The 144179-nt window shown below is 38.0% G+C and overlaps 2 protein-coding genes and 1 non-coding gene across 6 annotated transcripts; 2 read left to right on the plus strand and 1 right to left on the minus strand.

The window, feature by feature from the left end:
* Positions 1 to 2340: 2340 nt before the first annotated feature.
* TMEM130 (transmembrane protein 130) lies at positions 2341 to 14942 on the minus strand. Its single transcript, XM_056335119.1, has 8 exons — positions 14382 to 14942; positions 11655 to 11945; positions 9570 to 9738; positions 8283 to 8452; positions 7541 to 7625; positions 4855 to 5057; positions 3687 to 3799; positions 2341 to 2880 (listed from the first exon to the last, which is right to left on the minus strand). Exons 1-8 carry the CDS (start codon positions 14434 to 14436, stop codon positions 2704 to 2706), a joined length of 1263 nt encoding a protein of 420 aa, XP_056191094.1. The 5' UTR covers positions 14437 to 14942; the 3' UTR covers positions 2341 to 2703.
* A 728-nt stretch (positions 14943 to 15670) lies between these two features.
* TRRAP (transformation/transcription domain associated protein) lies at positions 15671 to 112570 on the plus strand. Of its 4 annotated transcripts, none has more exons than XM_056335115.1 (71): positions 15671 to 15833; positions 16401 to 16551; positions 16899 to 16948; positions 20920 to 21030; positions 21586 to 21690; positions 22343 to 22426; positions 23156 to 23212; positions 23877 to 24002; positions 24339 to 24416; positions 24650 to 24738; positions 25698 to 25794; positions 26159 to 26297; positions 28908 to 28986; positions 29997 to 30231; positions 32150 to 32477; positions 32599 to 32696; positions 33342 to 33536; positions 34046 to 34237; positions 35986 to 36151; positions 37415 to 37671; positions 38553 to 38753; positions 41114 to 41292; positions 42366 to 42565; positions 43339 to 43556; positions 43684 to 43881; positions 44554 to 44814; positions 45826 to 45987; positions 47244 to 47340; positions 47776 to 47897; positions 49028 to 49198; positions 49967 to 50035; positions 53894 to 54013; positions 54352 to 54471; positions 54827 to 54991; positions 55411 to 55592; positions 55877 to 56075; positions 56496 to 56624; positions 57302 to 57568; positions 58188 to 58394; positions 59254 to 59412; positions 59496 to 59630; positions 59830 to 59940; positions 61221 to 61367; positions 63433 to 63646; positions 64342 to 64467; positions 66359 to 66505; positions 67608 to 67810; positions 68486 to 68607; positions 69412 to 69625; positions 70635 to 70814; positions 71164 to 71310; positions 72009 to 72128; positions 72428 to 72715; positions 74078 to 74215; positions 74607 to 74719; positions 75233 to 75368; positions 81214 to 81405; positions 83792 to 84020; positions 84256 to 84521; positions 85271 to 85371; positions 88010 to 88211; positions 89344 to 89508; positions 91988 to 92078; positions 93254 to 93453; positions 94199 to 94460; positions 102784 to 103009; positions 103532 to 103749; positions 105931 to 106115; positions 107766 to 107969; positions 108908 to 109102; positions 111319 to 112570. In XM_056335115.1, exons 2-71 carry the CDS (start codon positions 16452 to 16454, stop codon positions 111601 to 111603), a joined length of 11574 nt encoding a protein of 3857 aa, XP_056191090.1. In that variant the 5' UTR covers positions 15671 to 15833; positions 16401 to 16451; the 3' UTR covers positions 111604 to 112570. The 4 variants fall into 4 exon arrangements, with proteins under 4 accessions (XP_056191090.1, XP_056191092.1, XP_056191091.1 ...); XM_056335117.1 differs by having other exon boundaries at positions 83792 to 83987; XM_056335116.1 differs by having other exon boundaries at positions 41114 to 41265.
* LOC130149341 (small nucleolar RNA ZL1) lies at positions 16679 to 16821 on the plus strand. Its single transcript, XR_008821886.1, has one exon. It is a non-coding gene; the product is annotated as a small nucleolar RNA ZL1 (small nucleolar RNA).
* Positions 112571 to 144179: the final 31609 nt, after the last annotated feature.

Raw genomic sequence — 144179 nt, forward strand, 5'->3', positions numbered from 1 at the left:
CTGGACTCTTGTTTTGAATCAGTGACTTTCATCGTTTTGCTGAACATTCCTTTTTCCAGGTCATTGATTTCTAAGGTTAACAAAATGAATCCTCCCGCTGATCCTTGTTACATCCCACTAATCTCCTTGCTATATCCTGAACTGCTCAATTACCTTTTGTCTTCAATTTCAGAGGCGTTTATTGAATCCACAGATCAGTCTTTTGTGCAGGAAGCAGTTTCATATTAGATTCAGGAACATGTTCATGTGAATAGTTCTCATACTTACACCTCAATTTGTTAAGGTTGTTTAAATTTTCTTGGTTAGTTTGCTTCTTGACATGTCCTTTTAAGTGTACTTTCTCTACAGCTTTTTTTTTTTTTTTTGCAAGAGATGTCTTTCTTTCTAACCTCTATTATTTTCTGTCTGCTCTTGAATTAATATCTTCCACTATTTGATAGTATTGACTTTCCACTTTGTATCACTTTATCTTTTCTACCCTTCTGAATCCTTTGACTCCTTTGCCATCCTTTGTTCATTTTAGGAAGAGAATAAGAGTGAATATTCTTCTGAAGGACATTTGCTCTGTTTTCCCGAGTAGGAAATTGGGGATTTTCTTAGGCCTGTCTTTCATATCACTAACTCCATGTCTCTTTTTTTTTTTGACTGGGGGTTGCTATCCACTTTAGCCAGGTTTGGCGTGATGAGTTGTATCTCAGCTGGGATGTATTGGGAAGAGCATGGAGGCACAAAACTAAAGCAGCAACCTTTGTGGCCTAATACCCCATGCATCAGCTGGGTATTGATAGAAAACGAGGCAGCCCATAGGTCTTACTCCTTTGACATGATCTTCCTCCAACCCAAATGACCCGTTTCATGTAACTCTAACTGAGTTTGCTCTCAGAGTTACTGTCTTTTCTGGGAGTACAATATGGAGAAGAAAGGGGTTTTACACATTCAGTAGTGTGCCAAGGGGTTGTCTTTAGGTGTCTTATAGCAGCAAGGGCCACATGCCTGTCACAAATGTAATAAAAGAAGCAGCCCAAACTGAACTACTGGCTACAGAGAGAAACTGTGCAGTCTGTCTAGAGCCACCAATGCTCTGAGTTGCATTTTTCACGTCAGAAATCTGTTATTTCTAGCGCCCAAGGACTGTGGAGCCATTTACAGAATACACCGACATCCCAGAACAAGGCACATACCTTTGGCAGTGGCTTAGATGACTGGGATCTCAGGAATAAGCAGTAAAAGTGAAATTCTCTAGAACAATAACTTCTCTGCTAAGGACAGGCACATTTTTAACAGTGACCAAATATGACTGAAGGTGAGAGTTTGACACTAGAGCACTGAGAAGGAATACAAAGGACACCACTCAGAATCAACAAGCTTGCTTATAAATACAATTTCTCTTTAGAAAAAAAGCCAAAAGAAGTTCTGCCTTGGAAAGTACTTTTTGAACAAAACTTGGGTTTACTGGATCATTTGTTATCTTAGATGATCCTATTCAATTTGAATGTATCAAATTAATTAACAAAGCCCTTCTGAAGTCATGTAATTTCATTCAGAGGAACTGATGCTCTGGGCTTCTCTGAGGAAACACAGAGGTTGAATGTGTGAAATGAGCACCCCAAAACCCTCATGGTAAATCCCCTCACTTTCAGACAACCATCTTCCAATCAACACATTTGAGAAATTTTGACATACTTGAAAAACGTCAAGCCCACGACACCCATAGGCTTTAAATCAGAGGTGGGGAAGGTGTGTCACGTTTAAAAAAATAAGAAATTGCCACAAAGGTGCTTTTGTTTAGAAGCTTCCAGGGTACTCTGAAACATCTTGTAGCAGAAGGCAAAGCCTGGCTGAGCAGGAAGCTGATAGTAGAAGACAGCCTGCAACAGGCATGGAATTTACACAGCCTTGAACATTGACCGTGAATTTGAATTTAATATGTTTTGCTGAGCAGCTTTGAGCTACTGGTTGTTGCATTTTTTACAAGAGGAGCTTTGGTGACTAGCTGGGTAGTAATATGAGAAAGAAAAGAATGGACAGCCTGGCGGAAAAAAAAAGCAAGCTGCTTCTACAGATTAGAGCAGAGTACTGCTTCACAAAGTGTTGGAGATGTGAAGTCTTCTACAGCATGTGCAGCGATCCCACCAAAATACTGCCAGCAGCTAGCTCTCCATGAGCAGGTCACCAGCCACTACAGTCCCACAGAAGCCCATTAACTTAAAAAGGGGGTCTTCTGAGACAGGAGGAAAAAACCCATTGTAATTAGGTAGTCTGGTTCATTAGAACCACCTAGGCTGTTCTCAGCCTGGATAAGTCAGTTCCTTTTTACAACAAATAGACATTCAACAGCATTTTGGGTGACTTCCATTTCTGGTAATAGTATTGTAACAGAGGAAAGAGAAGTGTGTTTGTCTTAAGCATTTTTTTCTTTGAAACAGCAGAAGGAACAGAGAAATTACAAGAGGTAGTGAGTTTAGCAAACCTGCACATAAAACAATCTTTCATAAGAATAAAATGCTGCATTTACAACTGTAAATGTATACACCCGTATAATTTAAAAATAGAAAGCTACTTTTACTCAAGTGCTGGACTTAAAGTGGTTAACCTTATTGCATTGGCAAAACCAAACCATTCATGCAGCACTGGGCTTTTAGCTCATCATAAGTGAGAAAGTTAAACTTGACAGTTAGTGTAAGGAAAGTGCAATTGTGTTCTTCACACTGTGTAAGTTTTGACTGGCTTGTAAAAAGAATGTAGAAGTTCATGACTCTCCCTGGCAGCTTCTTGCGATGACCAAAGAAAACATGATCTGCAACACATTCGGCCACAGCCTGACTCCGAATAAGAGGCGAGGTTTTTGTCAGACAGCGGAGAAAAGTCGAAGTCAGCTACCTGGAAAAAGAACATCAGAGAGATCTTTCTTAATTTGGGTCCTACGAGCTCAGGCGAGTCCGGCAAGAATACTTTGGGCCAGAGAAATGGCACTTGGTCCTCAACCAGTTTCAGTCAGTCACCAGCTTCAAATAGACTTGTGATTTATACCTGCTGCACACCCGGCTCATAGGCAGTCTCTCATGAGTTATATCATTTGCATTGTGGCACGATGAAAAGTGTATTAGGAGCTTTCCAAAGGGCCAAAAAAAAAATCCTTTTGATTGAGAAGCTCATGCAAAGGGCCAAAAAAAAATCCTTTTGATTGAGGAGCTCATGCTCGTTACAAATAGGATAATGTAGCAAGTGAAAGCTACACCAGAGATGGAAGGTAGCTGGGGAGATAAAAGTCACATGCTAGGGTCAGGTGACAATGTAGTGCCACTTTAGGTAATAACCCACCCTTCGTTACTATCCTGTACCCTCTCTCACTATCCCCCTGCTTTCTTCCATATAACCACTCTGAGGGATACTTTCATATAACTCTCTGGAAGGGATACTTCAGCGCAAGCATCTGCTTGGGAATATTAACAAACTGCCCGTGATAGCCCTGGCAGCTTGAATTATAGTTACAGTTCTCTGCAACAAGCCAGAAGCATGCCTGTTGCTTAAAGTGCTTGCCTACACTGTTCAGATGTTTCCATGGAATGGATCAGACATACTAGGGAAATGCTCCCTCCCACTCCATTTGTCTGGTGATTAAAGAACAGACATGGATGAAAGGTATTTAATTACTATCCCAGCTCAAAGTAAGAGTAACTGAATACCTCCACGAGATCTTTTTGTTGTGTGTTACTTCGAAAGGTTGTGTACAGCACCAGCCCTAGCATCACTGTAGCCAGAGCAATGCAGAGCAGGACAAAGCAAGCCGGGTGGATCCCTAGGAAAGAGCACAAGGGCATACGCCTGGAGTGATGCAATACACTGAGAAGAGGTAACAGTAAGAAGGAAATTACGTTTTAGGAGTTTACATATTTTTAGAACAAAGGACATGTGTGTAACAGGGAATAAATTTTTCAGCCCAGATCACTTCATGTCTTTCTGAAATCTCAGAAGTGGGAATGCGGGGTTGTGAGGTTGTAAGGCTCCTTCCCTTTTCACCCCTCTTTTCCCTTGAACAGCCTACAAAGCCCACCCAATTACATATGTTAGCCCTAATTCCCCAGGGTGTTTGTACCCCTGTGGTACCCCAGGACGACAGGAGGATACCTCATTGTCACAGCAGCTAGCAGCCTCCAGCAAAGAGGATTTGCACACTTAGTCCTGAATGCACACCAGCACCCTGTGGAGTGAGCTGGCCTGTCCGTATACCAGTGCTGGCCCACGGTGAGGTGGTATAACCATTCTGCATCACAGCCTGGCTGCTCTCTGGTCAGGTCCTCCTCACTTGGCCACCTAACCACATTCTCAGATGATTCAGGGACCCAAGAGGGGCACGTGTGAGTGTGCATGAGGGAGCCAGCAGGGACTGCTGGCTGGGAGGACAGTAATCTGATGAAATGGAGGCCAAGAAAAATCTACCCATAAAAACCCCCATAACTAAACTAAACAAAAAGAAGAATGGAAACTGCTTAAGTAAGGGAGAGTTACAGACATATATGTTTTCCTAGTTATCCTCTCTAACTACAATAGCCAGACTATCTACACTGGAAAATATCTAATTTAAGTAACTTAGCCTTCCCTGGAAACTCATTAACTTCAAGACACTCATGAGACAAAGGGTTCAGCAGGATGCAAGAAGCTCAGAGCAATTACAGGAGGCACAGTACAGGCTCTCCTTTCTCTTCCTCCTTCCTATGCTTTTAGGGATCTATACCAGTTTCCAGAAACCTCATCTGCAGGCTGGTTAATCCATAATTGTCCCTGACATGTTTGAGACTGTCGGTTCCCTGACAGGTGGGGATCTCCACGCTGCTCAGACTAGCTGCTCCTCACCTGTTGGCCACACTTTTATTTCATGGTATGTCTGCAGCATCGTCACGCCGTTCTCCACTCTGACGCTGAGGCAATACTGTCCAGCATCACTGAAGGTATGGCTGAGGTTGTAGCAGGAGCCATCAATCTCCACCAGATGGCATTTCTCACCTTCGAGTGGAATGCACTCGGACTTTATAAGCCAGCATAATGCCAGTGGTGGGCTGAAATGACAAGAGCGAAAAAAGAGGAAGGGAAGGGAATAATTTGGTGAAAATTTTGCAAAAATCTCGTCAAAGAGCTGATGAATCACTTGGTTAAAACAGAATAATGATTTTGAAAATAATTAAGTTAATCTCAATACGAATAGAGAAGTAATTAACTGCACAATTGTTTGGTTTATAGCATCTGTCAATTGAGAAAGTTCTTTGTGATGCTTCTATAAAAGCAAACCTTTCAGCTGAGAGCTGAATACCTGTGCGGGTCATAGGTGGGCCATTGTATGTAGAAAAACCTGTAGTCCTCCAACGAAGATAAAAGGAGTCTTTTTTCCCCCTGTGCTTCCAAGGCAGTATAGGTTGGTTTTAATTTGTTCTTCTCACACAGAACTCACTTTCTGTGTTACTGAAGCACACCCAAGAATTTTGTGATTAATCTCCCCCCCCCCCCCCAGTCAAAACTGGTAAGATTGTAGGATGAGCTCTGTACAACAGATTAATAGCTGGAAAAGGTAAAGAAATCACAAGATCTCCCTTACAATAACAAAAATGGGTTTATTTGCTATCAGGCAATCTAGGTGCAATCTGCTTTATGGCCATGTGTCTTCTCACCATGTCTAGTTGATGCCTTTTATTTACATTTTCAGACCCTTGTCCTAACTGATTCTGCTTGGACCCACCTTATGTACTATGGACTTTGATTCTGACAAGAGATAGAGCTTTTCTTTACTCCATCTTATTAGTATTTTGTTTCTTATCTCTGTAGGACATTCTCTGCTAAAGAAAGCAGCATGTTTATGTGCTTACCTGATTTTCTTTGATAACCCATTTCTCAAGCCTTTGTCATTGCTTCTCTGTCATAAACTCTTATTGCATCAGTCCCAGTGCTGTGGCTAGGAGGTTAGGTCTGTGTTGTGGTTTAACCTAGTAGCTTGCTGAACACCACACAGCCACTTGATCCCCTCCCACCCCCCAAGTGGGATGGGGGAAAGAATTGGAGGAAAAAAAAATTGTGGGTTGAGATAAAGACAGTTTAATAGGATAGAAAAGGAAGGGAAAATAATAATAATAATAATAATAATAATAATGATAAAAATATTAGAGTATGGAAAAGAAGTGATGCACAATGTAATTGTTCACCACCTGCCAACCGATGGCCAGCCAGTTGCCAAGCAGTGTCCCCCAGCCAGCTTTCACCCTGGTTTATATGCTGAGCATAATGCCGTATGGTATGGAATATTCCTTTGGTCAGCTGGGGTCCCCTGTCCTAGCTGTGCATCCTCCCAGCTTCTTGTGCACCCTCAGTCTACTAATTGGTGGGGTGGGGTGAGAAACTGAAAAGTCCTTGAGTTAGTGTAAATGCTGTCTAGCAACAACTAAAACATCAGTGTGTTATCAACATTATTCTCACCCTAGATCCAAACCACAGCACTACAGCAGCTACTAGGAAGTAAATTAACTCTACCCCAGCTGAAACCAGGACAGTCTGGCAAACACTGTCCAGCCTAAAACCAAGCCTGCTTTTAGGGATCTCATGTTTGCCTGTAATACTGGTATGCCATTTCCAGTTTCCACTCCTGCCAGTGTGCCATTTGCTTTCTGAATGCAACTGTGCTGCTTTGTCTATTGGGACTATTTTTACCTTTGGCAAATGATTCTGTGTTGGGTGCTGCTCGCTCCATCCTACATCCATAATAATAGTCCTGCTTTTTTTTTTCCTTCTTTTTTTTCTTCCTTCCCTCCCCCTTTTAAACCAGCATTAGCCTAAACAGCTTCCAGTAGCAGAACTTGAAAGTGTCACTCCTCTTCAGAATAAATTACTTCTGTGGTCATGAAGTTTTTATGGTGAAAGGTTTCTTGAGTATTTGAATAGTATTTAAAATGCTTCTGCCATACAAAAAAAGCTCTGATGTGTTCTAAATACTGCAGCCTGTGAGAGTTCGTGCTAGGACTGAGGTGCTCATGGCTCTCCCATGTTCCTATAAATCTCACTCCATGGAGCCTCTCTGACTTAGTCATCTTGTGGCAATCTTAGTTTTGTGAAAATTATTCCCCAAACCCATTACTCCCATGTGCCAGTTAAGGATTGCTGCTATGCAACAGGACTCTGAATGCAATTTAATTTAATGGTGGGGAAACTGTTCAAGAAGAAAATTCAAAAGGAAGTTTTAAAATTTAATTTTCCCCACTATCTTTCTCTGGCTAGTTTTCTTTTAACATTATCTTTACAAAGATAAAAAAATAACATTTGCTTTACTTGGGAGGATTCTACTTTTCTGAAAAGATGCAGGCTCTTTCAGGCTTTTAGAGTTCATGGTATTTCAAGCCAGGAAAATGCAATATTCAATAGTATTTTGCTCAAAGGAAATTTCTTTTTTGTTTTAAGAAACACTTATGTGGGGTGTAACCGACTATTTTGAGGAAAAAGTGGGTAAAACCCCTGAAATAGACAATGCTTTTTGGGGAAAGAAGTTGCGTTTCCTACTTACGTGCCATTGATATGAAGAGATAAACTCAAGTTTTCCATTACATGAGTCTCTCTGGAGCCCACTACATTAATACTTTTAACAGCATCTGAGAGGAAGAAAAGAAAGCATGTCACACTCCACATGTAAACTTACAGTTCACTGGAAAACCAGTGAAGGTTTGTTTTCATAGACTTTGCAGATTTCAGCTCCATCAGTCCCACAAATAATAATACTTGCCTCACACCCAAAAAGGAAACCTACCGGTAGAGTTATAAGACTTCTGACTTTTTTTGTGATTTCTTTTTAATGTATAACCAACCACATTATTAATACTTTGCATTTTTACTTATGTATTGATTTACTCCTGAAGCTGATCAAATCAATAAGACTTTCCTAGTGCTTCTTTTAACTAATTCATTTTTTAGGGATAGCTGGCATAAACTAAACAAATAAATACTCTATAAGTTACAGTAAACATTTTGTTGTAAGTTTTAAGTGTATGTGAGACTTTTACAAAAGACAGTAAAACTTTTGGTAGATGAAAAAAACCCAGAAGGTTTTATATATTTCCCCCCATTCCCCCATTTTTTCTGTTCTAGAAAAGCACAAAGTCCATTTTGCAATGTAAACACTTCATTGAACAACGTTGACCAGTTCTTGCATGTGAAACAATGCTTAAGTTGTATTATCAAGTTAAAGCTAGATTCTATCTGTACATATATAGCAAGTTCTGTTTTGAGTATGCATAATGTTTCATAATTACCTAGCAGCTCCAGAGCAGTGGTAAAATCACCAGTTTTCTGCACCATTTCTTTTTCATGCATGATGCTTCCAATTTGCTCCCATTCAGCTATGACTTTCAGATGCACTGTGCGATTCCCCATGGTAGAGCAGTTATAGTAGACAAAGGGTTTCTTGGTAATCTGATAAACTCTACGTGCAACACGGAAAGATTTAGAATCAAAATTGCCTTTTATCAAGTGCTTGCATATTTCTGATTTAAAAAGGGAACAAGCTCTTATATATTTTCTTTATAGACAATGCTACAGTTGGCTGTGACTTTAATTCTACTTTATGTCCATATCAATAAGGATTAATGTCTGTGGCATTACCAATAGAACTATGATCAGTATAAGGTCCAGAGTATATTTGTCCATTTTTAATCAAAGAAAATAAAGACAATGCTAAAACAATTAACAAAATGGAATAGTCAGTAAATTATGAAAACTACCTTTATAGCAGGTGGACTATAAGCTAACTGAAGCACTGAGGTGGGAGGGGTGGAGGAAAAAAGAAAGAAAGAAAGAAAAAATGTAGCATTGAAAGACTAAAGCTTACATCTCTCTTTGCATACACTTATTTGTATTGGACATATATTTGTCCCCAGAAAAGGAAAATACCTAAATGTCCCTTTTCATCCCTACTGCCAAGTAGCTTTACCCATGGTTTTGTTTCCGATGGTTCTGAGCTATGTTGTGGTCTTTTCCCCTCCATTTTGTTATTAGGTAAGCATTAGGTGTGTGTTAATGTGTACCTCCATATTATTTGAGACACCTATCCACTTCCCAAAGCTCCTCACCCAAGCTGTGGTATATTATGGGTAGCTGGTCATAGTAACAGCTACTTACTGCCTAACCGCAAGACAGCATACTCTTCCGTGTTCCTTAAGTGCACAAATTATGCACATATTCAACAACAACAATCTGCTAATGGAGATCTGCAGGCATAATGATGTTTTAAAATAACAATTTACAATAAGTTACTTTTCCCAGTTTGTTCAGTTCGGTTCAGCTCATTGCATGTATAGCAATGCACCAAAGCATACATTTGAACAAGAAATTTAGGTCTTTAAAATGTCACCATTTCATGAGTACACAGTGACTTCCATGCCGAAGTTTTCATAATTCACCTGGCTGACATATTAAGAATGTATCAATTGACAAAGACGTATGCTTTGTCCTATGATTTAATCAGGATTTCTCTGTAGATGAGCAACTGAATCAGAGCCATCTTGAATACTCATTAAAGGAAACAAAGTAACCACACCTACCCATCTCCAAAATCCCAGGTGTAGACAAACGATGCTGACTTGAAGTAATGACTTGGGTCATGAAGACAGAAAGAAATCCGGGATATGGCGCCCATGGAGGAACTGGAACTACGCGTGATAAATCTGCTGTCTTCTATCTGGGCAATGGTGAGATTCCCTGTGATAAATTCTGCGGAATAACAAGGTGGAAAAAGAATGACAGCATGCATCACTTTCATAGCATGCTCTGTGTGAGTATCAAAACATTATTTAAAGTGTACTGCATAAGTCTTTCTGTATCCTAGTCCAAATGGTTAAGTGTATTTGTAATATTACTCAGTGTTGTTACATGTGTTAGTGAGGCAGAGAGATTAAATACTTATTTAGGGTTATACAATGGGTCATGATAAAGCTTCTAATAGAACTAAGAGAAGTAATCCTGGACCGATTGAGGTCAATACCAATTTTTACTACTGATTTTAAAAGAATTGGGATTAACATAAAGTATCTAGATCAAGGGATTCAGAATCAAACTGGTATACACACCCTTTGTATTTGGGGTGCTGGTTTTTGATTGGATGGTTTGTGGGTATTTATGGTGTTGTTTTTTGTTTTTTAGTTTTAGCTACTTCCACAGAAATGAAAATTTGACTATTATGAATAACAGATGTGCTGTATGTATCTTGTGAATACAGAAAGGGTGAAATTTTGGTTTTGATGTCTGTAAGAGAACTTATGCTCAAGTTTGTTTATAAGGACTAGTAAAGGCGCATCTAAAAAAACTTCTCTAACCTACGAATAAAGACGTATTATGATGATACACTTATTAGCTCATTATAACATTAATGGGCTATTAATTACCAGTCACAGACTCTTACCTTGTAAACAATTCCTTAAATCTGGTTAACTGTTATTTTCCTGATGCACAATTAAGAATCACAATTACCACTTCACAACGGGGCTGGTAATGCAGAACTAACCATAGTTGTTATTTATATGAATTATTGGCAATTACGTTGGGGCCTCTGTGAAGCCCTGGTGGGTGCTCTTGCTTGGGGACGGCAGAAGGGTACAATGGAATCTTAACTTACACAGCTAAAGAAAGTTTCTATCCCTTTTGCTTGCGGCATGAGAACATGACAGTGCAAAGCCAGAAAGGAGTAAGTAGATATTCAGCAAGACAGCAGCTCTTAACAGAGAAAAGATCTCATGTATACTTTTATAAAGACTTATGCAATAAGCTTGGTGTTTCTCAAAGAAAAATCTCAACAGTTATTCCCCAAAATGTCAGCTATATCCTATGGTTAGCTCTTCTGTCCTCATGCACATCTTCTTCTTTGGCTAGGAGCTGGGTCTGTATTGGAGTGTGTAAGTCAAACACTAGGACATGGGGCTGAAGGGACATGGTTACTAGTCTCTGAAAGATGGGGCTGTGTGAAGCTCTCAGGTGTTACTTCATGTCAATCCCCGTATCAGAGATTAGGTTAACCATATGGTACCATTAGTCTATTTATAAAAAAAGATACTCATATTTATGTTTATGAATATTCCCAAAATAAGCCAAAATTGCACTTAGCGATATTTGGTAATGCAGCCACGACTTCACATCCAATTTCAGTACAGTCAGTCAGAACTTCCAAAGAAAATGTAATGGCTCTGTTGTGCTGATGGCCTGAGTTTTTGCTATGTCATGCGACAGGGAAAATCAGTATTGTCACTGCTGCTGGTCATCCTAACTTTAGGACTAGAAATGCTGCAAAGCAGTACAGGGAGCATTGTTTTAGGAGTCTGGATATCACTGAACAATGTTGATCTGTGAACTGCAGCTCTTGAAGCGCCTAGTTGCTAGTTCAGTCTCTCTAAGTGACAGACAGGAAAACATGGGCAGGATCACTCTTGCTTCCTGGATGTAGGTAAACTACAGTATGGCTCAGTTAGTACAATGCCATTCAAACCTATATTCAATGAAAGAGCTACACAAATCTAACTCTGTTGGCAGAAGCCGTATTTATGCCTGGCTTTCATTTTTCTGATGCTAGCAAAGGCGGCAAGCATCCCGATGTACACCAAATTCCGGAAGACATAGAAGTTGTAAAGCCATTTTACCTGTAAATTGAAGCACAGTGACATTTCTAGCAATCGGCCGACATAGCCAACAGTTTCTATGAGTCACCCAGACAGATACAGGAAAAGTCCCAGGAAATTCACCAGTCACATTAATTACGGAGTTAAACTGCTGCTCGGATTTCTCTATCAGGATCAGAGGAGCATAAATCCAGTTAAAGTGATACAAGTTTGATGCAGCACTGTCATTCTTCATACTTAGACTGGCGTGAACAGTAGCTTGAGCTCCCGTTGTGACAGGACCATTGTTGGTTATTTCCAGACCATATTCCTCTGTGGAAATCAGAAGGAAAAAAACCCAACAAACCTTACTGTACTGCATTTTTTAGTTTGTTTATTTACACAGTGTAAGTAGTCAGCTGTAGCTATGTGATTCACGATAGCAGTCTTTTTTTTTTTTTTTTAAACATATAAAAACCTGGAACAGAAACTGTATATATGTGTTCAAACAAGTAGCATAAACCAGCATGTTAGATTGGGTCCTAGAAATTTTAGTAGTATAAGGGAGCTTCAGCCTAGAACATCACAAAAACTTAGATAAGGTTTTATAGGCAGAGCTGGGTACTGGTGGTAGGGTCAGTGCCACTAAGGAGCTAACATGGTCACTAAACTTCCAGCTACTAGAAGAAAGTCAAGCTCAGCTCCAGCCTGCCCCCTAAAAAAATGAACTTCCAAAGTCAGGCAAGATTTCATCTAATAGATTCCTTTGTCAGCTCTGTTGGCCAACACATCTTTCCCATTTTCCTCCTAGCTGAACAAAAAAATCTCAGTACCAGCTTCTGCTCTATGGCCCACCATTGACTTCTTTTCCAGGAAGAGACCAAAAATCCCAGTGTAAATGAAACTTGTACCATGCCAGAGGGCCCTGGACAAGCTCAAGAAGTGGGCCCATGCGAACCTCATGAGCTTCAACAATGTCAAGTGCAAGCTCCTGCACCTGGGTTGGGGCAACCCCCAGTATCAATACAGGTGGGGGGATGAAGGGACTGAGAGCAGCCCTACAGAGAAGGACTTGGGGATACTGGTGGATGAAAAGCTGGACATGAGCCAACAATGTGCGCGCTCGCAGCCCAGAAAGCCAACCATATCCTGGGCTGCATCAGAAGTGTGGCCAGCAGGTTGAGGGAGGTGATTTTTTGTGATGGGGTGGTAAAATAGTGGAACAGGTTGCCCAGAGAGGTGATAGATACCCTGTCCCTAGAAACATTCAAGATCAGGTTGGACAGTTGGAGATGCCCCTGCTCATTTCAGGGGTGTTGAACTAGATGGCCTTTAAAGGTCCCTTCCAACCCAAACTCTTCTGTGAAACAACAAGACATGAGAATTGCAGGACCTGTCATAACTGAATCATCCCTGCTACTCTGGATTGCTCACTAAACTTCTCTGCCATGTTTACACAAGCTGCTTCAGCTCTTACAACTACTGCAATGGGCAGAGTGGGAGTGAGGTTGGGTTTTATGGCAAGGATGCAATTGATTTTTCCAAAAAAATAACAGTGCAAAAAGATTAAGTGACCTGCATGTGTTAAAAACAAATGAAAACAAACAACCCCGAAACAAAAGGAAAGGCAACAATCACTGGAAGTTGTGAATTGGGGCAGAGCTGGGAACAGTATCTGGTTGTTTGCCTCCAACGTGGAGGATGTTCCCTCCCTGCATCAGCACCCTGCCTGGCTGTCCTCTCACGGGCGAGCAATGGGGCAGAGCAGCAGGGATTCTCATGCTGGTGACTTTCCCTCTCCTCTCTTTCAGCAGCCACCAGACTGCTAAAGGGGACCTCAATACTGTGGATTCAGAAGTTGCGTTTCTCACTCATCCATGACCCGTAACATCGAGGGAGCACTGGGGTCAGCTCACCCCTGTGCTGCCTTCCCTGCACCCATCGGTTTGGGATGGCGTGGAATCAGAACCCAAAGCATCTACTTAGTGCCTGCATTTTATTTCACAGATCGCAGGTGCTGAGCAAACCTGAACACAAAAGGACTGTGAGAAAAAACTGTAACATTACTGCCTGAGCAAGAACTGCACCGGTCCCATTTCACAGCACAAGAGTTCAGATTTTTGAGTTAATAGAGAAATGCTGGCGATTTGTTGAAATCTGACACAGGTTTCAAGTCTCTAGAAGATTCAGGCAACTCTCCGCATTGTTCCAGCGGAACCTGGGGAAAAAAACCAGCCAGCTACCTCACGCTTATCTAGCACTTCTCCTTGGAGGTTATCACGGTGCTTTACACACCAGGGCTGAAGCCCAGCAGCTGCAGCGGTTGGAGATTAAGCGGCTAACCCAAGGTCGCCCAGTGAGCCACTGGCAGAACAAGCCATTTCAGACCAGTTCTGGGATTTTTTCTACCTTCACCACCTCCATCTGCAGAACGCGGCGCGGGTACCGTGGCAGGGGGCAGCCGTGCCCCCCGGCGCTGGGCGGGCGGAGCGCAGCCTGTGGGTCGGGGAGCGTGAGGCAGCGCCAGGGCTCCCCGGGGTGCCCCAGCGCCGCTGCCAGCGCCTGAGGAGAAAGTCTGGGGTGGCCGGGGGTGCTCGGAGCTGCCTCCATCCCCTGTCGTGGCCAGCAAGCCCGGGCACGGACCCGCCGCCACCCCACAAGTCAAGCCCCTCACGCCCGAGGTCTCCCGCCCCCCCCGCCCGCCCGCCCGCCCGCTGCCCGGGAGCCGCTCGCCGGCGGCGATGACAGCGCAGACCGGCGGCCCCTCACCTGCCGCCGGGGCGGCGCGGCCGAGCAGTAGCAGCACGCAGGTCAGCCCCAGCATGCTGGGGGCGGCGGCGGCGGCCACGGGCAGGCACCGCCGGGCCGGGTCCGGGTCCGGGTCTCGCCGCGCTGGGGCCGGGCGCTGCCCCCGAGGCCGCCCGCGGTACTGCGGCACCGCCGTCCGCGCCCCCGGGACGCTCCCCCGCGGCGGCGCCCAACCAGCCTCTCCCGGGGGAAGTTCCCGCGGGGCTGTCGCCAACGTGATGGGCTGCTGCGGAACCGCCGGGGGGGGGGCGGGGAAGGCAAACCAAAAAAGCAGCAAGCACGAATGCTGCCCGTCTGCGGAACGGGCAAGCGTTTAGGAAAGAGTTTGTATTGCGGTGTGGTGGCTGGCACGGCAAGGAGAACGGTATTTTTCAGGCTCAGGTGCCGTGAGGACGCCCGAGCGGCTGCGGTCACCGCCCGCTCCGCGCCCGCGGCTCTGCCGGACCCCGTCCCGCCGAGTGGCCGCGGGGGGCTCGCAGGCGCAATGCAGGTTTTGTGTAAGTAGTTCTCCGAAGCCCATTCCTAATCCTAGTTGCCTTTTTTTTTTTTTTCCTTTTGGTGCGGATCAGGCCCCCTCTGCCGGCTTTGCTCCCGGTTCCGCGGCTTGTGCCGCCGCTTCCCTGGGGCGCCGCCGGGCCGCGGCTGCAGCGGCGGGAGGGGCCGGGGTAACACCTCGCCCTGCTACCGGCGTCGCGCCCAGCGGCCGCTGCCTCAGCGGAGACCCCGGGGCTGAGGGGAGGGACGGGGCCAGCCTCGCCTCAGGCACCGCAGGAGCTGGCAGCCGCCCTTCCCGTCTGGGGCGAGAGCGGCCCGGCAGGGCAAGGGGTGGCCGGGGGCTGCGAGGCCCGCGGCTCCGGGGCGCGGTGAGGGGATGGGGCGGTGCCACAGGCCTCAGCGCCCGCCTCCGCCGGGGAAGATGCGCGGGAGGCGGCGGCCGGAACTGGGCTCAGGAGCTTCCGTTGAGCCCATGCGCTGCCGCCGGCCTCCGGGAGCAACAAAGGAGGGAGGTGGGGGGCCGAGGCCGGCCGGGCCCGTGGAGCCGCGGGGTGAGGAGCGCCGGGGGCGGCGGCGGCGGCAGCGCCTCGGCGGGGCCCAGGCCGGGGCGCGGGGGCGGGGTGGAGCGGAGCGGCGGGAGGCGAGGCCCAGCGCGGCGCAGCCTGCGGGGCGGAACCGGCGGGCGGGAGGGAGGGAGGGAGGGAGGAAGGGGCCGGAGCGCGGCGGCGCGGTGCTGAGAGGCCGCGGGCCGAGGACGGGAACCGGGAGGGCTGAGGGCCGCGGCGGGGGAGGTGTCGCTGCGGCCGTTCATGGGTGCCCGTGTTCACAGGGCGGGTGCCTCGGCGGGGATGGGGGCGGCGTGATGGCGCCCTGGCAGCGGGGAGCGACCCGGTGGCGACCGGCCCAGTGGCGGGGAAGGTAAGGGGGCGCGGGGCCCGGCCGCGGCCGTACCGGGCGGGGGTGTCTGCGTGGGCCCCCGGCTGTCGGTCGCGGCGGGCGCTGCCGGGCGGCTCGGCTGAAGTGAGCTGCCGGGAGAGCGCCGAGGTCAGGGGAGAGGGTCGGTTTTTCAAGCTGATTTTTATTTCAGTGACTCAGACCAGCAAGGCAGGGCAGCTGGCGGTGGCGGGGCAGCTGTTGGTACCTCAGGGAGCGAGTCTTGCTGAGATATGTCCCAGGGTGGCTGCGAGGTTGGGACCCGGCTGGGGGGAACTGCTGTGGGGTATCGGGAGCATCCGTGGAGCAACGAAACCGAACAACGTGTGAGGTGTGAGGAGCCCAGCGTCTGCTTGTGGCTGGCAGCGCGTTCCTGTGACACTGGCTGCGGGGTGCTACGTTTGTCACCCTAACTAAATGTGACAGTTGTGACTTTTGGAAAAGATGTGTCCTCTCCGATACGTCAGAGTGGATGTAGGTGGTGATGTGGTAGCTGCTGTTAACCAGATGTATAAACTAGTAAATATTTTTTCTTTTTTTTTTTTTTTGTAGGTGTATTAGTTTTGATTTTATGTACTGAAAGCTGATCCTTCGTCCTCCAAGATGGCATTCGTTTCGGCACAAGGACCTACGGTGGTGGACCAAACCACTTTGATGAAAAAATACCTTCAGTTTGTGGCTGCTCTTACAGATGTCAATACACGTGAGATACTTTTTGTCTATGAAAAGCTACAGTTCTTCAGTAGTTTTCACAAACTTTATGGTATTGTTCAGACAATTGATAAACGTGTGTTGAATTCAGTTTAAATTTTATTTGAATTTTGATTTTTGAAGAAGCAAAGTGATGAGTAATACTTGCATGAGCCAAAGTGAGCAAGCTGTGTGCGTGTGTGGTTGTATGATGGTTGGTTGTGAGAACTGTGTGCCTTATAATTGGGCAGTGATAGCTAAACTGATAAGATCTGATTGCTTCTTTGATCAATGGACCTGGTGTTTTCCTTTGTGATGTAGTTTTGAATTTAACTTTTTTGCTTTAATTTCCATTTTCAGCTGATGAAACCAAATTGAAAATGATGCAAGAAGTCAGTGAGAATTTTGAGGTAAATAAAACAACAAAACAAACCCAAACAACAAAACCCCACCAAACCCCCCAACCTTCTGAAATGGCAGTCTTGTGATTAATGTATGTTGGTTTGATTTTTGATATTATGTGGTAAAAATAGTATCTTGTGATTTATCAATGAGTTACAACAATATAAGTAATTTTAGCTTTATATTTAGTAACTAGCCAGGTTGTTGAAGAATTACAGCATCTGGACTTAGCTCTTTCACTCTCTAATCTTTATTCAGTAAGCATTTAAATGAAGGTGAAGTAATAGATTTTTCTTCTATTTTGTTGAATAATAAGTAGTTTTTATATTTAAAGCTTTCTTTTATTTAGTTCAGATATGTATTGTGCCCTTGTGAAGAAGAGGACCCTCTCATTCCTCTGAGTTCCATAGCTTAGGGAGGGAGGAGTTGTCAGATGCAGAATCTGACATCAGGAGTGGAGATGTCTGGTGACATCTTTTGTGTAGTGTTGGACCATCAAATTTAGATGAGCAGCAGAAAAAAAGCGAGACATGTATTAAACCAACCTTGTCTTAGCAGAATTTATACTTAGTTGAATATTTAATCTTTGTCTGTTCTGAAATGATAGAGAACTTAATATTTTGTAGAAAAAGTTCAGGGTCTCAGAATCACTGTAATTATCTCCGTATCTAGTTTTTTAGTCATACTGCAATTAAAAAGGAGTGCTACCACTATAACACATTCTGTCCTTACCTACTTTATTTGAAGTGATCTTGCTTAATCTGTGTTATGGAAATGTAAATACACGTTCTAGTCCTGTTTAATGTCTTTGGATATTTTTAAGTAAGCTTCACATAAAGTTACATCCAATGAATGCTGAATATTGAAAGCTGTGCCAATTTTAGTTCTTCCTGAGTTATCAGTGGAATTTCCTGTCCAGTGAATTTTTTTGTTTAGTTCAGGTTAACATAGTGGAATAAAAAAATTAGAGCTGGTATAACTGTATTATAAAACAAAACTAAATTAAAAGGCTTAATCTTTTCTTAGTGTGTATGAGGAAATAAGTAGATGTCTGTGACAGTTCTGCATATATATGCACATGGTGTGAGCAGAGCTTCATATTACCATAAGTGACTATCTAAAAATACCCCTCTGGAGTTTTGTATCTGTTTAAGCTGACCTGCCATCTCTGAAACAATTTGTTATCTGACTAAAATAATAGTTTTAACAGCTTAGACTGTTGATCTGTTTAGAATTTGAAGGCTTAGTTGACTGTCTTTGCTCTTGTCTTCAGTAGGGTAGAACTTAATATTTGTTTTGATAATGTTTTCTTGGAACTCACTTGTTTCTATAGTGTGATCCTCTGTAAAGACATCATGAATTGACTTATGCTGAAGTACAGTTCTACTTGTTGGAAAATACTTGAGGGAGCAAGAACCACTAAAAAAGTTTTAGTTTCCTTTTTTCCTCTATAGGTTGTGGGGCGGTATTGTTGTATGTTGTTATGCTAGATGGTTTCTTTACATTTTCTCGTTCCATAGTCTCCTTATTAACTCTTCTGTATTGCCTGCTTCAGCTTCCAATAGCTATGAAGTTCAGCAGGTTTTATGTTTCACTTCAAATGTTGGTTTTTTTATTTTCCTCCTCAAAAAATGGCTGTTTGAAAATGAGTGTTCAGGTTCTGTTGGCTGCATTAGTGATCTGGACGCCTCTCTGGTTAGGGGTAGAACTGAATGTGGATTGATCATTCTGGAGGACTTCTTGAAGGGAGGTTTAAAACTGAGGTGCTGCATAGTTTTAACCACTTGACAGTGCCAGTTTTTGGGCTAGTTGTTAGGATGCTGTTCTGGGCTAGCAGAGGATATTGCTCTCTAAACTAGTTTCTGGATGGAAGCGTGATAGTTTTGAATCATGTTTTTCAGAAATTACTTGTTTCAGAGGGAATTTTTTCCTTCTCCATTTCTTGACAAGAGATTCTGGATTCCAAATGGGGAGAGAGGAGTGTATTCATTGTCTTTTCAGCCTCTGTTTTGGAGGAGAAAAAACTTCCAGAATCAACCTCTGTTGCTGCTTCTGATGTTTTTGTGCCAGCAGCATAATTCTGAACTTGGGTAGTATAGTGGGGTTTTTTAGTTTCTTCTATGGTTCAGAACAGCAACTCATAGATATCAGTAGTGCAGCTAATTTTGTGCTCTTTGCTGTTTATCAAAGATATTGGGAAGAAGCTTTCAGAATTTAAGCTGGGCTTGTGAAGGTATACTTCTCTTTCAATGAATTTGTGAGCCACTTAGCCAGAATGTGGCAATACCTGTTTAATTTCTTGTTAGAAACTTTCCTTCCTTTCTTCCTCCAAAGTAGGACCAATGTCGTGGCATAAAGCTGGGAAGGTTAGGAATCTTTCAAAGTTGCAAAGATTATAGGGGAGGTGGAAGAGAAGATATAGACAGGCTTTCTTTGGGAAACCCTTTAAGGTGAAGAGAAGATGCTGGTTAATTTGGTGTTGATAATATCCTGTCTTACATTGTCATGGTTTAACCCCACCTGTCAATTAGCCCCCCCCCAGCTGCTCACTTACTACCCCCCAGTGGGATGGGGGAGAGAATTGGAAGGGTAGTAGTAAGAAAACCCGTGGGCTGAGGTAGAGACAGTTTAATAGGTAAAGCAAAAACTACGCACACATGCAAAGGTGAACAAGGAATTCGTTCAGCACTTCCTATGGGCAGGCAGGTGTTCAGCCACCTCCAGGAAAGCAGGGCTCCATCACATGTAGTAGTGACTTGGGAAGACTAACTCCAAACGTTTCCTTCTTCTTCCCCCAACTTTATATGCTGAGCATGATGTCATATGGTATGGAATATCCCTTTGGTCAGCTGTTCTGGCTGTGTCCCAGTTTCTTTACCCCCAGCCTACTTGCTGGTAGGGTGGTGTGAGAAGGAGAAAAGGCCTTGACTCTGTCGAAGCACTGTTCACCCTCTGTGATCAACACTGTTTCCAGCACAAATCCAAAACGGCCCCATACTAGCTACTATGAAAAAAATAAACTCTGTCCCAGCCAAAATCGGCACATGTATTTAAAATGTTTTTGTGCCCTTGCTATGATATCTGTCTGCTTTCTTAAAAGCCCTTGGAATAAAAGCCCCTTTATTTGGACAGTGCCTAGTATAATATGATTTATGGTTGTGTGCTATGAAAAGTTACTGCAAAGTAGAGAATAGCAGTGGAAATCTGTAAAAGGAGGAGGCTTTATAAAATTTTTATGTTGTTCAAGGAATAATGTGAAATGCCTGTATAGATTTTTCAGAATAATGCTGCATTCTCATTTGTACCTTAATTAACAGACCAGTATGCTTCTGTATCACAGATGCTTCAGAGAATTGCCTAACAGCATATACATAAACTACAGCTGAGATTCCAAATAAACCTCACAGTGGCCAAGTTAGGTTTTCTTTTAAGGCAGATAAAGCTTGCTTGTCTAATATTTCCAGTAGTGCAAGATAGTTTTCACAGTGGAAAGTAATGCTGTCAGTTTGGGTGATGTGTACATGTACACATATTGCAGAAAAACCTAAAATCTCAATTTAACAGTGGCTGAAAAGTCTTGGGAGTCCTAGAGCAATGAAATGAGAGCGTGCCTGTCAGTCTTTCTTGTTCAAGAATGTCTAAAGCGCTTTGGCTTTTTCTTTTTCCTCCTATTTAAACTGGCCATGTGTTAATGCCCATTTTATTTTCCATGTGAGATGACAGTGTTAAAGTTAAAAAAAATCATATTACAGTCCATTGGAATTGGAGGAAAGACATTAATTTGTATTCACTTTTGTTTGTTTCATGAATAGTGCTCTGTAGTGTGTTAGCAGACACGTGTAATCACTGAATCTATTAAAAAGTCACTGAAAATGTTTGATAGTGGCTCTGAATGTAATTTAGTGTCATCTGTGTAATACTGATTATATCTGTCTCCCCATTTTTGGTATTTTTTTTGTTTTGTTTTGTTCTTAATTAGAATGTGACATCATCCCCTCAATATTCTACGTTCTTGGAACACATCATCCCTAGGTTTCTCACCTTTCTACAGGATGGAGAAGTACAGTTTCTGCAGGAGAAGCCAGCACAGGTAAACTGTGTGGAGCATCTCTTACCTTTTTGCAATGTGTATGGCAAACTACTTGTTCAGTGAACTACTTGATTATCCTAATGAACCAATTTATGTATGGACTTTGTGTTAAAAATAGATCTGTCATTTGGAGTGAAATTGAGTAAGTCCAGTTTCTAAAAAAGTTACTTATAAACTTTGCAAATCTGGGCTTCTACGAAAAATGAGGAAAAACAGGTGAAACAGAATTGGCTTTCTCACTGGAATATAACAGAATGTTAGAAATTTATGAATTTACTATGGGATGAAAGGCAAATGTATGTCATTAAATATTTAAATTGGACTTTAAGAAACTCAGTTTTTCAACTGTAAACTTTTAAAATTTGCCTTATTTACATTTGTGGGTAGTAGGAAGAATTATTGTATATGTTTATGTCCACATAAAGTAAAATGGCTTTTTTAAAGCATGCGGAATTATTAAGCTGAAAAGATGTTGCAACCAATTGTTGGTTTCTGTGTGCTTTTGAAAAGTTCTATCATATCTTTATTTTCTTGTCTTTTTTTTTTTTTTTACAGCAACTCCGAAAGCTAGTGCTTGAAATCATTCACAGGATACCAACAAACGAACATCTTCGTCTTCATACCAAAAATATCCTGTCTGTAATGTTTAGATTTCTAGAGGTATTTTTATTTTTTCTCTTAAAACTGTTTCAGGTTTCCAAAAGTTTTTCCTCTTCTTTCTTGATCTCCAAAAATTGCTGGGGCTAGGATTTCAAATAGCTGTTCTTCTAGAGCAAGGGTGGAAGGGCATTCTATTTACGCTTCACCAGTGTGGTATCTTATTGCCTACAGGTTTTCTGCATGTTCTGTCCTTTGGAAACTTGGATTTTCTCGTGCTAGATAAATTTCATTCATGAATGTTTTTCTGGGAGATATCTTATTCTAGAGAGTTTGTTTTGTTTCTTACTTGGAACTGAAAGAGTGGTCATTTGAAGCTCCGAAAAAATAACCTGCTGTACGTGGAGGTGTCTTGGTGTGTAAATAGCCCCACTTGGGTCTCACTGTCCGTGGGGCAATAGAAACAGGTCTGATGGTATAGAGTGGTTGCAACTTCTGGTTTTTGTTCCAGTAGGAATGAATTTAATTTTAACCATACTCTTTAATTTAATTAGATTAAGTTGTATCATAGGAAGGGTATCTTGCTTATGCAAATTCATATTACTGGGGCTCTTGTAGGTTGCTGAGTTGAGTATAATTTTATGGAGTTTTTAAGTACTTAGGGAGTAGTTGAAGAATGCAGCAGTAGGCTCACTAAAGATTCTCATTTTTTCAGACGGAGAATGAAGAAAATGTACTGATTTGCTTAAGAATAATTATTGAATTGCACAAACAGTTCCGACCAGCAATCACTCAAGAAGTAGGTCATAAATCTTGTTAGATGGTATAGAACTTACTGCCATGCTCTTTGGAATTGTTATTTTGTTCAGGTGGGTAGGTGGGTTGGTTTGAGTTTTCCTGCTGTTCTTTTGTGTTGGCTGATCTGTTGTGATAACCATATATTTAATTTTTTTTTTTACTGTAAAGTAAAAGAGGATTGGATAGTGCTTGCACCCCTGGGAAAAAACACAAATTGTTAAAGCCGAGTTGTCTTTGCTTTAAGTGTTCATGGGCAATATAATTAGACTAAGTAATAAAATTCCCACAGAAGGCAAGAGAATTGGTGCCTTTTTAACTTGTGAAGAGAAAATCCTGGAAAAAGAATATTAAATTCTTCCCCCCTCTACCCCTTGCTTCTGTCTTGTGACTCATGAAAGGAGTATTTGAAAGTGTGGATTTTTATTCTGTTGCTTTCTTTACTTGCTTTTCTCCTGGGAAGACTTTGTTGGTTAATAGTAATTTTTTCTAATACTTTATTGGAACTATGTTGAGATGATAAGTAAATTGGATTCTTTCCAAGTGTGAGTCAAATGAATATTGGCAGAACAGAAGGAAATAGGAGAACACTTTCAAATTTTTTTAAATGTAATGGAAAATATACTGTAGTGGTGACTTAAGATTTTATGTGATTATACTGTTAATATAGAGATTCTAAAATTGTGATTTTTTTTTTTTTTTCTTTATGGTAAACTGACTTCTTCCTTCTTAGATCCATCATTTTTTGGACTTTGTGAAACAGATTTACAAGGAACTTCCAAAAGTAGTGGTAAGCGTTTTATTTCTTAAATTGCCCTTGCTATAGTCAGAAACCTGGTTTTTATGTCTTAATTTTATCTCTAAAATATATTAACATAATTACTTTTGTATTTAGTGATACAAAGTAAATATTTTAATACATTTTTTAAAGAAAAATAAATTAAAAATGGATAAATTTACATTTTGAATTAGAAAAACGTGTTTCTAGCACAGTATTACTAGTATGAGAAAAGCGAGGTAAACTTAGGTAATTAAGCACTGGTCAGTTGACTGCAGCGGTGTCCATGTTGCCAAATGTTGGGGTTTTTTTTTTTGAGGGAAGGGCGAGGTGATGCACTTTGCAGCAGATAGAGCTCTTCAGCGTGCTTGGTGTCTGTGCAGAACAGCGCCTGCTCTTCCTCACTGGTACAGAATATCTGTTGGGAGCTTTTTCTTCAGCAAAAGAACCACCTTGGTGGGGATGCTTTTCCACTTCTTGCTGTAGCAGCAGTGAAAGATTGCAGGGTATGTGTGTAGTCCTGGTACATACTGCTGTGTAAATGTCCTGTGCAGAGAAGAAAAAAACTGTCTGCGGTAAGCTGTGGGGAAAAATATATGCAGGAATTCTAATGGGATAAACGGCCTTTTGACTGTTACTGGCATTATTATATTTTTCCTCTGCTCTTTGCTTGTAGAATCGGTATTTTGAGAATCCTCAGGTGATTCCAGAGAACACAGTTCCTACTCCTGAAATGGTTGGCATGATTACCACAATTGTGGTGAAAGTAAATCCTGAGCGAGAAGATAGTGAAACAAGAACAGTGAGTATTCTAACTGCTCTTTAGCTATGAGCCTGTCTGTATCGCAATACCCCAGATCACAAGGGCAGGTAAAGATAATTAATAAGCTTTCTTTTTGCTTGTTTTTCCTATCAAGATTTATTTGTAGAAGCTGATTGAAACTTTCCATGTATTTTCTATGCAGCTATAATTACAGGATTTTTATTTAATGTAGTACCATATGGTTTTGTGCTTTTAAAATGTTATTATTGCTAAATATAGTGCTATTAAAATGAGCAGTTTCTTTGAAAAGGTATTTGGAATACTTCTTTGAATTAATAATTAAACTGTTTATAAGACACGTGTTCTTTCTTTCAGCATTCTATAATTCCCAGAGGATCTTTATCTCTAAAGGTCTTGGCTGAGCTACCTATTATTGTTGTTCTTATGTATCAGGTTAGTATACTCCAGTATTTTGCATATAAATACTTTCTATTACTGAACGGCTTGTGTAACTTCTGCGAGCTAACATATCAGTAAAAATGAACGCAATATATTTTTGGGATTAAAATATGGTCTAAAAATGAGCTGCTGAGATTTTGTCATTTTTTCTGTTAGCTGTCAAGTAAGTTGACTGCAAGGGACTTGTAAATTTCTCTAATTATACCTCTTTTTTTTTTTTTTTTAAGCTCTACAAACTGAATATTCATAATGTAGTAGCTGAATTTGTGCCCTTGATTATGAACACTATTATAATACAGGTTTCTGCTCAAGCAAGGTAAGAGCGTTTTAACAGTGTTTTGATGATATTTGGGATAAACTTCTTAGATGTGCCATGCACTATTGCCCAAAATATTTTTGTCTTACATCTTTTGATCTTTGCTTTTAGTCTTACTGCTTTTAATCTCAAAAGTAGCAATGATTATTTGACTTAAAATTGTCAAAATTTTGTAAGCGAAGTAATTGGCAAATTCGAATATTCCCATTATATGGCATTGATAAAATCCATAGTTGTGCAGAAGATGCCAATTTTTTATTTGATTATGCTTTTTTTTAAATGAATTTCTAAATAGTAGAGTTTTTATAGTTTCTGACAGAAATCCGTATTACCAGAAATAGTATGTGACTCTTGACAGTACGAGATCATATTAGCTGGGATACTTGCTGTTCGTTAATCTTTACTATACCACCAGTGGTGTATTTTTGCTCTTCCAACGCATAGCTTAGGTAGAGCCTTGTGGTGTTGCAGATGACGGGTGCTGCTTTTCTTGCTTCACAGAGAGGTTTCTAAGGAGCAGCGAGTGATGCTGAGCAGGGCAGCAAGAGTAAGATCTCTGTCTTTCCCTGTCTGCCTGAATAATCTGAATAAGTGGTTGAAGCTTGAGACAGACAGACAGACAAGGCTGTGGGAGGGTGTATTGCTTGGAGGAAAAAAATTGCCCTAGTTAGGGGAATGGAGCCAGATGTTTGATGCTAATGTATTGGCTTGGCTTTCTATAGAAAGTTGAAAATTGTATGGCTGCCTCAGGGCTGTGCATTTCTACTTAGAGCGTAAGGTTCTGGGAATTTGAATGGCAGAGAGCTTGTTGAAAATGGGCTCTCCCATGATGATTTTATTCCGTTATGAAGCAAGAGCCTCACTACAAGGTGATGTAATTTGAAACTTCTGTGAATTTTCTGAATGAAGGTATTAAAAAGGAGGAACAAAATTGTAAACACTGTTCAATTTTATTTCAGGCAACATAAACTTTACAACAAGGAATTGTATGCCGATTTTATCGCTGCTCAAATTAAAACATTGTCTTTTTTGGCTTACATCATAAGAATTTACCAGGTAGGTTGTGTTTTTTTAACTTTATTACTCTTAGTGCAACAGATAGATCTCTAGTTAACTTAATCGTAGGCAAGTGACCACCATGAGTGCATCGGGGATTGGAGGGAAGAGCAGTTGTGTAGCAGATCTGAAGACGGGGCTATACTTGGTTGTCCTTTCAGAAGGATTCTCATGTGAATGCAAACTCAAAATGTGCCATTCCACCCACCCTGGGCACCTATGGAATGGCTATTGTATTTTGATTTTAGAAGTACTTCTTAAAGAGAAATGAGTGAATTTTACGTGAATGTTATTTTGCAAATAAAAAGCAAACCTTTAAAATATAATGTCGTAATAATTGTATTCATGCTATTTTTTGTTATAGGAATTGGTGTCTAAGTACTCTCAGCAAATGGTAAAAGGAATGCTGCAGTTGCTCTCCAACTGTCCAGCTGAAACAGCACACCTTCGGAAGGAGCTTCTGATTGCTGCTAAGCACATCTTGACAACAGACTTGAGGAACCGTATGTAGTACTTATTTTTAAAAATGTATCTATAAACTGGAAAGATTTCAACTATTTCTGTGTATTTAAGAGACATACTGCTTATTACTTGTTTTGGACTATTACATACATTCGATTATTTTGGGGTGTGTGTGATATTTGTTTTGTCTTTTTTCTTTTTCTTTAAAAAAATTATCATCTGAATAAGATGTTCAGTCTGCCAGCAGTATGCAGAGTAGCTTTTCTAGTTTTCCAAGTATCTGTTGTTCCAAGTAATTGCCATTTGAGGATAAACATTTGTGTTGGTTTGTAATTGTTCCTACAATTATATGGATACTTTAAAATACTGATCTGTTAACCTGAGTGGAAGTAGTTTTGTCAAAACCTGATGCCGTATGTTTGATTCAGCTCATAGTATTTGTTTCTAGCAGAGGAAAAGCCATTTTTGGTGTGCTTGAATTAACCAAGTTCGGTGGCTATGTTCTGTTTTGGCAGAATTGCAAAACTGGAGATGAGTGTACTCTGTAAAGTACTAACTTCTATCTTTTCATCTTTATTGGGTGGTACCCTTTCTTTTTCTTCTGCTAACAGCAATTATGGAGCAGTGTGATGCCTTACAGGTGGTGTTAGCTTACTAACAAAATAGCATGTTTCCTACTTCTGGGATTTAGTATTGTGGTCACATGGAAAGCTGTTTCTTTGGTTATTTTTTGGCTAGCTGTAGAAGATCAGGCTTCAGTCATTCTGCTGGTGCAGTGCAACTTATTTGAAAACATGAATGTTAAGGGGAGTGTTTCATGTTTGTGGGTCTTGCCATTGGCATTATTGTTCTCAGTGAAAGAATCTTTCAGACTGAGTCTTCTGTTTTGATTGAGAGTTGACAAATAATGCCATTGTACCTTACTGTGATGTGTTTTGTGGAACTTTGCTTCTGATTCCTAAAAGCGAGGGTGGAGGTGAAACTGTACTCGCTCTCTCCACTATTATCACTGCAAAGACTGCCTCTGTCTAAGAATATCAGCAAAATGTGGTGTGTACATAAATATTAGATGGAGGTTTTAAAACCTGGCTTAGAAGATAGAATTCAAATTGAATTTAGAAACTTACCTATTTTCATCCATATTAAGCCATTTCTTTTGAGAATTTTTACTGACGTGTCCATTTCAAAAAGCTAGAATGGTTTGTATGGTGTTTCTGAAATTCTAACGACTGAACGTTGTGACCATTTCTTAATTTCAGTGCAAAATATTCTTAAGTTACAAAGTTTAAGGAGAGTTCTATCAGTGGTCTGGTGTAAACTATTACTGCTTGCTTTGTTTTAATTTCTCTTGCTAGCTCACATTAGGAGTCACAGCACAGGAATATGAATGTTAAATGTGTTCAACACACAAACTCTCAGTTTGCATTTCCTTTGCTTTTTTTCATTGTCAGGATTTGTGCCTTAATCTCTTTGCTAACACTAGTGCATCTAAGACTGTTTTTTCAGAGTGGTTTGATGATCAGAGGTAGTTCCTTTCCAACCATCTTTTTGACTCACCTTATTTCTCCACAGTATTATTTGCTGGCTATGGCTGAATTTATTCCCACATCATGACTGCTGTGGTGGTTGCGTTGTAAAATAATGGATTGTCTTTGCATCCAAAATCTTTGCTCCCATTCTTAATTTGCTTTTTCCACTGTAATTCTTTCAGATCTCTGCCCTCCTCAAAAATCAGTGCCAGTGCTCTCCTTTTCTCTTCCTCTGTATTTTTGCAGAATGTCACATTCTCTTAAAGCAAAGACAGCTACTATATTGTCCTTTTCGTTTAAGTAGACCTCACTGATTCCTTGTCTATTTCAGATTTCATTCAGGAAATGATGAATTTTTATCTTTATTATTGTTTGGAAATCTGTGGAGAATGGAGGCTGCTGGATATTCCTCTTTGTCTTTATTTGTCTTTTTGCTTATTTTTTACTAATTTTTAGCTTGCGCTATTTGGAGGTGGGAGCAGTTAATCCGTCCTGTCATTTCCATCATCTGCCTTCGGGGGGAGAGCAACCTAATCAATTCTATGAACTTGTTGATTTCTGTATTTAAAAATCAGATGCCTCTTTGGTCTTGCTTTGCCACTTGATTTTGTTTTTGAAATCTTCCTTTTGTTCCTTGACACCAAGTTGCATGTTGCTGCAAGTTGCTCCTTATATTTTGGGATAGAGCTTGTATAAGATGCCAGGCAAAATTGAGTTGTGTTGTACAGTGTTGCCCAAACTTGTCCTTTTCAGTAGCTCATTTGTTACATTTTAAAATTTCTGCAGAGTTGAAAATAAGCATTTTTTTCTCTTTCCAGATGTAACTGTTTTTGTAACATCAGTGCTGTGGCTTTGCCTGTGTACTGTGTACTCAAGGGGCAAGTGTCAGTGGAGTTCGTAGTCACAAGAGGTTAATTTAAAGTTTCCTTGTAACTGACACTGCCTTTTATAAGCTTCAGGAATGAATTTTATAATAAAACCACTTTTCTGACTTAGGTATAAATACCTAAGTTGCATGATTTAATGCTTAACTATCTTATTTTGATTATTTATTTTGCCAATCATTTTTTCATTGCCAATCATTGCTTTTTCTTTTTTCTCTTTATTTTTTTTAAATTACAGAATTTATTCCATGTATGGACAAACTATTTGATGAATCTATACTAATTGGCTCTGGATACACTGCCCGAGAGACACTGAGGTATGACAAAGTTTGGAGTGCCTGCCGCAGCTGGTTTCTTTCAAGGTTTACCAACATTTTAGGGTCCTAAATCTTTGCTTTAAATAACTAATTTTATTAGATCATAATATTCGAATGGTTTCTGCTGCTGTAAAGAGTGGTGGTTCTTTAACACTTTTGATGGCGTAGCATGGTAGTGTGAGTGTAGGGCAAAATGAGATAAATGGGTGAATGAAAATTATTTCATGTTTTGAATTACAGAGCACAGCCACAACAGTGGTCACAGTGAAATCAACTCAGTATCTTCCCAGTATTTCAAGAAATACATCTTGTGTCCAGTGTAAAATCTGAATGAAATTTTAAACTGTTTTATCAATCAGTACCTTAAAACTTACTCATTTGAATTGAAAAAAAAAAAATGAGGAGTATACTTACTGGCTGTGTCTCCAAATGTACTAGTTTTTAGGTGCTTTTGCAGACCAAATTAAAATATATGAACTGGCAGAATTGTTTCCTCATGCTGAAGTATCAAGTGTACCTTATTGACAACATGTATTAGATTGAGTAGTATCTGCTAGATGCTTAAACCTGGTATTTGAAAAGAAATTATATTAAAAATTTATCAGGTTTTGTAACTACTTCTGAAATGAAGAATCATCAGCAGTTAATTGTGAAACAGCTTACCAACACTGCTTAAAATGTGGCTTACAACACACTAATTTGCTTTTAATTGTATGTAAATGAAAATATGTGCTGGGGATGTTCAGCAGTGGGGGAAGAAAGATGAGAGAGGTAATATCAGTGTTGTGGGATAAATCAATGAATGCATCTTTGGTTAGATTTTACAGGTTATAATTCTCTTGTGTAATTGTAAAAGCCGTGTGAGATCTGGATTTGCATATAAAAAAAGTAGAAAATCTGGGTTTAGAATCTTGGAAATAGCTCTGGGCAGTAATTATTGGTTAAGTCCAATTAACAACAATTTTAATTGTCCTCAATGTGTTTTCTTCATTTCTTGTTTTTACTGATAGACCACTTGCATATAGTACGCTGGCAGACCTGGTACATCATGTCCGTCAGCATTTACCACTCAACGATCTCTCCCTTGCTGTCCAGTTATTTGCCAAGAACATTGATGATGAGTCCTTGCCTAGCAGTATCCAGACAATGTCGTGCAAGCTTCTGCTAAATTTGGTAGACTGTATCCGTTCCAAAAGTGAACAGGAAAATGGAAATGGTAGAGATATCCTCATGAGAATGCTGGAGGTATTGATTTAAAACATTCAATAAGAAGTTGAATATCCTATTTTATAGTATGTTGCCAATCTCATTTTACTTTCTCCTTTCTTCAGAAATGAGAGTATATAGAAACAGTCTGCATACTGTATTTCATTTTAGTACCTCAGAGAAGGGTTTTTAAAATGCTGTGCAACAGGGACCATCTCTCAAGTATAGGGGAGATGCTTTGCCAACTCAGCTTATTCATTCAATGACTTCTTTCAAAGAAGGAAACGATGTCTGTGATGCTGGGGGTAGCTTAACTGTTATTGTTGTTTAAATTTTTCTTTTAAAATTTAGTTGTAATCTTCCCTCCCCACCACTGCTTAAGGGTATGTAAGAAAGGTATTCTTTAATGCCTTCTGTGTGTGTGTTTTGTCTTTTTTTAAACCCTGAAAGAGGATTATTTCACAGGTCCTTGGCATAGCCCAATACAATGTGTAAAACATGAAATATTTGTACTCTGAGGATCTACAGATCCTTTTTAAGGATCTTTCTTATATGGAGGCTTTTTTTTGTGGTTTTTTTTTCTTAAATCAGGGATGCACCTGAAAAGCTGGCCTCCCTGGTGTAGTGCAAGTGAAGCAATACCTGTTTGCTGTAGCCAGGTTGTTAATGGAAAAAGATTGTGTAGTGTTTCTTCTGCCATAACATGAAGATACACTCAATTGTAGAGTAAAACACTTCTAGGGTAAATACTGATTTAATAATCTCATTTTGGGATGCGAGAACATGGCTTGAAATCTAAATCAAACTGGTGTTAATGCTTTAAGATAACTGAGGAAGCTGTATGGCTGGTTGTTTTGGAAAGGGAGATGTAGGAATTCTGAATGTCGTGGATCCCCTGCATCATTGATGCTTCTCTGTCATTGACTGCCTGTTGTGGTTCTGAATGCACCAGGGAAGAGATTTAGTCATTTTAGTAATTTTCAGATTATTTGGTATTAACTGTGAACTTATTTTTTTCTTAAGGTAGCAGTAGTTTAGGGAATGGCTTTCATCCTAAATGCAAAATACAAGTGACAGTGCAAGTGAAAAATCTGGATAATATGCATTGTAATGGGACCTTTATTCCAGATTTCTCGTACTGGAGTAGCTTTCTCATAGGGTTGTCTTCCAAATAAACTTGTGCTTTTTCCCCCTACTTTTTGAAAAAAATCTGTAGTGTTGCACAGTTGTTTTTTATTTGATAAACAAGTGTTCATTTTGTAATAATACGTGAATTCAGAGAAGATACATCTAGGGAAGAGGGGGGTGAACAGAACTGTGGTGGTAGTTGGGAAAAATCTGAGCAAGCTGAGTACATCTAGACTTTAAAAGCTGGGAAGTACAGAAAATTTTGAACTGAAACCTTGTACAACATGTCTCTTGTTTAGTATTGGCCAAGTGGCAGGAATGTTGGGAGACTGTTCTGCAAGATTGATTATTGCTTTCTAAATCTGATATATTGCATAAAACTAAAACTTAACCCTATAATGAATACATCTTTGAATACATCTTACATGTTACAAATAGGTCTGAAAAATTTGAGGCATTTATGCTTAATAGTACACATTTTTAGACTGAAATATTAAGTCTTATTTTTAAAAATGTATTCAGATAGCTCTTCATTTTAAGTTAAGTGGAATTGTAGAGAGATCCAATTTTAGTTGATGGTTTTACTAGTTTTCAGCAAATATTTTTACTCTTGGAACTTGTTAAAGGTAAGCAAACTACTTTAAGCGTATCAACAATGTTTGCAGTGATCTGAATGACTTCAGAAATGGTCATAAATCTTACTGGTCTTGGTCTGCTGAATTGAAGTATTAGTATTACTAAATTCAGAAGGATTTTTGAAGAAGAAACTTACTTTTTGTTTTCTTCCCCCTCCCTGCTTTTTCATTTCCCTTCCCTCTTTGTGCCTTAGGTTTTTGTTCTGAAATTCCACACCATAGCACGGTACCAGCTTTCTGTAATTTTTAAAAAATGCAAGCCACAGTCTGAACTTGGGGCTGCTGAAGCCGCATTACCTGGAGTACCAACAGCAGCAAATGCAGCACCTGTTCCTGTTCCATCTCCTGCCCCAGCCACTCCAGTGGCCCCTGCACCAGTACCTGTATTTGAAAAACAAGGGGAGAAAGAAAAAGAAGATAAACAGACATTTCAGGTCACAGATTGTCGAAGCTTGGTAAAAACTTTGGTCTGTGGTGTCAAGACAATCACGTGGGGCATAACATCATGCAAAGCTCCTGGTGGTAAAACTGCATCTATTTAATTATTTTTATCTTTTGTAATTCTACAGTTAAAACTCCCTAGCATGAAAGCAAATAGTATTTTTAATGGTTAACTACTGTCTTATTCTTTATCTTTTTTCAGAAGCACAGTTCATTCCCAATAAGCAGTTACAACCTAAGGAGACTCAAATATATATAAAACTGGTAAAATATGCAATGCAAGCTTTAGATATTTATCAGGTATGTAACCTGGCTGCATAGCACTCTTATTTATACAGTTACTGTGTGTTAGATCTTTTAATAAGGATTTGTTTGTCAGCTAGAAGACAAATTTCACATGTAGTATATTTTCATTAAATCTTCAACTTCAGGACCACAGCTATTAGGAAATTTCATGAATTTCGAAGTACTTATTGCTTGCAAGGAATAAATTATTTTTTTAACGCTGTTATTGTCTGTGTTTATGCAGGCAGGTTAGACTGGAAAAAAATGGTCTTTCACATAGCGGATTAGATCTTTTCTTCAAAGTGATATTTTTTGCATCAGTTGAAGCATTCACGTGGCTGTGTTTATGTTCTGTAGTTAAAGTAGTGATGAAATGCCAATGTACATGATCTGGAATTACGTAACTTTAGGAATGCACTGTGATATCTCCTGCTGTAGTTGTTTTCCACCCTGACTTCATGGTTTTAAAATCTGTGCGGAAAACTCTTATTTTAATATTTTCATTGTCACTGTTGGCTCTTGGCCCAACTTCTAATTGTATGGGGCTTGCATGTGAAACCTGTAGTATATCAGGTTTTTCCAAAACCTTTTTTTAAGAGTAGTGGGGGAAAAGTTATTCAAATTCTGTAACCAATATATGTGTTTTCTCAATTGCTGTAGGTCCAAATAGCAGGAAATGGACAGACCTATGTTCGAGTAGCAAATTGTCAGACAGTCAGAATGAAAGAGGAGAAGGAAGTTCTCGAGCATTTTGCTGGTGTGTTCACAATGATGAACCCTTTAACTTTTAAAGAAATCTTTCAAACTACTGTTCCTTATATGGTGGAGAGAATCTCAAAAAACTATGCTCTCCAGGTATTATGTTTTTGTTTACTTTTTTCAGATGATAATAAAGAGCACTTAAAAAATAGCTTATGCCTTGGAAGTACACAAGGCTGGATTTATAAATGGTAATGTTGAAATCAGCATGCAAGATTTGAAGCAGTCTATAAAAATACTTTGTAAAGATGGGTTTTCAAAAACTCTCCAGATTAAATGATGCAATACAAACATGAGCACTTCAGTTTAGAAGATACGAATGGACTTTATTCTTGAAAAGTATTAACATTGTGGAGTTCTTTTTTTCTTCAGGTAGTGTTAGTGTTCTGCAGTTTTACAGAACACGAGTCCTATAATAAACATTAAACTTGAATACCTAAGTAATATGCATGTTTGTTTTCCATTGAGAATAACCTGAATCACTTGGGTAGCGGTGGAGGTGGGGAAAGAAATCTGTCTTAGTTTTTTGTTTTAAATTGGTAGTGCATTTATCCCTCTGTTCTTTTCATTACAGCAACAATAACTCTTGTGGTTTCCTTTTACAGATTGTTGCCAATTCCTTCTTGGCAAACCCTACTACCTCTGCCCTCTTTGCAACGATTTTGGTAGAGTATCTTCTGGATCGGCTGCCAGAAATGGGCTCTAATGTGGAACTCTCCAATCTGTATCTCAAGCTGTTCAAGTTAGTCTTTGGCTCAGTTTCACTATTTGCAGCTGAAAACGAACAAATGCTGAAGGTAAAGGTCATTTGTGTTAAAAATAAAAAAAAAAATCTGTTTTGACTTAATACGTTCTTCAGATGTGTGAAGAAATTTTGTTTTACACTAACATTTTATAGTGTTTTCATGTTTGAACCACTGTTAGTGATATATCTCCATTTTTTCCAAATGCCCAGTACATTGCCTTATTTATGAGATGGTTTCTGTGAACGTTTGCTTCATATTTGAAACTATAAAGTGACATACTAATTCTGAGTATAAATGACTGATACGTGCTTGTGGCCTGATTAGGATTACCACAGACCTGTGTAACTTCATGGTCAGGATATGCTTATCTTCTTGCATGTTTTTTCCCCTTTGTTTCCATATTAATTTAAGACTTTTGCTTAGACTGGAATCACTTTTTTGTGTGTTCGTGAATCTTGTTCATTCATGTCATATTCGATGACATGTACCTCTCGAGTCAGTTACTTCTGTGCTTTTAAGAAGTCTAGGTTAAGGAATGCTATTCTTTTTCTATTGACAACATATTGCCTGTGTATTCCAAGGATCTATTTATGTTGATGAGGTCATCATTCAGTGAGGTTAGAAATACTGAGCTTGAAGCTAGTGTGTTTTTAATCATAAAAGTAACAGCTGCCTATATCCAGAAATAATTGAACGCTGCTCCTTCTCTCATAATTTCTCTCTATTTCTCTTCTTCCAACTTAAAATTTCTGATACAGGTAACTGTGTGATAATTGTTTCGGTGCTGAATGATTTTTAACAGTAAGTTTAGTTCAGTTTTCTGTGCAGAACAGAGTAGGGACTACTAGTTTCCAGATTCTTTGAAAGATAAAAGTAATATGAAGGAATATTCATAAGTAGTATGAACCAATATTCATATAATCTTGCTTAAATTCTTCTAGTTTGTCATCAGAATCAAGGTCATTAGGATTTTATAAGCTGCAAATTCAATGTAAAGAGTGCGATTTACTACCTTCACAGTCTGATGCTTCTGTTGTGGGTGGTTTTTTTGGGGTGGTGTTTTTTTTGTTTTGCTTCCACAGGATTGATGATACGGGCCTTGGGTAGACAATTTAACTGAATGATGAAGGCTATTTGCAGTATTTGCATAGCAGTATAGAAAGCTTTTGGATGTTAATAAAATCCAGCGTTGTGTCACTGTTTGTCCCTGATCCGTGGGAATCCTTGTCTTTATCAATTATTTTTAATGATTCTTGCAAACTGTTGATGTCCTCTGTTCTTGAAGGCCACCAGTTTCATAGCTGTTTTTTTACTTGTAAAAGTTTGCTTTCAAAGTAAAATTTTAGCATTCACGAAAATGAAGAATTAGTGATGAAATTAGATCAGTAGTAAATTAATATTGTGAAATGTCTTCTCTTGTCATTCTGACACTTCTTCTGATTTCTGCTACACGTCCCTAGGTTCTGTGGAGCAAATATTTTTCATTGTGTCAGATTTACAGTATGTTTCGTTGTTCTAATGAAGTTATTGCTGGAAGTAGCAAGCAGAATTGATCATTTGGCTAATATGAAAGCAGGGTTTAACTAATTAAACAGCGCTCTAGGTTCTTGATACTGTTCAAATACAGGTTTACTTTTCAACAATTCTTCAACAGCGGTATAAAATCAGCATATGTTGTAGTACTTGGAATAGCGGAAGGCTTTTTATCTGAAAAACTTGTTTCATGCTAAACTCGTACAGTGTAATGATGATAAAATCGATCATTTTTAATCTTAAAGCATATTTTATTTTTTTTTTAGCCACATTTGCACAAGATTGTGAACAGCTCTATGGAACTTGCACAGACTGCCAAAGAGCCTTACAACTATTTCCTGCTGCTCAGAGCACTGTTCAGATCTATCGGAGGAGGCAGTCACGATCTGTTATATCAAGAATTCTTGCCGCTGTTACCAAACTTACTGCAAGGTAGAGCAATACCTTCTTTCCCCTCCCCAGTTTCTGATCTTTTTGTGTAAATAGTAGTAATAAAGTTATGTTATGTAATTAAAAAACCCTCAAACTGAAGCCCTAACCCTGATAAGTAGGTTCTTATTTTGAGCTTAGCAGTTGATTATCTTCGATGTGGCTTGTTTTCATTTACTGTCAGCTGCTTCAGGCTCCATAGTTTTGGCTGCTTCACAATTTCTGCTGCTTGTTTTTCTGCTTTTCATTGTGGGGCTGTTGGTTGGGTTTTTTTGGTTGGTTGTGGGGTTTTTGTTTTTTTGTTTTTTTGATTTTGTTTTTTTTTAATTTTTTGCTTTGTTAGCGTAAAGCATTGAGGGGTAAGAGTAATAGGAGAAGCAGTGTTGCCAGGCCATCACTAGTTTTGTGGGGAGGACCTTACAGATGAGCTCTGGTGGTTCTGTACTTGAGGGTGTGTCAGTGCACCTGCAAGTGCATAATAAACACAAGTAGTGCCAGTTTGCAAAAAGAAATGGAAAAAACAATCGGGTTGATTAATTGAGGATTTGTGCTTGTAAGGACTGTGTTCCAGGGGTACTGAAGGTGAGCAAGGAAATGTGGAGAACTACTTAAACCTGAGGACAAGCTGGTGGGAACAATGCCAGGAATGTGCAATTCTGTGGTTCCCATCTACAGCTGTAGGGGCAATTTTTATTGTAGTTAGCAAATATGTATATTACTTGTAAATCACTATGTAAAATATATGTCGCTGTAAAAGTGCTAGCTAGGCTTATGAAATATATAAAATCTGGATGGGGAGAAAAATAACTTGGGGAACGTGTTTAGTCTGTATGGGGCAGTGAATGTACTTGAACTCATTTAATGCTACTTTTCAGGATTTCAGATACTTCAAAAACAGTTTGTTCTGTGTGGTTTTTTTTCTGTTGATAACAAGGCTGAGGTTTGGGTCAAATAATCTTTTTCTGGTTTTCATCCCCTGTATTCAAATGCTACTTTATTGAATCTAATATTAAATTTTGGAATATTCATAGATGATTTTTTTTGTGTATGCATGTACCTGCAAAAGCATTTGCTGCATAACATCCTTAGATGTAAGTTATATTTATGGATGATACTGTATTTTGTAAATATGTTATTTAGAGTGCTATAAGCTTTACAGAATTTAAAGATGTCAGGTTATTTTGAATTTAGGAAATACAAATTTTTAACAATAAGCTATGGACTGTCTTTTTCCTTTGAGTGTATAACACTACCAATCATTTTCAGGACTTAATATGTTGCAAAGTGGCCTTCATAAACAACACATGAAAGACTTGTTTGTAGAGCTCTGCCTCACTGTGCCAGTTCGTTTGAGCTCATTACTGCCTTATCTGCCGATGTTGATGGATCCCTTGGTGTCAGCTCTGAATGGATCTCAGACCCTGGTTAGCCAAGGCTTAAGAACTCTGGAATTGTGTGTGGATAATTTGCAGCCAGACTTTCTGTATGATCACATTCAGCCAGTGCGAGCTGAGCTAATGCAGGTAAACGTGTGGTTTCCTATTAGACCACAAGAGGTCATTGATTTGCTAAGTATTATTAGAAATGTGTGTGAACCTTTGGTTATAAAAACTTGAAAACTCTGTCATGAGAACCATACAGTTTGAATTGTATGTAAAAGGCCAGTTGGTGTTGTGCTGCTAAACTGAGAACTCTGAGAAATTTAAAAGTGAATTAATAATTTCTTCTATATCTCCTGTTAAGGGGTTGAACTTAAGACTTGGGACTCAAATAGCAAGAGTATTACTATGTTTAAGATGAGCTGGTACAGAAAATGATTACAGTTCATTAATTTTTTTTAAAAATGAGAAAAGTAATTACCTTCAGCATGTCATGATTGACAGCTATATGAAGTCTTATATATACAGTGAAGATGATGTGGTTGAAATTTGGAACAATGTTTTAAATGTGGCTATTTCCCCTAATACAGTGCTTGCATATGCTTTATCCTTTAAATATAATACTTACTTCATTTGCTTTTTATATTTAAAATCTAGCATTTTGAGGTTAATTCACTTCGGCCTTAACTGGCCTGCTTTTTTTTTTTTTCTTTTTAAGAATTCCTAATGTTGTTCAATATTAGCCATAAATGTGAAACTTCATTTCAGTGTGGCAAAGATTTTGTAGCCGATCACAGTAATCTCATCTAAAACTGCATTTAGGACAACCTTGTTACAAAGCACTTGATTGGTTGCAAATTGAGACTGCTTTTATTCAATATAGATAAATATTTTCTGGGGGTTATGCAGGATCAGTTCCAGACATAAGAATAAGTGTTTTCCTTGACTTTTTTTTTTTTACATCACAACTTGAAAAATTATGAAGTGTGACTGGCCTGACCACGTAATGTTTAAAATACTTACAGGCTTTGTGGCGTACACTGCGCAATCCTGCAGACAGTATTTCTCATGTGGCTTATCGTGTACTTGGTAAATTTGGTGGAAGTAACAGGAAGATGTTAAAGGAATCGCAGAAACTACAATATGTAGTCACAGAAATTCAAGGACCCAGTATTACAATTGAATTTTCAGACTGTAAAGCATCCATTCAGCTCCCAATGGAAAAGGTAAGGGCTTAAGTTATTTTCTGTGCTGAGAAACTATTTTACTCAATTTTCTTTTATTACAGACTTTTTGGAAGCTTGTTTGCTTCTGAAAGCTTGATAAAATATGCGGTATGTCTGCCAGTTCCAGATATGAGTTAATGAATATCTGTATTACAGAATTTACACAATTGAGAAGTAGGTTTTAGGATCTCTTGCATACCTGATTTTTTTTTTTTTAATATTCCTTCAGTTAGACAAAGAGATTTCTAATTAATCTATGTTGTAATGGAGAAAAATAATCTAAACTCGCTTATGCTTTTTTTGTTTTTGTTTCAAATAATTTTTGAGTTGCTTTACTTGGCAGGTAAAGGATAAAACGTTTTGGAAATGACTGCAAAGAGGATTTTTGCATTTTTACCACATAATGCTCAGTTGAGAGTCTCTGTGTAAGGCAGGTGGATCTACGCTAACTTCTTGCTTCATTTTGACATGCAAAATTAGCAGAAGCTTGCCAGCTTGTGCTTTCTTTATTTTCCCTTTAAACCATTTTTTTATATGTCACCCCCGAAATAATAGGTTTAAACATGCTTTTCCACTTTTACAAAATGATAGGATAGGGAACTAAAGTGGCACAAGTAAATGCTTTCTGTGCATTTTTTTCACCTTCCTAACTTTTGGTGTATTGCTTAGATTAGGAGCAGAAATCTACTCTAAAACCTCACTATTTTCTTTTTGAAGCGTACCAAAAACTTACTGTAGAAATTCTTCAGAGTTGATTATTATAACAACTCCAGAGATTTGGTTTTGTTTGTTGTCTCTAGGTTGGGTAAGTACCACTTAGAGCTGCAAAACCACATGGTACTTGTACTGGCTTTCATCCGACCACGTCAATGCATCACAAGTACTTAGGTCTCACTAATTACAGCAGTCTAATCTGTGTCTTAACTCTTGGGATCTGAAAGTGAAGCTGGATCTGAGTTAATTTGGCCTGTAGTTTTAATACGTACCTTTTCAATTTCACTTTCATAAGTAGGTATGATCTGAAAATAGTAAACAATTTTCTTTACAGGCAGCTGGCTCTCTATGGCTTCATACAGCCAACAGGCTTTAAAAACAGCTTGGAAAAATGATATTTAAAATGCAGATCAGCTGCTCCTCTGTACTGAAACTGATGACTTGAACACATACAGATACTGTAATTGCTGACATTTTCCTATCCCGCTAGGTTTAATTTAAACCAAGTTTTCTGAAGTATTTATACAACCATGTTGGTTAATGATATGGAACAGTCTTCAGCTTCTTGGTGTTGACCGACAGTGTTATCCGTTGAATACTTTGTATCTATAAAAAGGAAATGTCAAATTGAAAGGCGTGGAATAAAGTGAAAATGAGAAATCTATGTTTTCTTTCAGTGCTTTGGTAGACTTCTATGGTCTGTGTAAAACTCATTGTTCTTTTCATTGAGGTGCTGATAAATTTATTCAAACAGTGATGGGATGACAGTTAAGTCAGTGAGTAGAGAGATAGTTTTACCTTCAAAGAAGGAAAATGCCCACTTTATAGGAAAGCCTTTTTCTGCATAATCCTCTTCAAGCATGTATGGTTAGATTTTATTAACAGTTGATCAAGTATTGAAATTCCTTATTTTGCATGCTCCAAAACTTTTTTTTTTTTTTTTAACTTAAAGCTTGTCTCATTTGTTTTTAATTTCTTCCTTTTTTTTGGGGGGGGGGGGGGGGAAGGATAAAAAGTGTCTAGCTGTGTTTATGTATATGCAAAATAGAAATTTTCCAAAAAGATGTACCCTCCATTTTCATTGCTTTCATATTTTAGGCAATTATTTGAATTCTCAAATGTATTAAATCTTGCAAAGGAAAATGAGTGCTATTCCCATTAAGTAAATGGTGTTTAGAAGTTGCTGACAGGTACATTTCATCATGTATGATGTGGCTCTTAATTTGCATGGAAAAATACAACAAAGTAATTTGTAAGATAGAACAGTTTTTGATACCATTTATATATGTGTATAAATGCGTTGTATACCTGCAGTGTATGGGGATTATGAACAGCAATTATTGTTGGAGGGAAGGTGAAGAAAATTTTCTTGAGGTGGGGAGAGAGAATGAAGGTGTAACTCACTCATGACTTCAAATGCTTTCTGACTGCAGAAATAAATGTGTCTGCCCTGAAACTTTGCATTTATAAAAGCACAGCACATGCCATAATAGTTTCCAGTCCACACGCTCAGGCATTCTCTGCATTTCTTAATTTTTAGTTACTTTTAATACGTATTAAAGATGCTGTTCCCTTGATTAATCACCTAATTGTAAACATTAAGAACAAGAGGTGTTTGGTTACTGCCTGTCTTGTTTTCATTATAGGCAATTGAGACTGCTCTGGACTGTTTGAAGAGTGCTAACACAGAACCATATTACCGGAGGCAAGCATGGGAAGTAATCAAGTGTTTTTTAGTAGCTATGATGAGCCTGGATGATAATAAGCACGCATTATATCAACTTCTTGCGCATCCCAAGTATGACAATTCTTTAAACATAAATGTGTATGTAAAATTTATAGTGTCTTTAGAACAACTTAATATAGATACAGTGGTTAGTCTAGGCAGTGCATTCTTCATGGGATTTTTACCTACTGGTTTATCCTGCTACCTTCTAGATCACTGCAGGACTTCGCAATAAGAGGGGTTTTGTCAGCACACTGTGTAACGCCAATAACATTTTTTAATGTTTCATGCTTTAGTTTTCTTCCTCTAATCACAGTCCAATGTATTATCTGTTACATATGATCAGACTTCTAAAAATTTTTTAAATTAATTTTAGCTTATTTTATTTAAGTAGTTGGAATATTCTGGTGCTTAATTGTGGTTTAAAGATTAACATTGATTGTGACATTTTGTGTGTTCATCTGACTTTTTACTAAAGTGAAAGAGATAAAAAATTCAGTTTCGTTTAGTGACCAGACTGTAGCGTAGTCACACACATAACCTTGTTTGTCGTAGTGTGGGGGCTTTTTATGGAAATTTTTTACATCTTATACAATTTTAGTCATTGTTACTTATTGAGTTTATTGCTTTTAGACAACTTTGACGTCTTTGCCCACAAAGTGTGTGCTGACTTTGACTTGCAGTGTAGTGTACGTAACTAAAGTATAGTAGCTTTTATAATTTGGACTTGTTAGACTTGACGTAAATATAGCTTTGCAGTGAATAGGTTTTGTTGGGCAGTGATTTGATAAGTAATGTTTCAATCTTTCAAGACTAAAATCAAATGTCATTTTAAAAAAGGGAAAAATGTCAAAATATTGAAAATGACATTCTGTAATTGAGTTGCAGTGTGATGCCTGTATACCTATTATTTGTAATATACATGGCTTCTTCTGAACCACTGCTTTAAATGTTCCTGATGAAATTGAGCTATCCATCATGTTTGAGACCAGTGGCTGACAAAATTAATACGGACCAAGTGAACTGGTCTAGCTCTATCAAAATGAGGGGACAACATGAGGTGAGAATTTAGATATCGAGAGCAAACTTAAAATCAAGTACTTGACAGTGCTCATGGTTGAGCTGCCAATACTGCAGTTTAGGATTATAGCAAACTTAATTTTGTCTTTCAGCTTTACTGAGAAGTCCATACCCAGTGTGATTATTTCACATCGGTACAAAGCCCAGGATACTCCAGCTCGTAAAACGTTTGAACAGGCATTGACAGGGGCATTCATGTCAGCAGTCATCAAAGACCTGAGACCTAGCGCTCTGCCTTTTGTAGCCAGCTTAATCCGCCATTACACAATGGTGGCAGTTGCTCAGCAATGTGGTAAGTGGAATAGAGATTGTGTGGACTGTCATCAGAGGGTGGAAAAGTTTATACTTTTTCTAATAGTAATTTGTTTTAAGAAAGTCATGATATTGCAGTTGCTTCTGGGTAGATACGTTGTGTTTTGTTTGATGGCTGAATTACATTGTAATTCTTTTGAGCAGTAAAAAAACATTAAGCAAGTTTTAAAAAACAATTAGTAACCTAAAAATACTTCTAAAATGCTACAGCAAATGAAATAATTACAACTTGGAACAGTTTATATTTCCAGAGCATTTGTGTAACTTGATATACACAGTTACTCTTGCAGATGGTCTTTAATTGGGTTGTTTTTACTTGTGGTATTGGAGGACCATCAGAGGAACCAAGTAAAAGTTGGAGCGCTGCTGTGGCTCATATCTATGAATAAAACTTTTTGTTTGCAGTTGTACTGTATGACAAGTAATTTGGGAAAAGACATACTATAAGCATATCACACTTCGTTGTCACATTAACGTAACTTGAATTTTTGTGCTTCTTCATTTTAATTAAATCTTCTTGCAGTGCATAGTTTAGTGCATAGAAGAAAATATACAAGTAGATGTAATAATTTTTTTTCTTCAAAGTGTGAAGAATGCTTTACAATCCATTCATATGCAAATAGACACAGTCCTTGCTGGTTTTGCCATGAGCTAGTTAGAACAGTAGTAATATGTAATTGAAAGACTGTTCATATTGAAATATACGTTGTTTTATCTCTCTCCCCCTTTTTGCCCCCCCAATACAAATTACAGGTCCTTTTTTGCTACAGTGCTACCAGGTTGGAAGCCAGCCTAGCACAGCCATGTTTCATAGTGAAGAAAATGGGTCAAAAGGCATGGATCCCTTGGTGCTTATTGATGCCATAGCAATCTGCATGGCATATGAGGAGAAGGAACTCTGCAAAATTGGAGAGGTGGCTCTAGCAGTGATATTTGATGTTGCGAGTATTATCTTGGGTTCAAAGGAAAGGGTAATATATTCTGTTTTAAATATATATGTTTAGATGATCTAATTTCAGCTAATAGAATTTTGCTTCTAAAATTTTGGAGACTACCAGTGAGCTGAAAAAGCAAACTGACACATTTCTTTGTTTCCAGGCTTGTCAGCTTCCCTTGTTTTCATATATTGTGGAACGTTTATGTGCTTGCTGTTATGAACAAGCTTGGTATGCTAAACTAGGAGGTGTTGTGTCAATTAAATTTCTTATGGAACGACTGCCGCTAATTTGGGTCCTCCAGAACCAGCAGACTTTCCTGAAGGCGCTTCTCTTTGTTATGATGGATCTAACTGGAGAGGTATTTAATGAATGAATTATATCAAATAAAGAGGGGGGGAAAAACCAATCTGTGTGAATTTAAGAACAGAAGAACTCTTGCTAATTTTGATTTTACTTAACTTAAGAATGTATTGTATCTGTGATAGGAGTGAATTTTAGTAATTTTTACTTAAACCTTAAGACGAAGTTAGAAATTACATCTGTTTTTTCCACATAACTTTGCCAAAGTTGTTGGAATTACACTTGCTTCTTTCAGCGTAGAGATGTACAGGTCACATTCAGATCAGTGAAGGAACACTAGAGTTGCTCTCACTTGCATGAAAAACACTGTGGTTTTTTCTTCTTTCTGTGTCTAGTTTGAAAGCTGTTCACCTTATAAAAAAGCTGTATGTAGTTATAGATACCTAGAGAGTCAGCTGCTTGACCTTTTCTCAGTTGTGAATCATATGGTGACAGTATTGCTAAGGGTTCCAGTGCCTGAGTTTGTTTATGAAATTGCGTTGCAGCTCACAGTTCTGGAATGATTGGTGGGAAGACTAGTTGAATAATACGTGTTCTGTTTAAGCTTATATGTTTTAGCCATTTGCAGAGGATTGATCAAAATCAGATGCCAAGTTCATTGATGAGTAGTGTGTAGATTTCTGATCTTAGATCTGTACTTATTTAATAAAAATGATCTATAATACTTTAGGTTTCCAATGGAGCAGTTGCTATGGCAAAGACCACGTTAGAACAGCTTTTGATTAGATGTGCAACTCCTTTAAAAGATGAAGAAAAAACAGAAGAAATCCTAGCAGCACAGGAAAAGTCTTTCCATCATGTAACACATGACCTTGTTCGAGAAGTAACTTCTCCAAACTCTACTGTGAGAAAACAGGCCATGCATTCATTGCAGGTACTTGCACAAGTCACTGGAAAAAGTGTCACGGTGATTATGGAGCCACATAAAGAGGTGAGCAGAAATGCTGGAAGGGAGTTTAAAGCTGTTTACCCATTTGGATTTGCAAAATGCTTTTCTGAGTATGTTTTCTCACAGTAGTGAATTAAGTTCTTAGTGCTTTGGTAGCATGCGTTTGTCATTTGCTAGATTTTGTTGTTCTAAAATACACTGTGGCTGGGGTAGTATAGAGGTTCGTACAGGCTATGCCTGACTACTTAGCCAGTGTTTATAGTGTCTTCAGGTTGATTTACTTCCCGAAATTATGGAGTGCTTGTCCTACCACCAATCAGACATAGGCTAGGCCAGGTAGATACTGCATTTTGAACCTCAGTTATGTGTTACTTTCTAAATGTGAGGCATGTTGCTGTGTCTTGCCCTATCCAGAAAGAGACTATAAAGATCAAAGCTGGTTGAAATAACTTCTTGCTGAATATTGTTAAAGGTAATAGCATTCATTCTCTTGACAGACAGGTAAACATACATAAGCCATAAGGGCCACCACAGGGTATGAAACTATAGGTGTCATTGTTGTAGTTTGGGAACATACAGAGGAGCCTCCTCTAATTCATACCTTATTTTGCTAAAGGTGTTTATGGAGGACAGTGAGAAGTTGGTGTAATGGAAAAAAATTACATGAATGTTTTAGTTTTTCTGATGTTTTAGGAGCTTAAAATATGCTTGTTTCCTGAGCTGAGCATTTGAAATGTCTAAGTCTACGAATTTCTTTGTTGTTTATGACGTTATGTGAAGTTAATAAGTATCATAGATCTGCTCACAGAGAATATGTATTACATATTCTGTAATGATATGTAATGTAATTACAGATACTGAGTTGTTTTGCTAACTTACTGTGAATTAAATTAGTTTGGAGAAATACTTTTCTTCTTGCTTGGTGATTTCTAAAGAGTTACATCTAGAACCACAATAGAAACTTGCATCCATGACCAATGATGACTTAGTGGCTAGGTCTGTGGGGTCATTTGAATTGGCTGCTAATTCAGTAATCTAAACTATGCTGTGTAGGTTCTCCAAGACATGGTTCCTCCTAAAAAGCATTTACTTAGGCATCAACCTGCAAATGCCCAGATTGGCCTGATGGAGGGAAATACATTTTGCACAACCCTGCAACCCCGATTGTTTACAATGGATCTAAATGTGGTGGAACACAAGGTTTTCTACACAGAGGTACTTTCTTTTCATGTTGTCATATTTTAATGTAGATACTTCAGTAGTGATGGTGTTAGAACTTTTTGTTAAAAATACATATTTTTCTCTGTGTCTTTTAAACTTTCACTGAAATGTTAAGAATTTGCCTTTTGAAATGTGAGCTGAGGTCTGCCTTTACCTACAATGTAATAGCTCTGAGCTAAGCAGGGTGTTCTAATGTGTGTGAAATATATTAAATGAACTTTGGTGTTACTCCTAGTTTAGTAGACCTAACTTTCACATTTAGGTCTTATTTTATGTACAGTGTATCTCTTAAATAAGTTGTTGTAACACCAAAACATAGATACAGTTTGTTAAAGTTTTTTGCATCTCTAACACTTTGAGTAAAATCAGGTATAAAACTAGCATATAGATTTAACTGAGAGAAACTGTCTAGTCCCTTGATTTCCTAGCAGTCTTGTCCAGATGTGAATTTAGAAGGTCTTTGATACCAACAGTAATAGCAATTAACAAAGCAGGTGTGGGGTATAGTTGTCAATGCAGAGGATCCTCTGTTTCTGACTTAAGATGAAGACAATGTGCTGTAGGTGAAAAAATGTCTGTAAAAGTGAGTGATACATTGGTATTGTGAATGTGAGTGTTAAGTGTTCTTGAGTATAGGTGCAACCTGGACATTGTCAACTTGCATGACTTTGTTTCAACCTGTGCAGTGTTTTATATATATATGTGTGTGTGTATGTGTGTGTATATATATATATATATAAAAACATATACATATATTGAAAATACTCGCCTGCAAAGAGGAGAGCCTCTGGGCAGTGACCCATGAGCTTTAGAATTCATGGAGACATTTTCAGCACGTTTTCTCCCTATTAATCTCCTTCTGCCCTCTTGCCCTGCTCCTCGTATTTGCAGTATTATTACTGCCATTCAGGAGGCAAGTTTTTCTGTAGACCTTTGATCGTATGAGCAGCCTGTTTGCAGATAGACCACCTAGGTATTGGCCAAAAAAATGCAATATGGCTAACTTTTGCCTGACTTTTCTGTGTTGGCAGTGCTAATGGACTCTCTTGCCTCTGGATAACCACCAGTTTTCGTGGGGACTTATACCCTAGTTTTGAGTATAATTTTGGCCTGTTGGTGAAATTTGGAGGTTGATTACTCTGTGTAAACTTGGCTGTTTGAGGAAACAAGACTCAAAATGTAATTGATAATACTGTTTCAACCATGATTCACAGTGCTATGCTAAAATGACTGTTTATTTTTTTCCCTAGTTGCTAAATCTGTGTGAGGCTGAAGATGCTGCCTTAATGAAACTACCTTGTTACAAAAGTCTTCCATCGCTTGTACCTCTTCGGATTGCAGCCTTAAGTACGTAAAACTTCCTAAACAAAATTTGGTATGTCTTTGTGAGAATGGGCAGTCTTCTTCCCAAGATCAGCAGAAAACTTGAGCGCTTGAAGACTGATGACTGCTCTCTAGAGGACACAGTTTAATGGAGAGAATAATGGGAAAGTATCACTGCTTGCTTAATGGCTAGTATTTAGTTTCTGAAATGAGCCCCAAATATTTTTAGACTAATTATGTTATACAGTATTAAGAAAACTTTAGAACACTGTTAATAGAGTTTCCATTCTTTTACTGTTTTGTGATGTCTGTTGCTTTTGGCAAAGCATGCTATGCTTTAGCTGTCTGTAATTTGAGATGCAATAAAAGAAACTTAAGGAGAAGAACTGTAGAATTAGGGATTTTTCCCCCTCTCTTTTGAAATTAACAAAGAGAACAAATTTACTTTGATATTCGCAGATGCTCTAGCTGCCTGCAATTACTTGCCTCAGTCGAGAGAGAAAATCATTGCTGCACTTTTCAAGGCACTTAATTCAACAAATAATGAACTGCAGGAGGCAGGAGAAGCATGCATGAGAAAGGTTAGTGTATTAAACCAGTATTGCTTTTGAGGCCATTGTTCTCCCTGCTTTACTTTCTTGTTAGAAAGCTTCTTGGGAAAGTTCTCTATGGGAAATAATGGCTGCTCTGTTAAGTTTTTGTTAGTGACACCAGTATAATTATGTTTTGGTCAGATGTGGTTTTGGGGGGGGGGTTGAACTTAACCGTAAAAATTTCTTCTGGTTGAAATTAAGCATTATAAGCTCTTGGACAAGGACCATGGTAAGTCTTTCAATCTTTCCATCTGTCCCATCTTTTGGTCTTTCTGTTTGTTGGGTCTTTGTAAATGTATCTTCTTTTCTAAAGTAAACAGTGTTGGTCCTTCCTAGCAGTTTTGGAAATGTGCATGCCTGGCTTTAGTGTAAAAGCTTTTCTCATGTTTCTTTTTTTGTTCCCAAAAGAAGTGGTAGAAACCTCATAGTTGGTTTTGGAAAAGTAAGCAATGCAGCAGGATTAGACTCTGCATCGCAGTATGGCAGTTACCTTAACGAACAGGACTGGCTGTACTGGTTAAGGTCAGAATCGGCATCCTTGTATGGTGCTACATTACACTATCTATTCTGTGGATGCTAGGTTATTGTGTTAAAAAACCCTGGAAGGATGGTGAAAAGGATATTCTCTCATCGTGGTTTGTTGTCCAGTAGGTATGCCTAACTCTCGTTTAGCAAGTTTTTAATACCATTCTTAAAAATACAGAAAATGAAAAAAAAAAAAAAAATCCTTCTAACCTCCTTGTAATGATGTGTAGATTGACTGGCATATAACAGGGAATATTTGCTCTGTTGCCTTCAGCCAGATTCACAGGCAGTTCTTATAAAGCAGTGTTTATAGCTGAACTTAGAGCTGTAGCAGTTTTTCAGTCCATCTGTAATTAAAATCTCCTACTTGATTATTTTATGGAATAACCTACTGTGTGTCAGAAATGCTTAAGTGCTTCCCAAATCCATCTTGCCACTATATGTATTTCGGGCAATAAACATTGTTTAAACTATTGCATTTTAAAAGTACAAATGAAAAGAAGAAAAATCAATTTAGTGGAATTTATTTTAAGAAGCTTGCACAAAAGTAAGTCCCCTCTCCGTCTGTATCTTAATCCTGTACTCTCTTGCAGTTCTTGGAAGGAGCAACCATAGAAGTTGATCAAATTCATACACACATGAGACCATTGCTTATGATGTTGGGAGACTATCGAAGTCTGACACTGAACGTTGTGAATCGTCTGACATCTGTCACTAGACTTTTTCCAAACTCTTTTAATGATAAATTCTGCGATCAGATGATGGTAAGCTCATTCAAGTTTTCTTTAGGTCTTCCAGAAGAACTTTTTTTTTTTTTTTTTTTTTTTAGCTTACATTTGTATTGTTGAAGAGTCAACAAACAATTCAGTACTGACTCAGCGTATATATTGGAAGTAAAAGATTTTTGTTTCACAGTTAATAGAAAAAAATATCTTTTTAAATATTTTGACTTAATTTCTAAAGAGCTGCTAAACCAGAAAGTTAGGATACCTTTTTTTTTTTTTTTTTTTTTTTTTTAGCAAAGACTGATTATGCTAAGGTCTGCTTGGACAAATTTATCTTTAAACAAGGTGCCAGCAGCATAATATACTAAGGAAACCCTTGAAAATATATTTTACTTCCTAGTGTGCTAAGTCTGTTTTGGTATTTTCTTGATTTATAAAGTGGCGGGAGGTATTGCCCTTCTTATTCGCAGTTTTTAAGCTGTGTATGTGAATTCTTTATCCGTTTGCAGTGATATTTAAATGTTTAAATGCATACATATCAAGCAAATAATTACCAAGTGTAAGCCTATCAGACTTCAGATTTTTCTGACTTTTAATGTACGTACTCTTTTAACCCCTACTTTCTTGAATATGGAGAGGACTTGGCAACAGTGAACTCTTTAATCTGAGGGAGTGAAAATAACTAATCATTTTGCCTTTTGTTTCCTTCAATCCTGCCTCTGCTGCTGCTTTTCTTGTAGCATATGCTGTCACTTCCTAAAATAGAACAGTATAATTAGAACAATACTAATTATCCTGTCTTTATAGCAACACCTGCGTAAATGGATGGAGGTTGTAGTTATTACACACAAAGGTGGACAACGGAGCGATGGAAATGTAAGTTAATGAACGCTTTCATGTGGGAACACAATAAATAAATAGTATTAATGTTTTGGAATTACAGAACTCAGTTGTAAATATTGTCATAACTGATTACACACTTATGTTTTGTTACAAACTAATGAACTTACATGTATATTGAGTATTTGATGCAAATCTTAGCGAGAGGAGCTTCTTAGCTGCTGACAATGGTTACTTTCAAGCCTGTTCCTTACAGGTTGGTGTGAGAACAGCTCAATGATTTTTACTTTTTTTTTTACTTAGGATTTTCTGCTTAGAAATCTGTTCTTCATTGGAATGGCTGATGAGCTCAGCAGCATAATCCCTCTCTTTTCACTAATATGTTTGATGTCCATAACATAGTATTCTGACAATTATACAGAATAATGATATAATCCTAGTTAATTTTAAATCTAATTTTTGAAAACCAAGTTCAATATTTAGCAGTTAAAATCACATTAAAATCTCTCTCCTATCCATACTAGTGGCCTTAATGGTGAGCTGTGGGAAGCTGATCAATTTTCTTACAAATGGAAAATAGCACAGCTTAATGACTACACTGTGTGCTCTTGGCAATATGGTACTGAGGGCAATTCCTGCTTCAGTGTAGTTTCACGTAGATTACCGGAAGTCCCATAATTCTATTAAGATTTTATTAATAACTTACATTAAGTGTTGAGACTTATTATTGCAACTAGGAAAAATTGGCAGGAATTTTGTTCATGTCTTTGTTTTTCAAATTGGAATGAAATTAGATTGGTGTTTTATTTCCCTCAAAACATGGAAATGGCTTAATGGCTTTTCAGTACTCTCTGCTGTCATTGCAAGGAGAGCTTTTAAATCTGAATTAGGTCATTGCTTTGTATTTGACCTAGATTGACCTAGATGGAGTAGAATTTGTTTCTTATGTTTTTAAGTTAAACAGAATTTATTCAGATCGGAGTAGTTCTAAGGCCTTCATATCCTTATTTTGGGATTCACTTTTCCTGAAATGTGGTGAATACAGATACCTTGCAGATCTTTTTATAGCAATAGTCTTTTAAACCACAGTGTGACACCTCCAGAACAGTTTTTAGTTGTCCCTAATTCACATTGAATTGTGAATTCTTCTGCTTTTAATGTTTTCTGTTGATGTTTTATATGTAGTTGTGTGTTCAGTCTCCTCTAAACCTGTAATGTTTTCTTAGTGTTGGTTTAAAACCTAGGTATGTTGAGGGTGAGGTGCACACCAGACTCTTCAGAAGGAAGCTACTGTTGCATCTTGAGAGAGGAGAGAAGTCTATGGAAACATGTTCAAATAGAATTGCGTGACTGCAAAGCTGATTTGAAATACTACTTTTTTCCCCCCAGTTGTTTCTCTAAAGCTTCCTTAAAAATAAAAACTCTAAGAAACTGAAGGAAGGCACAGACAGCGTGGTCTTAATTCCATTGCTGTGACAGTCTGTGTTTGTATGTCCATATGTACAGTGTGCTGTTGCTGTAATTGTACCTTCTAAATGTGGGAAAACTGGGATGGCAGAGCTGGTGGTCAAAGTTGCTGTAGCTGGCCTTTCACTTACTGCGATTTCTTTTTGTCCATAGTGAGATTCAAAAATCTGCCGTAATCACTTAAAAGCAATGTTGGGGAGTGTACTGGAGTAGGTTTCATCGTTCAGACTGAGTGAGTGAGCGATTAGATCTAGGAGACGGTAGGCATGCTGTGGAGAATGGAATTGGTCAGGAAAGCCTTGTGTTTGCTAGCTGAAACAGTAGAGAACACTGTTACGATAACTTTTTTCATGTAAAGTGTTTTCATTTTTTTCTGTTGGCACTTTATGAAGGTGCCATTTGATGCTGCTGCTGCTGGTCGTGTGCAGTGCTCCAGCACAGTGCGGGCAGTGGCTAGTCAGCAAGGCTGCTAAATGAAACATACCGAAAGTCTGTGGAATGAGTTTTCACACGTAGATGGCAGTTCTAGGCAAACAAAGAACTTCAGACATCTCTGTTAAAAATGCTGCATTATAATTAACAGCTATTGTGAAGATCCACATTGATGCCAGAATAACGAAGTTCTTCGTTCACCTAAATAATTTTGACAGTCTTACTCTGTTCCTGAGCTGTGACTGGGCTGTTTAGAGAAATGAACAAATTAAACCAGAACATATTAAGCAGTGTTTAAGATTTAATCCATTTGCTCAATGAATGAAATCTTTGATTTAAGTCCCTTCTTTTTCTCTTCCCTGTCTCCCCAGGGAAAGGCATTTTTTAGGTCATGTCTGGGAATTGACAAAAGTTTTGAATAGTTGGTTGCCTCTGACCGTCCGGCTTGTGAACAGTGGCACCGCAGTGGAAATTCTGCATTACAGTCTGTCAGAAGGACTTTATAGCTTGGTAGTTCAAGCATTGAAAGTGGTTTCAATGTTGCACCAGTTTGTCTTTGTAGATGCTAAAATATTGTTTCCTCTGACTTAATAATCTCTACTATCTTTTTATTCAGTATAAATATTTGAGAAGCTATGTCTAAACAACATACGAGTAGAAAAAAGAATGCTTTCCATCCTAATTCTTAGGAGAGCAATTCAGAGCATGGGAGATGCTCATTGTTTCCGTTCTTTCAGTCTGAGATGAGAAAATAACCCTACTGAAGTCAGTTTCTGTCTGCAGCCTGAAGAATAGCATATCCTGATTTGTTCATTTATTTGATATTTTTGTGGGCATTTTCTTTTCATGCTGTGACTTCTGTTTTGGTTCAGCCTGCCGCGGAGGGGGTAGAGGTGAGAAACTCAGTGGAGGCACCAGGAAGTTCTTTGTTGTTGTGGGTTTTTTTGTTCGCTTGGTTTTATTTTTTATTTTTCCTTTCTTTTTAATTGTGGTTTGTTAGTTCAATTGTGGTGTTTTGGGCAGAGTGCATTGTGCCTTTGAGTGCAGTGCTGTGAATTGTCTTCTCTTTGTCTGTGGCAGAGCTGTTTTGATAACATTGCTGTTAAGGATGTTAAGCATGTTAAGCATGTTTGTACTAGGAAGAGCAGGATTTTTAGTTTCTGTGAAGGCATAAGTACTTTCAAAAGATTTTATATGCGTTCTCAGTGCTGCACTTCAATCCATGAGAGTAGTTTTGTGGGGATCTGTCTAGGCAGATCATGTTTAAGGAGTGGGGCCTAATACGTTGTGTCTAAATTCAGTTGAGGAGATGCAGTGCACTTGGTAATATTCTTTTGTATAATGCGTACTAGAATTCAGTTTCAGAGGGATGGTGAGGGTGGATGTTTCGGTTTTTTTCCTTTCCCTTTTCTTACTGAAGGAAATTCACACTCAACTGAAATATAGTGCCCATTTAAATTACACTGAAAGAAACCCACAAAATTATTTTGAACATCAGAAGAATTTAATATCTAGTGGAAGAACAGAACTGACATTTCTTTGAAGTAACCAGCTGTTTGTGAGATATACTGAACAGTGCTGTGAGAAAGCTGTCTGTCTTTTTCTTTGTGTCTAGTCTGGGGTTGCAGGGTGTGTATGAGAAATTAAACTGGCTTTTTGATGTATGAGCCACTTGGTGTAGTGCAGTGAGCACTCCATAACTCCCCATCACCATTATCATTAAATAGTGTTTAGCTCTTACCTGTAAAACACCACTATACTGACAAAGAATATAAAATTAAACCATGATGTTACAAGGGGGGAAGGGCAGGCTTTCACAAAATCAATTTTCTCCGTACATTCTGGTAAGTAGATGCTATATGTATGTTAAACCTTCGCATTTGGTTGCTGGCTATGCTAATATAGAAGGGGGGAAAAAAAAGGTAGGGTATGTGATACTGTTTTTACATGTTTAGCTGGTAATATTAATTTAATTGTATTCCTTTTTACCTGTAGGAAATGAAGATTTGTTCAGCAATTATAAATTTATTCCATCTGATCCCAGCTGCCCCTCAGACTTTGGTTAAACCTCTGCTGGAAGTTGTTATGAAAACAGAACGAGCAATGTTAATTGAGGTAAAAGTGGAAGTTAACATTGCTGACACTTCTGCTTTATGGTATTTTTAAACGTTAGTATATAATAATTACAATATTTTAGGAATGGTGTAGAAAAACATTTTGTGTAATGAATAAATAAATGAATATTCTCTTCAAGCGTTTTAGGAGGTGTTAACATTTGTCTTAGACTCCTAAAAGTGCCTTTTTGAAATTGTCAGTAAATTCTCATCGTAGATGTTCTGAACATTTTGTATCTGCATAAATGCCAAATCAAATGGATTTTTCTGCATTCTAATAAATGACTAGAAAATACTCTCTACTCTGCATTTTTAATTTAAGCTTTATGAATCTTCCAGGCTGGCAGTCCATTCAGAGAACCATTGATAAAATTTTTGACGCGTCATCCATCCCAGACTGTGGAGCTGTTCATGATGGAAGCCACTTTAAATGATCCACAGTGGAGCAGAATGTTTATGGTAAGCTGTGTGGGGAGGGGAGCAGGAGAAATCCCTCATCTTCACAAATCTGATGAACAAAATTTTTTTCATCTGTTCCGTGTTTTTTTCCCTCTGTGACCTGGTAGTCCTTAATCATGGTTTTACTCTGACTGTAGGGTGCCAATTCTCAGGTTTTTATTTGCCCTGAGATGTTGATTTTATACCTTTCCAGATCATGTAGGATTATTACTAAAGTTGTAGAGGTTATTTTTATGTATGTGAAATATAACCTCTGCAACTTAAGGGAGGAATATAAAATCTACAGGATGATATAGACCTTTGTTATTTTTGCTTTTAAAGGTTGTTATTAAAATTATGTCTTCCCCTTCTGCAGAGTTTCTTAAAACATAAAGATGCCAAACCTCTACGAGATGTACTGGCAGCTAATCCTAACCGATTTATCACTCTGCTGTTACCTGTTGGTACCCAAGCAGCTGTTAGACCTGGTTCTCCAAGCACTACCACAATGCGTCTTGATCTGCAGTTCCAGGCTATCAAGGTATTCATTTATTCTTGTTTGTCTCTGAACTAGATAGTTAAATCTCTTTAGCTACAAGCCTGTTACGTGCAGACTTTCAAGTGTGTGTATGTGTTATAGCTCATAGAAAAACAATTGTAAAAATGTGAACTGTTTGTAGTCAGTCACTGTAGGAAGGGAAAGAAGACTTGAGGTGAACTATACTTTCTTTTCTTAAAAATCAAGTACGATACAAGAGGAAAACATGGCCACAGAAACATCTTTTTAAAATAAGAAATTCCTGTAAAAATCAATATAGACTAGTTTTTATTTGACTTTAAAAAAAAAAAATATTTAAAACCTTTGATTTTGACCTTAAAGAAGTGCTTTTATATAATTTTTTTCTACTGACAGATCTATTGCGTGTTGACTGTGCATTTGTCTTGTTTTGCTTTTGACAGATCATAAGTATTATTGTTAAGAATGATGAATGTTGGTTAGCAAATCAACATTCTTTGGTGAATCAGCTGAAACGTGTTTGGGTGAGTGAAGCTTTTCAGGAGAGACATCGTAAGGAGAATATGGCAGCAACTAATTGGAAAGAACCTAAGCTATTGGCATATTGCTTACTGAATTACTGCAAGTACGTAAAAACATTTATTTCCTATAGCTTGCATATATTTTTAAAATAAATTTTGAAAATACTGTAAAGGTGTGTAGGGGTACTATAAAATGGTTTGTAGTTATTGAAGAGAAAATTTAATATATTTTGTAATACTGCCGTTAGCTCTAAAACCATGCCTCTGACACTGCTTGCTCCTGCCTGTGCTCATTTAAAACCAAGACTAGTTTCTTTATCAAGTCATTAGCATAGTAGTTTGGCTGGGTATTTTTTCACAGAAGCTTTTTTTTAATGTTCTTTTACAGAAGGAATTATGGTGATATAGAGTTGCTCTTCCAGTTGCTTCGAGCTTTTACAGGTCGATTTCTCTGCAATATGACTTTCTTAAAAGAATACATGGAAGAAGAGATCCCCAAAAACTACAGTATTCCCCAGAAACGGGCTTTGTTCTTCCGATTTGTAGACTTCAATGACCCAAACTTTGGAGATGAGCTCAAAGCCAAGGTAACGAAAGCAATTAAATCAAAGAAGCCTGGAATTTAGGTTTAGTTTTCTTCTTGGGAACAAGGGCAACAAAACTTGCTTACTTAAATGTCAGTGAGTTGGATAATTGGCAGAGTCATTTAGGTGAAAATATCATACCTGAAGAAGAGTGATAATAAACAGAGACAGCAATTTATCTTGCTTTCAGTGCTGACTACTTCAGATTACACTTTCTAAGAATCTTTGCCCTTTAAGGGGGAAGGGGGGGGGGGGGGGGAATCCATGTGTATCTGTTTCTTTAAGGTTTCATGTATCACTGCCTTTTGTAAGGCAGCAAGTGTGTCTAACATGCAGGTTTGCATATGAAATTACTCGAATGTTGACTGCTGTTAGAAGAATCCAGTAGTTGAATATAATCGTTTTTTTGTTTGTATTCTGTAGGTGCTGCAACATATCCTGAATCCGGCTTTCCTGTACAGCTTTGAAAAGGGAGAAGGTGAACAGCTGTTAGGACCTCCAAACCCAGAGGGAGATAATCCAGAAAGCATCACTAGTGTTTTTATAACAAAGGTAAACAAGGATTGTTTACATTAAAGTGTTGGAAAATTAAAAAGTTGTTTCTCTCATTTGGCTTTTCAATCCTGATTTGAATTAGTTGTGCTATTTCTAAATACTACGATCAGGTATATCAAATCACATCATAATTTTGAACTGGTGTGAGATCCCTCAGTCATCATTAGGATTGGACTTCAGTTCATGGTACCTTTACAACTTGAATGTCTGTCTTCAGAAATGGGGCTTATATGGCTGTAATCCCAGTCTTTTGCATAAGCAAAGATTTCCATGACTGGACATCAGTATGTTTGTAATTCACATTGATTTCGTTGAACCAGTTAGGAGTTATAAAATAGGTGTTGTTAAAGAGGAGGATTGTGGGGGGGTGTTGTGTTTGGGTTTTTTTGTCATCCTCCTGGCGTCGTCCCCAGTAGGTTAGCACTTCAGAAGTTCCTAGGTGTGCTTGTTATTTAAAAGTTCTCAACTCAGGAGGTTGTTTTGTGGGTATTAAACTGAATAAAAAAAGTGGTATACTTTATTAGTCTTACTAAAAACTGCTCAAAAAGCAAAAAAAAACTATAATAAAATTGGTTTTTTTGTTTTTCTGTTTTTATTTTTTTTGTCTTTTTTTTGTCACTGTTCTTTTTTCTCCTCACCTTTCTCCTCTCCTCTTGGATCATCCCTGGGACTAGGTACTTGATCCAGAAAAACAGGCTGATATGCTGGATTCTCTCAGGATATATCTCTTGCAGTTTGCAACACTTTTGGTTGAGCATGCTCCACATCACATTCATGACAATAACAAAAACCGGAACAGCAAACTACGACGCCTCATGACATTTGCTTGGCCTTGTCTCTTGTCCAAGGCTTGTGTGGACCCAGCATGCAAATACAGTGGACATTTACTTTTGGCACACATCATTGCAAAATTTGCCATACATAAGAAGATAGTTCTGCAGGTATTGACTATGGGCTTGTATTCATACATGTAAGGGATGTTGATAAGTTCTTTAGTGGGCTTTCTTTTATTTAAAAATGCAGAGGAGAGGGTGCACAGTAGTTTGGGATACTTAGTTTACTTAGTTAAAAAAAATAATATATATATACGTACTTTGGATACTTAGTTAAATTCGTATGCAACAAAGAAAGAAGCAGCAAGCCAAATATTAATACAAATTTATTTGGGGGTAGAAGAGTATAGAAAGAGTTTTGATGGTAAGGGAAGAAAGAGAGGGTAAATGGGACAGTGAAAAGTCCTCTTGATTGAATTAGGAAAATTGGTAATGCTTCTTCATTTTAAAAAATACACACATTTCAGTTGTGGTAGAATGTGGGGACCGAAGGAAGACTTGAAATTGCACAGTGGAGAGGGAGGAAGAAAAAGGGAACATAAGGGAAACGGAAATATATGCTGTATACCTCTCATAATGAAGTATCATCATGTATTTAACAAATTATGGGCCTTCAGGAAAAAATGGTGTTTAGAGAATTGTGTATTGTAGTTTCTTTTTCTTTATAAATGCTTTATTTTTGAAAATATATGTAATATTAATGTTGATCAGAATCTTTGCTGTTTAGGTTTTTCACAGTCTTCTAAAAGCTCATGCTATGGAGGCCAGAGCTATTGTCAGGCAAGCGATGGCTATTCTGACTCCGGCTGTGCCTGCTCGAATGGAGGATGGACATCAGATGCTGACTCACTGGACGCGAAAAATCATTGTGGAAGAGGGTCATACAGTTCCACAACTAGTACATATTTTGCACTTGATAGTACAACATTTCAAGGTACTTGCACCAGTTCTGGCAGTCACGGTATCTCAGATACCAAGAATGTTAACTGCAGTTTGCTTAGAAAACTATAATCTGATTTATATGGTTTATCTTGAAAAGGCATCAACTGTCTGCAAAGCTATTTATTTAAAACTGAAAACTATTAAAATTAAGCAGCAAGCCACTTATTAAGCTTTATCACGATTGAAGTCAGAATGTTAGGTGAAAGTCTGCAAGGTTAATTCATTGCACATGCATTAGCAGTGCTCTTTAACAGATCTGTGAAGATTCTTTAAGTTGTTTAAAAAAAGTGCAGAACGATATTCTTTTCCATCCTCCAGTAATTCTTGTTTATTGACTTTATATATTCTGTGGGGTTAACTAGACAACTTTTATCTCCAGCTAATGTATGTTGGGAAGTATTAAGCAAATGGAGGAATGCTGCAGAATATCTATATAGGAGTATTTTTGAAACTGTATTAAAATACGACGTGAAGTAACAGCTACCTAATATACATTTAAGTCGCTTTTCATGAATCAATGCCTCGGTGCTTTTTGAAAAAATATCTGAGTTCAAATGTGAGTTGTAGCTCTCTAAAAGGATCAGCAAAAAATTGGAATGATTGGTCCTTGAGAAAAATAATGTATTTTCAAAAAAAATCTTCATTTGGGTATATGAAACCAGTAGTCACCACTGAAAAGTTTTATTTGCAAAACACCAGTTACTTTTCCAGATTGCAAAATTTGAACATGGTACAGATTTAGTAGGCTTTGAGATTAAAGACACTTTTACCGTTTTGCTTTATATTGGCTCTGTTTTTGTGTAGAATTTTATTGGTTAATGGCTAACATGACTGTGAAACCTTCTTTTCAGGTTTATTATCCAGTGAGGCATCACTTGGTTCAGCATATGGTTAGTGCCATGCAGAGACTGGGCTTCACTCCCAGTGTTACAATAGAGCAAAGAAAATTAGCTGTGGATCTTGCTGAAGTAGTTATTAAGTGGGAATTGCAAAGAATTAAAGACCAGCAGGTAGGAAGTCTAAAGAAACTGGTAAAGATTGAACTGTTATACAGTTAAACGCTTTTTTAACACATACATTTGTGATATTTCAGCCAGATTCAGATATGGATTCAAGTGCAAGTGGAGAAGGAGCAGGTTCTGCCTTATCTGCTGTTAAGAGAGGGTTGTCTGTGGATTCTGGCCAAGAAGTAAAACGATTCAGGACAGCTACAGGAGCAATAAGTGCCGTAAGAGAAAAATTTTGTTCAGACACTCTGAAATTATAACCTGCATTCACTAAGCAATTTAGTGCAATTATTTTTTTTCCACCTAGCTCAAAGCTCCCTGAATTGAAAGTTAAGGTTTTAAAAAATATTTTAAATTTGTTGTACTTGTTGTTATCCTTTCCAGTGTTGCTTATGGTTTTTGTGTTTTGTATACCTGCAGGTATTTGGACGTAGCCAGTCCTTGCCAGGAGCTGATGCGCTTCTTTCCAAGCCGATTGACAAGCAGCATACAGATACAGTCGTGAATTTCTTGATTAGAATTGCTTGCCAGGTAATGTGTTTATTCCGATATGCAAATACCAATGCGGGATTAGTAGTCAAAACCATAAACACCTCTTTTCGTAAGAGTCCTTTTATGCTTAGATTATTCTAGTGTTTGTGTACTTTATATTGCTAAAAGGTCAGAAACTTTAATGTGAAATTGTAGAAGTAGTAAAATACTTCTGTTTTAAGGAGGAAAGAAACTGAATTTGGTAAAATTTCTGTGTGTTTTTGATGTCACAAATGATGGATATTATTCAAGAGAAGTATGCTTTAGCTTCTTATTGTTGGCATTGTATGTTTAGAGCTTGCCACAGGGAGTGTGCACTTTAAAATTAAAACTTCAAATGTGAACAGTTGCAATCCAGATTCTGAAATTTCGACTCCATTTTACTGTGCTATTGATCATTTCTAGTATTTTTACTAGAAATGTTTGTTTATTCTTTACTTTCTTTTTCAAGCAAGTACTATATCATCAGGAATGACATGATTGAAATGAACATGAGTAGTAGAATTTGGCTGGAGCCAGGCAGACTTCAGAAAGTGCCCATAAGCGTTTTTTTTTTAATTCGTTTATGTATTTGCCTGATGCTGCAAAGTATGCTTGTTCTATTGCCTAGATTTAACGGCAAAAATATTTTATCCAAAAACTAGAGAGTTTATAATAGGGGAAGACTATGTGAATTACATCTCTAAGGATAATGATTGTAATTGTGTTTTCAAGATCAAATACATGGTATTACTTCTTTTCACGCAGCATGTAGGACTAAAGCTTTTCACCATATTTTGTAAGAATTAACTTTTCTAGAGTGGGGAAAATTAGCAGGGTGTAGCTCAAAGCTGACAAATTTTATGGCTTCTCCTTCTGCAGCAGACTCAGCTGGTAAGTAACGCGGGATTTTATACTCTGCAGTCCATTGCACAGAATAGACACACTCTCGAAGTATGAAGATGAATTGAAGAAAGAGCTACGTGTGTTTACACATATCTTGCAAACAGAAAAGATTAACCATCCTGAGCATGTTCAGAGTTGTAGTGTATGGGATTAAACTTTTTTCAAAATATACCTTTGATGGGTGATTTGGGGTAATTAGCTAGCACTTTAGACACCAGTACTGATGTTTACTTGTCAGCTTTTTATGTAGTTAAATACTCTGTGACTATACTGATAAAACTATGTAAGCTCATCCATTTCAGAAATAAGAAATTATGTGCTTGCTTGGAATGCATAATGAATTAATGAGTTGGTTACAAAAGGGTGTCATTTTGTTAACTCTGATTAATTGCTAGGTAAATGACAACTCAAACACTGCTGGATCTCCTGGGGAACTGCTGTCTCGCCGCTGTGTCAACCTTCTGAAAACAGCTTTACGGCCAGACATGTGGCCAAAATCGGAACTGAAGTTGCAGTGGTTTGATAAGCTGCTAATGACTGTGGTAGGTAACATTCTAGTCCTGTAGGTCTTCAGGTTTCACTAGCCCATACATTGACTGAATACTAGCGATATCTTGATGCTGATTTTTACAGTCTTCGTCTTTTCTTCTTTGTAGTGAACTACATAATCTGTTAAGTATGTGAATTGTATCGGTGGTTATAATTTGTATAGCTGCAGTACTTAAAACATTAAACTAGACTTAGGAGCAGGTGGAGTAACTTCCTGAATTACTTCAATTTTGAAATAGGTTGTAGTTTGCTTGTTTGGATGGTGTTTTTTTGCTTTTCTGTTGATAGAAAGTTTTACATATTGAGATTGCTTTTATTGGTTCTTGGTTTTCTGACTACGTTATGATTATATGAAGTCACTGAAAGGCTGGCTTCCTGTATTTGGTGCTACAACATATTTTGTTTATAATCTCTGTGCTGTTTTTGTGCTTTTTGCCATATAGTAACTTTTTTTACACCTATTTTATTTGTATCATGCTATTTAATAGATTGGTAAATCTTACAGTGTTAAATTTTTAGGAGCTCCCTTGATGTCGCTTTTCTGTTTCTTTGAATAAAGGACTAATATATCCTACTTCTGTAAATTTTAAAATCTCTAAGATTACATGAAAATTTGCTGTGGCCTATTTTTTTCAAACGATGATTTGCATGTGCCGTACTTCAATAGTGCTGTTGTCTTTATGGAGATAGTTCTTGAAAGGGCAAGTATGTACTTTCATCCTTTTCTCCTTCTGTTGGAAGAGTTTTTGATGTGGCTCCATTTGTTATGGATTTACAAATGTTCAGTGCTCCAGGGAGCTCATATTTGTTGCTTTACTCATCTTTTCCCAAATAGTGTGCAACCTGAGTGAAAATTGCCATTAAAAGTCATAATTTTTTTCCTGTTTATGGCATTTGATAGCCTGCAACAGGAAAAACCAGAGTCAATTCTGACCATTGCTGTGCAAGGATTGCCTCGTCCTCATCTTCCTCACTTGCACAGCTGCAAGGCTGTTGTAGTGCCGGTTGATGGAGGCCGTGCAGTAACAGCAGTATGACTTCAGCAAAGCCATGTGCACTGAAGACAGAGAAAGTTGTGAGTACCTGTGTGCTGGCTGCTGAAGAAGAGCTGCACGTTACCGTCCAGACCAGCGTTGGCCCTTGCTTTCCCAAACAGAGGCGAAGATGGTGAAGATGTGAAAATAACATTAGAGCATGCAATTTGGAGAGTTTTATGCTACCAGAATGCGAACTGCTATCGTTTTCCTCTGCCTTTTTCATACAAATCTTCCAGTTTATCATCTTCCATGAATTTGTGGAAGGTGGGCTAAGTGCGCTGCATCTAAGAGTGAGCCAAAATCAAAACCTAGCCCACTCCACTTCTCCTTTGCCCACCGCAAAACAAACATGTCATACCAGCCATCAGACCTGAGGAAGGTGGTGGTTGCTGATGTTTACTTAATACAAGGATATGAGCCCTTTGGAACAGGAATTTTATATCTTAATTTTGTGCTATATGGCATTAGTTATACAAGAGGCTCAGAAGAAAAGACTAAGGCTTTTGCAGGAAACAGGCTAATTTACTATCTTGATGATTTTGTAGGCTTACAAAGATATGTCCAGAGATGTTTTATTTCCTTTTTTTTTTTCCTTTTTGTTCCAGATATCCCCTTTTCTAATCTTTAAGCTATAACTTACCACAGAATACGCTGTCTTAGCTCTTCATGGAAGGTCTGTCTCTGAGAGATGTTGACAAGGAGATAAAACACAATCCTCTGTTGAAAGCATTTCTAACCACAAGGTTGCAGGCAAATTTTCAAAGCGAAGGACCACAAAAAACACCAGAAGGAATATACCTGTAAATGCTTAAGTAACACTTCTGTGGTTAAAGATTTTAGAGCACCTTGTATTTTACAGTTTTATATTGTGTGACTTAATCAAAAGATTGATGTAAAACATTGCCAGTGTAGAAACCTCAGCCTTATTACAGCTTGTCAACAGATTTGATATGGATTTACTAATTGTGTAATACTTGATGATTTCCCCCACTCAATGCCTTTTTACGTGTGTTCTCTTCAGGAACAACCCAATCAGGCCAATTTTGCCAACATTTGCACTGGCTTAGAGGTCTTAAGTTTCCTGTTGACTGTGCTGCAGCCCCCTGCTATCCTTAGCAGCTTCAAACCCCTGCAACGAGGCGTCGCAGCTTGTATGACTTGTGGAAACACCAAGGTTTTGAGAGCAGTCCACAGTTTGCTTTCTCGCTTGATGGGTATTTTCCCTACAGAACCAAGTATGTGGCATTTTCTTCCTCCTTTTATCCTTTATTGCTGCATAACATAAGTGATCAAGGGCGGGGTGAAGATACTCTTTGGAATGTGCTAATACTCTTGTTTTATGATTCCTGCATTTAACGGTCCATTTTAGCTTGCACTTTCAACCTCTGTTTAAAAAAAGAAAAGCTGAAATAAGTAATTGTGTGCAATACATTATCCATTGACATAAAAACTTAATAACCTGTGGCTGTCATAACTTTGGTTCAAGAAATGCATGCTATAAATTTAACGTATTTTTGCAATTATAATTTTTCAGTTTCAGAGGTGCAAATCTTTTAGTTGCTAAGCTTTGATGTTTTCCTAAAACAAGGAAGGGAGATAGAGTACAAAAAAGAAAGACGACAGGTAGTGCGCCATGTCTTAATATGCACTAATTTAGGTAATCCTCTCTCTCTCCAAAAAAAATCACTACTATAAGACTTCTCATCAAAATGAGTTATTCAGAAGTAATGGTACACTATTATAAAATACATATTGGTTGTATAATAAAGAGGTTTTTATAAATGAGGGATCTGCTTATGTTACTTTGGTTTGTTAGCAAGATAAAGTTCTGGTCGTGGTATAGATGACTCTGTGTTCACCGTGTAACTGTTCCTTGCCTGTGCTGTGGCTAATGTTACCAAAAGTAAACACAACTCTCTAAACTCTGCAGGTACCTCAAGTGTAGCTTCCAAGTATGAAGAGCTGGAGTGCCTTTATGCTGCAGTTGGAAAGGTTATTTATGAAGGACTTACTAATTATGAAAAAGCCACTAATGCTAACCCTTCTCAGCTTTTTGGTAAGTTTCCCACATCTCTAGCAGATATACGTGGAGTGCGTATTCACGAATATGATCTTTGTCATGAGCTTTTATTCTCCATAAGGAAGCTGAAATCTGTACCATGGAGAGGAAGCTGTGGGAAGCATTTCAGGCTAACTTGAGAGATGAGCTTGGGATGTCTTTTCATCTGTGAAGAAAGGGATTGGGGGTTCATTGCATTCTGTCTTCTGTATGATTTGGGAGCAGTTACTGGAAGTGGGGAGCTGCAATTGTGCCACATGGAAGCCTTCTGTATTTAAAGGGTATAGGAAAAAGGTGCAGCATTCAGATTAAGCAAAATATAAAGTAAAAGTTACTGGAATACTGGGTAGTATTCTGAGATGCAGTAGAATATTTCAAGGAATCTGTGTAAACATTCTTACATTTTATTGCCTTACTCTTTTTCAGTTGTTTTTAAAGTCTTGTTTATCAGCTGATTTAAATAGGGTGGGAAGATTTGTGTATATATATAGATCTTGAGTTCTCAGTAAGTAAGAAATTACAAAAATGCTATTTTTTCTTGAGTGAGCAAATCTGAGTTTTTAGCATATGCCATTCTGAACAGCTGAAATTTTCCTTTTCTTGTTCTTCATACTTAGTTGCTAAAAAACTCAGCTACATAATACAATGGCAAGGATGTATTGCAATAATACAGTTTGGCCTGGAACTGGTTGTGTTGGTAATACAGACCTGAAATTGCACAATTTTGGAAAACTTGCTGATTTTAATGGCAAATGTCCTTCACTATTCTGCTCTGTGATTTGTGTAGATAGTTGTAATTTTGCTTTGGGAATTGCCTATTTGTCAGATGTCAGGATGTGCTATACAACAAACTAACCAAGAAAGATGTTTCTTACATTTTGTCCAGAGCTTGCTTAAAAGCAGCACTACAGTCTGTCAGGTGGTGCACATCTTAGTTATTTTGTGTTTGAGGCTGAACTTTGTGTGATGAATTTTGTACACATCTGAGCACAAAAAGAGATCAAAACTTTTGAAGCAGCCATTCAACGAACAAAGCACACTCCTTTAAATATTGTTGTAGGCTTTTGTTCAATTGTGAAGTTGTAGTAAGGAAGGGGATAGCTGTAGGTGTTTTTAGAGGGTGTAGTTCGGCAGGATGGGCGCACTTTTAAAAAACGGTTAAGTATTTTAAAGCAGATATTGCTAAAACTGATTGGTTTGCACAAACATGGATAAGCTTATGTTGGGATAGGCATCGTTAACAACTGTGTAATTTGAAAGGACTGGGATCTTGTAGGCATAGTGCATTCGTAAACTGTGCTGAAACCAGCTCTTACTGCAGATTGAAAAAGTTAGCTACTGAAACTAATAAGATTAGAAACCCAGGATTGTGTAATGTTTTTATTTACTTGATTTTTAATTACTAAACCAAGGCCTATTCATGTAAAAGTTTTGCTACTTTTTGCTGCTAAAAAAATGTGCAACATTAAGAGTAGTTTAATTTTGGCTGGTTAAATCTCTCTCTCTCCCCCCCCCCCCCCGCCCCCCCTCCCAGATGTTGGAAAAGTAGATACTCTCAATGCCTCTATTTCTGTCCTCCCTTTCTCCCCCTTGACCTCCATCACATGCTTTATACAGACTTCAAAATATTTTGATTAATGCAAAAATAACTTTTTAGTAATAGACTAAAGATTAAAGTTGAAACTGAAGTTTTTCTTCAAATCTGTCTTCATTTATAGTGTTTGTAGCTTGGGTAGTCCCATGCTTCCTTCATGGCAGGACAAAACACAGCTTGAATGTTTTTCTGTACTCGTCCATGAAATGAGAATATCCACGTTGGAAATCTCTACTTTTCTCAGGTCATGCTCAGTAAAAGTTTTACTTCATTAAGTGTTGTTTTTAATTATAGGTACTTTGATGATTCTGAAGTCTGCATGCAGTAACAATCCCAGCTATATTGACAGATTGATCTCAGTTTTTATGCGATCTCTGCAGAAGATGGTCAGGGAACATTTAAACCCACAGGCTACAGCAGGAACAGCAGAAGCAAATACAGGTATTGCACTATATAGTTTAGGGGTGTCAATTATTTGATGTGTTGTAAAGTATTAAGATCCCTTCATCCTAAAGGGATCCAAATGATTTTGTAGATTTGTGTGCATTATTACATATTGAAAAATACTTTGGCATTAGTGAGAAATACTACTAATGTATCAAACGATAAAAATGCACTTTGAGGTCTTGTTAGGTGCTTACTCTATATCAATTTCAGTATTAACCCAAACACTTCAGTGAATGATTAGTGAATATTTGCTGAGCTACAGCATTTAAGAATTTCAGTATTTCTATAAAGAGTTTATAGTGTTGAGGGGAGAGGGGCTGAATTTTTTTGCTTATTCTGTGCTTTTGCGTTTTTTTACTCCTTCCTATTTGATAACATTGGAACAGCTTTGTGAAATGAACTTGTTGGAGCTGATGCTTTGTTTTTATCTTAAAATAGCTTCTTCACTCTGTACAATTCTGTCATCAAATGGATTAGGTCGTGAGTCATTGAAAAAAGTCAGATGTTCTTGTAGAAGAAAATCCAGTGCTAGTAACAAGCACTGTAATTTATTAATGAATAAGCTACTGTAGAAAATACTTCGAAAGAATTGCTGCTGTTAGATTCCCAGCCCATATTTTAAATAGTTAAATGAGAAAATTGCAATTTTTATTAATACTGGGAAACAGGTGGAAAATTACTAAACTTGACAGATAAGCCAATCAGGAAACTAACAGGACAGAATAGGTTTGCTCCATCATGGAGTACTTCATTCACAAGTTTAACTTTAGTTTTTCCAGTACTGGGGTTCTGTAACGCCTTTTACCAAAGATTTACTGAAATGAAACCACACAGGCTTGCCTTTAGAATTTTGAATGGATTTGGGTTGGGTTTTTTTTTGTTTTTTTTTTTTTTGTTTGAAGGAGTCTGTCTCAGTTGTTCAGGAATGGAAAGTAGTTGTTCTGAAAACATTATTTTTGGGGATATATTTCCAGGTAATAGATATGGTTGTTGCTATTTTTAAAATTACAGTAGCTTACCTTGAAAAAAGTTTTACTAGGTGTTTTATATGCATATACACAAAAAAACAACAACAAAGGATTACAATTATCTGTAGCAGGTACAAGTGAACTGGTGATGCTAAGCCTGGACCTTGTGAAAACTCGGCTGGCTGTGATGAGCATGGAAATGAGGAAAAATTTCATACAAGCTATTCTGACATCTCTCATTGAAAAATCTACTGATGCCAAAATTCTTCGTGCAGTGGTAAAAATAGTGGAAGAGTGGGTGAAAAACAATTCCCCAATGGCAGCTAATCAGGTAAATTGAGAAGATAATGCTCTCAAATATTGAATAACTATAAGACACTGTTACAATTCATCAGTTTTTGACAGGGTTATAAGTATCTGTTGTGTATATTTAGATGCACTTGATGAGGGTTGGAATATTTTGCATCTCCTGTAAAAGTAACTGGATTTAAAGATACTTGGCATTTTATAGGCTTATATTAGGTGTTTGATCTCAAGTGCTGTTTTGCTGAGTACTTGTTTTAAAGTAGAAGTTTTAAAATATGTTTTACATTAACATGGATAAAGAGATTCTTCAGGAGGAGGAGGAGTAATGCAGGTTTAAATTGTGTTGTTCCTGTAACGTTTTGTGGCTTCTCAATTTGCTGTATTTTCTGTTGGAGTTGGATACGTGACAACCTAGTGCTGTATGAAAGGACCTACACTTTTTACAAATATACATTAGATTTTTGTAATCATTGAACTACTTAAACCTGGTTTTAGTCATGATTTTAAAATTCTCTAGCATATATTAGAAGGATAAATGCTTGAGTTATTTAAGAACTATGACCTTCTACCAAGCTATTCTTCAGTACTTCAGAAGTGAAAAAGGGATATAAAGGATGGCTGAGGTGTACTTTGAATGTGCCAGTTCTCTGCACGTTTTAAGATGAATTGACAAAATTAATCACGTCTTCTTTTAACACAGACACCTACTCTCCGGGAGAAGTCCATTTTACTAGTGAAAATGATGACTTACATTGAAAAGCGTTTTCCAGAAGACCTTGAATTAAATGCCCAGTTCTTAGACCTTGTTAACTATGTCTATAGGTAATTATAGCAATTAATCATTTATTGCAGTGTACTGGTTCATAGTTTTTACCATATATGACCTTTATGACGTATCATCAGTCTTTTTTGGTCTGAATTAAGTGATGTCTTCCCCTCCCAGGGGAAAAAAAAAAAAAAGCAAAATCAGTTCATTTCAGTGAGACCACAGTATGCATTACGGAAGACAGTTTGAAAATAGAAGTTCATTAGAAAGGATTTTCTTTTTGGATCCACTAAAATATATTTACTGCCCCAACCTCTTCCTTTCCCGAGATACTGGGGCATCCTTGTAGCCGATTGTATTCTAAACGCTGTGGTAACAGCTGAAATCTGTCTTTTCACATTCATAGGGTATAAATAATTCTTCTTTTCTTGGAAATTTGTTGTAAGTTATACTTTCAAAAGAGTTACTTTGCTAGCTGTTAGGTTTTGTAACATGATGAAATAACTCAAATAATTACCTTATCAACAACAAATGCCAGGCATTTAATTTTGTGCTGACGATTCGCAGTATTTTGAGTTACTGTCTGCTGCTGTTCTGTTTGCTGGTTAACTGTGGAAAGCCCTGGTGTGGACATGGTAGTCAGAATATCATTTGTCATTTCAAACAGAATACAGATATGGCTGAAAGTGCTTCACAATTATGATAAGATTTTATCCTGAAAGAGTTTCTATGATATATTTGTGTCATATCTTGTGGGCTTCTACAGAATATCACCTCTTTTGATTTTTTTGATGTTATATACAAACCCTAGAAGTCTTCTCTCACTAATGTCTCTGTCATTTAATCTTTGTTCATTTTAGGGATGAGAATCTTTCTGGTAGTGAACTTACTGCTAAACTTGAGCCAGCATTTCTTTCGGGTTTGCGTTGTGCCCAGCCACTCATACGAGCCAAATTTTTTGAGGTCTTTGACAACTCTATGAAACGTCGTGTTTATGAGCGCCTACTTTATGTGACCTGTTCTCAAAACTGGGAAGCAATGGGAAATCACTTTTGGATAAAACAGTGTATCGAGGTGAGGAAATTATTTGTATCAGAAATACAATTATAATTAAAGAATTATGTTTTATTCCCCATTTTGCTTGGCTGGGTGTAAAAGCATTGTGCCGTGTGTGTCTTGAAGTATGTATTATCTGTATCAAAGCTAAAAGTACCAAGTCTGCTGCCTCAGATACTTCCTGTGCTGCTTAAAAATAAATGCAGTGTCTAAATTGTGAAATGCTGATGTTTGGAAGGTGGCTTTAATATTAACCTTTAAAATCTATTTTTCTCTGCAAAAAGCTTAATGACCAGGTTTATACTGCTTAAGAAAACCTATCTCTTATTAATTATAGTAATTATAAAAAAAAACCCACAAGAATTATTACAGTGGATGACTTCAAGAAAACTGTTAAGGCTAGAGCGTCTGCTCTGGCCGTATGACAGTGGTTAGGTGGGATTGCATTGAAATGAAATTGCATTTTTGGCTGGCTTATTTAAAACAAGATGGGATCACCCCCACCCCACATTTCTTAACAATCTGCATATTAAAACATGACTTCAGAGTGACTGTGAGGATAACTTTGTACTCTTAAAAGCATTAGAACTCCTTCCGGAGAGATAAACCCCAGCATTGTTGGTTTCGGATTTCCCTGAGCCCCACAACATTCACTCTGGGAGGACTTTCATTGTAACGGTGAGAGTTTGTATACATTAGCAGACTGGGGACACTAAATAGACATGTTAAAAAGTACCAAATACAGAATTTAGGCGTAGAAGATTCCTATTTCTTCAGCATTTTCAGGAGAGATTTGAAAACGAATCTTGAAAGTATAGTCATGAACTTGAAAATGGTGACAAAATGCAATCAGATTAAGATGAAAAAATATTAGTGTATTTATTGAATGACGGTGATAAATAGGCCTTAGATGTATTATTGCAAATTTTATCTTACTGATAAATATTAAACAATAGTGATGTTTTCCTTGGAATACTGCAGTTAACTGTGTATTTAGAAACTCCCCTTGCTTTTTCTCCTTGTTTAGCTCCTGTTGGCAGTGTGTGAGAGGAATACAACGATTGGGACAAGCTGTCAGGGTGCTATGCTGCCCTCTATTACCAACGTTATCAACCTTGCTGACAGTCACGATAGAGCGGCATTCGCTATGGTAACCCATGTCAAACAAGAGCCTCGTGAAAGGGAAAACAGTGAATCCAAAGAGGAGGTAACTTCCAGAAAGTACAGTAGAAAAATCTTTGCTGGTGTATAGCTTTTCCTAGTTTCTCATGTAGTAAGTTTGGAGAATATGTGTCCAAGGTGAGGTGCACAGATTGTTCAGTGTATCCTTGTTTAATACATTGTATTTTAACCAAGCATGGGTTTCTCAGAACTTGCATCATTCATTTAGCCTTTTCTTTCCTATAGCACTCTAGTAATATCTGAACCTGAAGAACTAACAGAAATAGTGAGACCTGAAATAAGTTGAGTGGAAGGCTATCTTGTATTTGTATGGAAAAAAAGCAAAAGTGTGTAGAAAATTATCTGCAATCTTTGATTTGTTTACTTCTGTATAGGATGTTGAAATAGACATTGAATTGGCTCCAGGAGATCAGACCAGTACACCTAAAACTAAGGAACTTTCTGAGAAGGACATCGGCAACCAGCTGCACATGTTGACCAACCGGCATGACAAATTTCTTGACTCTCTTCGAGAAGTGAAGGTTGGTATGGGTGGTTGGTTTCTTGACAAAACACTTTAATACTGAAATCTTCAAACTGATCTGACATCCCTTCCCCCCCCCCCCCTTTTTTTTTTAATCTCACACTTTTTTTTAGCTGATTTTTTTAATGTAGATATCTCTTATAATCTGATGTAATTTCTTATTTGCATAGGGTAAAAATTTCTTAAGCCTTCACTTAATTGCTAGTTGTTACTGTATCCCTTTCCTACCAAACTTCAATTTCATCCTACTCCACCTGTAAATGTATTTTAACTGTTCAGTTAAGAAAATAGTGATGGCAGAGACAGGGCAGAGATCAAAAATGTGTATCAGCATCTTGCATTGAAATCATTTCTGAGAAAATAATTTTAGCTGAAAGCTATGTGAAATAATTCTCACAATAGTAACAGCTCTGTCCAATGAAATTGATCATACCTATTACTGAAGTAATAAACTTCTTTCCTATTTTTTAAATTTTAAATGGTTACAGTAATGCATCAGAGTCTTGATCAACATGAAAATAGGATTAAGCTCTTGTTACAGTAGTCTGTATTGCTAGAGGAAACAACTTTTTGACATGTTGGTTGGAAAAGGCATTTGCATTACTGCTTAAACAGCTGTCTAACTCTGAACTGTTTTTCCATAGTACTGAATTGTATTTTTGCCATTTATATACATCTCTTTCTTTTTGTTTCTAGACTGGAGCATTGCTGAGTGCCTTTGTTCAGTTATGTCATATTTCTACACCATTAGCAGAGAAGACTTGGATACAGCTTTTTTCACGACTTTGGAAAATCTTGTCTGACAGGCAGCAACATGTGAGAATCTCTCTCTTCTCACTTAAAAAATCCCCTTTGTAACTGACTGTTGTCCCAGGAAAATGTATTTGTGTCATAAATGACTTGTTCACTTGCTTTGAGGAGTTTGCCGTTCTTTGTGACTAGTGAATGCTGTATACCTCAATACATCTTTTTTAAAAAAATAGAGCCCTTCAGTGTACGAAGAGAAATACTGTTATCAAATGAATGTTCCATGTATTAACAAGACTTTAAATCTAAATTAGAGAATTGAAGAATCTGATTGAACAGATAACTATTACTATGTTTTTTTCTTCTAGGCTCTAGCAGGTGAAATAAGTCCTTTCTTGTGCAGCGGTAGCCATCAAGTACAGAGAGATTGCCAGCCGAGTGCCCTGAATTGCTTTGTGGAAGCCATGTCACAGTGTGTTCCTCCCATTCCCATCAGACCTTGTGTCCTGAAATACTTGGGTAAAACTCATAACCTCTGGTTTCGTTCTACGCTGATGCTGGAACATCAAGCCTTTGAAAAAGGACTGAGTCTACAAATTAAGCCTAAACAGACAACAGAATTTTACGAGCAGGAAAGCATAACTCCTCCTCAACAGGTAGTGTTAGAGTAATTGAAATACCTTGTGAAATGAGAAGAGAAAAAAACAGTGATAGTGTAGTGCGGTGGTACCATAGTCATATTTTTCCATTTAGGTTGGAAAAGACCTTTTAAGGTCACTGAGTCCAGCCATAAACCTAATGCTGCCAAGTCCACTACTAAACCATGTCCCAAAGTGCCATATCTACCTGTCTGTTAAATACCTCCAGGGATGATGGCTTCACCACTTCCCTGGGCAGCCTGTTCCAGTTCTTGACAGCCCTTTCGGTGAAGACATTTTTCCTAATACCCAGTCAGTCTCCCCTGGTGCAACCTGAGGCCGTTTGCTCTTGCCCTGTTGCTTGTTCCCTGGGCGCAGAGACCGACCCCCCCCCCTGCCCACAGCCCCCAGCTGGAGGGAGCGATCAGGTCCCCCCCGAGCCCCCTGCTCTCCAGGCTGACCCCTCCCAGCTCCCCCAGCCGCTCCCCACAGGGCTTGTGCCCCAGCCCCTTCCCCAGCCCCTGCCCGGCTCTGGACACGCTCCAGCCCCTCCACGTCCCCCTGGCAGTGAGGGGCCACAGCTGCCCATAGTATATGAGGTGCCCCCTGATCAGTGCCAAGTACAGGGGGACAAGCACTTCTAAATCTTTGTATTTAGAAGCTTATTAGTGTTGATTTTCTCTTAATTCAGTCAAGAAATTCCTGTCCTTGTGTGTTTGCGCATACAGACACTTGCAACATTGACTGCTTTGTGTCTTACCTACTTCTCATGCTTTTCTTTCATCTGTCACTGATATTTTCATATTTCTCTCTTGATCCCTCTTTTCCTTTTGTTTTTGACACTAACTCATTTTCTGCAGCACCGTAGAACTACATGAAACCATTTCTGCCCCTAATTTTAAATCTTGAGTAGAACTCTGTGTTGTCTGTCTCCCTTAGTTTCCATAATCAAGTTGGTTATTATATGGCCTTAAAGAATTATTAAAGGTAAACAAAATTGAGTTATGTGTAAATAGGTGCTGTTGTGTTTAGTGGTCTGTCAGGTATTTATGATCTACTTAAGCATGTTTCTGATCAGCTGAGGAAGCTGAATATTAGATTCCTTTTACATTAAAAACTTAGTTGTTGGTTGTTTTTGGTTTCTATGGTTTGATCTATTGGGGAAGACAAGCAAGAATCAATGTACAAGCCACAGGTAGTTTTTTTTGTCATGTAATGCAGTGTTGTCCTCAGTACTTGGTTGCTGCTAATTGCTTGCCTTCTGGAGTTTTTTCCATGTCTTTCTCAATTTGCCTCAGTGTAGAACATGTGGTTTTGCTATCTACTATGCTTTATAAGGACAGCTTGGCTGTGGAGAAGTAAGTGTGCTTAACATTCTAGGAAATACTGGATTCCCTTGCTGAGCTCTACTCTTTGCTACAAGAAGAGGATATGTGGGCTGGACTGTGGCAGAAGCGCTGTAAATTCCCAGAGACAGCAACAGCTATTGCCTATGAACAACATGGCTTTTTTGAACAGGTACGCTCTTGACATTAGAAACAATTTGAGTAGTTCTACTGTCAGAATAAATATTATGGTCAGAAAAAAAATTCTGAATATTAATAAACAACTTCAGTATTCTAAAATAGAAAGCACTGTAGCTTTTCTGCTGGCTAAAGTAGTAGTTTAAAGGCCGTGTAATAACTAGATAAGCTGAGATTTTTGAACACATCTGTCGTTTTTTCCATCACATTTGTAAAGCTGCAAAATAGTGACTATATTCAGGAATGAATTAACACACTACACTTTTTTTTTTTTAAACTTAGACTTTATAAAAGTTTTTTTATAACTTTTTTTTTTTTGTAGAGGAAGTGTTGAGTTAATGTGTATATAGCAGGTGGAAGAATAAAATGGTTTAAATTTTATTTAGGCACAAGAAACTTACGAAAAAGCAATGGAAAAGGCTAAAAAAGAGCACGAACGGAACAATGCTTCTCCTTCGATCTTTCCTGAATATCAGCTCTGGGAAGACCATTGGATTCGGTAAGACTTTAAAGCTGGTGTAGAACAACTATTTTTACCCTGCAGTTGAAGTAAAATACCCTGCTGTTTAAAACATTAGTTACGAGAATAAACCTAGCTGAGGACTTAGCTCAGATACAGGGGAAACTTAAGGGAATAAAAAAAGCTGGTTTTTACTCCCTTAACAGAACCTCAGAAGTGATATGCCTGAAGTGTTGTAAAAGTGTAATTTGATATTGGTGGAAACAGACTGGAGCTAAAATTTGTTTTTCTTATTTAAAATGGTTGTTCTGGGAGACACAAAATGCAGCTCTTCCCTGTTCACAGATTTCTGTATTATAACTGGTAATAAAAAATAAAAAAATAATAATAAAAAAAATCTTCCCATCTGGAGAAGACTTCTACAGTGCTTGCAGAGCTGTTCATAGACAAACAACTATGCAGATAATATTCTGATACACAACATTTATAGTCACTTTTGTTCAATTTTTATTTTTTTGTTAACCAAATTGACAATGCTTTTGATTTTCGTAGTTGCTCTAAAGAATTGAACCAGTGGGAACCTTTGACAGAATATGGCCAGTCCAAAGGTCATATAAATCCTTACCTAGTACTGGAATGTGCATGGAGGGTCTCAAACTGGACTGCTATGAAGGAGGCTCTGGTGCAGGTGAGCGAGGGCTTTCTATGCTAATGTTTAGTTTCTTTCTTCATTTTAATGATTACATTGCTAACAAGTCAGCATTTCAGTTCATTTCACAGACACAGTGAACTGCTCTTTGGAAGTTATCTTTGATGTCCCAGCGCACAGCTGGGTGTTTTGGCAACTGAACCATGTAATTTCAACAGACAAACTTGATTCTCTTTTTCTATCCGTTTATAAAGCTGTACTATGTAAAAAAATCTAGCCAGGGCAGGTGAAGGACAATGTGCATTGTAATGAGTAGCTAAAAAGTGACAAATGCTTGTCACAGAAGTGTGTGCCAGCAGGGATATGTGGAGAAACTTAAAATGGGACCCTTGCAAGTATAATGTGTAATTTAAAATAGTACATTATTGGGGAGGGACATTTTTTTTGTATTTTACACCTTTACAGGAATAAATGTCCCTTTTGTGAAAGGGAATGAAGTATGAAAACACATCTATTATCATACCCCTGTCTGTGGGCAACATAACTGTGCTTCCAGGTGTAAAAGGGCAAAAGGCCATCATTACCTGTGGGGTGGGTGTGTGTTTTAGCACCTGAAAGGCAAAGCCAAAGCGTTCTGAACTGCTCCTGCCCAAACCTAAAACTGCTAAACACAATTTATTCTGTTCATCTCCACTGCACGTGAAGGGGGATTAAGACCTGTATGAAAATGTGAGGGTCGGGGACTGATTAGCTGAATTACGTTACATACCTTGGTATATTTGAGGAATATTTGTAAGGCTGTGTTTCAGCATCCTTGTTAAAAAGATCCCTGAAAAAGTAACATATTAAATCTCAGTTTCAGTATTAATTGGTTGGCGAGGCTGGTGTACGCTGCAGATTATAGCAGTAGTTACTGTTCAAATGAAGAAAGAGACAAATTTGTGGTTGGTTGTGTGGTGGGAAATGTATTGGGATTACTTGGCGCATGCTGGTTTTCATGTTTCTTGGATTTTAGAGCCCTGCTTAGCAGAGGTGTAATAGGTTTGTTTTTCTTTCCGTAGCAATGTTTGTCTGTACTGTCTGTCCAGGGATTGCTTCCTGTATCTGTCATCTTTTGCTTTCTTTTTAAGTACTCAAATACTTTATTACTGCAAATTTACTGCTAGATTCCTAACTTGATTCTCACTTTGAGTCTACTTTAGTTCCATTTAAAATGAGGTTCATTTGATTTTGCAATGTATCCGTTACATATAATTTTAAAATATCTTGGGAACACTAGAGGTTGGAGCCAGTATGGTCAAGACTGGAAACTGGAGATCTAACAAGAAATGAGGGACAGGAAGACCAGGTAATGAACCTCAGGCAATGAGCCTGGGATTAGGAAGCAATGAGAAGAGTATGAGGTGAGGATGAAGAAGGCTGGAGGAGTACAAATTTGACGAGGAGTGGCAGGGATAACTGGGTAAATAGACAGAAGCAAGAAGTTGAAGGAAGTGATTTCCTTCGAGAAAGTGTAAAAGGACGTGGTAAAACCAGCGGAGAGGAGGGAGGCATTGAATTAGATGTTGCAGGGTGCGTTAGTGGGACTGGCTGTGCAGGAGACAGGGTTTGAGTTGATGGATAGGGAGGCAGATAGGGACCTGATTTGAACAAGTCACTGAATTTTTCAAATCACTGATTACAGAAAGGGATGGGTTACTTCTGGGGGAAAGGTACTTCGATTCTACAACTGGGTTTATAAAGTAAATAGAATCATAATGCATAAGCACAAGGGCATACCTAGTTTTTAGACGATTGACTTTCAAATGTGTTCCCAAAACAATTTTTGTGTGTATAACCTTTATACTAGAAAGCATACAAGTAAAAATGGTGAGACCAATTATAAGCAAGAGTAGGCTTTTGTGAAGTGACACTGTTTAAATCTACAGTCTTTACCAAAAAAAAAAAAAAAAGGCTGAAAAGTATTTTTATCTTTTCTCAAATTGTGACAGTTTGTGATAAGTTTTTGTGCTAGAAGTAAATATAACTATTGTAAAGACTACTATATATATACGTTTATGACAGAATGCTGAGGCTTCCAGATGGCACAGCTAGTAGGAGTTGTTCCCTCTAAGTTCCTTATTTGATCCTCCGTGGAATCAGAAAACTTGAGTTTGGAATTTTCTGATGTTCCAAGGTTTCCTCAGAAGCACCGATGATTATACTTTAATAGTTTAACACAAAGTTTACAGAACCATAAAATGGCTTGAGTTGGAAGGGACTTCTGGAGGTCATCTGGTCCATTGCTCTGTCCAGAGGAGGGCCCCAGTACATCAGGTTGTCTTGCCTAGCAAGAGTTTTAGGATCTCTTAAGAACTGAGATGCCACAGCCTTTCTGGACGTATTCTTCATCTGAAGTAGCATCGGTGTGCCTTATATGTTGTTTTAGAAAACAGCGCAGTACTTGGCTTCTTTTGTTAGAAACTAAGGAACTTGCATATGGCAAGTGAGGTAGTCACCATCTTCGTTTGGTCGTGGATAATATGTATTGTTTGTTCTTTCCTGCTGTTGACCTTCCTGATTCATTATGGAGTTCGTTATTGTGTCCTGCTTGTAATTCATTTTTCTGAACAGCATGGACTTGTAAAACATTTAACTTTCCCTTTGACCTTTCCTGGGTTTCACTCATGAGACTGTGTATTCTGTGTTGTGTGCTTGATGAATGAATACTCTAAAGTTTTGGCTGTTACAGAACAGCTTGAAGGTGGGGGGCACACTACATAGAGAAAATAACACTTTGAAAGATGTGAATCTGGAAGATCTATTTTCTTTTGGAATATAATTTATTTTTGTGTGTGTGTGGATAAAGTTAAAATGGCTAAGGGAAACATGCTGTAAATGAATCCTCATTTTCTGAGAAGATGCAACAGAGAGAGAATACATAGGCAGATCCTTCTATCTGAGCAAATTTTGATGAAATCTTACACATGCAAAAAGCTGATCATATTTAGGTAACTTGCTCCTTGTCTTCTCTTAGGCATCTTCTCCCCAACTGTTTTAAGAACCATCCCATGTGAATAAACTGGTATTGTTCTTGAGGTTATTATAAAATGTTAGGCCATCTCATGCTTCTTGGGGCAAATGACAGATTTGTGCATTGGAGTCACCTGTAGATTTGTCTGGGGCTTTCCCCCGCCCCCCCCCCCCCCCCCCCCCAACTTCATATGCAATATCACTGTTCTGTAGTGTGGTTTTTTCTTTTTTTTTTTTTTTTTTTTTAATTTTAAGGGAATATACCCTCTTTTCATGGTGCGTAGGGTTGTTCACCTGTGATTACATCTGGTTTGTTTCTACATTAAGTAGAACTGCAGTTCGGAAGGTGAGGATACCACATTAAATCACAAGCAAAGGGGAACTTGCTGATCTTCATTGCACTGTTGCTACATAGTGTGACATTACTGGAATGACTCTGGTAAAGATGCCAGAGTTTGGAATAAGAGGGTGAATTGCATATTAAAAATACAATCTTACTGACAAAGTTCTCAAGCAGAGTCATGGGCAGTGTTTTTTTGTATTGCAAAGAGCCAGAAGAATTAGTTCCTCACTTAATTAGTGTTTATTGTTTCATCAGTACTGTCTTTTGAACCAATACCTACCAATTAATAATATTACATGTCAAATTGACAGCTGACTGTTGAGTTTCATAGTATTTGCAAGAGATGAAGCATAATTATGAAAAAGGCTGAGCATCCTTTAATTCCAATATCTTTCAGGATTAAGTTCTTGTATACAAAATATCCTAACAGCATGCTTCTTGTGACAATTTAGTCTCACATGATAAATATGCAGAGTTGTGTGTGTCTCTTACTTTCTCCAAAGTCAGACTGAATATTACATTTTTAAAATGTAGTATGTTTACTCTTCTGTAATGCTTTCTTTTGTCAGAAGGGAAAATAGGTAGATACAATCAGTATGTTTTACTTTAAAGGCTGAACCATGTAAACAGTAAAAGTTGTTTGATTAATTAAAGGTAGTGTTGTCTTTTGATGGAACCTAGATTAAGGGTGTCCAACCATTGCAACGTTTGAATTGGATGTAGTACTAATGGTTCAAATTAAATAGGTGTCTCTAAAGATGGATTTTATTATTTATCAGCCCATGTGAAGCCAAATCTGTAAGCAGCAAGCTGCATATGCTACAAAAAATATGTTATATTTACATTTTAATTAACTTCCTTTGTCCTTAAACAATTAGTATTTTTGTCCTATTTAAGTGTGCAACTTCCTTGGCTAATTATAGAAATAGTATTATTTGAGAAACCTTTAAAGCCTAAAATAAGAACTGTGTTGTACAGTACGTTATAAACCGTGAGTTTGAACAGAATGAAATACTGAACAGAAATTGTGTCTGACAGGTTCTGGTTTTGGAGATTTGCAAGTTGAGTAGAAGTGACAACCCCGAGTAACTGCTCATATGCTTCAGCTGCAGTTATATTAAATGAGATATTTTCAGTGATGAGACATTTACTAAATGACTAAGGAGAAGATGCTGCTGAAATCATAAATGGAGCTTTTGTGGCTCTACTCAGATTCTTGTAAAAGTTTCAGGACATGTTTGCATAAATATTAGGATGTGGAAGAATAATTGAGTCTATGCTGCTATAGTTGCTATTCTGGTTTTATTGATATCCTTTAATGTGGCTGTTTTTTATCAAGTTCCATGGTTGATTCACAAGAGAGGTCAGAAGGATGGCAAACATGTATCTGTGTTCTTAAATCTTTGTGAAACATTTTTAATAATCTATCTATTAAAGTCGAGCTATTAAAACAGCAAGTGGCCTTTGATAGGACCCAAGACTCATTTCCGTTTGCTCACATTGCCATTGTGTTTAATGATCCAGTAGATAATGTAATAAAGAAAGAGATTATTTTCACTGTGTAAGTGTAAGATTGCTACCTGGCAGTTTCTCTTTGCTGGCTCAGGCATAAAAATCAGTTGAGGATAACAGAAATAACAGTTGTAATGGTTAAGATAGAGTATATCAACACGAAGATAATGCAGAGGGATTTCTGTGTTGCATATCAAACCATAAAGGGTTTGATGTAAAGCGGAAGAAAAAGAAGGGAAAATGTTCTAGATTTAAGACCTGCAGTGTCAGCTAGGGAGCATTGGCTAAGTGCAAGTTTACTGTAAAATACTCACAGAATTTAGTTGCTAGACCATTAAAGTACTTTACTGTTTTTAGTTGCCACATTTCTGTTGTTCCAGGATTTTAAGAAAAATTTTAAATTACTTTAGCACTACAACCTGACTTTGTACCTGCACTGAGAAATGACTTAAAAAATTATTAACTGTTTATTTTCATGAACTTAGTAATGTCCTAGAGCAGGCAGGTAGGAAGTATAATACTGGCATAATGTGCTGACATATGGGGGCGCGGGATCATGTGAAGTGAGAAGTTGACATTACTTGTTCTGGAGCGCCTGAAGCATTTCGGAGGTAGTATGCGTTATCTGCTGAGAAGCATCTTTTTTTCTTTATACAGGGTGAATTGGTTTGCAGTGAGCTTCATGCTCCTGTTGCAAGACTGCTTTCAGCTTGCTCAGCTGTCTGAACACTACAGTTGTCAGTGTAAAAATACCCTAACAGCAGGTTGTATGCAGGCATTTCTACTCTTGTGCTGAATTTGCAATTTATGTGCTAGCCTGCCCTTGCCAATAACTTTGAGAGCTCAGACTCCTCTAATGACAAGATTTCTAGTAGTTTAGTCTGGTATTTTTAGAAAATGAGTGAACTTTAATAAAAATAAAATTGAGTGTTTGCTTTTATATTATAAAATAATTTTTAAAAGTCTGCGTTGGAGTATGAATGATCTTTACTAGACTCTTTTCCATTTCATTACCAGGTGGAGTTGAGCTGTCCAAAGGAGATGGCATGGAAAGTGAATATGTACAGAGGATACTTAGCAATCTGCCACCCCGAAGAGCAACAGCTTAACTTCATCGAGCGGCTGGTAGAGATGGCGAGTAGTTTAGCTATTCGAGAATGGCGAAGGCTTCCTCACGTAGTCTCACATGTTCATACTCCCCTCCTGCAGGTAAGAATGAGAAGGTTTTTATTGCCAGTTGTTTTTCAGTGGCAGGCTTCAGAACTTTCAGTAACTGTAAAATATTTAACTGTGTAGTGCTGATAGGTTTTTCATAGTGATATTTTTTTGTTAAAAGTTGCAGAATGTGCATTTCAATTTGGATTCCTTTTAAAGTTTTTGTAGTTTACTTGAGAATGTTCTGTTTGTAGCATGCAGAGGTAGCTATTGAAAAATTGATCAGATGCTCATCTTTTTTTGTGGGCTAATACATAATGCACTGCAGTACTTGGAGATCTTGAACGTTCATTGGGTTTTGAAGTGAGATCCATTTTGGGTGGGTATATTACTGCATTCTGTTATTTGCAAAAGTTTAGCTCTTGTTACTGTTGAGGGAACCTTTCATGCCCAGAGGGGAAATTCTGGAAAATCTCAGTGCAACACAATCTGGAATTTCCTAACAGGGATGCATGCGCTTCTTGATGGGCTGTTGCTTAGAGAACGGTGAATGAGCCTTACCTGTAGAAATGCAGAGGACCTTGCGTTCTGAGTCTGTTTGTTTGAGCTGATAGAATACCACTAGAACACTTCTTGATGAAATTTAATTCTTTACTGCTAAGTCTTCACTGATAATTCAAGTTTTTCCTCCCCTAAGAATGGCAGTATCTGCAGCTTGAAAGGATTAGTCTTGCTAAATAAAGTATTTAAGTGCTTCCAGATATCAATTAAAACAAGCTTTTAGAATAATATGTATATATCCCTCATGAAGAAATGATAGATTAGTCAATGACTGACAGAAGTACAAATGTATGCAGTTACATGCATTTGCACTGCAGTAATTACTTTTTTTTTAATATCAGATAGTATGTGATTAAATACCTGTGAGAAAATTAAATTTACGTGATGAATGAGTGTAGGATGAAGGTTAAGCTATTGTGAGAGCTGATACTGAGATGATGGTAGGAAAATACTACTTTGCTTAATTTATTTTGTTTCAAGAGATTTCACTCTAAATTTGGACTGCTGCTTTTTTTTTTCTCTCCTTCCAAATAATTATCTTATTTGCTTGATTAACAATGAATACAACTGTTATCTGCCAAGTGGTAGATTAGAGAATACTACATTGGTTTTACTGTACTACAGGTAATTAAATTCCATTAAAGTTTGTGGGCCTTTCCTTCAGGTTGTTGAAGTTTTAACAAAATGTCTCCTGCCTTTAAGTAGGTTTGAGACTACTGCCATCTTCTATTTGTTCCTCTCATTAATTTGAGGATAGTAGATACCAGTGAGAAACCATTCTAAACTTATTTCTGAAAGCTAAGGTGTATGTGGAATAGCTTAAAGTAACACCTTCAGAATCATGTAGATGGTATTTCTGTACATGCAAGCTTCTATCAAGAAGTCAGATCATGGCCAGTTCTGCTGAAAGTTTTGAAGTCAGTATTTTTACTTGATCCTTGTATTTAGCATGCATGTTTCCTTGCGCTTTTCTGTGATTAGGGTTGATGTAGTAAGGTCAAACCTGTATGCTAGAATTTAATTCTAACCTGTGGTTTTATTTAAGTGCGTGTGGGGAAGAGGATGGGGATGAAGGGAAAGTGTACATTCCAGTAAATTCTTTCCTCTGCTGTGTTGTGTTTGTTTTGTTTTGTGGGTTTGGTGTTTTGGTTTGGTTTTGTGTGTTGTTTTTTTTTTTTTTTAAGAAAAAACTGCCTCTTCAAAGGAAGACACTACCATTTGAGGGGCAATTTGTGAAAGTATTTGCAGTTCAAAATAAAAGGATGGATGAGGGAATTTTTGTCTTAATATAATGAATGAAAGACACATCATAGTTACCCAAAATTAAACTTAACAAGCAAACCCATAGTATCATAGGAAGAAAATATTAAGTATAGATCAGTAATGTCTTTTTACAACCCAGTAATGTTAGGGCACTTAGGTTTTATTAGCATTAGGCATGCATGAAATAAACTGCTTGGTACTTTTACTCCATCCCTGGAGAAGGGGGGAGCCTGAAGGTAGGCAGGGACCTTCTGGAAACATGTAAGAAAGTACTTTATGGCACCTTTATTATTTTTTTTTTAATAATTTGCCTATTTATTAGGACTAGTGACCCATTCATATAAATACTGTGCTGGTGATTCAGTGGATGAATTCAACACTTCAGGTCAATGACTGAAGTGTTGAATTAATCTCCTGGACTTTTTGCTATTTTGTTAATGATTGGTTAAAGGTCATTTATGCAGCTAATAGACAGGTCCCTAAAAGAGCATTAACAGTTTCATCTTTATTTGATCATTTAAAGGTGGCATCATTCATTGAGATCTTTTCTAACAATGAAATTGGCCAGCTTGTTTTACTATCCTTTATGGTGTTTATATTGTTTAATGTTTTCTAGGCAGCGCAGCAAATAATTGAACTTCAAGAAGCAGCCCAAATAAATGCAGGATTGCAGCCAACTAATCTGGGGAGGAACAACAGCTTACATGATATGAAGACTGTTGTAAAGACTTGGAGGAACAGGTTACCTATTGTGTCAGATGATTTATCCCACTGGAGCAGCATTTTCATGTGGAGACAACATCATTACCAGGGTAAAACTGCCTGGTCCAGCATGCATTCATCATGTAATTTTCCAGACAACACATTGTTTGAAATAAGTTCTTTTAATGTTTTTTTTTTTTTTGTTGTTGTTTAAACATACAGGGATGGTTTTGATTTTGACAAATGTTTGTTTTTATTAAATTTCCTTTGAAGTGTTTCATTATCTTAAGTCATCATTTCATATGTATTGCTGTGTAAGATATTGCTGTGTATATAATTTTAATTTATAATGACAAATGTTGCATGTTTTATTTCTAGCCATTGTAACTGCATATGAAAATAGTTCTCAGCATGATCCTAGTTCCAATAACGCTATGTTGGGAGTTCATGCTTCTGCATCGGCAATTATCCAATATGGAAAGATAGCTCGTAAACAAGGGCTGGTCAACGTAGCTCTGGACATCCTGAGTCGCATTCATACAATTCCAACTGTGCCCATTGTGGACTGCTTTCAGAAGATTCGCCAGCAAGTTAAATGTTACCTTCAGCTGGCTGGAGTCATGGGCAAGAATGAATGCATGCAGGTATGGTAACTTTATCTCTGAAGTGGGTGGAACTTGGAGAATTACAAGGGCTATCGGATACATTGATTTAAATAAACTGCCTGTATACAAAGCAGGCTCTAGTTTTCTTGGCCATGTTATACCATAGATAGAGTGTTGTTTTAAGTAATGCTGTTAGTTAAAAGCAGTCATTGTCCTCTTTGAATGGAGTACTGTGAATACATTAAACGTTAGCTGAATAAAAAATAAAGTGGAAATATGTTTTTTTGAATCTTACAAGATAGGTGAATAGAAGGGATTTTGAATATTAGATTATTTACAATAGGAAGAAACACTATTGTAAGACTAACTGAAGCTCTGAGTCAGTTTTAAGTGTCTGACTCGTGAGTGAGGGATGCTGGCAAACTGAAGTGAAATTGTATGTGTTAAAAGGAAAGGAAAAAATGTGATTGTAGGCAAAACCCACTGACATAAGATTATAAGGTCAGCAAACTGGGACCTTATAATAATGTAACATAACATAACATAAAAAAACAAGACGGAAAAGGTAGCCGATCACCTGATGAACATTGTCTGTAGTATCTGATAGTTTTGCATATGCTGGCGGAAACTTAAAATTGTTCAGTCCAGATTTTTTAAAATGAAAATTAAATACTATAAATCTGTGTTATTTAAATTTCAAGAGAGTATTTTGGCTATTGTTTTATGATGCTTTCATCTTAAACCTTTCCATTTTAGAAGGCTTTTTCTCACTAAAGCTTTTTTAATAGGGTCTTGAAGTTATTGAATCAACCAATCTGAAGTACTTCACCAAGGAGATGACTGCTGAGTTTTATGCATTGAAGGGAATGTTCTTGGCACAGATTAACAAGTATGTTGGCTGGAAGAGGCAATGGCACACCTCTGAGAAAAATGCAACTGAAGTATTTCAGCACAGTATTTGAGCAGGAAATTCCATATGTTTATACAATTTGTCACAGCTCTGCAAGAAAGTGAAAGTATACATGAGAGTTCCTTTGTAGTTTGAAGATGTAATGGTTGGTCGTATTTCTAAGTATTGTAGGAAAGAACTAGTTAAAACAAACATTGCACCAGTTCTTTTTTGGAAAGTTTTGTATTTCACCACCACACCACCCCTACTAGTTGTGTGAATACTTAGACAAACTGTGTCTAACTGACATCTTAGTGTAGTTGTCAAAAGGAGATTGCTTTATTTATGCTCTTAATGTAAATACCACATGTAAAACCAAGGAAGAAAAAGTTTAATCTGTAACCAATTAACCTACCTCTTTGTTTCTCTCATTTCTGTTTGATTGTCATTGTATATGTCCCTTTAATAGCTGCAAGTGGTCAAGGCATAGGAACATGTGTGGTGGCACAGTTCAGAGTGCTTAGGTGAATCTGGAGTGTGATGCAGTATGGAAAGGCAATGCTAGTTTCAGATAATGGAATTTGAAACACTGATGTGGTGTGCATTGGAGACATCTTGCATTGTGGCAGTTAAACACCTAGGTGAAAGCCTTGCTTTCACTCAACTACTTTTGTAATATTTTTGATTTATGCAGACAGGCATCTTGCTGTTTTGAGGAAGATCTCTCTTTAGTTCAATAAACAAGTATCTCAGCAGTCAAATTTTATTTGGTGATGCCAAAAAAACCCTTTGGATTTCAACAGCGTTTAGTATGCATGGTACTTAATGGCAGTATTGCTACGTGTTACATATGGGTGGAATAATTCCTTTACCACTACGTTGTGGATGCTTACGGAATAAAATCCATCAGGTTTTAAGCTGTACACTGCAACCTCACATAGCAATTTAAGTCAGGAAGTGATGAATATCTTCTTATGTGGATACAAGAGAGAATTTTAAATAGGCTGAATGCAATTACTTCGATGGAAAGTGCAGTGGGATTTTTTTATGGCCATAAGCGACCTTTGTTTCAGTGAAGGTGTAAAGAGAAGGAAGCGTACCTCCCCCCGTCGTCTTTTAATTTTTTAAAATGTATGCAGATAAAGTAATAGGCAGCTAAACTGTCTCTATTTGTTCTTTTGGGACAGAATGGATAAAGGATTCTGTTTAAAACATGGTTCTGATGTACTTACAGTTTCTTAATCTTACCAAAAACGTACAGGCATTTTTTAGCACTGCAGCTGAGGTCGGGAATTCAGGTCAGCTACAGTTAAGAACAGTGACAGCACTGAACCTGCGAATGTGTGACTACTATCACCTGTGTGTTGACTATATACTGGAAGTTAAAGGTCATCTCTGCTCTGGCATCTCCCTGTGCTGCCCATTTGCTGAGCAAGGTGATAGAAACCATTTTAAAAAAGTCATCTTGGGTGTCAGGAATGATGGATTGTAGAGGAGAAAAGAAAACAGACTGAAAAGTCCCCTTTTTATAAAGGGGAAGTAATGGTACCAAGTCATCTTATCAGGCTGCTGCTGTGGTAGTTCGCTGCAAAACCTGAACCTCTGAAAGCAAGTAATGTTAATGTAACATAAAAACTAATATATGCTTTGACAGACAAAGTTACTTTCTTTTTTACAGTTTTGCCTTAATAGTTATTTTAATTTATCACTATAATCACTGTAATTCACCAAGGTAGTGTTTTTATAGAAAAAATACATTACAGTTAATTAAAAAAAAATAGTCAAACAAGCATTATGTTACTTTTGTATGGCTTATTTCAATGCTGCTTCTATAAGGGAGAAGAGAAGCGGTTTCTATTAATACAGAACCTTGGAATGCTTTAAAAGTGTCTTCATTTCAGTAATGTGAGTTTTCTCATCGTTTATTTTTATGCCTGAAAAGTTACATAGGGTCAAGGGCTGCATATATATTGGATGAATAATGCCAAATCTTGGACTAGAAAACCTTGAGGAAACCTAGAGAAGCCTTCAGAAGTATCAAAGAAATAACCTTTTGGTTATGAAGAACTGTGTGATTAACACATATTCCTTTGCTTTTCCTGTTAAAATAAGCTTTTAAAGCTGTGGGGATGAGGAACTGAATTTTTGCAGATAATGTTGATTGTAAATTCTCTCATGACTTTGGTGGGAGAACAGTTAAATAAAATATAGTCCTCCAAAAGAGCTGATACAACGTCTTCCCAATGTTGTTTTTTCTTACTCCCTTTTTTGCTCAGCAGAGGAACAATTTTTAATGCATTTGCTTTGTCTTTTCTTGTGTTATCATTCACTCTTTTTTTTTTCTCCCGGTATCATTGCTTTGGGTGCTATGGCAGTGCCCTGGAAATTTATTTATTTTTTTTTTTTTTCAGGAGATATCCGGAGATCTAAGATAATTGTGTAGTTGTTTCTGTTATGAAGCATGTACTTTCATAGGTGCTGAACTTTAAGGAAAGCTAAGACAAAACAGTCATAAGGGACCTTACTAGAGAACTTGATGTGAAAATGTAATTGAGTACCCTATCAGAAATCTGTCTTACATAGTGTAGTAACTTTTTTGTTAATGTAAAATTCATACTCTTTATTTGTCACAATGCAGGTCTGAAGAAGCAAACAAAGCTTTTTCTGCAGCTGTGCAAATGCATGATGTGCTAGTGAAAGCATGGGCAATGTGGGGCGATTACCTGGAGAATATTTTTGTGAAAGAACGTCAGCTTCACCTGGGTGTGTCTGCTATTACTTGCTACCTTCATGCATGTCGTCATCAGAATGAGAGTAAATCAAGAAAATACTTAGCAAAGGTAAGACCTAGATTTTTTTAGAAAGAATTGGAGCTCCGCCCCTTCGGAAGAGGCAGGGATAATGGTCAGTGTCCACATCTGTGCAGTTAGAGAAATAGCAGGTACTGATGGAAAGCTATAATTTAGGTAGAGAATCTGCATATGGTTGCTGTTGGGTCACTGCACGTAACTCATCTTGGGTTTTTCTACTTCATTGGGATATCTGGGGTTTTCTTTAGGTATGGAACCTTTTTGTGGTATAAAGGGGACGAAACACATCCAGCATTTCTGCTATATAATGGGGTGAAATATCTGGAGAAAGGCATCCTTTGGTCCTTTAAAGTAACATAATTTGATGTGTGTTTATCATTACTATGGATAATTCATAGTAACTTTTACTTAAGTATTGCATTTTATTTCAAATATGCCTTTTCTGTAAATTTTTACTGTAACTCAACAAAATTTCAGCCAAAAAAGCGCTTTGTAGTTAGTATTGTGGTTACTATGGACATATTCAATCTCTCCCATGAAAAAAAAAGCTAAAAAATGGCAGCAGACTGTGGAAGACAACCTGTTTCGAACATGAAACAAACACATTTTTTTAGATTAATGGTGGCCTCAGTAGCACTCTGAAGTTTTATTATTCTCCCTGTCTGGTTGAATAACTGTTAGTGATTTTTAGTCAGTGCTTAATATATTTGCATTTAAATTGAGCTGTAGGAAAGGTATCATTAGGGGTGGACAGTTAAAATAATTAAAAACAACCAAAGAAATACTCAGGTTCTGGTGTCAGAGTTAATTTATTTGAACAGCATATTTTACATTCTATAAACACGCCTCATTTTCCACCCCCTTCCCTACCAAATACCCAAAGAATTTGTGGAATGCAGTCATGTTCATTTACTTTTTTCTGCCTTGTTTCATAGCAAGTAGTACACTTATATTTATTTTCTATTTCCTTTAAATATAATTTCTAAGAGAAAAAATGACATTGGCCAGGCATAATGAATGTAAGTTCTTGTGCTTTAACAACTTTAAGGCTTGCAAGGACTCCACTAAAATGCTAATAAAATACCTGTGTTTTTTGTGCATCATAATGATTGATGTGTCTTGAATTTAAGCGCTGAGATGTCGTCTTGAAATTCTCTTTTAGGTTCTTTGGCTACTGAGTTTTGATGATGATAAGAACACCTTAGCAGATGCAGTAGATAAGTACTGTATCGGTGTCCCACCCATTCAGTGGTTGGCCTGGATTCCACAGCTGTTGACGTGCCTGGTTGGCTCAGAGGGCAAACTCCTTCTGAACCTCATTAGTCAGGTATGGAAGATAATCGCTAATTCTTTATTGTCTGCAATCTTTGTTTTCAAGATGAGAGACAAAGATTTTTTCAAAGCAAATTATGAAAATGCCAAGCTTTAAAAATGCAATTGTTTAAAAAAAACCCCACCACCAAACAACAAAGGCAGTTTCTCTCTAGAATATTGTTAAATTTCAAAGTGAGTGTTACTTAATGAGGTTAAACCCAGTGAAGTTGTATGCCATATGCACATAAGGCGTTATAGCTTTCCCTCTGGAATTGTATTTATTAGACTTTTGTGAACATTATGGAACACATTTAGAAACACAGAGTTAAATGCTTGTAATGCAGGAGTAGGGATAAAGAATTGTTAACTTCAGTGACTAAAGGGCAAACTATTTCATTAATTCTTTGGGTTTTATTAGACAATATTAAAAAACAAGGCTCTGTCACCATCAGAAATGTTTACTGGGGCTTTGTAAGTTTTCACTTGAAGTTTAGCATGACAAACAGACAAATAAGGATAAGGTTTAAGGAGTTAGATGAAGAAACTGAACTTACTTCCTGGATATGTACCTCTGAACTGACAGATACACATTTTGATTAGTCTTGCTTTGGAATTTTAAGAATTTACTGTCTTTGCTGTCTGTTTTTAAGCAGAATCAAAGAATAGAATGTATACGTGTATGTCAGTTTAAAGTTGGTTTAAGCATGTCTGTAGACTGAGGGAGAATAAGTGACATCTTCTTGTTAATGTGTTTTTAGATGCTGTTTTGGTATTGCTTAGTGTGAACGGGGTTCCAGCCTGGTTTCAGAGATGTTAACTGTTCATGGGCTAACTTCAGCTGTGTTTTAGCGTGTGCACAACCTGGGAGCATTTTGATGTTTGCTCGTTTGGGTTAATGTAAAACAATAGTGAAGTCCTGTTAATGTACAGGTGAACACACAACGACGCTGCAGTAGCCTGAACCACAGGTCACTCCTGCCTGCAGTGCTCCACTGGTCCCTGAAAACTGGCAAAGGACAGCTGCTGTGCTGAATTCCTCACAGTGCTCCTTTCCTTCCCCCCACTCTTGATTTTTGGGATGTGGACTTCATGATTTGTGTGGGTCCATTCCAACTCAAGATATTCTGTGATCCTGTGATATCCAGCTGCTTTTATACTATCTATCTCTTATCCTTGCTCTTTCAGAGCTCTGAGAATATGTATTTTTATAGAGAGGAATCTGTCCATCTGTGTTTGCATATGCATTGATACTTGTGTACACAAATCTAGATAAGTATGTGTGTGCATATGTATATATATATGTTTCCTTCCCTCTCTCCCTAACATGAAACTGAAACTTTGAAGAGGCGATGTACCCAAACAGCTTAAGAAAGCAACGTAGCTAAGTCAAAATTTCTGATGTGTATGGCTTGATACTGTCTTGCAACACCATGTGCTTGGCTGTCTACTGAGAGCAGACAGAAAAATATTATTTCAGTGACTTGTAGACACTTTATTTGTTGAGATCTGTATAAAATTTTAGGAGTGCCTACTCAGAAGTCCTGCTGTAGGACTTTATGAGCTTAGGCTCATAAATATCACAGATATTTTTGTTACACTTCAGGTTCGTTGAAAGAATATAAAATAAAAAAGTACCAAATTTTCAGTGTTACTAATTTAAAACTCTTTAAGTTTGCAGAAGTACTAGAACCTAAACCTTACAATTATCTTCCAGTGATTTACTCTTGAATTACACATGAAGCGTGTGTGTGTCAGATCAGTAATCTGCCACGAATATCATATTACTGAACAGTTAAATGCCATTGCAAAATTCCTACCGCTTACCAAGCCCATTTGGATGGAGAAAGAATCCCTGGTTTAGTAAAATTGTGGCTGTAGAAGCCTCTAATCATGTCTTCAGGTGTGCTCTGTTGTGGGTAGTACTTAGACACATTGTTTCTTTCCTTTTAATAGATACCGAGATTTACAGATTTTAAAGGGGATGCTGAATGTTAGTATCTCTTCAGCATTTTTTTTTTTTAATGGAAGCCATAAAATCTTTTTTTAATCCTTGGGTGAAATTAGTATCCCCTTAGTCTAAAGTGCCACAATTGGGTGGAGTGAAGTTTCTCTCTAATGGGCCTTCATATCAAGTATCATGGGGCTTGCTGGGAATTGTGGCCTAACTTAAAGACTAACCACTGTCATGATGTCTGTGTTTCTTCCATTACCTGCCTGAGTAAGATCTTTGAGCAGGCCTGGCTGGTACTCTGGCATTAATGCTGTTTTCAGGTTTATCAAGCAACGTGATCTGGAAGCCCTCGTTAGGGAATGCCTTAGCAGTGTCTGTAGGGAGTTACCATTTCATCCTCTTAAGAGTTTCTGTTACTGAAAGAATCTTTAAAACAAGGAGCTGGATTGCACTCAATTACAAAGAGAACCTGTACATGTTGATCTGATTTAGAGTCAGTTTTCCTTAACTGAGAAATATGTCTGTGTGTGTCTTCGAATAGGTGGGAAGGGTCTATCCCCAAGCTGTCTACTTCCCCATTAGGACCCTCTATTTGACCTTGAAGATAGAACAGCGAGAGCGCTACAAAAGTGGTGAGCTTGATCATGATGAAATTGTTTGGGTTCTTTGTAACTTATTTTGAGCTTCACCTGATTTTATTGGGAAAACTGATTCTCTAGAAAACATAACCAATTTATAAAGGCTAAAGGAAAAAAAAATCTTGACGAACTTTGCTTGTATTCATTTGTTCCTGTGAAGTTAAATGTACAGATGGCTTGAGCTGTCTTGAATTTTCTTGAATAAAATATTAACCAAGTAGAGTTTAATCGCCTTCATTCCCGTGCCAACTTAATTATTGAGAATTACATATTCCTTACTGGATTTTTATCTTTAAAAATTGGTGGAGAGATAGAAAATTCTTGGATTACAGGTACAGATGAGCATCATAGTTTTCTGAGATGTTGTAGTCTAATTTTGTTTGAAGGCATGAACCATGTGACATTCAGTTTCTTTTCAAGTAAGTCCAACTTTTAAAAATAGTTTCACAAAGGATGAATTCATGTAACTCAAGTGAGGGAAGCTGCTTTCCCTGAATAATCTCCACTTTAACGTTTCCGTAATAACTTCTTAAGATGAATGTTCAAGTGAAGTTAGCATCTAAGTTTACAGAAAATAAAATCAATTTAGGCTTTGAAGAAATGTTTGGGAGGTGGGAAGAACATTAAACAACTTGTGCAACACCTTTTTTTCCAACAAGTCCTATTTCGAACTGTTATGTCAAATGATTCCACAGAATTTCATCGTTCTTTTGTCCCATATAATTTTCTGGGAATCCCAGGAGTGCACTTGAAGAATTCTCCGTTCTGTTCTGTGTTCTTTGTTATGAAGTGCATTGTTTGTTTAATTGCCTTTTCACTTGGGAATTGGTTCACTAAATTTTGAAGGACTAATTAAATAATGTCTTATTTTTCTTTGAGTACTCTTTTGGAGGAGGAGGGGATGCCCACATACCATAATACTTCACTACGTTCATATCCAGTGACAGGCGTTTCTCTGCCAAATTCTTGATATTGCCACATGCACATCTAAACCCCCAAATATTTCTTTCTAAACCCCCCAATTTTTCTGAATTTCCGTAGGTAATACATGATTAATACTTAATGCAAATCTAAAGCAAATTCTTTGAACAATTTATTTTACTTCATGAAGACACGTCTCAGGTTTATGAAAGGTAATTTTTATGTTTTTAAAATTTTTTACTTTCTAGATTCTGGGCAACAACAGCCAAGTTCAGTTGGAAACCAGTCCCACTCTGCCTCAGATCCTGGCCCAATCAGAGCCACTGCACCAATGTGGCGATGCAGCAGAATTATGCATATGCAGCGAGAATTACATCCAACACTTTTGTCTTCTCTGGAAGGGATCGTAGATCAGATGGTCTGGTTCAGAGAGAATTGGCATGAAGAGGTAGTTGGCTTTAATACACCTTCATATGTATGTATCACTTAAGGAAAAGTTAAATGCAAAATATTTATCTGGAGTTATTTTTAAACATTAAAACATAACTTCGTTTTGATTAGTAAACTGATGTATTTGTAGAACTGATTGTTCTGATGGGCGTTTTAAGGAGCATGGTGATTTCTGGAAGAAATGCAGAGGTTTCCCAAAACTAATAATTAGATGAATGCCTCTAGGATTTAAGCTGTTGCTTGTACTAACTCAAAATTTATATTCTTACTAAGTTTCATGGATACCAGTTTCCTTCTTCATCTGGTGGTCTGTGACAGGTAGTGTTAATTGTCTGAAGTTTGAATTATAACAGGGAGCAGATGGACATGCCACTCTACTTTGATTATTTGCCTCAAAGTGTCGGGCTGTTAAGTTCTGTCTACCTAGCACAGTGTTTGTTTGAAGAAGGATTCCTCATATCACATCTTTTTCTAATATATCACAAAATATATCTAAAACTTAGCTGCTCTTAAAAGAGCAAGGTGTACTTTGGGGCATTTCTGCTGCTCAGTTTATTTGCGGTGCTAATAAGAATCAGTGCGCTCATTGTGACTGACCCTCTGAGGCAATTTAAAAATACAGTTTTAAATAAATGTTTCTGAGAATAACTTCACTATATAAAATGCAGTGCAGGTATAAATACTTGCTGTCAAATCAGAAGTCCTAATTTTCCTGACTCTTTTCTCTTTTTTTTAATCCTTAGGTTCTTAGACAGCTGCAACAGGGCTTGGCAAAGTGTTATTCCGTTGCCTTTGAGAAAAGTGGAGCCGTTTCAGATGCCAAAATCACTCCTCATACTCTAAATTTTGTCAAGAAGTTAGTCAGCACTTTTGGAGTAGGTCTTGAGAATGTCTCTAACGTGTCCACCATGTTTTCTAGTGCAGCCTCAGAGTCACTAGCTAGGAGAGCACAGGCGACAGCTCAAGATCCTGTGTTCCAGAAGTTAAAAGGGCAATTTACAACAGGTAAATATTTAAAGTGTTTTTTTAAATGATACTTTGAATTTCCAGAGAAATTTCCCCCTTCAAAGTTCAACTGTGAAGAAATTCTGCTTTTTTTATTCTTCTTCCACTATTTTTCTTAAGAGAAAATACAGAAAGCAGCACCTTTCTGTCATTCAGCAAACCGTAAATAGTTTGTTCCAGTTTTCTGTGGAGTAGTAAAGATAATTCAAATGAAAAAACAGATGTCGACATAAAGAATTAGTATATTGTTGCATTTTTATTACCTAAAACTGTGGTCACATCACATACGTGTTTAAAGATAAATTACTTCACTATATTTTTGCAATTTGTGTAGAACTGCCTGCTATAGATGAGGGACGATAATGATCTCTATTTTACAGTGATGCCAGAATTTAATGAAATTTTTACGCCAGAACTCCAAACTGACAGTATTATGTGAAGTCTTTCAAAACAGCCTATTTCTGATGAGTAAGATTACTTCAGTGTTTTGGATAACTAGATTATAAAAATCCTATTACACAAATTTACATCATTGTTAGGTAAATGGAATCAATAACTTTAATCAGATCTAATAAAAAAGATAGTTAAGGGAGGTAGCTTTCTTTGCTTCAGTCGTTTTTATCAGTGGAGTTACATGTTTGAGTATCTAATGCTGATTTAAAATTCTAAGAAAAGGTGTACAGTAGAGCGTGGTTTTGATATATTGGGAGAAAAGTGTTAAGGCCATGTGCTATATGTGACAGGAGGTGACACCGATTGGCATCAGGGTATTGGATTGATAGAATTCTCAGTTTTGCATAAATTCCTATCAGAACTACATCAGGTTTTACTTAAAGATAACTGTTTGACAGAGTTTGACAAGTGGATTTATAATGTTTTTTCAAGCATTTTACTGATACTGTTGTGAAAATAAGTGAACTGATGGGAAACTTGTGAAAGTAACTCAGTTGTAGGTATGGCCTACATAGCTTGTGCACACTGTATAGCATGGTGTCCTTTTTGAGACACAAGAGTTGCATGACAAAAGATAATGAAAGTCTTGAACCATATGATTAAATTTTTAATGGATGAAGTGTACTAGGAAGGGAAATGGAAGTAGAAACATTGTGTGTGTCTTTAATGGGAGCATACAGGGAAGAAAAAAATAATTGGGCAGTGATTAATGGAATGAAGTTTAACAAGTCCAAATGCCCGATTCTGTGCATCGGATGCAGTAATGCTGGACACGGTTGGGAGAGGAGTGGCGGGAGAGCAGCCCTGCCGAAGGGGATCTGGGGGTGCGGGCTGGGTGCGCGTCAGCAGCATGCCTGGCAGCCAGGAGGGCAAATGGCATGCAGGGGTGCATCAAACACAGCGTGACCGGCCGGTCTAAAGAGGGGATTATCCCGCTGTATTGAGTGCGGTGCAGCCTCACCTGGGGTGCTGTGTGCGGTGCTGGGCCCCACCATATCAGGACGTGAAGGTCCTCCAATGTGTCCAGAGGAGGGCAACAAAGCTGGTGAGAGAGCTGCAAGGAATGTCCTGTGAGGAGCAGCTAAGGGCTTCGGGCTTGTCTAGTTTGGAGAAAAGGAGTCTGAGGGGTGGGCTCATGGCTCTCCACAGCTTCCTGAGGAGGGAAGTGGGAAAGGGAGGTGCTGATCTCTTCTGCCTGGGATCCAGTGATGGGGCACATGGGAATGGTTCAAAGCTGCACCAGGGGAGGATTAGGCTGAGCATTAGGAGGGATTTCTTTACTGGGAGGGTGGTCAGGGTGGTCAAACACCAGAGCAGGCTTCCTGTAGAGGTGGTTGATGCCTCAAGCCTGTCAGTGTCTGAGGCTGTTGTGATGTAACCCCAGCCAGCAGCTAAGTTTAAAAAACCCAAACAAACATTCATAACTGTAATGGAAAGGAGAGGGAGAGAGAGGAATAAAACCCAGGAAAAACAAAATGAGTGATGTACCATGCAGTTGCTCACCAGCTGCTGACCGATACCCAGCCAGTCCCCAAGCAGTGACTGGCAGCCCCTGGCCATCTCCCCCTAGTTGAAGTTGATATACCGTGCATGATGCTCTATGGTATGGAACACCCCTTTAGCCAGTTCGGGTCAGCTGTCCCGGCTCTGCTCCCTCCCAGCTTCTTGGGCACCTGCTCACACTCACCCTGCAGAGCATGGGAAACTGAGAAGTCCTTGGTCTAGAGCAAGCACTGCTTAGCAACAACTGAAACACCGGTGCGTTATCGACATTATTCTCATGCTAAATCCAAAACACAGCACTGTACCAGCTAGAAAGAATATTGACTCTATCCTAGCTGAGACCAGGACAGAGGCATTTGGACAGTGCCCTTAGTAACGTGCTTTAACTTTTGGTGAGCCCTGAATCGGTTGGGCAGTGGGACTACATGATCGTTGTAGGTCCCTTCTGACTGAAATGCTATGCTCTGCATTTAATACTAGTTTGGACTTGTTTTTCATTTTTAATGTGGTTTATATGTCTCTACATTGCAGCAGTAGTATATAGTCACTTTTTTATTGCTGTAAGTGTTGTTGATATGCTCAGGTTTTGTTGGATTTGAGTTATTTTTTTTCTGTCACAGTATCTCTTTAGTTTCTTTCCTTTGAGTGTTACAGAGATCAGGGGGTTTGGAAGTTCCAAAGGAAAACTAAATACAACACCAGGCTCAAGTCTGCAAAATCTAAAGTAATGTTTCAGAGTGTTTCTAGAAAAACAATTAAGAAAGTTTAATTAATTGCAATTCAGTTACAATTTTTGGATAAAAAATAGAGAGGATTTTCAATTTTTATTATGATGTATATTTTTTGCATATCTTTACGGTATAAATGGTAGTTAAGTTTTTCAGGTTTGCTATCTGATCATAGCATTTACAAAGAATCATATGGAACAACATATAAAGCAAAGAACAGTAACATAGACCTGGGCATAAAAATCCTGTAAGTCATAAAATACAATGTGTTTCTTAGTAAATTTTAGTTTAATAGTAAGTAATTGCTTTCTGTATTTTTTTTTTGTTGAAGAGTTCATGTTTTATTTTTTGAGTATGATTAAACATTAATGTCTACAAGATTAAAATAATTATTTTGCTTGGTACTAGATTTTATTTTATTTTAATCTAATAAATTAGTGTTTTAATCCACAAATGAAGTGTGGGAAAACAGAAGAAATTAAACTGATAAATGTACTTAGACATTTTAGTAATTTAATTCATTATGCAGAAAATGAAAGAAAGTCTTGTATTAATTTTGTAATAGCAGTAAAATGTGCATAAATAAATTAATAGGATTGTAATTACTGTACTGAAGATAGCAAAGGCGGCTATAACATAACGAGAAACCATTTGTAAATCATGCCTGCCATGTCCTTTTGTCACACTAGAATGTTCATGTTTATTTTTTCTGATTCTTAGTACCAGTTGCATTTAGATGATGGACAGCTAATTACAGCCGTTGCCTTCCATTCCAAAAGTATCCAAGCTGAGGAGCTGTCTTGGAGTAAACTCTCTTCTTCAATTATTTCCAGATTAATGTTGGCAGCTATGTTTTATAGACACTTTCAACTATGTTTGGTTGCATAATAATTTCCATCAACATCTGAGTTGCATCTTGATTCCTGTTTGGAACCACTGGGGACTCTTGCACCATTTTTTATATTCTAAATACTTTGTGTGCAGCAGTCTGGACCATTGGAGCTTTGATAGGTCATCTTTTTCCATCCTAATGTTAAATATTTTAAAACCAAATTTTACTTTGAATTTTTTTTCCCCTGGAACTTCAAATGCATAGTTCTTTGACCATCTGTTCTTTGTTCCTTCTCTCCTTTTCTGCTAAACCTTTGACATCAAAGAACAGGCAAATGCTGAGAAATGCTCCCTTTGAGAGCTCTCTCAGCAGTGAAAGGAGGAGAAAAACTGCCTCAATTGTTCTTTTGTGGGCAGATGATAGTTTAGAGTTTGGATTGCTTCTTTCTGCAACCATCTCTCCACTCAAGCTGAATACTAATGGAAAAATCCCAAATATACCCTTAAAGGGCAAGATAACTTTCTTGGGAGTTTTGGCACCCAGCACAGTGAATTCTTTACTGTGAATGGAAACTCTGTAATCAGAACAAAGCTTCTTGAAGACCTAGTGTGTCTCTGAAATGTGGGGAGAGGGCAGGGGGAGAAGATCTGTTAATAATTTTCAGCTTTTTTAAAGGAATATTTGGTTTCTTTTTCTCGAGACTGAGCATAGCATCACTTTGGTAGCTCTATCTTTAATTCCCTTCTAATTTTTAGATAACAGGATATTATCCAGAAAATCCAGATCAAGAGATTTGAGTTAGCATCGTATTTAAACTTGGTCTGGTCTTTATGTCTTGGTATTTTGGAGCTGAGCGATACACCAGAAGTCCTGCATCATATTGCTGCTTACCTGTCACTGGGATTTTTCAGGTTTGTTGGTGCTTTCCAAAAGTCCTTGTGAGGTTGCTTTCTCAAAGTTTCTTTTTACAGAGTGTGTAAATGTCGGAGTAATAACTTCAAAAGCAAGACAGCTTTTCTTTCTTTGAGAATGCTTGGAACTTCTTCGGTATCATATGCATAAATAATTTGGGTTGGTCTGTGAAGCTAAGCTTACATTTCAGTCCTAAGTGGCCTCTTATATGATTGGCGTCTTGTCTTTTTTTAGTTGAAGATCCTTGGGTCATGATCTTCAAGTGTGATCAGGGTCTATCTATAGTCAGAATAATTTTTAAAATCTTGCAAATGAACTATTGCTTGCTCTGAAAGTGTTAATTGCCTGGTACTTTTAACTGATTAGAACTATTTTCTGCCAGTGTAGTAGAAGGTGAGGTAGGGGGGATGAGGTGAGGTAGAGGGGGTGTTAGCTGCTAAGTCTTGGTTTGGAGGCATTTTCTTTGTAATGCTATGTTCGTGTTCTGTAGGTCAAGGATTGGGGCACAGGGGCTTGCTACTCTAATTTTGCTTACTCAAGTGTATTCTTCTTTTGCGTTGCTTCATGAGAAGTGATGCTACAGCCCTTATTCAAAAAGAATTAAGCTTTATGTATTGTGTTAAGAAGCACAAGGAGTTTTTTTAGATCTGTCTCACTGACAGGAATATTGTGCCCCCTGTTCTTTTATTGAGAGTGCAGCATTTGGCAGCATTGAGAACAAAGAGCAAGCTGCTTCAGTTGCAGTCTGTGTCATGCTCTTCTGTGAATACCTCAATTAAAGATGAGGAGGTAAACTTCCTATTCTGTTTAGGAAACGATGGTGTAAATAGTAAGGTGTTTTAGACCAGCATGTGTTAGCTTGAGAAATATGTTCTCCAGTAGTAAGTACTGACAAAATGCATTTGTTTGAAACAAAAATACTATTTATATAGATGTCTGCAAAGCAAGGGGACTTTGTGCACAAATAATGCCTAGTCTTGTATTTCCCTTTCATCCAGCTGAAGTAATTTTTCTTCTCAGATGGGCTCTCTGTCACATGAGCAAAAAGACTAATTGAACTCTCTGTTTTTCCTGTCTAGCATTGGGAAACAAAACAACAAAAATCCTGAAATAGGCATTTCAACAAACTAGAGCTATCCTTGTGGTTAAGTGAATGTGTTTTTTTTAATAAGGAATATATATTTTATATATATATATATATACACACGTATATACACGCATATTTTTACTACTTTGGTGAGTCACATAGCACAAAACCTAGTTGCAATTTGGGGATACTTTCCTTCGCTTCAGAGATTCAGGAGATAAATTATTCAAAAATTTTCTCACTTTCGTGAAATGATTTACTCCCACTGCTCGCTAGAGGGTAGGCTTGGGATTATAATAAGAGTGTTTTACAGTGGTACTGCAATAGATGCACTGCCCATACCAGGTACAAAAAGAAAAGGGAATGTTACAGTTACACTGATTTCTAACATCTGTAAATATGAAACTATTTTTCATTATAGACTTTTTTCTTATAGAAATGAAAAGGATTTGGTATGTGCTGTTTTTTAGCTGTTTTGGTCTAGTAGGCTTAAGATTTTTACTGAAAGCTTTTAGCTGTCGATACGCAGTGAAATACGTTGGGTTATATATTCTCTAATATTTTGTTTAAGTAACAGAATAGCAAAATGAAAGGAATCCTAGGCTGCATGATTTTATTTGGTAATAGTATCCTGTACATGTAAAGAAAAGAACTTGGAGAAAAAGAGTGTATGTATAGAACGATATGAACTGTCCTGGTTGAAAGAACAAATGTTCTAAGCTTGTTTGTAGGAGTAGGTCTTGTGAATAATCAGAGTTTTGAGTGGTTTTAATTGTGGTTGAAAAAAACTTGTATATGCAGTAATTACTGTACTCATGTACTTAATTCACTGTTGGCATACGTGCGGATAGATGCTTGTAGCATATTTATGTGGTCAAATTAATTTCTTCTTTGAGCAGCAGTCATGACTCTCTTGCGTTTGTTGCAGGGGTGGGTGGTATTTTTTCCCCCAACGCTTTTTAAAAATTCAAGTCTGTTAACTTGTATGACTTGGGATGCCATAACAAGGTTTACAGAGAAAGCAGGTTATCTTCTAATCCAAGTGTGTTTAATCTCTCATTGTTGTGGTACTGAAGTGCTGAACCATAATTTTATGCATGTGGCTTATGCGTTTCCCTCTTCTGGGAAATTCAAACAGATTTATTTGTTTGTTTGTGGTGTTCTGAAACTGTAGTGAAAGCAGTGTTGAGAAGATGGCATTGATGTTGTCCCAGAAAATGGTTGTTATTACAGTGATTTCTGTTACAGAATTATTTGCATAGTGTGTTGAAGACCATGTATTGACCTTGGGAAAGTTCTTCCATTGCTTGCGTGTGGGCTACAGGAGGTAGTTGCATGCTGCAACACTGTTCGGTTGTAAAGGAAAGAGCAGGCTGTTTGCATAATATTGTAATTTTTGCTTAGGCTGTCAGATCTTTTCTTCCTGTGGTGGCACGAAATTGTTAGCTAAGCCAGGAAAGAATAAGGAGAATTTTCTTGCATCTCTGCATAGGAGAAAAATAGTAATAGCAATTTTACTACCTGTCCTGCACTCGCTCACAGATTCTATGTTCTATCCTCAGTTCAGGCTCTTTCATCCCTTTTAAAAGCAAAAAGCCTCCGCTGATTTTAAATAAATAATTCACTTAGTGAAACAGGTAGAGAATGACAGTGCTAGACTTCTCCTCTCACTAAATGATCTGATCTAATCTAATAATTTCAGTTTATTACTGCTTTCTTACTATGCAATCTCCCTGGTTGCAGTAGTATATATACTGCTGAATACAGTAGTAGTATTGAAAGTTTTCACAGGATATTTTTCTAATTTTTGCATGACTATTGTCATGACGGAGGGAAGACGCAGTCACTCAATATGAGTGATCAGCAGACTTCGTTTATTGTACCTCACAGTCACCTTTTATGCCTTGTTATAATTAGCTCATACATATTACAAAAGTTAAGCACATTATTGGTTAGTTGCCTAAATATCAAGCCTGCCCCTAGTTTCTCTTCTGTAGTTATCTGTTCCCACTTGCAACATTCTTTTTCCACCACAATCTTCCTGTTATATTTTTGCTTTACTTCAGATAAGCTGAGAGCGATGTGCATTTTTGTCCAGCCAGGTGGACTATGTCTATGTGACCCTTTTCAGCTAGCCAGTTATCCACAGACTATAAAACAGGAAAATCTTAAGAGCGTCGTTGTTTACTAAATAACAGTATTTTAGAGCTGTGTACAGAAAAGAGGTAGAAGATTCTGACAGATTTAAGTTATATATAATTTTAGGACTCTACTACAGGATTTTATACAGAGATGAAATATTCAGCAGCTCTTCTACACTATTGAATTTTATAATTTGTTGGTTGTAGTGTTATTGCTGTTGTATGATCCTATACTGATTATGCTCTGATTATGCTGATAGTGCTAGATACTAAGAAGGAAGTTAACTCCATCCCAGCCAAAACGAGGACACTCTTCCTTGATGATTCCTATGCTATTCTGTGTTTGTCTTGAACCTGCTAGTTTTTCTTTGTGGATTCACAGGTAGCCATGTTTCTCTGCTGGACTTGCTTGGTAGTATGCCTCCCCTTTTTTGTGTGAATTGCTGACTGTAGTAGCTTTCCATTTTACTACAGTATTTGAGATCAGTGTGATGCTATTCTACATAAAAGGTGTGTGTGCTATATGTGGGACTCCTTAAAGTATTTCTCTTCAGGGCATGTGCCTGAAAGAACCTCTTTCAAAATGCAAACTTCAGACACTTGGTAGTTAAATACACTATGTAGAATTTTAAACTCTGAGGATGTATATGTATTTTTTTTCTTTTAGACTTTGACTTCAGTGTGCCAGGGTCAATGAAACTTCACAATCTTATCTCTAAACTGAAGAAATGGATCAAAATTCTGGAGGCAAAAACTAAACAGCTTCCAAAGTTCTTCCTCATAGAGGAAAAGTGCCGATTTCTAAGTAATTTTTCAGCTCAAACTGCAGAAGTAGAGATACCTGGAGAATTCCTTATGCCAAAGCCAACACATTACTACATCAAGATAGCAAGGTAATCTAAAAAATAGCCTTGGTAGCTGTAATTCTGAAAACAGAGAAGAGAATAAAAACTTCCTCCATTTGTCCACTCTGCAAAAGTAGATGTTATATACATTTAACTTATTTAAATTACGTATCTAGAGTCATACTTTCATAAATGCCTTTTTTTTAATCTATCCTCCTGTAATTTTACATTGTCTCACTAAGGAACTGTACTGTTACATGAAGAGTATATTTGATTTTCTGTTAGGTTGATACAAGTTGATATTAATTCTTCTGTTGTAGTCAGCAGAGGCACTATTCTTCAAAATGGTGATAAAGGTCTGATCTGATGATTAATATTGCTCAAGAATTGTGTTTTCTTAAATAAAAAACAGAAGAGCTTTCTTACTACAAAATAGAGACCACAGGCTAAAGGGATAATAGAATTGTACCTTGTAACACACTTGCACTGCCTTATTTCTTTGGTGGTTTTGTTTGTTTAATATCAGAGGAGATTAGCCTGGATGCTTTACTATCCTTTCCTTCCTGATAGGTTTATGCCCAGAGTGGAGATAGTTCAGAAACACAATACTGCAGCTAGAAGACTCTATATTCGAGGCCATAATGGAAAGATTTACCCATACCTCGTAATGAATGATGCTTGCTTGACAGAGTCTCGTAGAGAAGAGCGGGTGTTACAACTTCTTCGCCTTTTGAACCCCTGCTTAGAGAAACGGAAGGAAACCACAAAAAGACATTTGTTTTTCACAGGTACTGGAAAGAGATTTTATGTTATTTTTAAATATGTTACACTCAAAGATTGTAAATGCTAAAGTTTTTGATAGCTACTAATCGTTGATACTGAGGTTTTTGAATATTCAGAAGGCAAATTCACATCTGCCTAGGTGATTAGTCTTTTCTGACATTGTAGCAACCCTCTGAAGAAGTAAAGTTGATTGCATGTGATCTAGGGTGTTTTTAAAAGAGCTTATACACATAATTTGTGGTATAAAGTTCAGTTGTGAATAACATGCATAAGGCAGAGGCATGGCTATTGGATCTGTTGCTATGGTAATGGATACATGTACTTCAGAACAGGCATTGAGAAACAATTGGAGAGGGACAGAACAAAACTTTTTCTCCCCAAATTGCAATATACAGATACTGAATTTCTTTTACCTCTTCCACAGAATGCAGAAGATTTTTTTTATTTTTTTTTTAGAAGTTTGAATTTGATACATAGTTTTTGGATTCTCTGATGTGAGAACATATCTCTGTAATTTTTCAAGTAAATTAAGTGTTCACTTTCAGAAATAATATATGCTGATTGGTTAGTGTGCTTCATAATAGTTGAACTCTTGTGTTCTCCAGATACTAAGGCTGTTGGCAAATTCCAGCTTACAGCTGTGTAGCTGCTTCATATGAATGTATAAATACGTTTCATTTTAGAAGGTCAATGAATCACTTCATATAAACGAGTTCTGTACATTGCATTAGTCGGTCCTAATAATCCTTGGTTGGTGAGCAGGAAATATATTATGGATAAGGGAAACCAATCAAAGACGCTAAGGCAAAGCTGCTGCTTTGCTGTTGTCCTTTCTAAAAGTGCTGAGATCTGATTTTAAAGAATTATGGTTTTATCAGTCCCCCCTTTTGGGCTAATAGTATCTATTGATATGAAGTTGCTTTCTGAGCTTAGGTGGCCAGATGATGCAAGTTGCACTTAGAGAGCTAGAGACGCATATTTGAGTTCTAACTTTGAAAGACCAAAATGTACGACCCAAAGGATTTGTTATAACAAAAGATAAATATAGTATCTCTACATATGCGAAGACAATTTTGCATCACAGTAAGGTCAAAAGAACAGAAATGCAGTGGATAAAGCCTTGAAAGATAATGATAAACAAGGCCACTGATGCAGAAATACATCTATATAACATGATTATTAAAGTAATACGTTTTCCTTCAGAGAGCTGTTTTTAAACTATAGTGTTTGCGGAAATAATTCTGTATCTTGGTTAGATACTATTTGAAAGAAACCTAAAGAACATTAATTTCTCTGCTGGCAGAGGTTAATGGAAGCAGACCAGAAGAAATTGCTCATTAACACCCCTTCTGCAGAATGCATTTTCTTCTTTAAGATTGAAGAAATTACATCAAACAATTTAAGTGCATTTAAACAACTTTTCCCTGTATTTCTGAGGTTAATTATTACAGCTTCTGAGGGAAATGATGAGAGAACAGTTTTGGTGGTAACTGGAGATTGCTGTCAAACAGTACAAACTGTTGCTGGACAACCTGGCTATGGAAGAAGCCTTGTCTGTCTCAATGTAGGTGGGGATGCACGTAGGATTTAGTTGGATGATACATCTGTTGAGCATCACGGAAGTGAAAATATGGGTTTTGCAACTTTACTGTTCATCAAGGAAAAGCTCTGTGGCTTTTCTGATTATTGAATTATTTTCTGTGTCTTCACTATGTTGTTTTCAAATAGCGTCATTTAAACGTCTGTTCCTCAACTGTGTTCAGATATTTTTCCTTCAGTTTTTCTGAATCACTTTAGATACCCTATTGAGCTAAGTATTGTTCTTCAAAGTCATTTTTATTGACATGATGCCAGTGTCATGTAATCAGATATTACAAACCCATTTGCATCTGAGAATAGCGAGTGCTGAATTTATTTTTTTGCTACTGTAGTTGCTGTTTCTGTTAAGATGAAAAAAATCTGCTATTAAATTTCTTTTTAACTGAGCTTGTGAATTAGTTATGAATGTAGTAATACAATTTTTCTCTTCATATACTTCAGCTGATTATCACAGTTGTATTTTAAGGGCTGATACTTGCATGCTAATTCTTCTCTTAATATTTGGGTTATGGATTAACTGTTTTATTTTGCTCTTCCCCCACCCCCCCTGCCCTCATCTTCTCTTACCCTTCTCACATTACTCCTAGTCCCCCGTGTTGTAGCAGTTTCTCCACAGATGCGTTTGGTAGAAGACAACCCCTCTTCTCTTTCCCTGGTGGAGATTTATAAGCAACGCTGTGCCAAGAAAGGCATTGAGCATGACAACCCTATTTCTCGTTACTATGACAGACTGGCAACTGTCCAAGCACGGGGGACTCAAGCTAGCCATCAGGTATTAGAATATATAATGAATTTTATTTAATCAAGGGCTTTTCTTGAGGACTGTACTATAGCGTGTCCAGCTCCCCTCTCCCCCTGGACTCTTCATCTCTAATTAGGTGCGAGACAGATATTTTTTGCAGAGGTGGTGTTTTGATTTTTTGGGGGTTTATTTTGTTTTTGCTTAGTGTTTTCTTGGGAACTCTTATATCTCTTTGGTATTTTAGATTATCTTGGAAAACTTCAAAAAAGCTGTATTCATTTTATTCTAGGTTGTTTTGTAACTGAAAACTGTAACAGACAAGGCATTGGTTGGTTTTTGACCCTTTTGTATAGTGCTTTGAAAATAATTGATAACATGGGAAACAGCATTCCTGATTTACATAAGCAGTTACAGCATGGTATGTGATTTAGGCTTCCCCATCTTCTTCTAATGTATCTCCTAAAATTGCCAGTGGGTTCATTTCATCTGAGTCAAATAAAAACAGTTGAGTTATCTCACCCTAATAAATGATAGTACTCAGAAAGAACAAAGACCCCTCTCTCTGTAGCCTCCACCAAACTTCCAATTGTGATAAATAACCTTATTTTATTTTTTTTTATCTTAAGGTTAATGCAAATTCTTACATAAAATGCCAGTCTCATTTCAGAAATAGCTATTAGAAAATACATAGTATACATGTATCACGGACATAATTTAAAGAAATTATCTTTTCAGTCTTTCTTTGTTACAAAATAACACTAAGCGTTACATAACATTTGTTTCAATTTTGAGTATTTTTCCTTTAGGTTATGAAACTGTTTAACAAGTGTTTAACTGAAGTCAGTATAGTTATCGTGTGTTCTGGTGTAATAGAACAGATCCTAACCTTTTCTAATTAATTAGGCTAGTATATGCTACTGTACTTAAATATTTTGGTAGACTGCAAATGTTTACATCTAGGGAAAAAACTGTTGCAGTGTGTACAGTTACAGAAACAGTTGAATACAGCTCTCAGCTTTTATCTTTTTGTACTTTTGAGGTAAATTTGCTGTAATAATATGTGTTACAATTTACCTACTGTCTTTCCTTATCTTGAGTATATAAAAATCCTTTACCTTATATATGACGAAACCATGCAGGCAGCCGTCTTTTAGGTTGCATGCTTTGTAGGCCCCATGTATAATTTCAGATCTTGCCATTATGCTTAAAATGTAGGATTTTGTTTTATTGCTGCAAAATGCATATCCAGCTTGCACTGAAGTGAGAAAATAGTGAAGTATGTTTCGTTAGTTTCCCATGAGAGTACAACATTGTGAGTTGAATGTCTCTTTAGCTCGCTTCTGTTTTTCTTGAAAGTCTTGAATAGAAGATACTTGAGTCTCAGGTTTTCTGACATGCCTGTTTACAGTTTTCCTACTTTTAGTGGTTTTACTTAAAATGTAGTCTTTTCAGCTAAAGAATATTTTCTAGCTGTGCAGAGGATGGGCTAAGAAGGTATCGTGTGTTTTGACAAAGTTGTCAGGAAGTAATGTTGGATTGAAAGTGTCCAAGTTCAGGATGTTTTCCTTAAAATGGGATACAGCAGTTGAGAAAAGTTTGGTAGTTGCTTTTGGCATATTTGTCAGTTGCTAAGAAGTGTATTAAAAATGATCTCTTTCAACTAATACTTTTCATATATAGGTTCTCAGAGATATACTTAAAGAAGTGCAGAGTAACATGGTGCCGCGCAGTATGCTTAAGGAGTGGGCTTTACATACATTCCCCAATGCTACAGATTACTGGACTTTTCGAAAGATGTTCACTATTCAGTTAGCTCTAATTGGCTTTGCAGAATTCATCTTTCATCTAAATAGACTCAACCCCGAAATGCTGCAGATTGCCCAGGTATGCTTTAGTTTGTTCTAGATGCATGCTGTCATCTTTGGTCAAATGAAAATCTGGACAGTACTTTTGAAATGAGTCAAAACAGTAATTTGATATATATAATTGCATTTCAGTAGGCTTTTCATTTAGATGTGATTGCACATCAGGTAGGTAGTAATTTAAACCGCAGTCCCCGTGGACATCAACTCTACCTTCTGTGGTGAGGATTTAGAACTTTGTCTGTAAAATCTTTGTTAAGATAAGTGGAACCGTTCATGTTCTGGATGCACTGGAATTGTTCATGACTGATAAGTCTTTTTAGTCCTCCTTCAAATATATTGCTTTGAATATATTTCTGTGTCAAACAGGTTTCAAAAAACCTCAAAAAATTCCCCTTTTCTTAAAGGGGAATACTCTTTTTCAAATACTCTTCCCTTTTCAGCATTGACATCATGTCAAGCTACAGCTCCTATTATATATATATATATATATAGTGATTTTTTTCCTGTACCATTTAAACCCAACATTTAAAATAAGGTTTGCCACCTTAGTAGGGCAAAGGTGATATAAATTAAAGTTGTAATGTCATTTTAATGCATTGAGGCCTATACTCTGCATAGCAATTAAGGTTCTTTAATCCCTCTAGATACGCGTTCAGATGCTTACCCAGAGTGAACAATGCATAGAGAATGCTTGCCCAGAGCTGGGATGCATAGAGAATAGAAATCTGTCTATCTGCATGACTCCTTACAGACGATACTGCAGAAGAATCTGTTCCTGAAGGTTGATATTACAATAATGTGTAAATGCCTTTAATTTTAACTTTTTTGCTCAAAAACTGACAGAAAGAGTGAAAAGCTACCGCAGTACCATTTGTAGTCTGAGTATTAACAGGAAACAAAGATTCAGCTTCTTTTGGTTTCATTAATGAAAATCCGTTCCTTTAATTACTTTTCCAGGACACTGGCAAGCTAAATGTAGCTTACTTCCGCTTTGACATTAATGATGCTACTGGAGATTTGGATGCCAACCGTCCAGTTCCATTCCGGCTTACACCAAATATTTCTGAATTTCTTACCACCATTGGGGTGTCTGGTCCGTTGACTGCATCTATGATTGCAGTAGCTCGCTGCTTTGCACAGCCAAACTTTAAGGTTTGTATACCTTTTGAAAGTTTGTTTGCAGGCATGTTATGTGTAGCAATTTATAAACTAAATAGCACTTCCCTGGTTGAGGAAGAAACTGAACAGTCAGTGTTTTACTTTTTTTTAAAATCTTACCCTAAGGTCATCACAAAGGCCAGCTGAGATGTTTGCAGTTTGCCTTATTTGAAAGAATAGGAGGAAGACAGGTTTAATTTGACCCTTAATTTAATTTTTTTTTATCCAAACATGTTAATTGAGGCTGATTGTTTCAGTTCTGTAGCCTCATAAATCTGTACAAATTCTGGCAGTGGTAAATAGTAAAATGACAAATTTAGAATCTTCATAGTAGTTTGTGAATAGAAATGTGTCTTGACCCTTTGTTAGCAGAATAGAATGCTGAAGATAAACTGTTACTTTGATGTATTCTAGCTCTTCACAGTGTGTAGTTTTCTAAAGAAAGTGTCTGACTTCCTTTTAAATTCTAATGCTTTCCAAAAATGAGGTACCTTGCACTTAGGCAAGCAATTTGTACCAGAAAGACATTGCAAAGAGCGTACTGTAGCTATGCTTGAGCTACTTACTTAAAAGATGGAAAATACTCCGTGATTTTTTTAATCTATAATACAGAAAGCTGTGTTTAAGAATATTTAATAATTTATCATTTACCTTACAAAGCTGTGTCTATACATGCAGACGCATTTGCTGACATAGCCTGTAGTTTCTACATCTGAATTAATGTTGTAGTATGCCCAGTTAGACTTGCCACATCATTTTGGTATGGCCCCACCTTGAGTACTGGGTACGGTTTTGGGCACCTCCATATAAGAAGGACATCAGACTATTAGAGTGTGTCCAGAGGAGGGTGACCAAGATGGTGAAAGGTCTTGAGGGCAAGACTTAAAAGGAGTGGCTCAGGTCTCTTGGTTTGTTCAGCTTGGAGAAGGCTGAGCGGTGACCTCATTGCAGTCCACAATGTCCTCAGGGGTGGCAGCAGAGTGGGGAGGTGCTGATCTCCTCTCTCTCTGGTGGCCAGCAGCAGAACATGAGGAAATGGAATGAAGCTCTGTCGGGGAAGTTCAGACTGGACATGAGAAAAAGGCCCTTCTCGAAGAGGGTGGGCAGTCAGTCAGAACAGGCTCTCCAGGGAAGTGGTCATGGCAGCAAGCCTGTCAAGAGTTCAAGGAGCACCTGGATGATGCTCTTTGTCATATGGTTTAGTTTTAGGTAGTCCTTTGAGGAGCAAGGAGTTGGACCCTGAGCCTTATGGGTCCCTTCCAGCTTGACATATTCTGTGATTCTATGATTTCTTGAAGATCGGAGCGCAGGTGCCCATTTATTTTTTTTGGACCTGCGGGTGCCCAGCTCAGTTCAGGCATGTGGTGCATACTGCTTTAGATTATGTGTCTTTAGACTTGAGAGGGATGCTTTTAACTCTTTATACTTTTATATTCTTTCACAAATTTCCATAAAATATATTCAATATGTGTTTTGTGTATGTTGCCCTAATGTCTATATGTGCAAACAGTGAATTTGACTCAGACTGGATACCTAAAAATTTGTTTTAGAAGCTCAAGGCAGTTGGAGTTGACAGGTTAATGTCGGTAACTCAACTCAGTGATGAGAAGAAATTGGAAGCTATTTGTTGCAGGCATTTCTTTTTCATTCAAGGATAGAACTGGCCTATATATACGTATCTATATGCGTGTATGGATTATATACATATATACCTGTGTTGCAGTCAGTGTTCTTCCCTGATTGGCAGAAAACAGTATTCGTTGAGAGCATAATCAGTGTGCCAAAAATATCCTCAGCTTTGCAAAGCACTCTTGATCTTTGGACAAGACTTCTGTGTATGTATGCATGTGTGTGTGAAAAGTCATAAATTTAGCAAAGTCATTTAAAAATAGAATGTATGTGACTATATTTGTGTATGAACATCTTAATATGTTATAGTTCACGCTTAATATGTTATAGTTCACGTGATTTTTCATTTCTGTAGGAGTCATTGTGTTGTGTTTTGATAATGAAAGCTTTTTATGAAAAGAAATACCTTGAGAGGAAATAGTAAAGACAGTTGGAAGCTGCACTCATCTTGAAAAGACCAAGATTGCGATGTTGGGACCAGAAGTGTCAAAATGCCATTGACTAAAATAGAGTTACAATTCTATAGTCCATGATGGTTCTTTGGATTAAATATAATAGTCTGATTTTTCTCCTTCATATAGGTTGATGGCATCCTAAAAACCGTCCTACGGGATGAAATAATTGCATGGCACAAAAAAACACAAGAGGATACTTCCTCTCCGCTCTCAGCAGCTGGGCAACCCGAAAATATGGACAGCCAGCAGCTGGTTTCACTAGTTCAGAAAGCTGTTACTGCTATCATGACTCGACTTCATAATCTTGCTCAGTTCGAAGGAGGAGAAAGCAAAGTCAACACTCTGGTAGCAGCTGCAAATAGCTTGGATAATCTCTGTCGTATGGATCCTGCGTGGCACCCCTGGCTCTAACTTGAAATTTTCAATAGCTTTTTTTTTGCTGCTGTTTGTGGTGTGAGTCATATATTGTGTTCAGAAAATGTGAAAAAAGCTTTCCAGACCATGGCTTACCTGTCACACTGCATTTTGTCGGTTTTCATTTTAATTGTGTTTACAGTAATATGACAATTTTACTGTTTTAATTTCATGAGGGGACACTTCCTCCTGTTTTAAGAAAGGTTGTTTAATATGCAACAGCTTTCACAAATAGCTTAAAATGAAGAGCAGAAACTTAAATAATGTACAGAAAAATCTTATTTTGTGATGAGGATCATAAAACTAGCACTGTTAGATTTAGGGTCTGCCATTCCTAATAACCTGCAGTATATAATTTTTTTTTATACAATAGCAATTATTAAAAAAAATACAGTATTCCCAGTTACTGAATTTTACTTTGTGGAATTTTACTTAATCACTGTCCCTTCATTGTACCAAATTGAAGGCACAAATAAATACTCTTCCTTTACGTTTTCTTCAAATTTACACGAGCAAAGTTGGTTTGTACAGAGAATTTTGTACCAGATGTATAGAGGTGACTTTTTGTTAGGCACTGAGAAAATTATGATCAAATTGTGCTAGCTTTTCTTGGAGCACAAGCTATGTACAGTAAAAGTGTAAACAATCTAGAGTATTTGGTTTAGTTGTGGACAGTGTTTGCAGGGGGGGTTATAAAAAGGATGGAAAAAATCATTCTTTGATACGTGTATTTGGCTGTAATAGGTAAAGTAAAATCTTAAAAAGTTCTCTTTTCTTTTTTCTTAAAGTTTAGAATTACAGTAGCTTCTTTAGAATTAATCAGTTTCTTTGTAATTTAAGAAAAGATCAGTTTAATGTTTCACTCATCTTCCTGTTGTGTTAGCATTTTTATAAAACTTGGGTGTTGAGAATGTTAAATTTGTACAGAGTGATTTTTTCAAAATAAATATTTTGTAAAACTCTTTGTGGTATTCATTTTATTTAGAATATTTTTACTGTTATACTATGGACTAAATATAAAAGACCTAAAATCAGGTGTGATCTTTAATAAATGAAAACAGCCTGTATTTTAAAGGGTGATGTCTGTATTAATGAGATATGGATGTGATGTTCTCATGTATGGTATTGTATTTGTTTACATAACAGCTGCAAATAGGAGGTATGTATATGACAAACATTTCTTCACTCACTGTACAGTCTTTCTTCCTGGCCAGTCAATTAATGTGTTAACCATTTGTTTTCTAGAAGTCTTAATTTAAACAGAATGGTCTACTTCATGTCTACAAGAAATTCAGCTTTTAAGTAACTGTTCAGAGGTCAAGGTTACATCTGCAGATGAACTCTAATTTGGGAATTTCTGCTATTCTCACAGAAACTAAGATTATCTTGATTGATATAGCAAAGGGTGGGTCTGTCTTTTTTTCTTTTTTAATTTATTTAAAAACAGCAGGTTCTTTAGAGGTTTCAGAATAACATGAGAGGCATAATTGAAGTTAATCACCACCATTCAGTGGTGTACTGTCTGTGAATCTGATGACTTTTCCTGGGTGGGTGATCTCGCCTGCAAATTAACAGATGAACAATGCCTAACATACTAGTTACCTGCAGATCAAGGCTTGCAGTAGGTGCAACTGTAGTCAAGTCATTATTTAAAAACAAAGCAACGTGTGCTTTCCACAGGTCTCTTGCAGAGTTGCAAAGACCTGTTCCTTTCATCTTCACAGCAATTAGCAGAACCAGTCAATTGATATGAATTTGAGTGTCATCATTATGCAGTACATGTCCCTCTACTGCTCATCTTGTACAACACTTCTGCTAACACCATAAGCAGGACTGAAACTGATGCAGAGAAGTGAGGCTGATGGGCAGAGGTCCTGTATGTGTATGTATATACAAGTGTATATATAAATACACAGTTTTCAGCCATGACTGTCATATGAATTCAAAATTGTTAAGTTGATGAATTTAAACCCATTTGAAGTCAAGTGTTAAATATGTTTTTATTGCATATTTGGCTGAAGGCATCGCTTGGTCATGTCAAACAGATTTTAGGTATCGGTTATTTGCTTAGTCTTCATTACCTTTGAGGTGGGATATTCCACTGTACTGGGCATGAAGCCTTGGTGGTTAGTACAGAATATTTTGCTGTATGTTAGTTATGCATAAATGTTACAGCATGTGCCAATTAAACATAGTATATAGGATAATGTATAGTTTTGCTAGGTTAGTTTATGAATTTGCACCTGTTTACTCTTTGACTAGTAACAAGTACACCTAGTATTAAAAATGAAGATACCTGGCACTAACTTAAATGCGTTTTTTTCTCCCTTGAGATATGATATAATGCTATAGTATAGCAGGGAAAATAAAATGCAATTTTGAAAATGTAAATTAAGATAGTATTGACTTGTAAATGAAAAGGAAAGCTTTTATTCTTAGCTCTCGTAAATGAAAAGTAAATGTGCAATACTGAATTTATGGAAAAATGTGTATTTTCAGAGAAAAGTCTGGAAAAGAATGTTTCATTTTTGTTGCAAAATACAGCATGTTGTTATGGAACAGTGCTAAATTTAGTTTATCCTGTGTAGGTGTTGTAATAATCTAATCCTAGAAGTTTTGGAATAGAAAGCAAATTGGAAATAACTTGTTCGCTAGCTTAAACTGCAACTGTAGTAATGCATTATATGTTTCTCTGAAGTTATTTCACTTAGAGGATTTCCCTATACAAGTTCCTTTTCCATTCTTTCCTAGGTGAGATGGACAAGAGTTTTTCCCAGCTGAATCACTACTGCCTTTCCCATTAGTTGGTTTGAGGACCTTAGCAAGGGCAAAGGGACACTCATCAAGCAAGTCATGACTTCTTCTCTGGGTCCAGAAAAGCCAGTAGCAGATAAGGTCCAGCAGAAACATGTGGTAAGCATTCAGCCATCAAAAGTTCAAAAAAGGATGGTAGCCAGCTGGTTTACCCTGAACCACAGCTGTGTGATGACAGGTACGGCTGATCAGTTTGTGGAATTTGCGATGCAGGCATTTAGATCGAGGGGAGCAAGCCATTCTGCTTAACATAGTTCTGTATGTGGATCAAAGGATTAGCTGTGGGATTTGGCCAGGAGGGAGAGTTTATTACTCTCACCAGTTCCTTTTTGTTTTAGATAATGCTTTTGTTTCCTTGGATCATGAATAAAGCATGGCCTTTTTATTCCCACACTTGGTTTGTGTGTTATGTTGAAGAGGGGATGGTAGATTGAGTCATGCTGTATGCCAGTATATACAAGCGGAAGCTCACGTACATGAGTAGTAAGCACTATATAAGGGTTTGGAAAACAAACATGATTTTTTGGCAAAGCCTTGCTTCCTTATCAAAATCATGTTGGCAAGAAGAATCTGAACTTTCTTCTTCTAAAACAACACTTCTGCATGTGTCACAACATACTGTATATGCAGTCATTCACAACGAAGCTTAGGACTTGAAGGGAGTTGCTGGCTTCCTTTTATTGAAGATTGTAACGTTTGTAGCTGTGGAATATGGCATATGCTGCATCAGAGGAGTTGCAGTATCTTTTCCTTAATCATTTGCATATCTTAGATATGTCTGACTCTGAGAGATGACAGCATTCTCTGAAAGGAAGTCATCGGGTAGTTCAGCTGCCTTTCTGTTCATGATAGAAATCATAATGGAAAAATTATAATGTAAATTAAGAGACAAACTTTGTTGGTTTAGATTTGTGACATCTGTCTTGTTTATTCAAATATACTCTAAAAGAAAAAATGAGGGAGCAGAGCTAATAGGGAAGAGGTAGTTGTTTTAATAAGGTCCCTGATGGTGTCAATGTGCAAATGTTAATGCTTAGTTCTCTTTTTTTTTTTTTTTTTTTCCCCATGAGTATATGCCATGGATTTACCTTATTTTGAAAGAAGGCTCAGATGCTCTTAGCCCAAATGTTTACCACTGGCTCCAAGGAGGTAAATCCTGAAAGCTTTTACTTACACGAGTGCTCTTCAGAGTCTGGAGGAAGTCTTCTGATGTACCTTGTATGATCAGCACCTGTCCATTAGCAGGTAAGTGGTTTGACAGTACAGTATAGGAAGCTCACATGTGGCATGTATCTTAGCTGCATTTAATTTATGACTGTAGATAAGGGTTCGCTCTGTCTTGTTATTTCAGATATATGCTCAATATGCATCTTGCTGAGCAGATACTTGAAAGTGAAGTAACAATTTAATTGTCTATTCACTCTGAGTGCTCCCTTTAAGGTTTCTTCCTGCAGATTAGATATTACACAAAAAGAGCCCTTGTTATTACTCGGTAAAATCAAACGCTTGAGAATTAAGAGAGATTGAATTTAAAATTGTCTCTGAAATAGTGTGCATGGGCATTACACCATTCTTAAAATTCCTTCTGTTGTGGTTCCCCCCAGCCTCACCACCGCACAGAGTCCTGGACAGATTTGGCTGGATGTTCATGAGGATAACTAGTGACAAGTCCTTGACACCAAAGTTGTGCCAGCCATATTTTAAGTCTGTATGAAATGCATAGAGATTCGTGTGTTGTGGTAGACTTCTACACACATACCTGTCTTGGTGTGAAATGGACTTTATGGTAGGTCACTCAAGTGACAGAAATACTAGCAACTCAGAAGCAGATTTGGCATGAAAAACTGTAGACAAAAACGTGGGCTGTGGGTTTTACATGGACATAAATAGTTGTCAGGTTTCTCAAATTATACTGTATTACTTCAGTCTCCTGATTTTTTGTAATCACGTTTTGCTTTGTTTTTATTATACGATACTGCTGCAGTTTAACCATTTCTTATTACAGTCTGCTTTCAAAGTAGATTATCAGAATTCATTTACTTAAGTAAATTACACTCCTAAACAAAATCATTTAACATTAGTTGGGTGTTATAAGTCCACCCTCTGAAACTGGTATGCAGCTTTCCTCTCTTTCCTCTCCTGTAATTGGACTGTCCATGAATTGTCAGATACAAAGAGAAAGAGCAAGAGATTAGTTATTACTGGAAGAAGATGACTCAAAGCATTTCAGCAGCAGACAATGAAAGCTCTGTTTTGTAATGGCAGTAGAATAAAGTTGCTTTTAAGGCTCCGATCGGTTTCAAATATGATGTATGAAATGTTCTTTTGTGGTGTAGAAACCTACTCGGGGAGAGGAATTCAGACTCACAGGAGCTTTTAATCAGCTCAATGTGGGTGCATTTCACATTTAAGAGGTTCAGGAGAGCACATGTGAAATAACTGATGTCTCGCATGCCAGTTGTCGCTGTTTTTTTGGATGTGTCAGGGTCCTTGGTGTCCACATGTGCAGGCACTCGGCTCACTCCAGGGTGTGTTAGTTCAATGGTACCGCTACATGGGGTCTCTTATAAGACTCAAGGTGCTGAATTGCAAGGGAGGAGGGGGGAAGAAGTCTGTGAAATTAACGCAGAATTTAATTTCTTGACTGTAGCCTTCTCATTTACTCTAAATTAGCATTCCCATTCCCTGAGACTTTCAAGGAAAGAGCATAGGAAATGCTGTTTCTGTGTCAGCCACGCCATATCCCCTCCCTGCTTTCAAACTTCTCCTTTCCCTATTATAATCTAATTCTTTACTCTTAGAAATCCTGTGTATCTTTCAGTTACCCCACAGAAAATGCCACATGTGAGTATACTGGGCATAAATCCTGTGGTCTGGGTAGCAGGGGCTGGGCAGCCTCCTGTGGGGAGTAGGCTGCAAACTGCCCTGTGCCGGTCGCAGCCGGTTCCTGCTGGTTGGGAGCGGGTGGGACCCGCCTCCCCTCAGGGAGCAGGTGTGCTCGAGGGCCAGCGCGGCTGTGAGGGACTGTGCAACGGGTGATCCGTGCAGAGCAGAGGAGCAGTAAGAAGCGAAGACCTGAGGAGAAAAATGGAGAAAAGAAGCAAAGAGTGGCTGAAGGGCCCCATTTTGTGCTGCCCGTGCCCTTCTGCAGGGATTGGGAGTGACTGGAGTCCATGGCAAAAGCAAGGGAGCCTGAGGTGAGGAAGCAGGAAGAGGTGACAGTCTGAAGCAGAGCCTGCTGAAATGGGAGGAAAGGTGTTTCTCCAAGGTTTGTTTCCCTGTTTGTTTTTTTTCTTTTTCCTCTCGATAACTGAGTCAGTAATTAAAATTTTATGTTAATTGGCAATAAATTAAATTGAGGGTAATTCCCCCAGTCCAGACTGTTCTGCTGATGACTGTAAGCAGGCAGGCAAATGTTTTTAGCTGTGGTAACGTGCTCTAATGGCTGGATCTTGTACAGCCAGGACTTTGAAGACATGGTCATGGAAGCTCATTAAGGGAGACTTTGGTGCTACAAAGAGCAGTAACTTTTTTTTATTCATCTGGTTGGGTTTTGGGTTGGATTTTTTTTAATTTTTTTAATTTTTTTTTGGTTGTCATGAGGTGATTCTTTTCCCTCTGGCTCCACTGGAATACTACATGTCGTTAATACGCTCTTGGAAAGTATGTCTTGAGTGAGCTACAAAACTTGTCCTGCCCTTGTCTAGTCCTGAAAGATTGTATCATGCTTCTTGTAAGTAATTAGGTTTGAACCCTGCAATCATGGCAAAGTTTCAGGTTGTTTGGGGGTTCTGATGTCTGTGTTTCCAAGGGAGAAGCAACAACTAGTGTGGGTGCTTTCTCACATCCTCTATTTTGGCAGTGTAGTGTTTTGGATTTATGAGGGCAAAACCCATTTACTTCTTGTTTTGTTCAATAATGCGAACCTCGTTAGCTCCTTGTACGAATATGTATCTTGCCATTTAATTGGTGCTGGCTGGATTTCTTGGAAGAAAACTATAACTGTCCCAGAAAACAGCTATCATAATGAAGTGCTGATAAAAGCTCTTTTCCAATGCACCTGACTCTTGTGCTCCTGAACATGGTGTAGACGTTTGTTATATTTAGAAGTGATACTAGTTTTGGCTTTTAAAATTCTTGTGCCCTACACCGTTATACCAGACCTCACTTGCTGCCTGCAGCCTAATTTTTTTTTTTTTTTTTAAAGGATATTTATCCAGGCTCTTAAGATGCTGTCAGAATTGTCCCTTAAATCAGTCAACCACTGCTTACCCTCAGTCCAACCTCCATGAACAGTTACAGAACCAGCTATATTAAAGAAGCTTTCTCAGTCTGTTATCTGGGAAAGGACAGAGACCTTTGCAGGTTCTTTGTTTCTCTTGATACTAACACATTAATTATTGTCTCTCTCCACTCTTTGCTGCTGTTGGTAAGAAGTTGGCATTAAAGAATCTATTTTGCTTGTTCAGCAAGAGTTCTCATCAGTAGCAATTTATAAACCACTTCACAATGGGTCGGTATTGCTTAACCATCTCTTGAAGCAGTACAAGTGGCAGAGAACACAGAACTGTTAACTGAGGTCTGGTGGTGTCACTGAAATATTTCATTGTGTAATAGTTATCCCCCTCACTTTCTGTAAAAAAAAGTAGAGAAAGATGCAATATTAAAATACCATTATTTAAGTGCATGCACTATTGTGAAGGCTATATTTTAACATCTCGTGCAATAAACTGTGCTATCCTTTGTATTTTTTTGTTAGCTTGAGCATGTGAATCTCACATCTTTGTGAGATTCTGTAGAGGACTGGGGCCAGGACTTCAGGATTCCTTGTCTAACTCTGTGGGTGACAGACACTCTCCAGTATGAAGTAAGTGGGCTGAAAAAATATAATGATACTTTTGATATTTTGCGGTGTGGTGGTAGTTGTAAAATGTACTTGCTTTGTGGTCCTGGGTGAAAAAAGCTGTTCTCAGTTAAAATAATCTTATCTTTATTGTTAAGATACTGCAGTCTATGTGGTCCAAACTCAATTTTGTTGGGATTAAATGAGTTTTGGGATGCTTTCGTTGGGACAGTGTCCAAAATTCTGTTATCCCCCATAGCCCCTTTACTCTCTTCTCCCTTTTACTACATATGCTTGGCAACAAGTAGCAGAGACTAAATGTATGGCCATGCAAGATACATAGAGGGTGACTAGGTCACAATAAAAAAGTGGGGTTAGATGAATGTGCCTTGCAGGATATATCTGGTTTCCAGATGTGTAGCTAGGTGCATCCTGCGTGAGATGTGTTGCTCTTGCTTTAGCCTTTGGAAATTTCTGGAGAGCAAATAGTATTTTTTTAGTATTGCATATAAACTCTTGGTGGAAGTGTTGGGTGGGTGTGTGGGATTCTGACTTTGTAGAAAGCAGTTAATGCTGGATGTGATTTGTAACTGCAGTGGTTTTCTCTGTAGGCAAGAATGCATGGAGAAACGTATGAATGATACCTTGGTAAAGGATTTACCTGCTTATCTATGCAAATAGCTTAGCTTTAGTGCTCTTTTAACTTGAACTTGAATGTTACCCAGAATCAAGATTCTCCTCTAAGGACCCAAAACTTCCTCTTGTGGTCGCACTTTCAATTCAAGCTAGCTAATTCTAGTATGTCAGTTGGCATAGAGCTTTACTCATGCATGTAATCCCACAGCCCTGCTTCAGAATTATGTGACATTCAGACAAACCAGGCTAGTTTTGGAGAAGTCAGTCTGACAATAGGTAACTTAAACCCTACTGCAAAGATGTAGTCTTAATTGTTGAGTGTAGCTATAGACACTAAATGGAACACCTTCAGAACGTTATGTACTGCTCATGAAGGTTCCTTAACTGACTGCAGTGGGACAATAATTTAATCCTTAACCTGTGAATTAAAGACCATATAGCACAAGAATTATCATGTACACCAGTCCAGTCTTCCACAGCTCTCAGTTCAGTTCTTTCAATGGAACACCTTAAACAGGCCTGTCAAAATATGCATTGTGATCTTTTGTATTGTGGAAGTGGTTCTAAAACTGAAGACTTACTAAACAAGACACACTAGGAGGCTGAAATAGTGGCGGCCTATCCTCTGACCATCTGCTACCTGGTTTTATCTGGTGAATTTAGAAAAAGACTCAGCCTTCCTGAGCCTTTTGCAGCTGTGCAAAAAATAAGTATCAGTTTGGGGGGAAATGGCGACTTCCTTGTCTCTGCTTTGGCTGCTTCACTAAACCAGTATGTTGTGAATGAGTTAATGATTGAAAACACAGAAATGCTTGTTTCGTTCTCTTTGTGACAGATGTGATGCTGTGGAGCTGTGGGATGGTTTAGTACAGATATGAATTCTGTTAGGCTTTCAGAACAGGCTATTAGTCATGCAGGGGAAGTTATCTAGTAAGTCCAGTTTACCTTTCTTTTGGACATATTTTTTAGGAGTTGTGTACTATGTGATTCATCAGTTCTTTTCTGTGACCTGAATGAAGTCCTTAAAATAGTGCTTTGTTGCGGTAATAGTTTCATACCAGGGCACTCAGCTTCATTTGTTGCACTCTTCTGCAAATCCACCCAGAAAGAGATCTCGGCTTTGATAACTGCTTTTAACTCTAGATGTGCCTTCTTTATGAAATACGTTCATAGACTGGTGCAATAGTTGTTCTTCAGTGGGGCTGATTGAATGTGTGTGTACCTCAATTTAGTGTCTAACCCCCCACATCTTAACTGAAATTTTTATTCTAGAAAACTTTTAATAGCTTTTTAGGTGGTTGCTGAAGAAGACTGGATACTTGGTTAGGCTGTGTTTGTGTAGCTCTTGGTATTTGTTGCAGCATGATAAGCAATGCTTGCGAAGAGGATTTTGACCAATTTACAGTCATGTCTTTGTAAACTCAGAACCACAGATTTCAGGGGGTTTGTTAAGAGCAACTTACAACTTTTCATTCCAGATTCCAGATCACTGGTATATTTCCTTTGAAATGAGAAATATTACCTTCAACTTCTCAGTGTTTCTCTTAATTTTAAATGTCATTTAGTCAAAGAATAGTCATGAATTTGCTAAAGAACAAAGTAGCTTTGTCAGATTGCAGCCTTAAAATTCTCCCTCCTCTTTAGGCAGAACTAAGTGTCGATGAAGAATTGGTATCATCCATCGACTGCAGTACATCCTTAGAGGAATGCAGCTGAATTAATTGTAACTTGGTTTACAATGCCTTCATATAAGGACTTGAGGGAAACTGATGTCTGTTAGCTAGGGCACAGGCTGGGAAATTTCAAGATCTGTTTTCTGTGTTATTCTGCCATTGGCTCGCTTTGTCATGTTGGTCAAGTTACTTCACTCCTGTCAGCTTTTGATTTCTCTGTCACTCTTTTGCCTTTTCCATAATGGCAAAAGCTTGAACGGTACCTGGCACAATTGAGAGGCCCAACACAAGACCATTTCTTTAAGTGCCCTTGCTATGTAAGTAATATGTTGCTATTCAGCTAGGGTTATTTTCGTTACCCAGGAGCTAGATGTAGATACAGAAAAGAAATGTTGCCCCTTTTAGCAGAGGTCTTCTGATTTAATTTATACATGTTAGTTTAGCACTTCTGAGGTATAACACTTCTCCTATAGTGGAAGTCAACACAAACACACAAGTTAATGGCTTTACTTGGAAAATTTTTCTGTCTGTATTTGTAGATTTAGTTAACGATTATATTCCTATTTTCCCTGAATCAATGGTAAGAACTGCGCACTTTGAGTTGTATGATTCACCTTTCTACATGCTTATAATATTATTCAAAAGTAGCAAGGATAAATGCTGTCAGTTGAAGCAGTAGATTACAGAACATGAATCAGTGATAAAAATGTGCAAATGGACCTGACATGAGTGGTGTAGCTGAAATATTATTTCATGATTGCTCTTACAGATTTGCAGTATCTGTCCCTGCCATCTTTAATGGTTAGCTGTTCATGAATCAAATACAATTTCAGTCAAGAAGCAGCATGCCAGTGGGAGGATGTGTATGAACATAAATTACATAATTATTATTCCACTTGCTTTTATGCATTTAATCGCAGAAGAGCAGAAGCCTGAAGATACAAAATAAACCTTAAAGGTCACATAATTTTAAACAACAGCAGCAACACACCAACGTGTGCCCTGTAAAATATACAAAGATTAATAAAAGAGTGACTGGGACTCTTCGTTATTTATTTTCCTCTTTCATGATCAGCAGGCAATACTACTAAAGCAGTTTATCATATTTGCTTACTCTAAGTCAATTCTCAAAGCAAAAGCTGCAGAGAACTGGAAACTTACTGGGAAAAGGAGATATGTGGATGTATCTCCTCTTATTAGAGGAGAAAAAAAGGAGGGGATTTTTATCTGTATTTTCTTCGGACAACTGTCACTGTGTGATAGATGTCTAACCTGTTGCAGTGATGGCTGCCTGAATTTGCAAAAAGCCTGAAACAACAGGTCTAAGGTGAAAAGTGCTTCATCTTCTGTAACTGGTTGCTAACACCAGGGTCAGTCATGGATTTTGTTAGGTGTCAGCATTGTGAAATGTGTCCCTGTTTATGAAAGAACATAATTCTTTTGGATGGTTCTTGACATGGTTCTTGTCATCCGTGGACAGTTTATCCAGGCTGTAGATGTTGTCCTGAACACAGATGCATGGATGTGTATTAGGCGTAATGCGTGTAGTGATAATAGAGGGTCGATAATATTTTATTTGCATTCTCCACAAGTGGAATACGTCCCAGGGCTTGTTAGGGGGGATGGAGCACAAGAAGGTTCCACAATGATAGTGGAGTTTTGTGCCTTCCTCAAGGGCAGCTCAGCTTAGCTTTCTCTAATTTTGAAACTGTTCTAAACCGTATCATGGTTATACAAAAACTTTTTCCAACAAAGGAGCAGTACTTTCACTAACACAGAATACAATATATTTGGTTATATTTGCCTTTATTTTTAGTATTTGGTGGGCTGCAGCAATCACAGGTCATTGCATGGGATGTGTCTGGATCCCATTGCACAGAAAACATCTGGTCATTTAGCTTAGAAAGTATCATGATCTCATGGAATTGTCATAGTAGTCTTGCTGATCAGTATTAGTACTCTGAACCTAGTTTACTGTCTCTCATTGTGAGTTATTTCACTCAAGGTCCATTCAGAAATGGATTCCTGAACAACCTGAAAGAAGAATTTATTTTGTAGTCAGAGAACAATCAAAATTAAATTCATTCTTCCTGCCTCTAAAAGGATATTTCTAGTCTTCCTGCCCACCCCCCCCCGGTTTATTTCTGAGACTTAATCTGCCTTGAAGCCAAATACAGAAAGCAAACTAGATGTTTAGCTGTGGGAGTGCAGAGCTTTAGTGTATCAATAGGTGTGGTGGAAAAGTGAGTCTCTTGCAGGAGGTTAAAAGCAGTATATCTTAGTCTGTAGCCACTGGCCTACATGAGGAGTCATTTTGGGGTTTGTTGTGGCACAGTTTGTTTCTTGGTGGCTTTTTGTTCTTTCAGGGGTGATTTTTGACTATTTAACTCATTTTCCCCAGGTCTTCTAGATAACTGCCATTCATACCTAGCTGAACCTCATTGGTGTCTGTAAACTATGACATACCTGTTTTGCCCTGAACAAGACAGTGTGAGACGCCTGAGCCACCTCCAGACTTGGAAGCAATGTAACGTTGCCCACTGGATGATCTGCCCAACCTAATTCAACCTGACGAAGGGTAGGGCTTATTAGCTAAGGCAGAGCAACAGGGCAAATTTGCCATAATGCTTTCAGAACTGAAGCTGGCATTGCCACATTGCCCTGCTCTGAGATGTGTGGGTGTATTAACGCAGCCATAGCCTCCCTGTGGTGTGTGAGTGCAACTAGTGGGTGAGGTTTTCCAGTGTGCACTGCAAGCACCCCAAGGTTTTGCTGAATGTCTCAAAAGGGCAGAGAAGAAACAAACAGAAATTTGATTTAATCAAAGATTACTGGTCAAGACATTAATGACTTTGTTTCACTTCAGTGTGCCACAGCTGGGAACAGGCATAGCTCTTGCTCTTCCTTTTTATATGACCGCCCTTCAGGGTCAATAGGAATGGATTCCAGTTATTTTCTCTGCAAGAAAGGAGCAATTCTTGGGCAGAAGATACATGGCCTGTTAATAAAGCTGGCTGAGGAGTTAACTTCATTGGAGAAAATGACCTAGGAATCTTATTTATGTTACTTTAATTCTGTATACATCACAAACAAAGAAGCCATAATGGAAAAACCATTTTATCAATATGCTGTGTCAATGGTATGGAGATTAAGGGCAGCTGAATTCTAGCATAAGCACAAAATGTTGGACAAAGTACTCATATACAGTTTAATCCTTTAATCCATGTAGTAAATAAATGTTTTTGATGTGAAACACAATCACTTTGATTACAGCAGCAGAGGGGAATATTTTTTCTTCTGCTGCTTTATGTAGGATAAATAGGAAAAAGACTGATGGAGGTTTGACAGATTAAGCCTTGTAAATATACTCTCTTCCTGTCCTTTAGACAAACTAATCTTTGGATAAGGGCACTGTTATTAGCAGAATATGCCATGGCTCAATTCCTTATCACTTATCTCTCAAGTATGATAAGTTTTCTTCCAGAAGTTTTGTTATTGATACAGGATAATGTAGTATTTTTCTGAAGCCCTACTCTTTAAAGTGGTCTCTGAATTGATAACTTCAAGGTCATGATCTTGTACATTTCGGTACTTGTCTCAGTCAGACTTCAACATGTCATATCACAAGACCACCGTATACTGTATGAAGTCAGAGTTCACCCACTCCATATATTTATAATACATGTTAAAATATTTGGGGATAAAATTCTACCACACAAGGTAAAAAACAGGTCAGAATGTCAGCAGAAACTGGTGAGAAATACAAAGCCACCTGCATTAAAGCATTTCATTAGTTCATTCAAGTTTTATGAAATTGGTTTGGTTTCAGAAAACAATGAAATGGTTGTTTTCATTTAACCATTTTAAAATTAAATGCATGTTGATTTTTTTAAAATTATTATTCAACAGGACTTTAGAAAATTTTTGATGGGGTGCAATTGGGATGTTCTCAATTTTACAAGCATTCCATTTCATGTCAACTTAATACCAAACCATATATTTTTATTTTTGAAAATGGGAAGCAAATGGAAAAGATGGTTTTTTCTTATAGTGCTATTGTTGACTTGTATTTGCAGCTGATATTTTAAGGAACCTGAAGTTGTTACTGCATGCCACTGGGCTACGTTATGCTTTAGGGCTGTGTTCCTTGGGCTACCCAATTAAAATAATTGTGATTCTGCTGCAATGATGGGGGAGCAGATCACTGTAATTAAAGATAGTTAGTTATTTTGCAATTATGAATTTGCTGTAGATTAAAAAAATGTATTTTCAGACTGAGATACATTTAGCAAAGACAGAATTTGAGAAGATTCATCCAGAAAATGAATCCTTATGCACAGTGAGTGAAGTGTTAAGTTGAAAAGTAGCATTAACTAAGTTAGTCGTATTCCCATACTATATGGGGGTATTTTTGTGGTACATATATAAAAATGAAAGAGGTGAGGAACATTGTGGTGCTTCATTCTAAGCTTCCTAGTACTTGCTATCGATTATCAATGGTAACAGTATCTAGAGTTCTTATGGCAGAGCTGCCTTCCACTGGGTGCCATACAGCACTGGAGGTTTGAAAACTCTAGGGATAGAACTAATGGTTTAAAAGTGAAGGATAACTTAAGCAGGATGGATTGTAATAATCTAGTTAAATTAATTGAGATCTAAATGGGACAGGCCTTTAAATATCTCCTAAGTAAATATTGGCAGGGTTTAGGGGGTGTTGAGCTTAGTTTGTCCTTCAGAATTACTTCTTAGCATCTCCGTTTTATGTTTGCAGTGTGGCTCCTTGAGAACTTTTGTTTATTAGTTACTCATTAATTGCAGTGATGCAGTTCTGACGTCTCATGTTTATTCTTGATTTGTTTTAGCCTGTTTTCTTAGAAAGGCTATTGAGCCCCTTCAATTTTATATCTAATGTCTGTGCCAGACTTTCTGTCTCGGTTTTGCACCCCAAACCTGTTGTCCTTTCTGAAGTTTGGAAAACATCCCAGTTCACATGTGGATCCAGCCTTGGTGGCTATGGGGAGATTATTTAAATTCTAAGTTATTTATTGTAATATCCTTTTTCTTGAACTGTGGTAGAGCAGATTATTTCCATTTATTTTGCTTTAAAGGAAAAAAAACAGGTTGTGGACCAATTTTTTTTTATATGATGATTAATTTTACTTTGATTTTTGCATTATCGATCCCTTGTGATGTCTCAAATAGGTATTTTAAAGTATTGAGTTTAAGCTCTTTGTGGAAGAACTGTCCTTTTCTATATTTACATACTGCCTACCACAGTGGAGTTTTTATTCATCCCTCTGTGCTATCCCAATGTAAATAGTAAAGCGATGATGCATTTTCCTCAGAAATCCAGAGGGGCTTCTTAGTACTTTTTCTTTTTTTATTATTTTTTGTTAAAATGTAATATTTTAAGTCTGATTTTTCCATCCTACAAGCTATAAATCATACCTGTTTACAGATATGTATACAATTCTGTAGGCTAATGATTTGAAAGTGCTATCACATGAAAACAATAGTGTCGCACAATAGTTGACTCCCTTAGGAAATTACATAGCTATCTCAGTACTCAGAAGGTTTAAAACTGTCACTGCTTGGTAAAGATGAGTAATAGCAATCCTAGGTGTTCTCAGCCTTGAGTTTTAAAATTGTTTTCAACTCTCAATGCAAATGTCCCTTTCAAGGTGAGAAATGTCACACCAGAAAGGCAGCAAAGTTTCCAGGCAATTACACCGGTGAATAAATGTGTATGGATTCTTGATAACTTCTAAATAATTTCTTTTAAAATAAATAATAATAGTGAAAAAGACAAGGGCCTCTTGTAATTTATGTATGGCTTGACTGGGCTGTAGAAAATAAGGCATTGAGTGAATCTGTAAGGCTATTTACTGATTATTGAAATCTATAACTGATTTATTTATTGGTGTTGTGCTAAGCTTGCCACTACAGATCCAGCTCTGCAAAGGCTATCAGGTATCATGTACTGACATGATGTAATCTTGGTCAGCGACATGCAAAGCCCCAGATCCAATTCTGAATTGCAAACCAATGTAATGGACAGGAAACCATCCACAGATTAACTCTTGTTAATTTGAGAGAATACGTAAACAGTAAAGTAGAGCATATATAAGCAGCAAACATGCCTTCACTTTTGTCTTGCCTATAGCTTGCTCTCTCCTGTGGACAACATGAAGTCTTACACAACAGTCTTTCTCATGTTCATGTTATGGCAGGAATTTGGCTACCTGTTCAACTGATGCAAAAAGCCTGCTTTTGTCTTTTTTTCTGGCAGTTTTAGGAGGTTGAAAGACAGAGATGCAGAAAGGGGAATGTTACTACTGTGATTACTACTGAGCAAATGAAGATTAGTATTTCAGAGGAGAGAAAGGAATTTGTTTAATATATGTTGTGATTGTCATAATTTTCTGTTGACATATGATGGTTGTTTGATGAACACCCAAATGGTAACATGTTCATATTCAGCACAACTAAGATTTAATTGCCCTGTTGCCCCTGCATAATATTTGAAAACAAAAAATTTGGATCAGAGAAGTTACATGACAAGTTCTTGATCAAACAGTTTGTTTCTGTGAGAGTGGGATTAGAACACCCGAGCTTTGTCTTTGGTTGCATATAGAGCAACCATTTAAATGTTGGCTCTGCTATTGAATCGCTCAGTAGTGCTGGACATAGCTTCATTTCTGTGATTAGTCCCCTCAATGTTTCTACTCTACTATTTGTAGTCTCTTGTTGCATCATGTGAAAAGGCTCAGGTTAGATTCCCCACTGCAGCAGCTCAGCTTCTATATAGTTTTCACATTTGGTGCACCAAGACCAGCTTGGCTTCTGAGAATGTGCAGATTGCTGAATTTCTTTTTTTTTTTTTTTTTTTTTTTTTTTTCAGGAGGCTGAAATGAATGTAGCTAATGCCTTCGTATCCTCCCCAATAATTTTGTGTCTCCTTGACTGTGAAGTAGAACACATACTGGATGATGTGCTAATGCTGAATGAATTAGGCTTCAGGGCAGCCTAATCATGGAAAGGCTAAACACAGTGTGCCCAAGCTGTTCCCTGTTCTGGCTCTGGCGGCACAGCTGGTGTAGGGCCACTTTGGGTGTCTTTCAGATGGTCCCACACTAAGCTGTGAGCACACCTGAGTGAAAAGAGGACAGGTCTTCTGAGATGAAGATAGGTTTTCAAAAAGCAAGTGAGTGAAAACAAGAATCCTTGTATGTGAGAAAATAAATATACTTCCTTGAAACTATTATTTGTAACCATTTTGAAAAATGACTTAAATCTCTGTTTATCAAATTCCCTTATACTAAAGAGAACTTTTATTACTCCAACAATTATTATTATTTAATGTGAATTTGAATTTTAAATAACCCATTTCCAAAGAAATACATAAACTTGATTGTAATTCTTTTTCTCATCATTATCCTTTAGGGAGTATGTACATAGTGTGCCTGGAGAAACCTGAGGGCCCTCTTAGTAAACTGCTAGCTATGCTGCAGAAGAAAGGGGGTGTGCTTAAATGCTATACAAATGGCAGAAATAAATCTGGTGCCATTTGGTATCAGGCATAGGTTTGTAGGCTCCATGAAAGAGAAAATATTTTTTTACCATTGTAACTCTCTGAAGCATAGCAGATAAAAGAGCTGAAAATACAAATTTAAAGCAACTTCTCTTTAGGCAAAAAGCAGCAAAGGATTAAAGCGGGTAAAAGTAGTATATAAATGGATAACTGGAGAAAGGCAGTTCTGTGAATCATCTAATACAGACAACTGTCAAAGATACGAGGCTCTACAAACATTTTTATCTAGTGCTTTATGGCTGTGATCTGGAAAGATTCTTACACACATGTATAACACGGAAGCAATTCCATTGCTTTCAGTGAGTTAGGAGCAAATGGGGCAGCCATATGTGAATATGTTTTCAAGCTTAGAGCTATGAGACTCCTTCTTTGTGCCTGTTCAAAGCATCCACTGAAGTCAGTGAAAATTTGGGCCAGTTGGATATTTCATCTGGAGTTCATTTGGAGCAGTCTTATAGCAGAACTTGTATTTCCTTTCAGGATGTAAGTTATAAAAAAAAGAAAAAATTAGGCAGCCGTTTCACCCCTCCACATGGCTTATTCGAGGCAAAATACATTCTGATAACTGCTCATGGAGGCAAACGTCAAGCAGACCGTTGCTTAGCCTGGAGACATATATCTTCCCAGTCCTGTAGTTGTAAGCAGATGATGGCTTCAGCAGATTGCTGAGACAGAGCTATGAAAATATAGCCAGCCAAGCCTCATGCTAATGACAGTGATGTCTACTGAGGGCAGGCTGAATCTCTTCTTGGAAGTTTCAGTTTGGGCTTCCTGACCACATGGTGAGTATCATGAATGGGTTGATGCTAGTTTAGAAACTTTTTGTCCTGTATCCTCCCTGTCTGGGGTGGGCACACTTTTCCTATCTTGTATTTAACAGCTAACCACTCTCCACTCTGTCCCAAATTTGGCTTGGGATGGACAAGCCCTGGGTAAGCTTGGCATGGCGGGGTAGTTTGAAACAACGGGCCAAATATGGTCACTTGCTATATTATTTGTAGTACAGCTGAAAAGAGTGAATACGTTGATGTCTGGCTATCTCTAGGTTCATCTGATCTAGTCCTGAAAATTGTAATTATGATTTCAGTTATGACTCTTACCTTTAAGGATCAATGATGTGTATAAAGCTGCAAACTCTTTCCATTATAACTTAACAACAGAGTAAGATCTGTCTTTTTCTTGGAAGCCTTTCCTTTCTGACTGTAAGAAACAAAACGTTACAAAAGTATTTTTTCACAGAGGATTAATTTTCCATTAGGTATTGATACACACTTGAAAAACAGCACCTATCATACAAACATCATTGCTTACCTGCCAATTACGTAGAGTCGTTTAGTTTAGAGCCCATTATACACTCCTACCAAGAGTAAATCAGCACCATACATCTATGAAGCAGTCCATTGATATGGACCTAATTAGATTTTTATCAGTTTTAGATAGGTGTAACCATTTCATTATAATTGACCTGAATTAGTTTCTACATGTCTCCCTCATTAAAACATATAGCACCTGTGCTAATGGGTTTTGTTTCTATCAAGATATAATGAGGACTGGCATATCTGCATATTCTCAGAGCGCACCAAGAACAGAGGCAAATACTCCATTTTATTACCATCTGACAGAGACATAATGATTGCTGAGAAACTCATTACCATCATATTATGCAATGATTTAACTTGAAAACCTTGCTGTGCTGCAGCCTGGCAGTGGTAGAGCTCTTGGAAATGCATGTTTTTTTGTTTGAATACTGTGAGCTGAGCTGATTCCCTTCTTCCCCATGTGCCGTATGCAGTGGATTTGCTTTGCAGATTTCCAACTGATTTTGAGTGTATTTCATTACTGTGCTGTGTAATTAAGGAGTACCACATGATAAAACCACAGGTAGGGCAGGAAGCTTGTACAAAAGATAGAACTTTAAAAATATTTTTTCTTCTCTCCCTCTTTTGCACACCCCCATAACGCTGTGTTTAATAGGTAAGACAGCCTGGTACTTCCTCTGCTGAGGCAGCTGGTGAAAGTTCTGCCTGCTCTTGGTCAACTATTCTGCAGCTTTGCAGATACAGACAGGCACGTATAGATAAAAGCTTTTCAGCTGTAATTTGTGTCTTAGTTCTCTGTGCAACTTGCCCTCTTTTAAATGCTACTGCTGAGCTGATTTCTTCAGAGCTCAGCTTAGTGCAAAAGACCATGACAGAAAATGTCACTGAGCACAGTTTACGATTTGAACACTAAACCCCTCAGTAATGCAAAATAATGCAGTTCATCTGGGAAATGCTGGTTGCAGCGTTTCTGCCTCCATGCTAGACTTGAGAGAGGGGAGTGTACTGATAATTTGTCTCTGTCACCTGAGATAAGAGGTCCTTAAGTATACTAAATATCTGTACGGTAGTCAGGAATGCCGGTTCTAACCCCCCTCTAGCCTGTTTCACAGGTTCACATTGAGGTTTAACATTTCACTGTGTGTGAAGGGGTGGGTGCTTTAGAGAGACATCCCACTGCACTTCCTTACATTGAGCGTAATACTTCTGTAAGTAGCCAAAATTCTTGTACTCTGGCAAGTACTCATTAGCTTGAATTAAAAGTTTTATTGTTTCAGTACTGCTTCTGGAGAGAAACATCCATATTGCAAATTACTCACCAATTAACAATCTTGGTGACAGTAATAGTATAGAGAAGAAGATAGAACTTATTTCTGTCCGAGCCAGAATGGATGTTTCTAGTGCAGGATTCATGGTAGCAGTGATTAGAAAGACAAGTGCATTGTTCTGGAAGCAGCGTTTCCATTTCTCCTTTCAATGTGTGGCATTCACAATGTTGAAATATGTAAAAAACTCATTCTTTTGTATATGTATGTGTACAAAAATACACCCTTTTTAATGGGGGGATGGTAAGAGAGCTTTATCACTTCGTAAACTTTTTAAAGTTCCAGAATTGTTTAAACATTTTTGAATTTCAAACATTGAACAGCTCTAACCAAAAAGCCAGACTGGATTCATGTTCGGGGTGGCACTGATATTTTAAATTGCTGGACTACTACTTCAGCAGCTTTGATCCCTGTGAAAATAATTTGTTCATTTACATAAGTTCAGTTATTAAAGAAACATACAGAGTATTTACACAGATGTAATTTATTTGGTAAGCAGGGAGTGACTCAGGTAGCAATCTTACTTTAGCCATTTAATTTCAGTACCATATAGTCAATAAATAAAGATTATTCCAGCCTGTCCTTCAGAGGAAACAACCTGTCTCCTGTGCTGGTAGAGAAAGACTAAATATGGATGCCTAAAATGAGACAGTTTTTTGTATTCAGCAAGAAAAATGATGGGGATGTTTCATAAACCTTCTGTTTTTATCTAATCAGCAATGAAAACTTTGCAAGATGGTGACTTTCAAGATTTTGTTCAGTCCTGAGCTTGCTTTCCTGTGTGTTAGTATTTTCCCATCCCCTTCCTTCTTAAACTTCTTCCTCTGTCTCTCTTTATGAATATTGGAGAGCAGGTTAAGAGATTCAAATGTGTGCTGAAAAAGGTAACGTGAAATTGATAAAATAGACTGTTCATACCTAAAAATAGATGGAAAGCTTTCTCCATATTCAGTGTTTGATCATGTAAGTAGTTTAGGTGTGTTATGTCATAGAATTGTAAACACAGTATTTCACCTGGGAGAACTATCTGTTTATAGAGCAGGCTTCCTAGTTGGAAAATGAACCATATGGTGCATATGTCAAACCAAGGGAAGGAGGTAAGCCCCTCAATACATAGAGTTAACAGATTGACTCTTAATTAAGATCAGATGTTGCCTACCATTAATCAGATACTCGGGCAGTCTATTTATAGTTGCCTTGATCCTTGGGTGTAGAGTTGTTATATGAACAAATTTCTCCACTTGCCCAAAATCAATTGAGTTTCACTGATGTGAATGAATGTTGAACATGATCCTTCGTCTGTGTTGGGGGAATTCTTGCAAGTGGAGATGAGAACCTATCTGGACAAGCCATCTGTCTGCTGCTGATGTGGCTGTAAGGTTGTCATTCTTGTAGGAAGACAACACATAGAGCAGCAGGGAACTAGGAAGACCTGTGCATGATACAATTTGTTTCTAGAGTGCAGAAAGGATGGGATGCCTTAGTTCCTCCACCTGCCTGCTGTTTCAATCTAGCTCTTTGCTCTTTACTGTTCTTTCAGCCTCTAGAAGGCACCAAGGCACTTCAGTGTGTTGCCAATAGCTTATTTACTCTCAGAAATATTAAAGATTATTTTGGAAAAAACATCATGTGCATAAACCAAAGAGACATAAAAGTCCTTGGTGGTCTCCAGATGCCATCAGCTTAGGCAGTAAGAGAGGGAGAGCCTTGACTTGTCTCTTACCTCTTAAAGAGATTCTTAATAATACAATTTGCACAGTCCTGTGCAGCATACCTCTTGGTTATCCCTTCTAATAAGTTTCGGTTTACGTCCTCATGCAGTCCTGCCCTGCATTGCTGGTGTTCCAAGTCAAGCAGTGAATGAAGACATTTGAGGAGAGGATGCAAACTGATAGTAAAACTTCGTTTTGTTTTCTGAATACATTTAAGCTGGCTGCACTTGGCTCCTCCTCACAGTGGTCGAAAAGCATTTTGGCATATTGTGTCAGCCCCCACAAAAGCTGGGCTATACTTCTCACACAGTATGTAGCATCAAGGTAGCATTTTGTTATCACTAATGTCATCAAAGAATGGTTGGTGGGTTTTTTTTGGTAGTGCAACTTATGAGGAAAAGGGAAGAATACACTTCTCCAAAAGAGTCTGTGGATAATAGTTACGAGCCAAGTTTGGCACTGGGGCCATGAAGACTTTCTGCAGATCACAGCATTTGTTTTTTCTATAGCTTTTTTGGCTAAGGTGATCACTCTACCTATATGTTGTATATCCATGTGTCTAGAGTGTGTAATGCCGTAATAGTTTTTGAGTAATGAGAAGGAAAACAGTTGTACACAGATTTTTTTTCTAGCAAAATGTAGGATTGCTGTCACAACGTACAACTTTGAAGCTCAATTGTTTGCCCATCTTGCATGATTCTTGCACACAATTTTATGTTGATTTTATTGACTAGAAAAAAATAAGGTCATTGCACAGTGAGGCATTGAGCTCATTACTGATGTTGTAAAGGATTGTTTTTCTTAAGTAAGTACAAGGATATTGATAGCTAAACTATACCATGTGTTTGTTTTGGGTAAACATTTTGCTGTAATTCAGTTAATGAGAAGGATCTTAAAAGCATTGGACATGTCTGCATACTAATAAGAGGTTATGTATGCTCTTTAGTCCTAGATAATGGAGTGGTTGAAAAAAGGTCATTTAAGTCCAGCAGAAATTTGTTTACCATGTAATTATCAAATGTAAAAAGATAATACCCAAAATGACAACCAGGGTGCTGACTTTGGAAACCCCCTGTCTTTGAAAATAAGAGTTGTGTTCATTCTTGGGTTGGAAGACTAGTATATTTTCATGCTGTAAGAAGAAAAAAAAGTCCACATGATAGAGAAAGCAGTGAAAATAAATATAGCTGTGCAAACCTTAGAAGGATGAGAATTGCAGTTTTCCAAGCACAGGTTTGTGTTTGCAGTGTTTGGCTGAGGTTTTCTTTTTTTCCCCTTGAACTGTAAGCAAAGCAGGAGGTTACTCTCTAGTGAGCAGTATTTGGTGTGGCAAAGGGATATGGAAGAAACCAAGTTGTGGTTTTCCTGTAAGAATAAATTTGGGAGGAAATTCTTTCACATGTGTTAATTGTTCAATCCATATTCCAGAGTTTGGTATGTGATTCTTTCCAGTAAACAAAACCAATTTTTTTCTTCTGTCTAAAACCATAAGAGGTTTTCTAAGTAGTATTATACGCAGTAACTCTTTAATGTAAGTTCTTACCTCAGTGGCTGTGTCTGCTCAGCCAAGGGAAGCCCCAGCACCAAGCCTTCACATTACTGATCATGAGACTGAAAGAGCACCTGCCAGTGTGGCAGTGCGTGATGTGCTGAGGCTGGGGGGTAGCATGTCGTAGTGTCCCACTTGCACCAGTCTCTGTGCTGCTACCAGCAAGCCCACGGGCAGCAGCCAGGGTGTGAGTGCTGTGCCTCTGCACAGTCTCCCTGGGGCTATAGGTATAGAGCCAGAGAGATAGCCAGCAGTGGTGATTTCCCTTGGTAAGTGGCACACTAACAGAACTGCTTCTTTTTATTTACTGAGTTTTCATTAGTTTGCTCTAGAGGAATGTTTTATACGTCAGTCAGAAACTGTATGCATGAATCTGATAAAGCAAAGGCCTGTACTTGCTGTGAAATATGAGCCTGAATCAAAACCCTCTTGAGCTCTTGGAAGTATTTCCATTGATTGCAGCAAGCTTGGATCTATTCTTATTTCTGTGAAAATTCTGTAATAAATGAAGCTGCTTTAGGTCATTGGGAATGAAGGATAGCAGCTGTAGGTAGTGTTATTACTGTGGTGCCAATAATCTCCAGCTGTATTAGGGCTGTTACAAGGTGTCCATGGGAAATGCTTCTTCTTGTGAGGGAGTGATGGTTTCAGAGTTCTGTAAGATTTTTTTTTGTCTTTTCACTCCTGTTTTGTACCGATTTCTCTTAGGTTCCTGATTTTTTGTTGTTTTTCCCCCCCATTGGTGTTCCAGTCACCCAGGGAACCAGTAGCTCATTAGATGCCTTGCTGGATTCCAAAGTTTGTCTTCTGAAATGGTATGGTGGGTTGACCCTGGCTGGATGTTGGGTGACCCCCAAAGCTGCTCTATTGCTCCCCTCTTCGGGTGGACAGGAGAGAGAAAATGTAACAAAAAGGCTTGAGATAAGGGTTAAGGACAGGGAGCGATCACTTGCCCATTACTGTCACAGGCAAGCCAGACACGACCTGGGGAAATTAGTTTAATTTATTACCAATCAAATCATAGTAGGGTAATAAGAAATGAAAACTAAATCTTTAAACACCTTCCCCCTCCCTTCTTCCTGGGCTCTACTTCACTCCCCATTTTCTCTCCCTCTTCCTGGCCAGAGGCGCGAGGGGATAGGGAATGGGGGTTGTGATCTGTTAATCACATGTTGTCTCTGCTGCTCCTTCCTTCTCAGAGGGAAGGTCTTCGCACTCTGTCCCTGTTCCAGCGTGAGGTCTCTACCATGGGCTGCAGTCCTTCATGAACTGCCCCAGCCTGGGTCCCAACTGTGGGATGCCCTTCAGGCACAGACTGCTCCAGCCTGGGTCCCCTGCAGGGTCACAAGCCCGGCCAGCAAACCTGCTCCAGCCTGGGCCCCTCTCTCTGTGGGGCCACAGGTCCCACCAGGAGCCTGATCCAGTCGGGGCTTCCCATGGGGTTACAGCCTCCTTTGGGCATCCAGCTGCTTTGGTATGGGTCTTCCGCGGGCTGTGGGTGGATATCTGCTCCGCAGATGAGGAGGTGGACCTCCATGGGCTGAGGGGGACAGCCTTGTCTCACTGTGGTTCTTTATCACAGGCTGCCAGGGAAACTCTGCTCTGGTGCCTGGAGCACCTCCTCCCTTCTGCGCTGACCTGGGTGTCTGCAGAGCTGTTGCTCTGGCATACTTTTCACTCCTCTGTCTGGCTGGCGTTGCTGTTGTGCAGTTTCTTTCCCCCTTCTTAAATATGTTATCCCAGAGTTGCTGCCACTGTTGCTGATGGGTTTGGCCTTGGCCAGTGGTGGGTCTGTCTTGGAGCCGCTGGCGTTGACTCTGTTGGACATAGGGGAAGCTTCTAGCACCTTCTCACAGAAGCCACCCCTCTAGCCCCCTTGCTACCAAAACCTTGTCATGTAAACCCAATACACCTGGATAATTTATTTAGACCATCACCATCTTGCACAAGAGACTTTACCATGTAGCAGTCTTGGACTCTTTCAGCCTCTTACATAAGAGAGTGTGTTTGGTAAACAGTGGTCTGTAAAATACTGTGTCTGAATACTCTTACTAGAACGTACGTCCAACTTTCCCTTAGTGGATAAAGTGCTTTTGATACACCTAAAATTAAATGTTTCTCCTAGTACATTTTTGCTATCTGACAAACACCTTCTTCAGCTATCTAACTTAAAATATATGTAGCTTCTTCTGTCCAGTCTTTTGTTTTTACATTTTTTAGCAGTGGTGCTGGTACAGCTCAGAAACGCTTGATAGCTAATTGCTGCTGCAGGACCATCTGAAGGGCAAGCACAGAAACATTGGTTGTTAGCAAGCCTTCTACCAAGTTTTCAGGAGTCACATGATTTGAAAAATGTCTCTAGCATTTCCTCTCCCTTCTTTTGTGAAAAGTTACGTTATGAAGAGTTTCATGCTGTAAAAAGAAAAAAAAAAAGTCCACATGATAGAGAAACCAGTGAAAAAAGAGTAAACAAGCTGAATAATTCTATTCTGTCTTCCATTTAACCACAGAATGTGGTATAGCAGGTAATGGTCCTGGTGATGATGTCAGCATGCCTTGGCTCCAAAATAATAAAATCAATTCAAAAGGATATTGAGGACTCTTCAGTGGTCATTTTCTCTGTTAAAACAGGTGTCAGTTAATGCCAGGAACAGTAGATGGCTTTGATGATGTAGAGACTTCTAAATGAGGAACAGGAATAAAACTGCTAGCCATTTTGTAGATGTTTCTATGCAGACTTTCAGAAGTGTCCATTTGTCATTGTTACTGTCTGGGATTTGGGTCAGAAAAAATATCCACGCCTTTTTGCTAGTCTTCTTATGGACTTGATAATAAAAATAGGTACTTTAGTCTAAATCTAAGAAATAATGGCAAAATAAAATGTTTGGCTACAGGTTACAGTTTGATGCCCACCTCCTTGAAACAGGGCTGATGTTTTGGAGTTTGTTTGGCTTTTTTTTTTTGTTGGTTTTTGTTTGTTTTTTAAATATAAACGATGTTGTGCTTTGCACAACTGGGTTTTACTTTGTCCATTACTTCAGAAAAATAGCTTTAAGTTTTCAGTTGTTTTATTTGCATTTTTAAATGCAGGGTGTATTCAGGTCATACTTTTCCTTCCCTCTCTTTGGGTTTCTTTTAGGTCTTTGACAACACACAAAATATTGTCAGGCAAATTAGAACAATATGAATTGTCATCACTGGTTTTACTCTGTCAAAAACAAAGCATGAGGTTTTCCAGGCACTAAATTATCTTGCTTTTCTTATAATGTTGCCTTTATTAATTTGAACATTATAACAATAAACTAGATAAAATGTCCAGGTATATTTGCATATGTATAAAAGAATTTTTTGACAATAAAAATCTTGATAACTGAAATGACAGCCAGCAAACAATTACTTTTTCCTTAGAATGAATTAAAAGATAAATGAGGCTGTGTTAACTAAGCTGTTTTCTCTGGCCATTTTGCTGGTAAATATATTCTGTTCTGAGTTTTCTAAAACAACTAACTGGGGAACAAACTGGAGTGTTTGGCTTTGGTTATATCATGTCATTCAAATTCCAGAGACAACGTAGATGGATCTAAAGTAGCAATAAGAAACCCAGTTATGTTATTTATAGGCTTCATACCATTGAGGTTCTTGGAATTTAAATATGGTGCTTAAGTACTTTTCCTTGCCCTATCAATGTTGTTTTCATCCGTTTCTACCGCTGCCTTGTGTTTGATTGAGTTGCATATAGCCCCAGAAAGCTCTGTCCTGTGACTTAATTTTTTTGAAAGTTTGGCTTCACATTCAAAGATGCGTGGGTTCAGGCAAAGTTATTTTCTAAGTTATTTCAGTTTCACATGTCTATGTCCTAATAGGATCCTCTGAAATCTGTTGAACCCTGTCTTCAGAAATATTTGAATTTGAAATCTGAATGGAATGGATAGCAACTGTTCAACATTTGATATTGGCTTAGCTAAATAAGAGAAAATTATGAGAAATCAACAAAAAACAAGTCTTCTTCCTTGCCGTGCCTCCTCGGTCCAGTTCTGTGCAGGTTGTTTTCAGTGGTGCATATTCCCTTCTTTACTGGGTTTGGAAAACTTGCTATTTTGATTCCTGCTTGGTCTGCCCAGTTTGAGAAACTGACCTTAATATATCAATGAAGATGACAAACACTCTTTCCCTAGCATACACCCATGGAGATGCCTGATGGCCATTTGGATGAAGCCCAAGCTCTTGTAGTGGTTGCCTGTGGTGAAAATCCAATTGCTTTTGTGCATAACAGGCCTCTGGGCACGGATGGAGCATGTTTGCATGCATCCAATTGTAGGATCAAAACCCTCAATTAGCTCTGCTTCAGCTTTTGTTAGAAGCTGATCTTTCATTTGCATGGACGTGCTTTACCACTGTGGAAGTGTGTAGCTAGATCACATGAGTTTGCAAACAGCCCAAGCAGAGAGGCTGTAACCACCACATTCATTCGTGCTCTTGTGACACAGTAGGAGCTTTGCAGCCCACCCAGCTGCATGTGTTGCACCCAGCCTTATATATACACGTAGAAACAAAGCTCGTCTGTGTCCTCCAGCTGCAAGTTTTTCACTGACCCTAATTACCCTTATGATACAGTGCCTCCCTTCTTGTTGTTTTGTGGTCCTGAATTCACCGTAGGGTTTGCACCGTTGAAGAACCTGCATATTTCAGACTAGCTTTCAGTGAATGACTCTGTTGCACTAGTTCAGTGGGGGAACAGTGAGGACAGAGGGGGTTTGCCCTGGAGCTAGCATTTCTGTAACAGTGCCATTAATTGTCTAAATGATAGTAAGTAGAGTTTCACATGTACTTTGAGCCAGCATAAGTAGACATTACTGCCAAGAGCTGCAGTTCAACCCTCCCTGTGCCCCTGGCTACTTTTTCCCTTTCCAGATTTGCCCTCTTTGGTGAATTACATTGTTTTCATTCAGGTAAGTTCCCTGATCCACTTCCCCACGTGCGCACACAAATACTTGTCAGCACAGATGAAGGAGTGGAGCTGGGAACCTGAGGGGAGGGCAGGACTGCCTCTTCTGCTGCTTGTTCTAGCTTAAGCCAACTTTGTGTATGTGAAACTACTGCCTCACGTAAAATAATGTTATTTTACATCCTGCTCCTTTAGTTCTTCACAGGGTTCCCACTTCAAAGTGCCTATGCTGTAGTATCTGGTTAGAAAAGCTGCAGTGAGAGAATATTTTTTATGTATTAGAAGATGGGCTTGGTTAATTAGAATTTGAAAAAGGATTGGATCTTCTCTCTCCATTCCAGAAGTCTAGAGTTTATTGCAGGGACAGAGTGGGGGAGGGGTTCTGGAGGCATTTAAAAAACCCCAGCATCCAGACGTATAGAATCTCCGGGATTATTAGCTTTCTTTTCCAAGCAGGTTTATTGGCTGGTCAACACTCTTGACTCTGTGGCAGCCAGTGCAAATTTAAGTAGATTTGGAGTTGTTTTTGCTATATACAACTGTTTCTTCTCTGGCTTTGGATTTGGGAGGAAGGAGGAATATGGCGTCAGGCCACCTCAGCTACCTGTCTTAGCTGAACGTGTGTTTCCTTCCCTGTGGAGTACTGAAACACCATCTGCTTTCAGCATGGCGATCCCTGCCAACTGGAGAAACATAGGAGTTCTTGGACAGACAGTGCATTGCCCCATGAGCTATGATCGCAAGGTGGACCTTTTTGGTTTGTCTCTTTGTGCTTGCTACATGGTTAATTCTGGGAAGGGACCTGCTCATTCTTATGCAGGGCCATCTATACTCAGTCTCACCAGTAACGTCACTGCAACTCAGATTTAAGTGGCCAATTTTTTAAAAGCTGCTACAGTCTTTAAGCTCCTAATGACTCCTAAAACATGAAGTGAATTCCTATTCACTGAGACTGAAACAAAAAGAGAGCTCAGTTCTTTCTCTACTGTGTGTTTTTTCTTGCCTTTTCATCGGTGAATTATTATAAAGGAAGCCATGTATCCATGGAGACATGCATTATTATAATGATAACTGGAAGGGGCTTCCTGTTGAGGAAATAATAAGTGTATCCTGGGTTGAATAAACTCCAAAAGAGAGAACTATCTCCTTCTGCCTGTCCCAGCATGGTGCCACTCTGCAGGAGCCCTGATGATTTCTATGTAGAACACAAGGGAGAAGGTGCTTCTCACAGCACCCATCTCTGGCTGTGTTGGGGTCTCCAAATGGAAACCCACGTGGGTGGTAATAGAGCTGGGAGATGCATTTACCTCCCTCTAGGTCCCATCTGCTGTCACTGCTCGGGCGGGAACCCTGGCAGTGCTGAATGGGTACAACAGCACAGCAATGGGGAAGTTATGATGAGATGTTACCCATTTGCTGTGAGAAGGCTCCTGGCTGCTATGGGAGGAGAATGGCTCTCAAGGGAGATATAATCTGTGAGTTTAAGAGAAGCAGAGCTTCTAGAATAGCAACCACTCAAGTGCTTTTCTCTATTAAGGACTGTTTTAGATGAAAGAATGAGAGGGAAAGCTTAGAAGGTTCCTCTTTGGTTCAGTAACTTGCAGCAGCAAGCAGCCTGGCCCTCAGTCCTCTGACTCAACTGCGTTAGGGCCTGCAAATGGGGAATGGTGGTAGACAAGGCAGGAGGGATAACTGTGTGAAAACTTTGGTAAAATTCTTCCTGCTTTCTATGCACATTTACTTTTTTGGCGCACCTTTTGGACACTTAGGGTCATTTGCTGAAGACTGTTTGCCCAGGGTTGTAGTAGGGTTTTTGGATTTTGTTTTAAGTAAGCTGGGGAAACATATCTGTTCCAGCAGGAAGAGCGGAGAACCATGCAGAGTGTATGGCTGATTGAAAAAAAAGAAAATAAAATTACAATAATTAAAGGAAATCACTGACCTTGGATTAAATGTTGCTGTCAGCTGCTCAGAGCATGGAGCTTTGCATAGCTTTGGGGCGATTATGCAGATCAAATGCACAACCAACCAGAAAATAGGAGTTCTGTTTTGTGAAAAGCTAGAATCATGCAATAGTACCATGACAGCATCTCTGCACCCCGGGTGGCAGGGACAGGACTCCTTCAGTCTGTATCAATAAGCCACACGCATACAGGCCAATCAAAATTCTCCTTCGTTCAAAATCCTTTTATTCTAGATAAAAAAATTTCATGGTTAATCATTATCATCTTGTTCCCTTGCTAGGTAATTAGTATTGCATTGTTGCTTTGTGCCTTTCCCTATGTTCCCTTCATGTTAGTGAAGTTTAATTGACATTAAAAGAAGAGGAAATTAAAGGGATTTTAATCAGTTGGTCTGTCCTATCTGTTTTAAAAAGAAAAGCTGGAGTAATAGAAAAATAGGCTGGTGTCTGTGCTCTCTTATCACCCATTTTGCCATTCATTACTGAATTGATGAGAATGTCTGCTTTGCATATTTAATCATATAACTGATTAAAACACTACAGGGGTTTCTTCCTGTTAGTGGGTCTATAGACAATGCTATAGGTGGTAAATAGGCTTTTGCCTAACTATTACCTTAACTTTTTTCAGTTTTCACTCAGAAACCAACACTGTGAGTGAAAAATGGATGCTTATTGTGGTTTTCTCAAAACATCCATTGATATCTACAGCAAGGCTTTATGTCATAAAAAGCTAAATAAGAAAATAATGTTCTTATCAATGAGAACTCTTTAAGTGCATACTTTAACACAAGAGTTTGCTTGAAGTTAGTTATTTAAAGATTTTTCTGAATTAAGACTTCGGTGCATTAAGCTTGCAGAATCAACAAATGCCTAATGTCTTAATTATAAACTGATTAGTAAACTTACACTGAAGGCAGCGAGAGAGTAATATAGGTCACAAAAAGGATATTTTTAACTATATTAAATATTCAAATCTTGAGAAAACTTTAAAACAATCTAAACAGTAAGTCCTTTCTGGAATTTGGCCCAGCAAATAAAAGTTTAATAAACTTTAATGACCTGGATGAAAAGAAAACAAATTGGTCTCATTTTTCTTAACCAAAGCTGCTGAAGTAATCTTACTGTTTTTCAGGGTTTCTTGTAGTGAAGAGCAAATACAGATTTTAAATACAGTATTTATTAGGTTTTCTTCTTTTCTGGAATTTGCAACAATAAATAAAATCAGAGAGCGTTTTTTAAATGGCCTTGGAGAAATTTTCTAGAAAAATATGAATTCTGCAATTAGTGTGCACTGTTCAGAGGTGAACTCAAACATGCCTCTACCAGACAATTGATACAAAGGAAATTGTTAGGGACTTCAGGCTGTACACAGTGGAATAAGCAGGAGGGCTCCTACTGATTTCAGTGTGCTTGGAGTCAGGCAGTGGAAATGAGATCCAGGCAGTTCTCCAGTGCAAGCTGGTGGCAAAACTCCAATTGCCTCTCTAGGGACAGGTTTTTATACTAGATTTTACTAAGACTTCATGTCCACAAAGTTTTTATCCTTGAAAGAAAAGCAGGAGATGCATCTCATTGGGTGTCTGCAATTGCTCTTTAGGTGGAAAGCACTTAAATACTATAATCAGGTCTGAATTTAGCAGCCTGGTTGGTAATGGGAGATGGCCTTCAGGAGCTTTATTAGTCATGGTTAGGAGATGGAGTCATTCGGGAGGAGGTGTCTGCAAGATCTGACTGTATGGAATCTGCAGAATGACACATTGGCGGGCACGTGATGCGTAAATGGTGTATATGGAGAGGAGGCTTGCTTGCTTATATTCTCTTACTAGCTGTGCTCATTCACCTACATCTCAAAATCATGGATGTGGGTAGATGTGTTCTGAATCCCAAAGGGCAGTGTTTCTATTTCATATTTTGTTCCTTTCTATTCTTGGCATGTGATAGCAAGTTGGACAAACTGCTTATAAATCTCAAGACCCTCCCCAGGATTTGTCAGATCCCTGAGCTAAGCCTTTCTAGGTCTCAGAGTAGCTTCCGTGAGTTTCCATGCACCCCTGAATACCAGTGACTGTTCTATCTGTGGTGAATGTATTAGAGGGAATATTCCAGTCTCTTCTGTAAAAGCACTTAAAATGGAAAATTTGCATAGCATCTGTTTTGGTTTGCTGTCCATACACTAATGTTGGAGATGATCTGGGAACTGACA

The sequence above is a fragment of the Falco biarmicus genome, chromosome 4 (assembly GCF_023638135.1).
Source record: "Falco biarmicus isolate bFalBia1 chromosome 4, bFalBia1.pri, whole genome shotgun sequence".
Lineage (NCBI taxonomy): Eukaryota > Metazoa > Chordata > Aves > Falconiformes > Falconidae > Falco > Falco biarmicus.

Bases quoted from the DNA above. Each gene is read 5' to 3' on its own strand.
- TRRAP (XM_056335115.1), top strand. From the start codon at position 16,452: ATGGCATTCGTTTCGGCACAAGGACCTACGGTGGTGGACCAAACCACT. The intron at 16,949-20,919 runs GTAAATAAAACA...GTTCTTAATTAG, and splicing joins AAGTCAGTGAGAATTTTGAG to AATGTGACATCATCCCCTCA. The intron at 103,010-103,531 runs GTAATCTAAAAA...CCTTCCTGATAG, and splicing joins TACTACATCAAGATAGCAAG to GTTTATGCCCAGAGTGGAGA.
- TMEM130 (XM_056335119.1), bottom strand. From the start codon at position 14,436: ATGCTGGGGCTGACCTGCGTGCTGCTACTGCTCGGCCGCGCCGCCCCG. The intron at 5,058-7,540 runs GTAAGTAGGAAA...TTGTCATTTCAG, and splicing joins TCTCTTCATATCAATGGCAC to CCCACCACTGGCATTATGCT. The intron at 2,881-3,686 runs GTATTCAGTTAC...TTCTTTTTCCAG, and splicing joins AACAAAAAGATCTCGTGGAG to GTAGCTGACTTCGACTTTTC.